Source organism: Haliotis rufescens, unplaced genomic scaffold, assembly GCF_023055435.1.
Source record: "Haliotis rufescens isolate VD_foot unplaced genomic scaffold, xgHalRufe1.0.p SCAF_61, whole genome shotgun sequence".
In the NCBI taxonomy this organism is placed as follows: Eukaryota; Metazoa; Mollusca; class Gastropoda; order Lepetellida; family Haliotidae; genus Haliotis; species Haliotis rufescens.
Genome location: NW_025964346.1, coordinates 307,041 through 435,509, shown reverse-complemented (window position 1 = coordinate 435,509; position 128,469 = coordinate 307,041). Strand labels below are relative to the sequence as shown.

The 128,469-nt window shown below is 40.9% G+C and overlaps 3 protein-coding genes and 1 long non-coding RNA gene across 15 annotated transcripts; 2 read left to right on the top strand and 2 right to left on the bottom strand.

Annotated features, from left to right (window-relative positions):
- Positions 1 to 11,355: 11,355 nt before the first annotated feature.
- LOC125375896 lies at positions 11,356 to 15,119 on the bottom strand. Its single transcript, XR_007218840.1, has 3 exons — positions 15,091 to 15,119; positions 13,162 to 13,506; positions 11,356 to 11,556 (listed from the first exon to the last, which is right to left on the bottom strand). It is a non-coding gene; the product is annotated as an uncharacterized LOC125375896 (long non-coding RNA).
- A 4,031-nt stretch (positions 15,120 to 19,150) lies between these two features.
- LOC124119959 (protein draper-like) lies at positions 19,151 to 27,673 on the bottom strand. Of its 3 annotated transcripts, none has more exons than XM_048386879.1 (5): positions 27,531 to 27,673; positions 23,383 to 23,441; positions 21,619 to 22,614; positions 21,122 to 21,245; positions 19,151 to 20,622 (listed from the first exon to the last, which is right to left on the bottom strand). In XM_048386879.1, exons 2-5 carry the CDS (start codon positions 23,432 to 23,434, stop codon positions 19,686 to 19,688), a joined length of 2,109 nt encoding a protein of 702 aa, XP_048242836.1. In that variant the 5' UTR covers positions 23,435 to 23,441; positions 27,531 to 27,673; the 3' UTR covers positions 19,151 to 19,685. The 3 variants fall into 3 exon arrangements, with proteins under 3 accessions (XP_048242836.1, XP_048242835.1, XP_048242837.1); XM_048386878.1 differs by having other exon boundaries at positions 27,559 to 27,673; XM_048386880.1 differs by having other exon boundaries at positions 27,619 to 27,673.
- Positions 27,674 to 29,851: 2,178 nt separating this feature from the next.
- On the top strand, positions 29,852 to 89,665 carry LOC124128310 (multiple epidermal growth factor-like domains protein 10). 10 transcript variants are annotated; one of them, XM_048386834.1, is made up of 12 exons: positions 29,852 to 29,948; positions 32,284 to 32,375; positions 42,804 to 42,853; positions 43,158 to 43,463; positions 44,013 to 44,297; positions 68,428 to 68,733; positions 70,235 to 70,513; positions 70,867 to 70,948; positions 71,311 to 71,361; positions 71,935 to 71,948; positions 88,444 to 88,494; positions 88,948 to 89,665. In XM_048386834.1, exons 3-12 carry the CDS (start codon positions 42,826 to 42,828, stop codon positions 89,532 to 89,534), a joined length of 1,989 nt encoding a protein of 662 aa, XP_048242791.1. In that variant the 5' UTR covers positions 29,852 to 29,948; positions 32,284 to 32,375; positions 42,804 to 42,825; the 3' UTR covers positions 89,535 to 89,665. The 10 variants fall into 10 exon arrangements, with proteins under 10 accessions (XP_048242791.1, XP_048242795.1, XP_048242793.1 ...); XM_048386838.1 differs by lacking the exon at positions 43,158 to 43,463 and having other exon boundaries at positions 29,853 to 29,948; XM_048386833.1 differs by lacking the exons at positions 29,852 to 29,948; positions 32,284 to 32,375 and adding an exon at positions 32,466 to 32,909.
- An 18,520-nt stretch (positions 89,666 to 108,185) lies between these two features.
- LOC124128309 (ankyrin repeat domain-containing protein 2-like) lies at positions 108,186 to 124,917 on the top strand. The gene is made up of 3 exons (XM_048386856.1): positions 108,186 to 108,464; positions 123,716 to 123,772; positions 124,368 to 124,917. The coding sequence occupies exons 1-3, from the start codon at positions 108,203 to 108,205 to the stop codon at positions 124,676 to 124,678; spliced, it is 630 nt and encodes a 209-aa protein (XP_048242813.1). The 5' UTR covers positions 108,186 to 108,202; the 3' UTR covers positions 124,679 to 124,917.
- Positions 124,918 to 128,469: the final 3,552 nt, after the last annotated feature.

The window sequence follows — 128,469 nt, the reverse complement described above, 5'->3', positions numbered from 1 at the left end:
AAATCTGACATTTAGGCAAAAAGTGCAACCCCATGGGCAGCCACTGTGCTCCCCTTCTTGTTGGTCTGTTTCTTCACGTGAGAGTGGTGGATGCTACCCCATGGCAGCCACTGTGCTCCCCTTCTTGTTGGTCTGTTTCTTCACGTGAGAGTGGTGGGTGCTACCCCATGGCAGCCACTGTGCCCCCCTTCTTGTTGGTCTGTTTCTTCACGTGAGAGTGGCGGGTGCTACCCCATGGCAGCCACTGTGCTCCCCTTCTTGTTGGTCTGTTTCTTCACGTGAGCGTGGTGGGTGTTACACCATGGCAGCCACTGTGCTCCCCTTCTTGTTGGTCTGTTTCTTCACGTGAGCGTGGTGGGTGTTACACCATGGCAGCCACTGTGCTCCCCTTCTTGTTGGTCTGTTTCTTCACGTGAGCGGGGTGTTGTTACACCATGGCAGCCACTGTGCTCCCCTTCTTGTTGGTCTGTTTCTTCACGTGAGCGGGGTGTTGTTACACCATGGCAGCCACTGTGCTCCCCTTCTTGTTGGTCTGTTTCTTCACGTGAGCGTGGTGGGTGTTACACCATGGCAGCCACTGTGCTCCCCTTCTTGTTGGTCTGTTTCTTCACGTGAGCGTGGTGGGTGTTACACCATGGCAGCCACTGTGCTCCCCTTCTTGTTGGTCTGTTTCTTCACGTGAGAGTGGCGGGTGCTCCCCTTCTTGTTGGTCTGTTTCTTCACGTGAGAGTGGCGGGTGCTCCCCTTCTTGTTGGTCTGTTTCTTCACGTGAGAGTGGTGGGTGCTACCCCATGGCAGCCACTGTGCTCCCCTTCTTGTTGATCTGTTTCTTCGTGCAACACGTGAGAGTGGCGGGTGCTACCCCATGGCAGCCACTGTGCTCCCCTTCTTGTTGGTCTGTTTCTTCACGTGAGAGTGGCGGGTGCTACCAGAAGTACTCAACACGGTTAGCCTTGTCACGAACACCTGGGGCCATCACTTATTGTTTGTGATCCAGTCATACAATCGTCACAGCTACTTATTTCTTCGGCCCAATGGAACCTGTTTCGACAGGCGTTCGAGACTGATTGGTTAATCATTATGCATAGGATTCAGAATTCCTGCTCGGTTTGGCAAAGTCAAAACAAGGTATTTGGGCCAAGCAGATTAACTTTAGTTTCTCGTGTATCGATGGTCTGATTTTGTTGAATCACGTTACAAAAGCCAATTCCCGTCAACTGATTTACCCACGTGAACTGGCAATAAAGGAGGCCAGTGAGATCGCCTCATAGTTTTCATATTTAGATCTATTCGTGAAGATTCAGAGTGACTAAACACGCTCCACGAGACAAGAGGGGTGGATGACTTCAACTTTCCAACAGTCAACTTTCCCTTTATGTCGAGCAATACTCCAGCAGGGCCAGCCTTTGGTGTCTATATGTCGAGGTACAATCGAGCTTGCTCTTTCTATCATCATTTCAAACAGCGTCATGTAACGCTAGCTCAAACGTTGTTTAAGCAAGGCTACATTCAGGGCCTCGGTAAAGGTTTCAAACGGTTTAGTTAGACATGTGGAGGACATTTCCAAATTTGACGCATCAATGACAAAAATGATGACGGAAGCAATTTCTTATTTCGACTTTCTATTTTGGTAATAATTGGTTTGTAACTTCAAAGCCTCCTGTTCAATTTCCAGCTCTAATTTTTGTTATTTCAAGATTTGACTTTGTTTCAGAGCGGCTGATCGTACAATCAATTCTGCAATGGAGATCGGGGTAGATTTGGTCTTCAGCAACCCATTTGTGCCCTAAATGCTCATGATGTCAATCACTGGATAGTCTGGTCCAGACTCGATTATTTACAGACCGCCTTCATATAGCAGGGTTTATTGCTGAGTGCAACGTTAAACAACAAACAAACAAACAAACTAGCAAACTTGCTGCATGTGACACGAGGCTGACTGAGAATGCCTGTCTGCGTACTGAGACGATGTACGATATATGTCATTTGTTAAAAGTCTATGCATAACTCTAAATCCAGTGCACTATGTTTTGTTGAAAGGATTATGGTCTTAATAAAATGATATCTATATATAACCTTCCAATAAGTGAGGGGCGAAGCCCCGAGTGGTTTTTTTTCCCTGTAGTGCTTTATTGTCCGATAACCAACGATCCCGAGTCGTTTATTGTGTATACTAAATATCAACATTATCTACAACCCCTTTGAAGATGTTAAAAATATGTACAAGCTTAAAAAGTCAATGAAAACAACTGTTACATGCATTGAGGTTGGTCATGATAAATGGGGAGGGGGCAAAAAGACACTTTCCCGCCCACATGTGTTTCCAATGTCAGTGATCGCCTTTAGCAGCAATCGATCGGTGCGCCGGCCAGAGTAAATAGCCTTTTATCGCGTTTGTTCAGAGTTTGCCTCAACGTGCTATCAGATGTCCATCATAGCGACAAAATGAAAAAGCCACATGCTCATGATATAGTCGGAATCAAACAATCGACGCGCATTTAGCTGACATTTCTTATGAATATTGAAAGGAGTGAGTGAGTATGATTTTATGCCGCTTTTAGCAATATTCAAGCAACACCGGAAAATGGGCTTCACACATTGTACCCATGTGGGGAATCGAACCCGGGGCTTGACGAGCTGAGGCTTTAACCACCAACCTGACCCCCAACCCCGAATATGTGAAGGGTTTTGTTCCTTTTATTTGATGCTTACATTGGATGCGTCTGAATGTCGAAGTGGAATAATACTACAACTTAAAGTAAAATATGTGGTGGGTGGGTGGGTGGGTGAGTGGGTGAGTGAGTGAGTGAGTGAGTGACATGTAACATGTTCCAGAAGGCAGATTTGTAAAGTCAACGACACATAGGGCAATGCGTAGAAATCAACATGAACATGTGGCATTATCCGTATGTTCAGACAGTTAAATAATAGAAAGATTGAGAAACATTCGAAACTAAGCGAAATGAGGACAAAGACTTGCGTAGCACACTTACCTTGAAGCACAGCAAGCCCAATACAAACCAAAGTACAAAGCCTACATATATAAATACACAAAGTCCTTATCTCTATTGCTTTTGCCACTTTCCGATTTGCACGGATGCAAATATAATATAAAACACAGACGTCAGAAAATACAATACAGGCAGAACAAAATGAATCCGGCCCAAGATAGATATGATCCACTATCTCTGGAAGTATGATACAGTGACAAGCTCCCAGTTAGACTGCTATTGCGTTCGCTCATTATTGTCGATGCATCCACTGATCGGCGATACGTGGACTATTGTATTCACTAATGGACGCTGAGTGGACTCTTTTTTAGAGAGATTCATAAACATACGCTCTTGATACAATCGTACTCACATAGCGCATTCTACTTTTAAGAGAGATTTCCCGTGATTACAGGTGGCGTTGTTCTCTCACCCTTTTTAAATTAGGATTTTCTAAATAAAAACAGGGAGCCTATTTTTTCCTGTAACAAGTGAGCAATGGATTTTATCACTAGTTTACTCATGGAATTAGACTGTATCTCCGCTTTGCCTAGAGCTAGCTTTGCCGGTGTCTGCCTTCTCATTTCCTTGAAGATCTATGTGGGACGGGATCCAACATAGCTCCACCTGTTTCACCTGGTCCGATAGTATTGCATTTATTCGTATAGAATATTATTGTTGTAGAGGTCTAACTGAGAGTGCCTCGAGGTTCCCCATGATGTGCCTGAAAGTGTCCGCAATACTTTCAGGTCTTTATGACATCTGTTTTCCACATATTCTATAATTTTGCTCCATTTCTCATTTGAACCATACTTATATTTCATTCATTACTAATCGATTGGTCAGTATGGCCTGCTCAAAGTTTATATTCTCTAAACCAGGAACTATTTATTTCCTGTGTTCCCTATTTAAATTCACATCCAACTTCCTCAATTAAGTATTTCAAATTGCTACAAAACATCCTGAATTGTCACATTACCCTAAAATGTTACACCCGCTATTGAAGAATAAAAAACCCAGTTGATCCAATTTTCTAACACATCACTTCAATAAAGTGATAGTTCTGTCTCATCTAGTGAGTGAGTGAGTTAATATTTAACATCACATCGGCATTATTGCAGCCATATTGTGACAAAACCAATTTATATTTCGAGAGGTATGCCAGTTAGAGATTATAAATACCTGTCGACAATGGACAGTGAAACAACTAGAGTATCACAGATTTGTATTTAAAATTAGCATATATCCTTGAAATATGACTATTCATAAACATGAGCTCCAGATCACCAGCAACCAAAGATAGGCCACCATACTAGGGACCATGGGGACTTATAATCAAAATGTATCAATCAATGCAAAATCTTTTTTAAAAAAACAAGAATACAGTGATGATTAATATTTAAGAAATAGTGATCCCATATGATGGAAAAATCAATGCAGCCAAGGATATGCTTCACCGTGATTCTCTCATCACATGGGACACAGAATGGAGAATCTTCACCTTTCAATAGATATTCAAGGGTATATCTGCTGTGGCCAATACGACATCGTCCCACACTGACCTCTTCAAACCTGGACTGACAACCCGAATAGGTGTAACCGATTGTTGGTTTTATGACATGTGGTTTAGTTATACCTGCTTGAGTGTCCCACTTCTTTTGCATCAGACCACGGATGTAATCAGCGTATGGGATGAGAAGTGTTGTCACAGATTTGTTGATTGCTGAACCATCAGCCATTGTGTTACCAATACAGTAAACTACGGTTATAACGAACTCAAAGGGACCACTTATTTTCGTTCGTTATAACCAAAGTTCGTTATAAGCATATATACAGCATATATACAACAAATGACAGGGACTAAAAAATAAGTTCGTTACATCAGTCAGTTCGTTATAAGCGTGATCGTTATAACCGTAGTTTACTGTAATTCCGACATGGCAGGGTAACCAACAAAAAACGATGTCCTATTGGCCAGAAGCAAGTTCATAATATATATAAATAATTTCGATTAAATGTGGATGCTAACATGATATATTTTTGATAGCCTGAAGACACAAGAGAGAGTATGAAAATAATATTAATTGCTTATGCTCAGGTTGTTTAAAATATAGAGCTGTTAACTTGGCATGGGATTCGGCTGTAAAAGTGAAAGAGTTATCTGATAGTCGTGATGATATAGTCTTGGATCCAGCTGCAAGGTCCCCGTTATCCCGTGTCAGCTCGACACAGTTCGTCGTCGTCTAAGAGGGGCGGGAATCAGATGTCCTTACGTCGGGCCCATACTGTCTCATCGTGCTGCATTTGGCCCAACAGTACCAGCGTTAGCGACGTCAACAGTGGCAACAAGTTGTCTTCCCAGGCGAATCAAGGTTCAACCTTTCCCACGCCGATGGCCGCATCAGAGCATGGTGACACCTTACGGAGCGTTACGCCAACTGCTGATTCTTACAGGCCGAACATTAGAGGAGGAAGCATTATGGTGTGGGGACGCATCAGTCATCATCACAGTACCCTTCTACACGTGTTCCGTCAGTTGTCGTGACTGCTGTCGTGAACAGGAATGATGTGTTTTGTAATCACGTCTGATCTCTCTTCCCGGGTCAACCTCAACTTTCATTGTTATACGTCACTAAACTGCTTTCCGATCAGTCAAACCCAGCATACAACCTGTTTCTAAATTCGCCAAACCTGGTTCCACGACTTTGAATAAGAATTCAACCAGACATCACTGCAGCTAAAATAGATCTTAATATTATACCACCTTACCGTCTTCTGTCTTATCCTCCCTGGCAGATGGTGAAGCCAGAGGTATTCGTCACTCTAACCCAACTAAAAAAGTCTGAAACAAATGCTTTGGTTTCTCCACAAGCATATAACCAATTCTTTCTCCTCAAGAATCGCAGATAATAGTTCATTTTTTAATGCTGAGGCCAAAGTTATCCTGACAGCTTTGACCTATATTAAGCAACAAAATCAATCATCTTTTATGATTCATTGTCGTGCCTGGACATTTTAGAACTCTATAATGATACTTCTTCTGACCAATGTAACATCGTCTTTTGCTGGTAGGCATAACAGAAAACCCAAGAGCCGACACTGCAGGTAAAACAGCACTTGACAAACCGTTATCTCCACTCCTTATCCCGTACAGTGATTTCAAACCAACTAGTAAAAGTTATACTCGGGATCTAATGCAAAAAAGGTGGGACATCCAGGAAGGAATAAAAAAACTTCACGAATTGAAACCAACAATCGGTCATACCAAATTGAGTTGTCATTCAAGACATGATGAGATCGTTTTACGACGATGTTGAATTGGCCACAGTCGGTTTACCAACGACTATCTGCTTAAAACAGAACAGGACGAACCTCCTAGGTGTATCCCTTGTGATGAAAGATTCGCCGTCAAGCATTTATTGCTTGAATGTGTGGACTTTGCAATTGCAGGGGATTCACATTATCAGAGCGTAAATCTGAATCATAGTGATAACCCTAAATGTAAAAAAATAAATATTATCAATCACTTCAACCGTTAAATTAAAAAAATACATTAAGAGTAATTTTTACATTAAGGGTTGTAACAAAGCGTATTTCTGAAAGATCTCTTTTCCCGTGTAAGCGGGCATCTCATTCTCAGCTACTTAACAGAAATTGGTCTAGATTCTTAGTTGCACATGCTCGCTGATATATGCTATTCGGGTCCACTCGGATAATTCCGCTATGTGCTTTATATCACGGCAGCAATAGAAATCCTATAATAATGTCCTGTTATGTTCGTAAGACCCGTGACGATCCGGGGTAGAATGGTCTTCGGCAACCCATGCTTGCCGTAAAAGGTGACTAAGCTTGTCGTATGGGGTCGCTAAATGGATCGGGTGGTCAGGCTCACTGACTTGGTTGATGCATGTCATTGTATACCAGTTGCATAGATCGATTCTCATGACGTTAATCACTTGATTGTCTGGTTCAAACTCGATTATTTACAGACCGTCATCATATAGCTGGAATATTTCTGAGTGCGGTGTTAATTAACACGCAAACAAATCGTGATATAAACTAGGAAGTCATGCTAGTCCAATTGTTTGGATCGATGCTAATGATGTCATTTGTTTGTCTGATCCAGACCGCTTTGATATTGTCGCCTACAGCGTTAAACAACAAACAATCGTAATATTTTCAAAAGCAAACTATATGAAAAGAATTTACTATACTGCAAATACGTCCTTTATCTGTCTCTTTCTTCTCGGGTATTACGTTTTCTTTCAAGATTTATTCTATGAAAAACTTTCAAAAAGTTCACATCAGCATTTACTCATCATATAAAACCACCCGTTTGTGACACTCTCTGCCCGTATATCACACTGCCCACCCGTTTGTGACACTGTCTGCCCGTATATCACTCTGTCCACCCGTTTGTGACACTCTCTGCACGTATATCACACTGCCCACCCGTTTGTGACACTGTCTGCCCGTATATCACTCTGTCCACCCGTTTGTGACACTGTATGCCCGTATATGACACTGCCCATCCGTTTGTGACACTCCCTGCCCGTATATGACACTGTCCACCCGTTTGTGACACTGTCTGCCCATATATCACACTGTCCACCCGTTTGTGACACTGTCTGCCCGTATATCACACTGCCCACCCGTTTGTGACACTGTCTGCCCGTATATCACACTGCCCACCCGTTTGTGACACTGTCTGCCCGTATATCACACTGCCCACCCGTTTGTGACACTGTCTGCCCGTATATCACTCTGTCCACCCGTTTGTGACACTGTCTGCCCGTATATGGCACTGCCCATCCGTTTGTGACACTCTCTGCCCGTATATGACACTGCCCACCCGTTTGTGATACTGTCTGCCCATATATCACACTGCCCACCCGTTTGTGACACTGTCTGCCCATATTTCACACTGTCCACCCGTTTGTGACACTGTCTGCCCGTATATCACACTGTCCACCCGTTTGTGACACTGTCTGCCCGTATATCACACTGCCCACCCGTTTGTGACACTGTCTGCCCGTATATCACACTGCCCACCCGTTTGTGACACTGCCTGCCCATATTTCACACTGTCCACCCGTTTGTGACACTGTCTGCCCGTATATCACACTGCCCACCCTTTTGTGACACTGTCTCCCGTATATCACACTGCCCACCCGTTTGTGACGCTGTCTGCCCGTATATCACACTGCCCACCCGTTGGTGACACTGTCTGCCCGGATATCACACTGCCCACCCGTTTGTGACACTGTCTGCCCGTATATCACACTGCCCACCCGTTTGTGACACTGTCTGCCCGTATATCACACTGCCCACCAGTTTGTGACACTGTCTGCCCGTACATCACACTGCCCACCCGTTTGTGACACTGTATGCCCGTATATGACACTGTCCACCCGTTTGTGACACTGTCTGCCCGTATATCACACTGCCCACCCGTTTGTGACACTGTCTGCCCGTATATCACACTGCCCACCCGTTTGTGACACTGTATGCCCGTATATCACACTGCCCACTCATTTGTGACACTGTCTGCCCGTATATCCTATTGTCCACCCGTTTGTGACACTGCCTGCCCGTATATGTCAGCAAGATTTTTACAACATGTCTAAATTAGCACCACGTGAGGTGAAATGGGGTTTTGGGGGTATTATTGCACTTATTTAGCGACGTGTGTGTGTCTGTGTGTGTGTCTACATGTGTCTGCGTAGTAGTAGTAGTAGTGGTAGTAGTATCAGTAGAGTTGTAGTAGTAGTAGTGGTAGTAGTAGCAGTAGAAGTTGTAGTAGTAGTGAGTGAGTGAGTGAGTGAGTTTGCTTTTACGCCGCTTTTAGCAATATTCCAGCAATATCACGGCGGGGGACACCAGAAATGGGCTTCACACATTGTGCCCATGTCGGGAATCGAACCCGGGTCTTCAGCGTGACGAGCGAACGCTTTAACCACCAGGCTACCTGACCGCCCTGTAGTAGTAGTAGCGGTAGTAGTAGTAGAAGTAGTAGTAGTTGTTGTAGTAGCAGCAGCAGCAACAGCAGCAGTAGTAGCAGCAGTAGTAGTAGTGGTGTATACAACTTCACTTACAACCAAGCGAAAATGATTTCCAGTCAATAAAAGACAAACGAAGAGTAAAGATGAGCGGCTTACCTATACTCGTATTAATGGCACAGTTCAGGCAGATCTGCCCTTCAACAAATCCACGTCAAATAGTTATCCTTAAAGTAGTAAAAAAGGAAAAGGTATTATCAAATTCCATGTGCCATGTCTAAACATTAACATGGGCTGGACGTATCGGACGGAAAGGTGAAACTGTTTGGGGACTACGGTAATGAATCACGGCGGCTATGTAGCTATTGAATACGCGCAGTTCCTGAATATATACGGAGCTAGACGATAACAGCTAATGTAGTGCACACGGTAATTGTCTTCTCAAACGGTGCGCATTTGAATGTAAATTGTAATGATCAATAGAGGATGACTATAACTGTATTTAAATGACTACGGGGATGAAATTGGCGTATAGGCTGTGTTGTACCCTATACAACTGTATGAGGGACGGGGATATTTACAATATATTCAAATACTTACTTCATGATGATAAAACCTAAACAATAGGAATGCGTTATTATAGCCTATTCTGTAAGCACGCACGGAAGGTAAAGCTGCTCGTATAACTTTTGAACGGTGGACTGTCGGAAAAATATGGAATAAGCGACCTACCTATAAAATAAATCTTGCTTCAAACAGTTGTGTTAACTCTACGAACAGTTTGTGACTAAGCTCATGTACGCTACGCTACTGCACGGAAGTATAGACTGTATATACATCTGGCATGTTGAACAGATGATGTTAGACATAGAAGGGGAATATAATCATGGATGTCGAAACATAGGAGAGAACTATTGGTTTTGACGCATTATTCTTAAAACATCACTTGACAGTGCCTGAATATTAAACGGTAAATAATATAAAATGAGCAGTCATTTAGAACTTGTACACAGTAGATCGAGCGTTACAATATGGCAGTACTGATTCAACTTAACTCTAACATTTTCTAGATAATGATAACAATGACATAAGAAGTTTTGTCATAAAAAAGGAATATTTAAATGTTTCTTACCTTGAAACAAGAGAGGAGAGAGCTGTGAGGTCCTTAGGGTTTATTCAAGCAAATGTGCCGAGGACCAACACCCAAGGAGTTATATACCCCCACAGCTCTACTGGTATCACATTAACAATTACTTTAATGTTGTAATCTCCGTCCGGTGGTAATAAAACAGTATCAGTATTGCGTAACAAATGTTGATTTTAATTACAGTTTTTAGACAATGGTCAAAACCTGCGCCGGCTGGTAACAAAACATTAATCAAGAGAACAAGGGCCAGGGCGGACGTCCGCGCTGATTGTATCTGTGATCACGTCATTTACTGTTCGCGTGAATGAGCTCGCCAAGGGGGAGCCGTCATGGCTGGTTGGTTGGTTGGTTTGTTATTTTACGCCCCACTCAGCAATATTCCAGCTATGTGACGGCGATCTGTAAATAATCGAGTCTGGACCAGACAATCCAGTGAGCTTCGTTCCACGAAATTGGGATTGATGGCATGCATCAACCGAATCAGCGAGCCTGACCACCCGATCCCGTTAGTCGCCTAATACGACAAGCATAGTCGCCTTTAACGGCAAGCATTTCTGTTATGTTAGTAAATGATTAATGGCAATACAATATATCCATGATTTGGTCGCTATCCTTTTCGTTTGTAAAAATTTGTTTTTGGAGGGAATAGTGTTCAGGTTACTATAAGGACGAACGGACGCCCTTACATTACCACAAACAACGTAGGACCCAAATGTCTAGCAAACAAACAGTAACCCGTGACAAGGATATGCAACATTTTACGGTTATACATACAGAAATATGTGATGCAGATTGTTCTTGTTTTGTTTGTTGTTAAACGCCGCACTCAGCAATATTACAATTATATGACGGTGGCCTTTAAATAATCGAGTGTGGACCAGATAATCCCGTAAATGCCGTCATGAGCAGTGATCTACGCAACTGGGCTACGATGACATGCATCAACCGAATCAGCGAGCCTGACCACCCGATCCCGTTAGTCGCCTATTACGACAAGCATAGTCGACTTTTACGGCAAGCATTTCTACCCCGGATCTTCACGGGTCGCCGTCATGGCAGACCAATGGCGATAAAAACGAGAAATACTGGTCTAGCGACTTTCGAATTTTAGAATTTAGGTGAAGTTTAACTTCTGAAAATTTGTGAAAAATATAAAAAAGTATAATGAAATAGATGCACTGTAATACAAGTATAAACAAGCAGGAGAAACGTTGCAAGCTTTTTCTTTATTTCATGAATTTTACATGATTTATTGCATATTAAATCTGAAAGAACACTTATTTCAAGGTAACTAGATTCGAAATGTAAACTTATAGGCAACAATATCGATATATCAAGGGTGGTAGTACAGAATATTTTGCATATTTAAACCAGTCACTGAATCAAGCCAGGATCTCTCCTTTACCGGGTGTTGCCCAACCTGAAAAATAAAACATGTAATTCCTACAGATGCTCTTTATTAGACAGAAGACTTATGACATACTCCCTCAGTATAAAATCTATACCACTCTCCGCTCATATAATCGCCTTTTATCTCGCACCTGCGACACTCTCCACTCATTTACATACCCCTTATCTCAAACCTGGACCACGCTCCACTCATTAATAAACCCCTTATTTCGCGCTTGCACCACTCTCCACTCATATAATCGCCTTTAATCTCGCACCCGCAGCACTATCCACTCATTTATACACCCCTTATCTCAAACCTGGACCACGCTCCACTCATTTATACACCCCTTAGCTCGCATCTGGACCACTCTCCACTCATTTATACACCCCTTAACTCGCATCTGGACCACTCTCCACTCATTTATACACCCCTTAACTCGCATCTGGACCACTCTCCACTCATTTATACACCCCTTATCTCGCACCTGCACCACTCTCCACTCATTTATACATCCCTTATCTCGCACCTGCACCACTCTCCACTCATTTATACATCCCTTATCTCGCACCCGCAGCACTATCCATTCATTTATACATCCCTTATCTCGCACCTGCACCACTCTCCACTCATTTATACACCCCTTATCTCGCACCTGCACCACTCTCCACTCATTTATACACCCCTTATCTCGCACCTGCACCACTCTCCACTCATTTATACACCCCTTATCTTGCACCTGCACCACTCTCCACTCATTTATACATCCCTTATCTCGCACCTGCACCACTCTCCACTCATTTATACATCCCTTATCTCGCACCCGCAGCACTATCCACTCATTTATACTTCCCTTATCTCGCACCTGCACCACTCTCCACTCATTTATACACCCCTTATCTCGCACCTGCACCACTCTCCACTCATTTACACACCCCTTATCTCAAACCTGGACCACGCTCCACTCATTTATACACCCCTTATCTCGCACCTGCACCACTCTCCACTCATATAATCGCCTTTAATCTCGCACCCGCAGCACTATCCACTCATTTATACATCCCTTATCTCGCACCTGCACCATTCTCCACTCATTTATACACCCCTTATCTCGCACCTGCACCACTCTCCACTCATTAATACATCCCTTATCTCGCACCCGCAGCACTATCCACACATTTATACATCCCTTATCTCGCACCCGCACCACTCTCCACTCATTTATACACCCCTTATCTCGCACCTGCACCACTCTCCACTCATTTATACATCCCTTATCTCGCACCTGCACCACTCTCCGCTCATTTATACATCCCTTATCTCGCACCCGCAGCACTATCCACTCATTTATACACCCCTTATCTCGCACCCGCAGCACTATCCACTCATTTATACACCCCTTATCTCGCACCCGCAGCACTATCCACTCATTTATACACCCCTTATCTCGCACCCGGACCACTCTCCACTCATTTATACATCCCTTATCTCGCACCTGGACCACTCTCAACTCATGTAATCGCCTTTAATCTCGCACCTGCACCGCTCGCCGTTCCTTCAAACACCTTTACCTCTTACCTTCTTTTTTTAAAGTGCATGGCTTCATTTCAAACAAATAAATCGTACACAGTTTACCTGGAGGAGATCTGAACGAGGGCACCGCTCACTTCTTGTAATAGTGCAGCCACCCTTTCTCCGCCTTGCCCCCGGAACCCTTGGCAGCCTGGAGTTGGCAGAGAGATGTTTCCTTGTGGTGGAAGAAAGCCTTACACTTGGGGTTCCCCAGACAGTGAAAGCTGCAAGCCCCCAGGTCCAGCTTAGTCTGTGGCATGACGACGTAGGACGTCACTATCTTGCCGTCCATGGCGGGGAGTCTGTCAAACAAGCTCTGCTCCATCTGGGCGGCGACGCAGGGCGGGAACACAAGGAGGGTGGCCAGGAATACCAACATAATGTGTTCTCTCCCTCGTTCACAAATGTCTGGAACAATGTTATACATGAAGCTACAATATTGATGACAAAAAGCAACACAGGTGTACATTTTCCAGGTAACGCTTGACGGGACGTTACGTGTTTGGCCTGGCGACAACGTTACACCAGGCACATAATGGACAGGGCGTCACGGCAAGGCGTACAACGTTATATCATGTGCCCTGATAGGGATAGGGCGTAACGGCAAGGCGTACAACGTTATATCATGTAGCCTGATAGGGACAGGGCAACACGGCAAGGCGTACAACGTTATATCATGTAGCCTGATAGGAACAGGGCGACACGGCAAGGCGTACAACGTTATATCATGTAGCCTGATAGGGACAGGGCAACACGGCAAGGAGTACAACGTTATATCAGGTAGCCTGATAGGGACAGGGCAACATGGCAAGGCGTACAACGTTATATCATGTAGCCTGATAGGGACAGGGCGACACGGCAAGGCGTACAACGTTATATCATGTAGCCTGATAGGGACAGGGCAACACGGCAAGGCGTACAACGTTATATCATTTAGCCTGATAGGGACAGGGCAACACGGCAAGGCGTACAACGTTATATCATGTAGCCTGATAGGGACAGGGCAACACGGCAAGGAGTACAACGTTATATCATGTAGCCTTATAGGGACAGGGCTACACGGCAAGGAGTACAACGTTATATCATGTAGCCTTATAGGGACAGGGCTACACGGCAAGGAGTACAACGTTATATCATGTAGCCTGATAGGGACAGGGCTACACGGCAAGGCGTACAACGTTATATCATGTAGCCTGATAGGGACAGGGCTACACGGCAAGGCGTACAACGTTATATCATGTAGCCTGATAGGGACAGGGCAACACGGCAAGGCGTACAACGTTATATCATGTAGCCTGATAGGGACAGGGCAACACGGCAAGGCGTACAACGTTATATCATATAGCCTGATAGGGACAGGGCTACACGGCAAGGCGTACAACGTTATATCATGTAGCCTGATAGGGACAGGGCAACACGGCAAGGCGTACAACGTTATATCATGTAGCCTGATAGGGACAGGGCAACACGGCAAGGCGTACAACGTTATATCATGTAGCCTGATAGGAACAGGGCGACACGGCAAGGAGTACAACGTTATATTATGTAGCCTGATAGGAACAGGGCGACACGGCAAGGAGTACAACGTTATATCATATAGCCTGATAGGGACAGGGCGACACGGCAAGGCGTACAACGTTATATCAGGTAGCCTGATAGGAACAGGGCGACACGGCAAGGAGTACAACGTTATATCACATGCCCTGATAAGTCCTTTGCGACACGGCAAGGCGTACAACGTTATATCGTTTGCCCTGATAGGAGCAAGGCGACACGGCAAGATATGCAACGCCGTCAGAATTTACACACATTTCCATAAACGAAAACCTGGACCACCCCCCTCTAAACCCTTTTCCTTGATCTGCAACTGCAGTTGGTCTCGAGTCCACAACTAAGGCAATATTACATTTGGTACAGCAATGAAACACATGTTATTAAACTAAAACAATTTTCATAATTGGCTTAATAATTTTAACTGCAACTACACGCTACCCAAGTGCGTCAGTCCTCCTCTGGTGTCTGTGCCTATATGTTCCTCTGAGATACAAGTTGCCTTGGCTGTGTATCAGTATTGGCATGGGAACGTCTCTCAACAGATACAAATAGGCAGAGAGATATGTTAGTAAATGATTAATGGCAATACAATATATCCATGATTTGGTCGCTATCCTTTTCGTTTGTAAACATTTGGTTTAGGAGGGGATAGTGTTCAGGTTGCTAAAGCGACGAACGGACGCCCTTACATTACCACCAACAACGTAGGACCCAAATCTCTAAGCAAACACAGTGTAACCCATGACAAATTATCAAGGATATGCAGCATTTTATGGTCATACATGCAGAAATATGTGATGCAGATTGTTCTTGTTTTGTTTATTGGTAAACGCCGCACACAGCAATATTACAATTATATGACGGTGGCCTTTAAATAATCGAGTCTGGACCAGATCATCCCGTGATTGCCGTGATGAGCAGTGATCTACGCAACTGGGCTACGATGATATGCAACAACCTAGTCAGCGAGCCTGACCACCCGATCCGTTTTGTCGCCTCTTATGACAAGCATTGTTACCTTTTACGGCCAGCATGAGTTGCTGAAGACCTATTCTAACCGGATCCTGAGAAGCAAGCCACTTCTTGATGTAATGTAAACTGATATCAAATTTTGCCTCTCTCTTGACATATGATATAGCTTATTTGGTCCAGAAAGGACTGCTGGGTGTTTAGGGTTATGGTAGATATTAGAGAGGTATGTTTCCCAACCGTGTGCTGGCATGGTAACGCTTGAACTGAACCCAGTGCTTACTTACCTACTTAAATTAGGAATTTAACTTCAGCTTTCCGACATATGCGTATTTCGCGAACTGGCCCGCCAGGCCATTTAGTGTTTGGTAGAAAAGGGTATGTCAGAAAAGGTGAGGCAACCTAGGTGGGGCTTTCTAGTGTTGATTACTAAATTTTGAGAACAAATTTGGAATTTTGAAATATGCCATTCAAAAGGTGGAGAGGGTTGGAGGTAATCTTTTTCGGTCGTTTCCTGTGACGTTATCGTGCATCACCGGTGAGGTGATGTGGTTCTGTCCTGCGCGTGAAGTATTCACTGCAACATTCAGTGCGTGACGTATTCACTGCAACATTCAGTGCGTGACGTATTCACTGCAACATTCAGTGCGTGACGTATTCACTGCAACATTCAGTGCGTGACGTATTCACTGCAACATTCAGTGCGTGAAGAATTCTTTGCAACATTCAGTGCGTGACGTTTTCACTGCAACATTCAGTGCGTGACGTATCCACTGCAACATTCAGTGCGTGAAGTATTCACTGCAACATTCAGTGCGTGACGTATCCACTGCAACATTCAGTGCGTGAAGTATTCACTGCAACATTCAGTGCGTGAAGTATTCACTGCAACATTCAGTGCGTGACGTATCCACTGCAACATTCAGTGCGTGAAGTATTCACTGCAACATTCAGTGCGTGAAGTATTCACTGCAACATTCAGTGCGTGACGTATCCACTGCAACATTCAGTGCGTGAAGTATTCACTGCAACATTCAGTGCGTGAAGTATTCACTGCAACATTCAGTGCGTGAAGTATTCACTGCAACATTCAGAGCGTGAAGTAGTCACTGCAACATTCAGTGCGTGACGTAGTCACTGCAACATTCAGTGCGTGAGGTTAGAAGGGAATGACAAGGAAATACATGTAAATAGTGAAACTCGTCCCTGATTAATTGGGAGTCACACAATGTACATATCCTTTGTTCTCGTGGTATAGTTTCCCATCGGCTTGTTTCTAGTTGAGGCTTTTTGTGCATATATACATTAATAACCAGTTGGCATTCAACATCCATTACATTTTATGTGTGCACAGCCTGGCCTTAACTCTACAATAAAAGCGTCAATTTTTTTTAAGTTGACATCCTTTTGAAAGGGTAGTTCTTTCTGAAGCCAGGTTAGACTTGTACTGAATATTGTTACTTGTAACACCACCGACGCCTGTTTTTTTGTAGATGTCATGGCAATTGGACATATAATATTTTACCCTGTGTAACAACCACTGACGAGTGTAAGTTATTTTAATATGTCTCTTCTATCACTATGACTTAGCGCATTAGGTTTTATAGAGTTTCAATAACCTTACTCCATTACTGATCGTGATTTATCAAATCATAAACGCACACGTACACTTCTGAAATGATCTACTCGGACAAGCTGTGCAGGGCGATTACAAATAAGTCAAACATTCAATGTTCTTCCGGTTGTTTGTGACAAATAGCCAGTTGACATTCCGAGTGCATCTGATTTCAGAGTTTGTACTTTCTCCTTCCCTGACATTGTATTGACTGCTTTGTCAACAACCCTTCTCTCTCCCCACTACCGACACGTGTGCCCCCCCCCCCCCCTGTCGTACAACACCCCCTGCCCTGACCCCATCTGACCCCCCCCCCCCCCCCCTCACACACACACACACACACAAACACTCACACTACCCACACATGTGCCCCCGTCGTACAACCTCGTGTGGCGAACTTGCTGTCAACAGTCAACTGTCCACATTAGGTCATGCAATCTTTAATGATCATATTTTATTTATTGTCAGCAGCCTATATTGAGACATCTTATCTGTAATGAGCACATGCTATATTATTGTCAACTGCCTATATTGAGACATCTTATCTGTAATGAGCACATGCTATATTATTGTCAACTGCCTATATTGAGACATCTTATCTGTAATGAGCACATGCTATATTATTGTCAACTGCCTATATTGAGACATCTTATCTGTAATGAGCACATGCTATATTATTGTCAACTGCCTATATTGAGACATCTCATCTGTAATGAGCACATGCTATATTATTGTCAACTGCCTATATTGAGACATCTTATCTGTAAAGAGCACATGCTATATTATTGTCAACTGCCTATATTGAGACATCTCATCTGTAATGAGCACATGCTATATTATTGTCAACTGTCTACATTAAGACGTGCGATCTATAATGACCCTATGTTCTATTAATGTCAACTGTCTACCGATTTCAACATTTAATTTTAACACAAAGGTGGCAAAGATTTAGCACACCTTGGCGTCCATTTGGTTCGATATCTGGTTAGTTTGTTCTAACATGATATATGACAGTGAAACAGACCATATCCCTTGCTACAGGACGCTGGAGGTTTTTAATCCATTCTTGTTCCCAAACTTCTTCTACTCCAATACTACTCTACTGGCAATACTCCAGCTCTATGACGGCGGTCTGTAAATAATCGATTCTGGACCAGACAATCCAGTGAATATATGAACAGTATGTACATGCTCACTCTGTTATTACCAACATAATTCACAGAATACAATATGTTTCTATATAAATTGTCACTGCAAAAGAATAACCAGTCTTCATTATTCACGGAAACACTCTTACTGGCGTAAAGGGCATCAATCAGTGATGACACCATGTGTTCACGACAACACTAAGCACGTGCTGCCCTACCGGTATCACTCACCAACATTATTTGCATAAATGCCTGACACCGCACATCAGTACTCCTGGCATGTGATGGCAGCATGTAAACAAACCAGACAATCAAGTGATCGATGAACAAGAAAATCCAGTGACAGGATAGTGCATTTACTGTTTTTGTTGAAACTGATAAAAACGATACGTTAATTTTGAATTACTTCGGGGCCCTTTACATGTACAGACGTATCAGGTAAAGAAAGAAAGCAACGGTTTCTGCTACAAAATGCCATTCTGACTTTGATAGAGAGGGGCCATAGCCATCGTCACGCCCTCACATGACTCAACACATGAACTTGTGTCAACATGACGCTGTGTCCTCCTCATGTGACACAGGGAGACACACACACGATGTCCAGCTAAATAATGTCTGTCTTAGATTTCAATACGGAGGAAACAATAATAGTGTTTTTATAATGATAATTATCCATGCATGTTATCAAGAATTTAGAGGGCCTTCCTGCGGACACCATATGTTCTTTCCTTCAAACACAATGTACAAGTAAACAACAGAAAACATATACATGGATACATTTATTCTGTATGTATGATTCCATTGCAAGATTGTAAGAGTAAAAATAAATTAAAGTATATGTAAGCTTGTAACTATGTAACTTGTTTGTACTGTACATAGGATCAAGATTCTCCATACCCGTGCCATCAAACTATGACTGCATTGGTCTCCTGACACGTTAGACCACACCCTGATGACTGTCAACTACTGTGCCGTACACATTGAGGACATAGTTTCAATCAGGTAAAATCTGGCGTTTATCGAGGTCCATATCAGCACAACGTTTCCTCGACATCCACAGAGATTCGGATCATTGCCACAAGCCGAAGGAAAATGGAAGTCCATCTGCATGTAGGGTATGTTTTACAAGATCGACACCGATACAACGAACCGTTTCTCAATAGTTGTTTGAAGTAGCGCAAACTATGTGAGATAATAGTCATGACTCTGAGAAAGACAGGTATTTGCTAAAACGGAAAGAGGTACGCTCGTACATGTTGATAAGTCTGTTGACTTTGAGTAGAACACTTTAGAATGAAAAGTTATTGTGAGTCCTCCCTTGGTGACAGATATGTCACAACTGTTGTCGGGTCATCAACAAACACATCCCGTATTGGTCGAATGTATGATGAGTGGTCTTCAGCAGAAGCCCCGGATGTAGCATCCTTTTCATCTTTGACATCACTTGAAACAGGGAAGTACTCACCAAGAGTGGGTGTGGCTAGTTCGCTCTCCTCTCTTTCCCCTACATCACTGGACACTGGGATGTACTCAACAAGAGCAGGTGTGACTGGTTCGCTCTCCTCTCCGTCCCCTAAATCACTGGACACTGGGGAGTACTCAACAAGAGTGGGTGTGGCTAGTTCACTCTCCTCTCCGTCCCCTAAATCACTGGACACTGGGAAGTACTCAACAAGAGCAGGTGTGGCTACTTCGCTCTCCTCTCCGTCCCCTAAATCACTGGACACTGGGGAGTACTCAACAAGAGTGGGTGTGGCTAGTTCACTCTCCTCTCCGTCCCCTAAATCACTGGACACTGGGAAGTACTCAACAAGAGCAGGTGTGGCTAGTTCGCTCTCCTCTCCGTCCCCTACATCACTGGACACTGGGGAGTACTCAACAAGAGTGGGTGTGGCCAGTTCGCTCTCCTCCTCCGCCCCCTCCTTCTTCTCTTTCTTTTCCCTCTTCTCCTTCTCCTCCTCCACCATGTTGTTTGGGGTGTTTGTGTTTCTCCCGGGGAGCTCTGGGTCCACATCATCATCATGTATTTCATAGTACCTGTGTATCACCTGGTAGTCATGAGTAGGCACCTGTGAAGTCTCTGTGACCATCCCAGTTTCCAGTTGGTTTCTCCCGGGAAACTCCGGGTCCATGTCTTCCTCGTGTAGTTCATAGTATCTGTGTAGACCCTGGTACTCCAGTGTAGGCAGTGACACCTGTCCAGTAGCATTGACCATCACAGCTTCCAGTGGACGACGCCTGTATAAACAGTATTATTGTAAATACAAACAAGGCTTTGGGCGATATCAAACATGTATACACTATAGATAGTACCTTTTTGTATTATGTGACACGCCACATGGCAGCGTGCATTCTCGTTTGTGTTTTCTGCTGTATTACGAGAAGAAGATTTGTGCATTTACAAAGTTGGATAACCAGTGCCTTGAGTGTAAATGGTACAGCTAACCAGCTTCAGAGGCAGAGAGTGTAATGATGTCATTTGAGCATTGTGATGCAATTTCATTGTAGATAAGATATCACTTGATCCTACCAAGCGATATCTCCAGTGGAAGCCAGTTTCAGTTTATCTCATTTGCGTTGGTACGATCGCGTTGTTGTTAAGCTTCTGGTATAATTTGCTGTTCAGTGAACGTTCAATGGTTATTGTTGGACGCTATACCCTCAATGTTGAATTGTACCAACTGTTCATCCCGTAGCTATCACCTTTTAGTACATATTGAAGAATACAAATACTGACCTTTGTGCAGCAATGCGTTTGCGGTAACGCACACACTGTCTCAGCGCTATACAAAACACAGTTGCTGCAAGGATTCCAATAATGATACCAAGGATTCTGATAATGATACCATTTGTCTTCAGAGCTTTGGAAAGCATAAAATGAAAGGATAAATGTAATAAATATGTGTAAATGGACATCAGTAATATCATATACATATCTTAAATGCATGATTATCAAATTCAGTATCAATACACAGTAACAAGATGTCTGTATGTGTATAAAAGTATTTTTGTCTGGCCACATGCATTCGGAGGGGGCAACATGAAACAGGTCAAAACAGAAACAACATGCTGGTTACATATCAAATCATACATAATGCATACATAAACACAACAAAACAAAGGATCCTCAGCATGGCACCATAACATCAATTAATAAATGCCACCTGCTTTCATTTCATATGGACAGTGGATGTCATACAAGTCATCATGTTGGATACATGGCAATTAGCGTACCTGTTTTACAAGGAGCAGCTTGACGGCATTCCTCTATGGAGCAGTTGCCTGTACAAGAGGGATCACACCCGCTGATAGTGCACCCCGTGATGCATGTTCCAGTCTTCTGATGACACACCCCGTCACGACACACTGCACACGTCTGGTCACACACTTCCCCATACCAGCCCTGGCTGCATCCATGTGTACAGGATCCGGTGTTTGAGTGACAGGTGTGATTGAGGCACGTCTCAGAACACGGTGTACAGTTTTTCCCGAAATATCCAATCTTACATCCTTCAACACAAGCACCTGTCAGGTCGCACATGTGGTTCAAACAGTTAGCGTCACATCGAGATGCACACGTCGGTCCGTACCATCCATCTTCACAACCACGTGTACACTCGCCACTCTGGTTGTGAGAAGTCGGTGTACAAAAGTTGACTGTATCCTTATCACTGCAATTCAGTGGACATGTGTCAATAATTGACATACAATTATCACTGCACGGCTCAATGCAAAACATTTCGTAAAATATTGATGAACACTCCTTCAAGCATTCACTCTCACAACTTCCTGAACAGTGTGCGCAGGGATGTTCACAGTCCTGACCAGCGTATGGAGGGTGACACTCCTCACATGTTCCTGTGATCCTGTTGCAGGATTTACATCTGCTGGAGCAAGGTCGACAGCCAGAACCGTAGTAGGAGTCAACACATCCAGACACACAGGTGGAGTTCAGCTTGCAGTATTCCTCCTCACACCCACCAGGACATTCTGTACAATTATCAACGGGAGGATCACATGGTATGATGCAGTTTGTGCCTTGGAAACCAGTAACACAGCCTTCAGAACATCGCTCAATCCCCCCATCTGTGATTTCACACGTGTTATGTCGACAACCGTCGCTGCACTTGATACTGCACCGTTTGTCCCAATAGCCAGGGTAACACTTGAGACATTGCCCAGTCTTCTCGTCACACTCTGCACAGTGCTGAATATCAGTGCAGTTGGCAGCTGGAAGAAAATAACTTCTCCTTTATAGTGTATTCCAGAGCACACAATGGTGTTCAAATACATCTAAACTACAGGTTCATGTGAATGATGAACCCCAAGTCTGGCTGCCCTATATGATACCTGTGTAGATATTCCCACTGACAATACATCTCACAGCATATTCCTGCTCTGCGTGTATCACTATATTAATTGTTTGATCCAAGACCTTGTACAAGTGACATATCACATAATGCCACATACAAGGACATTATCTTAATTGAGGAAGAAATCTGCCAAGACAAGGCATCAGTACTATTAACTATTGGCTTGACGCTAACACCTGAAAACATATCCATTCCGCTTTTGTAGTGGATTCCGAAGCTCCAGCAACATCCACATGTACATTGTATATATATATATGGATCCAGCAAATGTACCAGCAAATCCCTGGCTCACAGATTAACCGTATGCCTTCATACAATCAAGGATGGACTTTGCCTTGTACTACATATGTACTATATCTGTTTTTCAGGTGAACATTTGACTTGTCTTTGCCTGTGTTTGTGACGAGTCACACCGGAGGGCCAGGATACGCTCATGTGCAAGAAAACATCCGGTTTCATCAAAGCATTATGGTGATTTCTTATTATTATGAAACTGGTTTCTTCGTTTATTTTATGTTTATAATCCGGGTTGAACCCTCTCGACCAGGACAGTGAAGGTAAAACCAATACATAGGCTGTAGAAATATCCACGTATACACCTTATAGCAACGTAATTCTGATTTACCTTGTGTTCCCATAACCATACAAGCACAGGCTAGGTACAGGAAGGGAACCATTTGGTGTCTGAAACATAAAGAAGTATATACATACACAAAATCAACATCATACTGGCGATACGGGATCGTTTGTTGGTCGTGTGTACACATGTTCTTTAACTAAATGAATCCCTTACAATCAATCAACCATCGCTCTGTCACTTCATTGGAATCTTGGTGGCATACATGTACCTTTACACATGACATATGCATGACATACCTTTACCCATGACATATGCATGACATACCTTTACCCATGACATATATGCATGACATAACTTTACACATGACATATGCATGATATACCTTTACCCATTATATATGCATGATATACCTTTACCCATGACATATACATGATATACCTTTACACATGACATATGCATGACATACCTTTACCCATGACATATGCATGACATACCTTTACCCATGACATATGCATGACATACCTTTACCCATGACATATATGCATGACATAACTTTACACGTGACATATGCATGATATACCTTTACCCATTATATATGCATGATATACCTTTACCCATGACATATATGCATGACATAACTTTACCCATGACATATATGCATGACATAACTTTACACGTGACATATTCATGACATACCTTTACACATGACATATGCATGACATACCTTTACCCATGACATATGCATGATATACCTTTACACATGACATATGCATGGCATACCTTTACACATGACAGATGCATGATATACCTTTACACATGACATATGCATGATATACGGGATCGTTTGTTGGTCGCGTGTACACATGTTCTATAACTAAATGAATCCCTTACAATCAATCAACCATCGCTCTGTCACTTCATTGGAATCTTGATGGCATACATGTACCTTTACACATGACATATTCATGACATACCTTTACACACGACATATGCATGACATACCTTTACCCATGAACTATGCATGATATACCTTTACCCATTATATATGCATGATATACCTTTGAACATGACATATGCATGATATACCTTTACACATGACAAATGCATGATATACCTTTACACATGACATATGCATGACAAACCTTTACACACGACATATGCATGATATACCTTTACACATGACATATGCATGACATACCTTGACATATGGCATATGCATGATAAACCTTGACACATGACATTTGCATGATATACCTTTACCCATGACATATGCATGACATACCTTTACACATGACATATGCATGATATACCTTTACACGTGACATATGCATGATATACGGGATCGTTTGTTGGTCGTGTGTACACATGTTCTATAACTAAATCAATCCCTTACAATCAATCAACCATCGCTCTGTCACTTCATTGGAATCTTCATGGCATACACGTACCTTTACACATTGACATATGCATGATATACCTTTACACACGACATATGCATGATATACCTTTACCCATTATGTATGCATGATATACCTTTAAACATGACATATGCATGATATACCTTTGCACATGACATATGGATGACATACCTTTACACATTGACAAATGCATGATATACCTTTACACATGACATATGCATGATATACCTTTGCACATGACATATGCATGATATACCTATACACATGACATATGCATGACATACCTTTACATATGACATAGGCATGATATACCTTGCCACATGACATATGCATGATATACCTTGACACATGACATATGCATGATATACCTTTACACATGGCATATGCATGAACTACATTACCAATAACATATATGCATGACATAGCCTTACACATGACATATGCAAGATATACCTTGACAGATGACATATGCATGATATACCCTGACACATGACATATGCATGATATACATTTACTCATGACATATGCATGATATACCTTTACACATGACATATGCATGATATACCTTTACACATGACATATGCATGATATACCTTTACACATGACATATGCATGACATACCTTGACATATGACATATGCATGATAAACCTTGACACATGACATTTGCATAATATACCTTTACCCATGACATATGCATGATATATGCATCACATACCTTTACACATGACATTTGCATAATATACCTTTACCCATGACATATGCATGATATACCTTTACACATGACACATGCATGATATACCTTTACACATGACATATGCATGAACTACATTACCAATAACATATATGTATGACATAGCCTTACACATGACATATGCAAGATATACCTTGACAGATGACATATGCATGATATACCTTGACACATGACATATGCATGATATACATTTACTCATGACATATGCATGATAAACCTTTACACATGACATATGCATGACATATATTTACACATGACATATGCATGACATACCTTTACATATGACATGTGCATGATATACCTTTACACATGACATATGCATGATATACCTTTACACATGACATATGCATGAACTACATTACCAATAACATATATGCATGACATAGCCTTACACATGACATATGCAAGATATACCTTGACAGATGACATATGCATGATATACCTTGACACATGACATATGCATGATATACATTTACTCATGACATATGCATGATATACCTTTACACATGACATATGCATGATATACCTTTACACATGACATATGCATGATAAAACTTAACAAATGACATATGCATGATATACCTTTACCATGACATATGTATTATATAGCTTTACACATGACATATGCATGACATACCTTTACATATGACATATGCATGATATACCTTGACACATGACATATGTATGATATACCTTGACACATGACATATGCATGATGTACCTTTACCATTACATATACATGACATACCTTTACACATGACATATGTATTATATAGCTTTACACATGACATATGCATGATATACCTTTACGCATGACATATGCATGATATACCTTTACACATGACACATGCATGATATACCTTTACACATGACATATGCATGAAATACATTACCAATAACATATATGCATGACATAGCCTTACACATGACATATGCAAGATATACCTTGACAGATGACATATGCATGATATACCTTGACACATGGCATATGCATGATATACATTTACACATGACATATGCATGATATACCTTTACACATGACATATGCATGACATATCTTTACACATGACAACATCATTACATACCTTCACACATGACACACGCATGACAGATCGTCACACATGAGATACACATGACAGACCGTCACACATGACACAGACATGACAGTCCTTCACACATGACACAGACATGAAATAACTTTGCACATGACACACATATGACATACCTTTTTACAAGACACACACATGACAGACCTTTACAGCACACATATGACAGACCTTTACACATGATACACGCATGACTTACCCTTACACATGACACACACATGACAGATCTTTAAACATGACACAAGCATGACAAACCTTTACACACGACAGGGACCTTTGCACATGACGCATGTATGACAGACATTTACACATAACACACACATAACATACCTTTACAAATGACATACATTTCAAAACGTGACATACACATTACATACCTTTACACATGACGTACGTATGACATATTTTTACAACGACATACCTTTACAGATGATACACACATAACAGACCTTAACGAATGACATACCTTTTAATATGTGACATACACACGACACAGACGTGATAGACCTTTACACATGACACACACATATCTTTACACATGACACAAACATACCTTTACACATGAGATACATATGACAGACCTTTACACATGATACACGTATGACAAACCTTCACACATGACACACACATGACATACCTCTACACATGACACACGCATGACATACCTCTACACATGATACATGTATGACATACCTCTACAAATGACACATACATGACATAGCTTCACACATGACACACGCATGACATACCTTTACATATGATACACATATGACATACCTTCACACGTGACACAGACATGACAGACCTTCACGCATGACACGCACATGACATACCTTTACATATGATACACATATGACATAGCTTCACACGTGACACAGACATGACAGACCTTTACACATGACACACGCATGACTTACCCTTACACATGACACACACATGACGTACCTTGGCACTAGTATCAGGGGCGAGAGCTAGCTACAATGAGAGGTACGTGATAAAAACTACCTTCTGACTGAGTTCAGAATCCCGTTAACTGTGTTTCACGTGGACCTCCAGTGTCATCGTATGAGCCATTGTTATTATATGATAGATGCAGTTCCTGCTCAGTGTGAGTCATAGGTTTCGCTCGCGACTGCCACCTTTCGGTTTCCTGGCTGCACCACAGCAGTAAAAATAAAACATGTAATGCGCGAATAGTGAGGAAGCTGGAAGCTTTCAGAGAAATTATGCTGTCCTTGTTACTTCTACTCTGGTTATTTGGAATTTGATATATTCAAATCAACGTCAACTCATAACTCATAAGCAAATAGTGTTGTGTGGTGGTTGGTGTCGGTTGGTGTTTCCCACTGAGTGACAGTTTATTCAGTTTAACTTCAGGATTGCATGTTATTGTTTTTCTTTAGTTTCGATTACTAAGAGGATAGAAATTAAAGATAGTTAAATAAATAAAGCGACAAAACTCTTCCCATTGCCAATAGAAATCTCTGCATAAACCGAATCGATTGTACGATTCCGAGCATACCATGAGCATGTGTTAATGAATCATGAGATGTACCATATGTTTCCTTGTTTGATCAGGTGAATACTTGACTTGCCTTTGCCTGTGTTTGTGATATGAACCGCCGGTAAGGCAGGATACCATCGCCTTTTCGCGAACACCAGGTCACACATAACTATTTAAAAGTGAGTCATTGACGTGATTATGAAGTAGTCGGAATCGCACAATGGATTCTGCTTTTAGCGAAGATTTCGTATGATTATGGAAAGGGTTTTGTCACCTCTGTTTATATGACTAATGTCTGTTTGCACTCTTTCTCTGATAATATATTATTCTTTCGTTTTGCCTTTTATGCTTTTGGGAATCTGTTTCGGAGGATAATCCGGAGTGGTAAATTATCTTACGATGATTTTAAATATTTCTTTCTATAAGTCAGTCGAAGGGAATTGCTTTAGTGACTATTATTGGACGATATCAGATCATCGATATACCGGAGGCTTAAGTTGAACTTCTTGGCCAAATCCCCTCGTTTTTCTTCGTTTGCACACAGAAATTGATCCGCGAATAATGTAGCACATTTATGCCCATGAAAAAACTTTGGCACATTTATGCCCATGAAAAAACTTTGAAACTCTGTTGTCACCACTTTTAGTAACAAATGCCCGTTGATCGAAGAATTCCGGATCATCCTCACGTTTCACAGGTTGTACAAATGCAAGCTAAACCTTTGTGCTTTTGAGATTCCACATGGGGTTAGTTCCACTTGTCTCAAATAGTTTCTGTTAAAATATAAAACAAATCCTTTTTTGTTGGAAATATGATTAAGATGAACCTTTGAGACAGGGATTTCGTGATATTTTTGCTGGACGCAGCAATATATCTCTTTGTGGGGATTCTTTTGGAGCTTTGGAACCGAGCACCGAGGAGTAATGGACAAGTCTTCAGATTTTAGAGTCAAGCGAAAAGTTACTAATACAGATGTGTGGTGTTGGCACATTTCTTCCTCCACATTCTGGTCTTAAAACTGTGTCACTATTTCATATATTACCTATACCAAGTTCTTTCATAACACAATTACAATATGTGGACGTCTGTGGTAGACAATAGTTTCTGTGTATATTGATAATGCTTGATTAATTACCTGCTTTACTTCATAATAATGTTCTTTAGGGCATTTTAGGTAAGTAAGCAAACATCGATTGAACTTATTTCAGATTTATAAAGCGGTTATTTTCATTGATTTATATACAATTGGATTTGTCATTTCGGGCTGTGTTAGGTACTTACGACGTAAGTTGTTTTTAGCTGGGCGTCATCAGTAAATCCCTTGTCTTTTGTTCACCTCACGGGGTCTGTCAACTGGAACGTTGGGTAGACAGGTATATCTTTGTTGATCAATGAAATTTGTAGCTTAGGTATTTGCCTGATTGGTTAGGTTGAAAATGTTTGTGTCCTCCTTATATGTCTTTGTTTTCACCATTTCACTCTCGCTTCATTCTGCACGGGAAAGGATACACTACCAGCAATTAAAAGGTTAGTATTCAAAGTTATTATATACCTGCTAGTATGATATATAAACCATTGAAAATAAATAAATACATTTATGATATACCTATCAATGATATGAGGCATTTTACATGTGAGATAGAGCCAACATGGAGACGGTCATATCACAGGGGGTGTATTAACCAGACCTGTATTACACCCCCTGCCGGGTGCATTTTGAATGGACGAGCGATATCAGCCTGGGTGGTAAAATAATTCGGGATACGTCCCTTCGTGTGTCGCCTGCACTTCTGCGCAGCAAGCTTTCCCTTGACGATGACTTCCAAACAAGGTGAACATGTTTTGCATTCATTTGCAGATAGATAGAAACATTTGACAATTTGATGTGGTATATGATAAAGAGGTTATTATATGTCTGTTGTCATATCATACCCCCTATCAACCCTCGACCCCCATATCAGCAAACCCTCGCGTTCATATGGGGTTGGTATGGGGTATGATATCAAGACTGCCTATACTAACCACCAAATATCCCATGAATAGTATTTTGACATGTTATATGAGCAAGTGTTTGTTGTGTGGAAAGTATGGGTGCCTATCGCATATTGGGTCAGAGACCAGGATATGGGTGGCTATTACAGATTTGGTGTCAAGACCAGGATAATGGGTGCCTATTACATATTTGGTGTCAAGACCAGGATATGGGTGCCTATTACATATTTGGTGTCAAGACCAGGATAATGGGTGCCTATTACATATTTGGTGTCAAGACCAGGATATGGGTGCCTATTACATATTTGGTGTCAAGACCAGGATATGGGTGCCTGTTACAGATTTGGTGTCATGTTTTGCATTCATTTGCAGATAGATAGAAACATTTGACAATTTGATGTGGTATATGATAAAGAGGTTATTATATGTCTGTTGTCATATCATACCCCATATCAACCCTCGACCCCCATATCAGCAAACCCTCGCGTTCATATGGGGTTGGTATGGGGTATGATATCAAGACTGCCTATACTAACCACCAAATATCCCATGAATAGTATTTTGACATGTTATATGAGCAAGTGTTTGTTGTGTGGAAAGTATGGGTGCCTATCGCATATTGGGTCAGAGACCAGGATATGGGTGGCTATTACAGATTTGGTGCAGACCAGGATATGGGTGCCTTTTACAGATTTGGTGTCAAGACCAGGGTATGGACGCCTATTACAGATTTGCTGTCAAGACCAGGATATGGGTGCCTATTACATATTTGCTGTCAAGACCAGGATATGGGTGCCTATTACATATTTGGTGACAAGACCAGGATATGGGTGCCTATTACAGATTTTGTGTCAAGACCAGGGTATGGACGCCTATTACATATTTGGTGTCAAGACCAGGATATGGACGCCTATTACAGATTTGCTGTCAAGACCAGGATATGGGTGCCTATTACATATTTGCTGTCAAGACCAGGATATGGACGCCTATTACATATTTGGTGACAAGACCAGGATATGGGTGCCTATTACAGATTTTGTGTCAAGACCAGGGTATGGACGCCTATTACATATTTGGTGTCAAGACCAGGATATGGACGCCTATTACAGATTTGGTGTCAAGACCAGGATATGGGTGCCTATTACATATTTGGTGTCAAGACCAGGATATGGGTGCCTGTTACAGATTTGGTGTGAAGACCAGGATATGGGTGTCTATTACAGATTTGGTGTCAAGACCATGATAATGGGTGCCTATTACATATTTGGTGTCAAGACCAGGATGTGGGTGCCTGTTACAGATTTGGTGTCAAGACCAGGATATGGGTGCCTATCACAGATTTGGTGTCAAGACCAGGATATGGATGTCTATTACAGATTTAGTGTCAAGACCAGGATATGGGTGCCTGTTACGGTTTTGGTGATAAGAGCAGGAAATGGGTGCCTATTACAGATTTGGTGTCAAGACCAGGATATGGGTGCCTGTTACGGTTTTGGTGTCGTGACCAGCTTTTGGTGAAGTGGGTAGGGTAGTGCATTTCTGATTTGATTGACTAGAAATATAATGTGTTCTGAATATATTTATAGGTATAGATGAACTCGCAGTATATATATGTTGTTATAGCCTGTCTGTACAGTAATGGCACGTAGATGTGAATGTATATCGGTATGTTGATTGATGTATCTGGGTAAGTGCTGGTGTATGAGCGTTGTGTGTTTGATATGAGTGGCTAATGTATCTTATAGTTTTATATATTGTTTTGCCATATCATATCACTTGTATACATACAGTTTTCTGCATATTCATTTATTCCTAATCCTTCACTGGCCAAGCTTGCCATGTGTATGTGCCGTAGTACAACGGTGTTAGCAGTACGGGTTTAACCGTTTTGTATGTTATATCATGTCAGATTCTTTATAGGCATTCTGTATTCCATGTAATTGTAATAATTCCTACAGTTGCATACAGCACGTTCCTTATAACTATAACATTTTATTAATTGGCTTGTATCATGATCTATTGTCCAGAGATGTAGAACAAGATGGATGTAATATAAGTGTTATTTGTTCATGAAAGTGATACGTATATTTACATGCATAGAGTAACTGTCAGAGATTGTACATGTTTTTTTTAGATTCTATTTTATATTTCCTGATTTTGTTTCATTGTTTCAGGCTGACGTTTCAGTATCACACCCCACAGCTGTTGGTGGTCATTTGAAACGCTACCTACATCGGCTAAAACCTATGGCTGTTACATAGTTTGGGTGAGCGAGTGAATATAGTTTTAGTGACAGTGAATATAGTTTGGGTGAGTGCGTAGCATGTTTTGAGTGAGTGAATAAGTTTGGGTGAGTGAATAAGTTTGGGTGAGTGACTGAATTTATTTTGAGTGACCGGGTTGCGGTGATTGAGGAAGTGCGTAAGTGTTTCAGCTCAGAATTTCAGTACAGTTTTGCAGAAAAGTATTTCGGGTATATCACAGCAAAGCGGCTTGAATGGTGAAGAATCCACTGGTTGCTGTAAAAGGACATTCGGTGCACAGCACATGAGACAAGTAGGTCATACACCATGAGTCGGTTTCCCCTCAACTAGCTGGAGCACTTGTCAGGCTGTGTGTATAGGTAGGGGGACTGTTATGAGTTCACAGTGCTTGGTTACCCAATGTTTACGTCAGTGTTATCTACTGGGTCGAGATGTGCCTTGCTACAGTGTATTGCGCAGAACGTTGGAGGGGTGGAAAAACTACACTGGCGGTGCTCTTGATCCTGACATATTGATGAAGTAAAAGAATTTAACAAGTAAGTGTATTTCCGGCTAAGAACTGTGTTCCTTTCATTGGTGATGCAAAAGGAAAACACATCGTCTTTGTGATTGTATCTAACACAGAAGTCACGTACGTTCATTAAGAAAAAAAACGACGAGTGGGTGTTGTTTATCGTACAATAACACACTGCAGGGAATGTAAACAATGAGGTTCGCAGCCCCGAGTGGTTTATTCTTCCTGCAATGTTTTTCTGTACGATAGACAGCGACCACTAGTCGTTTATTTCTGATTTGAGATATCAACATTAAGTAGAGCGTCTTTGAGGATGTTGATAAAATGTGCAAATGTCCGGCAATGTCGGAAAAGTCCATCTGATGAACTGGTGGTTAAGTTTGGTATTTCTCTCATGTTCCCACAATCCTAATGTCGATTATCTGTACCTGTTTTCCTAACACCGATTGTCATATCTCTCTCACTTTTGGATGCGGTGGTTGATCATTGCGTTTATCATCGTTGACCAGCGACATCTCAGGCGAACAACTCACGAGAGACTTCCCTCTCCAAAATAACCTCGTCCAATATACGACCTCATTACGTTGCGAGCGCATGTTCAAGTATCCAGAAATGACGTCATGATGGAACAATGTTTTATCGTGAAATATACCACGTTTTCTTCTGCGTTCTTTGCGGTTTATCGCACAGCTACCATATATATAGCAGTACAAACCTAGAGTCGCCTGTCTGTATAAAAGTATACTTAATGTGATTTAATAATCCCATGATGTCGTCATCCCGTGATTTTTATAGCTGCTGTGATCTGCTTTATTCAACATGCGTTGAACTATATATAAAAAAGCACCACACAACGATAACCTTCAGCCCGAATCAAAACTTGTGTCGCTATGTCAGGGCCATATGTGCGATCAATAGATCAGGTTTTAACCTAAACAGAGACCCGGGAAGATCCGGGGTAGAATTGGTCTTCACCAACCCACGCTTGCCGTAAGAGGCGACTAAGGGGGTCGGGTGGTCAGGCTCACTGATTTGGATGATGTATGTCATCGTATCCTAATTGCGTGGATCGATGCTCATGATGTCAATCGCTGGATTGTCTGGTCCGGGCTCGATTATTTACAGACCGCCGTCATGAAGCTGGAATATTGCTGAGTTCAGCGTTAAACAACAAACAAAGACTAGCTGACACAGACCATACCACCCGTGACATGACTGTCACTAAGGTCATGTTGACCCAATGACTTATCAGTTGTTACAAGTGCACTTCACATAACATTGTTTGATCAGGGTAGGACGGATATGGTTATTTCCGATTTAAGAGTGTCAATAAAGGAAGTCAGGCAGTATGTATCGAAAAAGAGTGGCATTTTAGTAACTTGCACTTTCCGGTGATAGTCATTGCTGCCTTCTAGTTTTTACCCGCGTCTGCTATGAACGTTTTCCAAAATCCCTGACTAGTTGAGTGACAATGGCGTCATGTGACACGTGGTCGACCTCTAACTGTGCAGTTAAACAGGTTTATGAAATATAACGTGTAGTGTATGTGGTGCAAAATGGAATGCAAACTTCATTAAAATTATTGTTTGGTTATACATTGTAACAACAAAAACTTTAAGAATCGACATAACGTTTTGGTTATAAACAAAAAAGAAAGAGTGAAATAAGTTCTTATTTAATTAGAACATTTTAACCATATTCAAGGTTTGCGTGAAGCTGAAGAAACGTGTCCGAAAAACAGACAGTTTTACTTTCTGTTCCAGTCACTTAGAAAGATGTATATACACTACGTACTTACACCATGTTAAACCACGTACTTACACCGACAACTTACACAATACTTACACCATGTACATACACCACATACTTGCACTATATACGTAAACCATGTACTTACACTGTACCTACACCATGCACTTACACCACAAACGTACACCACGTACATACATTATATACTTACACTGTGTACCTACACTATGTACTTACACATTGTGATTTTTCCATCACAAGGGATAAATATTTCAAAGTGCCATCTATAAAGGATCGTTTTAATCAAATACATGCTCATTTAATCATCGTTTCTTTTAAGGGAAATATAATTGATTAATAAATGTTGATGTAGGAAGTTATATATTTTATAAATTGGTAGTATATGATTATTAACTGAGATTGATAGTGGCTATATCCTCGAAGGGGCTTGAAGTAGCGTAAAATTATTGTCCCCCAGAGAGGCTATGCGAGCCCACATAAATCATAGAATATTTATGACTACCAGTGTTGTAATCGTAGAATATTTTGTTTGTTTTAAATCCCTGGCTAAACCCTGTTAATTGTCACCAGTGACTAAAGGGATGGTGTAAATCCTGCTGGGGTCCATGAAGGTAGCAAAGGTACTGTAAGTCCCCATGGTCCTCAGTGTGGTGACCTCACTTTAGCTGCTGGTGATATATAGCCCAATTCTATCTATTGTAATGTTATGAATAGTTTTACACATATATTTGTGATAATCTAGTTGTTTTACTGTCCTTCACCGACATGGTTTTATACAGTTTACATGTATATAATTAAAGTCAAATTTTATCTCGTCACGATATGGCTGAAATATTGCTGATGCGACATTAAATATTAACTCACTAACTCACTCACTTACACATTGTACTTGCACTATGCACTTAAAATGTACCATGTATTCACACAATATGATCACACCGTTTACTTACAACATGTACTTAAAACTGTGTACTTACAATGTGCACTGACACTGTGTACTTACATTTACTTACACTGTGTACATACACCATGTATTGACAACGTGTACTTACACTGTGTACTTACACTGTGTACTTACACTGTGTACTTACACTGTGTACTTACACTGTGTACTTACGTTTATTTACACTGTGTACTTATGTTTACTTACATTGTGTACTTACACTGTGTACTTACGTTTACTTACATTGTTTACTTACGTTTACTTACACTGTTGAGTACGTTGACTTACACTGTGTACTTACGCTTATTTACGCTGTGTACTTACACTGTGTACTTACACTGTGTACTTACACTGTGTACTTACACTGTGTACTTACACTGTGTACTTACGTTTACTTACACTGTGTACTTACGTTTACTTATACTGTGTATCTACACCATGTACTTACACCATGTACATACACCACGTACTTGCACTATGTACTTACACCATGTACTTACAACATCTACTAACACCATGTACTTACAATATGTACTTACACTGTGTACCTAAACTATGTTCTTACACTATGTACTTACACACTGTATTTACACCATGTATTTACACCATGTATTTACAATATGTACTTACACCGTGTACCTAATCTATGTACTTACACCATGTACTTACAGCAAGAACTTACACTGTGTACTTACACCATGTACTTACACCATGTACCTACACCAGGTACTTGCACTATGTACTGACACCATACTTAAACTATTTACTTACACAATGTACTTACAACGTTTACTTATACTGTGTACTTCCACCATGTACTTACAACGTTTACTTACACTGTGTACTTCCACCATGTACTTACAACGTTTACTTATACTGTGTACTTCCACCATGTACTTACAACGTTTACTTATACTGTGTACTTCCACCATGTACTTACAACGTTTACTTATACTGTGTACTTCCACCATGTACTTACAACGTTTACTTATACTGTGTACTTCCACCATGTACTTACAACGTTTACTTACACTGTGTACTTCCACCATGTACTTACAACGTTTACTTATACTGTGTACTTCCACCATGTACATACAACGTTTACTTATACTGTGTACTTCCACCATGTACTTACAACGTTTACTTATACTGTGTACTTCCACCATGTACTTACAACGTTTACTTATACTGTGTACTTCCACCATGTACTTACAACGTTTACTTACACTGTGTACTTCCACCATGTACATACAACGTTTACTTATACTGTGTACTTCCACCATGTACTTACAACGTTTACTTATACTGTGTACTTCCACCATGTACTTACAACGTTTACTTACACTGTGTACTTCCACCATGTACATACAACGTTTACTTATACTGTGTACTTCCACCATGTACTTACAACGTTTACTTACACTGTGTACTTCCACCATGTACTTACAACGTTTACTTACACTGTGTACTTCCACCATGTACACACAACGTTTACTTACACTGTGTACTTCCACCATGTACTTACAACGTTTACTTACACTGTGTACTTCCACCATGTACTTACAACGTTTACTTATACTGTGTACTTCCACAATGTACTTACAACGTTTACTTATACTGTGTACTTCCACAATGTACACACAACGTTTACTTATACTGTGTACTTCCACCATGTACATACAACGTTTACTTACACTGTGTACTTCCACCATGTACATACAACGTTTACTTATACTGTGTACTTCCACCATGTACATACAACGTTTACTTACACTGTGTACTTCCACCATGTACTTACAACGTTTACTTATACTGTGTACTTCCACAATGTACACACAACGTTTACTTATACTGTGTACTTCCACCATGTACATACAACGTTTACTTACACTGTGTACTTCCACCATGTACATACAACGTTTACTTATACTGTGTACTTCCACCATGTACATACAACGTTTACTCACACTGTGTACTTCCACCATGTACTTACAACGTTTACTTACACTGTGTACTTCCACCATGTACTTACAACGTTTACTTACACTGTGTACTTCCACCATGTACACACAACGTTTACTTACACTGTGTACTTCCACCATGTACTTACAACGTTTACTTATACTGTGTACTTCCACCATGTACACACAACGTTTACTTATACTGTGTACTTCCACCATGTACATACAACGTTTACTTACACTGTGTACTTCCACCATGTACTTACAACGTTTACTTACACTGTGTACTTCCACCATGTACATACAACGTTTACTCACACTGTGTACTTCCACCATGTACATACAACGTTTACTTATACTGTGTACTTCCACCATGTACTTACAACGTTTACTCACACTGTGTACTTCCACCATGTACTTACAACGTTTACTTATACTGTGTACTTCCACCATGTACTTACAACGTTTACTCACACTGTGTACTTCCACCATGTACTTACAACGTTTACTCACACTGTGTACTTCCACCATGTACTTACAACGTTTACTCACACTGTGTACTTCCACCATGTACTTACAACGTTTACTTACACTGTGTACTTCCACCATGTACATACAACGTTTACTTATACTGTGTACTTCCACCATGTACTTACAACGTTTACTTATACTGTGTACTTCCACCATGTACATACAACGTTTACTTACACTGTGTACTTCCACAATGTACCTACAACGTTTACTTATACTGTGTACTTCCACCATGTACTTACAACGTTTACTTACACTGTGTACTTCCACCATGTACACACAACGTTTACTTACACTGTGTACTTCCACCATGTACATACAACGTTTACTTATACTGTGTACTTCCACCATGTACTTACAACGTTTACTTACACTGTGTACTTCCACCATGTACACACAACGTTTACTTACACTGTGTACTTCCACCATGTACATACAACGTTTACTTATACTGTGTACTTCCACCATGTACTTACAACGTTTACTTATACTGTGTACTTCCACAATGTACTTACAACGTTTACTCACACTGTGTACTTCCACCATGTACTTACAACGTTTACTTACACTGTGTACTTCCACCATGTACTTACAACGTTTACTTACACTGTGTACTTCCACCATGTACTTACAACGTTTACTTACACTGTGTACTTCCACCATGTACTTACAACGTTTACTTATACTGTGTACTTACACCATGTACTTACAACGTTTACTTACACTGTGTACTTCCACCATGTACTTACAACGTTTACTTATACTGTGTACTTCCACCATGTACTTACAACGTTTACTTACACTGTGTACTTACACCATGTACCTACAACGTTTACTTACACTGTGTACTTCCACCATGTACTTACAACGTTTACTTATACTGTGTACTTCCACCATGTACTTACAACGTTTACTTACACTGTGTACTTCCACCATGTACATACAACGTTTACTTACACTGTGTACTTCCACCATGTACTTACAACGTTTACTTATACTGTGTACTTCCACCATGTACTTACAACGTTTACTTATACTGTGTACTTCCACCATGTACATACAACGTTTACTTACACTGTGTACTTCCACCATGTACTTACAACGTTTACTTATACTGTGTACTTCCACCATGTACCTACAACGTTTACTTATACTGTGTACTTCCACAATGTACCTACAACGTTTACTTACACTGTGTACTTCCACCATGTACATACAACGTTTACTTACACTGTGTACTTCCACCATGTACTTACAACGTTTACTTACACTGTGTACTTCCACCATGTACACACAACGTTTACTTACACTGTGTACTTCCACCATGTACTTACAACGTTTACTTACACTGTGTACTTCCACCATGTACTTACAACGTTTACTTATACTGTGTACTTCCACCATGTACATACAACGTTTACTCACACTGTGTACTTCCACAATGTACTTACAACGTTTACTTACACTGTGTACTTCCACCATGTACTTACAACGTTTACTTATACTGTGTACTTCCACCATGTACTTACAACGTTTACTTATACTGTGTACTTCCACCATGTACTTACAACGTTTACTTATACTGTGTACTTCCACCATGTACTTACAACGTTTACTCACACTGTGTACTTACAACATGTACTTACAACGTTTACTTACACTGTGTACTTCCACCATGTACTTACAACGTTTACTCACACTGTGTACTTCCACCATGTACTTACAACGTTTACTTACACTGTGTACTTCCACCATGTACTTACAACGTTTACTTACACTGTGTACTTCCACCATGTACATACAACGTTTACTTATACTGTGTACTTCCACCATGTACATACAACGTTTACTTATACTGTGTACTTCCACCATGTACTTACAACGTTTACTTACACTGTGTACTTCCACCATGTACATACAACGTTTACTTATACTGTGTACTTCCACCATGTACTTACAACGTTTACTTACACTGTGTACTTCCACCATGTACATACAACGTTTACTTACACTGTGTACTTCCACCATGTACTTACAACGTTTACTTACACTGTGTACTTCCACCATGTACTTACAACGTTTACTCACACTGTGTACTTCCACCATGTACTTACAACGTTTACTTACACTGTGTACTTCCACCATGTACTTACAACGTTTACTTATACTGTGTACTTCCACCATGTACTTACAACGTTTACTTATACTGTGTACTTCCACCATGTACTTACAACGTTTACTTACACTGTGTACTTCCACCATGTACATACAACGTTTACTTATACTGTGTTTATGAACAACATACTTACACCATGTACTTAAACTATAAACTCAAACTATGTACTTACAATTTGTACGTAGACATTATACTTACACTGTGTACTCACACTATTGACTTACAACATCTACTTACTGTATGTACTTACCCAATCTACATACACTGCGTGCTAACACTATCTACTTACGCGACATAATTACACTATAGCAATGTACGACCCGTGAAGATCTGGGGTAGAATAGGTCATAAGCAACCTATGCTTGCCGTAAAAGGCGACTATGCCTGTCGTAGGAGGCGACTAACGGGATCGGATGGTCAGGCTCGCCGACATGGTTGATGCATGTCATCGATCCCAATTGCGTGGATCGATGCTCATGATCACTAGATTGTCTGGTCAAGGCTCGATTATTTACAGACCGCCGCCATATAGCTGGAATATTGCTGAGTGTGGCGTTCAACAGCAAACCAACGATCTAACAAACACAATGTACATACACCACGAACATACATCACGTACTTACGCCACGTACTCATACTACATACTTACACCACGTTCTTACAAAATGTATTCACACCACGAACTCACACCACTTACATACACCACGTACTCACACCACTTACATACACCACGTACTTACACCACGTACTTACACCACGTACTTACACCACGTTCTTACACCACGCACTTACACCACGTACTAACACATCGATCTTACACCACGCACTTACACCACTTACATACACCACGTACTCACACCACTTACATACACCACGTACTTATACCACGTACTTACACCACGTACTTACACCACGTTCTTACACCACGCACTTACACCACGTACTAACACATCTTTCTTACACCACGCACTTACACCACTTACATACACCATGTACTCACACCACTTACATACACCACGTACTTATACCACGTACTTATACCACGTACTTACACCACGTACTTACACCACGTTCTTACACCACGCACTTTCACCACGTACTAAAACATCGATCTTACACCACGCACTTACACCACATACTTACACATCGATCTTACACCACATACTCATACCATGTACTTACACCATGTACTCACACCACCTAATCACACCACGTACTCACACAACCTACTCACACCACCTACTCACACCACGTACATACACCACTTACATACACCACGTACATACACCACTTACACTTTTACCGCGTACTCACACCACATACTTACACCACGTGCACACACCACGTTCTTACACTACGAACTTAAACAATGTTCTTACACAACGTACTTACACCACCTTACTTACCCCAGGTACTTACACCCCATATTTACACCACGTACATACACCACGTACTTACAGCAGGTACCTACAACACATTCTTACACTACGTACTTACACCACGTACTTACACTACATACTTACACCAAGTTCTTACACCACGTACTTACACCATGTACTCACACCACGTACATACAACACGTGCATACACCATGTACTCACACAACGTACATACACCACGTACTCACACCACGTACTTTCACCACTTGCACACACCACATACTTACACTACGTACTTACACCATGTTCTTACACCACGTACTTACACCACCTTACTTACCCCACGTACTTACACCATATACTTACACCGCGTACATACACCACGTTCTTACACCACGTACTCACACCACGTACTCACACCACGTACTCACACCACGTACTCACACCATGTACTTACACTTCTTGCTTACACTCTGTTTACACCACGTACTTACACCATGTACTGACATTTACTTTCACTATTTAGTTACACTATGTAAGTACTCCATCAACGAACACTATTTACTTACACCATATATTTACACGATGTACTGGCAGTATGTGATTACACCACGAACTTGTTCTTACACCATGTACTTACACATACTTTTACTATTTACTTACACTACGTACGTAAACGGTGTACTGACATTATGTTATTGCACCATGAACCTAATCCATGCACTTACACCAAGTACTGATCCCACATTCTTATCCTACATACTTACACCATGTACTTTCACCACGTACTTACACTGTGTTCTTAGATATTGTACTTAAACCATGCACTTGCACTGTGTACTTACATAATGTACTATGTACTTACACTGTGTACTCACGCCAAAATGTTTACAGCATATACTTACTCAATGTACTAACACTATCTACGTACACACTGTACTTACATAATGTACTTACACACTATACTTACATAATGTACTTACACAGTGTACTTACACACTGTACTTACACCATGTATTTACAGACTATCTAGAGCCTCTGGAGAAATCATGGGAATGTGTTGATATACAACTTCTCTGTAAGTTTGCATATTGACCTATAGTTGTTTCAGCTTCACAGCACACTAGTGTGACGTTTAATGTTGTTTGTGTTACAGAGTGGATTGCCTACACGCTGTGATGTTTGTATCGTTGCTGATCATTGTATGTAAGTGCACTTTTTCACAAGTGTGTAAAACAATATGTATATATATTGGCTATTCCTCTATTAATAATCTAGAAATTCCAACACTACATGACAGGCTCCAACGTGAGTTTGTATTTGGACCTTTGTTATCTACGATCTATTTCCCGGTGACCTTGGCTTAACACGACTGTTTAATGTGGAACGGAATTCCGATGTGAAGCTGTTCTTCAGCGTTTACTACTGAGGTGAAATCAACGAGCAGGATATGGTGCTGACAAAACCGGCAATCAGGTAGACATGTATCTAATTCAACTTCCGTTTTCAGTTTCTGCAGCACAGGGTGTCCCGGTGTGCGAGTGGGGCAAGTATGGACACAACTGTGACCGACTATGTTCAGATCACTGTAGACTTCATCCTGTCAGAAACCTTCGACACTGTCAGAAATATACTGGGAAGTGTTCAGAAGGGTGTGTTCGTGGTCGGCTTGGTGACCTCTGTGATCAACTTTGTAGCCCGAACTGCATCAAGACCACGTGCAATCAACCCAACGGGGGATGTACCATCGGGTGTATGGAAGGATACATTGGATATTTCTGTAACATAACAACAGGTTCACAGACACAAATAACAGGTGCACAGATACAGTTCTATAAATAGATTCTGACAGGTTATGTCCAAGAGTTGAGTCAGAACATAAGTAATTATTATAGATGTTGAGAAAATGGCATACAGCAGATTGACAGCCCTAGATTTTTACGACTATTTGGATATGATATGTAAATGTACATCACGTTTTGACAATCAAACATTATTTTTGGTTGGTTTTGAAACAATAGATAATTAGTGATTACGTGATGTCACACGTACCACGTGATAAAACATTACAATACAGCCTCCAACGTGAGTTTGTATTGTAACCTTTGTTATGTTTTAGTAGACATGTCTTAGATCTACTTCCCGAACGGTGGAATTCGGTGTACAACCGTAAATGGCCATATGATCTAGAATGTGAGAGCCCTTGGCTTAACACTGTTTTGACCGACTGTTTAATGTGGAACGAGATTCTGACGTCAAGCAGGTCTTTGGTGTTTACTCCTGAGGTGAAACTCACGAGCAGGATATGGTGCTGACAAAACCGGCAATCAGGTAGACATGTATCTCATTTAACTTCTGTTTTCAGTTTCTGCAGTACAGGGTGTCCCGGTGTGCGAGTGGGGCAAGTATGGACACAACTGTGACCGACTATGTTCAGATCACTGTAGACTTCATCCTGTCAGAAACCTTCGACACTGTCAGAAATATACTGGGAAGTGTTCAGAAGGGTGTGTTCGTGGTCGGCATGGTGACCTCTGTGATCAACTTTGTAGCCCGAACTGCAACAAGACCACGTGCAATCAACCAAACGGGGGATGTACCATCGGGTGTATGGAAGGATACAGTGGATATTTCTGTAACATAACAACAGGTACACAGACACAAACAACAGGTACGCAGATACAGTTCTATAAACATATTCTGATAGGTAACTTGTAAGGGTTGAGTCAGAACATAGGTACTTCGTATAGATGTTGAGAAGATGGCATACAGCCGATTGACAGCTCCTAGTTTCGTACGACTATTTGGATATGATATGTAAATGTACATCACGTTTTGACAATCAAACATTATTTTTGGTTGGTTTTAAAACAATAGATGATAAGTGATTACATGATGTCACATGTGAACTGCTCACTAAAATGCGCTTCATCTTCGTAAAATATTCTGTCAAATTTTCAGGTTTACCACGTTTCCCATTTGCTGCATGCATGGCGTGTTGAAGCTTGTATGTTATAACATGATCAGCTGTGTATAATTCCGCAAACTGTATTAGTTTTATTTTCTGTAACAGCTTATATCATGACCTGTGACGTCAGCAACAAGGGTTTTATTATCATCAGATCCTTGACTTTTATTTAATTTTCACAAAATTATCTTTTGTCATCTGAAAGCTAGATTTCAATCAGACAGAAAAGGGCATGATTCTGTCTGTGTTCAATCAGTACCATGACTATTTGAAAATCGTTTCTTGAATAAAGTGGAAGATTGGACTTGACGTGACCAAAATTATGTCCGACGCAATTTCAGATTGTATTTTATGTTCCTGTGAACAATTTACTTGCCTGTGCATGTGTTTGTGACAGGTGCCACCAATGCGCTAATTAAGCTCACCTTTTCGCGATTATCTAGTGCCATCAATATCTGATTGTGATTGATGAACACATGCTCATGATATAGTCAGAGTCATACAATGGACTCTGCTTGTCTTATCATTATGGAAATGTTTTTGTCTACAGAAATGCTTGGCTCACGGCAGTACAATCACACTGATCACGGCCTCCCCCTTGACTTGTCTATACGGACGTTTTGTCTTATGGTGTCTTGTTAGCTGTGTCTGTGTTGCAGTGTCCGGCAGGATGTGTGCAGGGACATCTACTTACATGTGGACACAGACGTTTTGTCTGATAGTGTTCTCACTAGCTGTGTCTGTGTTGCAGTGACCACTACCTACAGACCATGTGACTGAGGCAGGGTGTCTGCAGGGATATGTACTTACATGTATATACAGACGTTTTGTCTGATAGTGTTCTCACAAGCCGTGCCTGTGTTGCAGTGAGGATGGTGTCTTGTTAGCTGTGACTGTATTGCAGTGACCGTTACCTACAGACCATGTGACTGGGGCAGGATGTGTGCAGGGACATCTACTTACATGTGGACACAGACGTTTTGTCTGATAGTGTTCTCACTAGCTGTGTCTGTGTTGCAGTGACCACTACCTACAGACCATGTGACTGGGGCAGGGTGTGTGCAGGGATATGTACTTACATGTATATACAGACGTTTTGTCTGATAGTGTTCTCACTAGCTGTGTCTGTGTTGTAGTGTCCACTACCTACAGACCATGTGACTGGGGCAGATTTGGGGAAAACATGCGATCAAGCCTGTCCTCCAGGTTGTGCCCTGGGTTCCGACAGAAACACCAACTACTGTCAGACTGACACTGGAACGTGCACTCGGGGATGTCGGCGTGGTTGGCATGGCGACCGATGTGAGAAGCTGTGTGTCCGGAACTGCATTGCGGATACCTGTCATCAAGGAAGTGGACATTGTACCCATGGCTGCAGAGGGAGATATACGGGAGAGTTTTGTGAAGCAGAAACAGGTAAATAGGTGGAACCCAATCACGGCACCATCCTGCTGAGTCACCGCAGCTTGAGAAGCGTCAAGTAGTGTTAGGCTCTCGAGGCCAGATAATGAATAAAATAATACTTGTTCAATTGGACAAAAGAAGATTAAAATTTCAACATAGTAAAAAACAGCTTCAAATACATAATCTATTTATTCTACCTAATCCCATATTGTTTGTCTGTTACAGGTGAGGGGCACAACAGACAGACTAATTAGTCATATTGCGGTTGTGTGTTACAGGTGAGGCGCACAGTACACAGAGTATACAGTGGATGTGGATGTGGATGTTACCTGTTGCGGTCTTTATCTGTTTGACAATTTGTTGCTGGAAGAGGTGAGTTTACTTTGTGTGGGTCGAGCCTAACCTGACACTGCTTCACCATCTAGATTATGATCAACTCATTTTGTTCAGCATAACTTTGACATATTTTACATGGGTAAAATGATGTACTAGAATCTGCAAATTTTCAGTTGTACGAACAGACGAATGTTACTCTATATTTTCCATGATGACATCCTTATCAGTAATGACAATTGTATACGGTCGTTCACTGATGACAACTTTAATTCAGCACAAGACATGCTTTTATGGAAAATGTGAATATGTATTTGTGTGAGGTAGCCAAAAATGTTTGGTGTTTAAGAGGAAATGTCAAGCAGATGCCCTGTCTTTTATCAAGCAAATCTCTTTGCAGTCCACGATGTAGAAGAACGTTTGACAAAGGGTTTACGCGGCTGATAAGAAGGTAATTCTCATGAAGACCTGCTCTTTAAAGCATGTGGTAGTATCTTCTCTAAATGAATGTTGGTAGTGTTACTGAAGAGGTGGGTGAGTAAGTTTGGTTTATAGTAGTTCAGTTATATCACGGCGTGTCAGCTTGCTGTGGGAGTAAAGCCGGAAGTGCAGGTCATAGACGTTTACTACTCTTTGACACCCACGGACATGGTTATGGTGCTGACAAACCTAGACACCTAATCTGGGTGATCTTGGATTCATACGATCCTAGGTTGTAACCAATGCCCGAATGACACCACTCAATTCAGCCGAACAAATTGTAGCATCAACGACGATCGCGACTGACCTAACCGTGTCCCCTTGTTACTGATAAACACTCCATTACTTTATTTAAATATTGCAGTGTTATTTACCCCCTTTTGTACTCTTTTTCAGGAATCCCAGTGCTTGTAAGTGCCATTTTATTTTTTCAAATTTTACTTGAAGCATAATTTGACAATATACAAGTATGCATCTAGACATCTTCTCATGGAAGCAACCATCAGGTGAACTGTTTGATTTGGGAATGTGGACATTCTCGTTTAACAATTTACGACTGCCTCTGCACTATTGCCAGAACCAGCATGTGGCCGCAAGGTCAGGTTCCCTGTCTGTGAATTTTGCAAAGGGAATTCATTATGTCTCAGATTATCCAATTCACACTGCAATTCTGACTGCTACGTAATCCACCATTCACTCAAGCCATCCTCTAGGACAGTCAGGTATATTCAACACAACAAAACAACACATGGATGAAAGTATGTCAAATTACGAGACTACAAGACGCTGTTTCATCCTTCAGATAGGAATATGTTCAAAAGAACAATATACTATTTCAAGAAACCCTCATATTCCGTCACTAATTCGTTGTCAGCAACTAATCATCAATGGAAACTTATTATCGATAACCCTGTATCATAATCTTTGATGTCATACAGAAAGCAAAATATCTTCGACATTAGACTTGTTGCTTTGAATTAAACTATATGACGTAGGTGCTGCCTCACAGCCTTCATATCCCACACTGCAGACAAGGACATTTAAAAGCGTCATATGATTATGGTGTGAACATTCATATCTCAAAAAAGTGTCAACGTATTTCATCGAAGATAACAGACACAACTTGTATAAAATAGATAATACAATGTGAAATATACTTTAATTGTGGGAGCATTCGTTCTCAATGAAAATAGAAACATTTAAAAACGGTTGAACTAATGTGTAACTCACGTTCATTATAGCTGTGCTAACTGAAGGCACAAAAAAACTTTACCACTTTAAAAATGAAATTGCAAAAAATTGAAAACACAAGTTCAAAGTAATCGATGCAAAACACATCGTCCTAACACAACATAGCTCTGTGTTGAAAGTTATACACGTCTTATTTATTAAGTGCGAAAAAGTGAAAAAAAACCGTGCCGTTTGGGCAGCCGAAACAACACGTGCAGTAAGAGTTTTAACGATACGGATGGAATGTTTGACACAAGTAAAAGGCAACAACACAGAAATGCCCCACCCGACACCTGAACAACGGGTGCCAAGAACAGGTAGACCCAGGGTAATCACGCCCAATGGAGACCGGGACTTGCATACTTTACATCTCCCGAATCGCCTCCTGACAGTGACGTCATCAGCGACGAATGCCTTAGGGCATATGGTTAGTTGACACACACTGGCCAGGCGACTCAGGGCTGAATTAATTAGGGCCTCACAGAGTACAGTTATTGACAGCGCGACATTTCTGTTCAGAGCTAATGGAACACAGCGTGTTTACCGCCTGAGCGGGACACGAACTGCGTCATAATACGTTCAAGATGTCGTGCCGTATGGTGGAAGGGGGGTTATGGTGTGGTGAGGAAATTTTGGGCATAGGAGAAAACAATTGATTGAAAAAACAGGATTGAACAGAACTCCCTACAGTCAACACGCTTCCCAGACATGTCCCCCATAGAACACCTCTGGGATGTCATGGATTGTTGTGATCGACGGCAGCCACTTCCCATGACAGGCATCCCTAAGTGTCTACTGTAGCCAAAAACCGACTAGAACTGATCCAGGGCCTCAAGAGGAATGGCGACGTATCTCACATCATGTCATGAGCCACGCTATTAGTGTGATGTGTCATTGAACCTGAGCGAGTTAAGATGTGTGTGCCCTTTTTCCATTAAACTGAAAGCTTGTTGTTGCTACCACGCCTCAATTCGGGCATCTGTCATGCCAATATCGGATGCTATATGACTGTCATTTTAAATGATTATTTCATTGCGACTTTGATCTTTCCAATCCATTTTACTTCATGCAACTATCTTTTGTGGTTTTGAAACTTGAGTGATTGCAACCATGGTAAATTTTCCTTTGGCCGTCGGTTTAGATGATTCATACATTCAACACATGATTGTGAGGATGTCGGGCAGTTGTACGCTCTTTCCAACTAGTGTCTGGTTACACACAAAAATATTGTAACACGACAGACAACACCCATGACAGACTCTACATATCACTAACTTATCCTAGCTACACACGCAACAGTATCCATACCCACGAAAAGCACCCCTAGGTGTCTACTGTAGCAGCACACACAACAGTCTTTACACCCAGGACAGGCACCCCTAGGTGTCTACTGTAGCTACACACGTAGCGGTATCCATCCCCACGAAAAGCACCCCTAGGTGTCTACTGTAGCCACGCACACAACAGTCTTTACACCCAGGACAGGCACCCCTAGGTGTCTACTGTAGCCACACACACAACAGTCTTTACACCCAGGACAGGCACCCCTAGGTTTCTACTGTAGCCACACACACAACAGTCTTTACACCCATGACAGGAACCCCTAGGTGTCTACTGAAGCCAACACACACACAACAGTCTTTACACCCAGGACAGGCACCCCTAGGTGTCTACTGTAGCCACACACACAACAGTCTTTACACTCAGGACAGGCACCCCTAGGTGTCTACTGTAGCCACACACACAACAGTCTCTACCCCCACGAAAAGCACCCCTAGGTGTCTACTGTAGTCACACACACAACAGTCTTTACACCCAGGGCAGGCACCCCTTGGTGTCTACTGTAGCCACACACACAACAGTCTCTACCTCCACGACAGGCACCCCTTGGTGTCTACTGTAGCCACACACACAACAGTCTTTACACCCATGACAGGCACCCCTAGGTGTCTACTGTAGCCACACAAAACAGTCTCCACCTCCACGTCATCCACCCGTATGTCTCCACTGCAGTAACACAGACAACAAACTGTAACATCAATACATGCACTCATATGTCTCCACTGCAGTAACACAGACAACAGACTATAACACCAAGAGAGGAACCCCTATGTCTCCACTGCAGTAACACAGACAGCTGACTATAACATCAAGACATGCACCCCTATGTCTCCACTGCAGTAACACAGACAACAGACTACAATACCGAGACATGCACCCCTATGACTCCACTGCAGTAACACAGACAACAGACTATAACATCAAGACATGCACCCCTATGTCTCCACTGCGGTAACACAGACAACATACTACAATACCGACACATGCACCCCTATGTCTCCACTGCAGTAACACAATGAACAGACGTTAACACCAAGACATGCACCCCTATGTCTCCACTGCAGTAACACAGGCAACAGGTTTTAACACCAAGACATGCACCCCTTTGTCTCCACTGCAGTAACACAGACAACAGATCCAAAAAGTGAACAGCAAGTGCAGCAACCTTGAAAGTAAGTTCTCAAAGCCTCAAACTATTGTGAGTGACATTAAAGTTAATCAAGATGTAATTGTCTCTGATATCGACGCTACAAATGAGAAACTTGAGCAAATCGAAAATAAAGTCACTTCTATGGATAACGAAATTGATAAGCTCGAGCCCTTCAGTAGATGAGACAATGTGATTATCTATGGGATTTCTGAGGGAGACGAGAATACCGTACAGTGTAAAAAAAGGGTGGTGGATATTTTCAACCAGTGTGTCACCGATAAAACTTGGTCACCCAAGGACCTGATCAGAGCCCATCGACTCGGCAAGACGCCCCAAGCCGCTGATAAACCGCGTCCAATGATCGCGAAAGTACGCGAGAGTGACGATAAAATCCTGATCTTGAGTGCGAGACCCAAACTGAGAGATGCTGGTTATGGCGTTGCAAATGATTTGACTAACCGGCAGCGACAGCAAATCAAGGACTTAAAGGGCACCGGTATGCGAGGCTACTTTAAAAATGGGCGGCTTGTAACCGAGCCCATACCGGATCGAGTGACTCTGTCCGACACGGCGACTCGACGTCGTAATACCAGGTCAAATGCTCGGAATCAGACTGCCTGAGATGTTGGCCGGGCCCCGGACACTTTCTCAGAGGATACAGATTCACTGTACACCGATGTCAATAGCCAAAATGAAATTGACAATCGTTTTTCTCGTTTTTTTATGCTGGAATGTTCATGGGTTGTTTAGTAAGCTGTCAAATGACAAGTTTAATTCGTATTTGGAAACATTTGACATTATTTGTTTATTTGAAACGTTTCTTGACTCAGTCGACTTCGATTGGTTACCTGGTTTTAAAGTCTTCTACTCCCCGGCGGTAAAGCTGTCCGGTCGTGGGAGAAAATGTGGTGGTGTTTGTTTTGCCATTAGAAATGAGTTTGCTCAGTTTTGTAATGTATTTAATAGTAATTCGGGTATTGATAATTTCTAGTCAATTATATTGAAGAAAAACCTCTTTGGAACGCCAAAAGATGTATTGTTTTGCCCCTTGTACATACCACCAGAAAATTCTACATACTATGACAAACATCAAAATATTAACATATATGATAAACTCGATGAATTCTTTCTTGATAGAGCAGACTGTCTCTCTGATTACACTGTGCTTCTTTGCGGAGATTTTAACTCTAGAACAGGTTGTGAAAATAATTTAGTTGATCAAGAATCGACCACAAATGATCCGGATATTTTCCCTGAAGTTGACATTGTAGATGCATGTATATCACGACGGTCTTCGCTTGACAATGTTATTAATAATTTTGGACGATTTCTAATTAATTTCTGTTATGTTTTCAACTTGTTCATACTAAATGGCAGAGTTAATGGCGACATGAATGGTGAATATACATTCATTAGTGGTAATGGTAGTTGTACTATTGATTATTGTATTGCCTCATCTGATTTCTACGAGTTTGTTTATAATCTTACAGTTGGCGAGAGTCTTGACTCGGACCACTGCCCTCTTGAACTGAGTTGTTCATTTCCACGAGAAAACACAAATAGATTTGCACAATGCAATAGCACTAATTCGGCAGATAGATTTGTATGGAATGAATTGCATAAAGATGAATTTGTACACTGTCTTAGTGATCGTTTTGCTGAAACTTCACAGACTCTTCTGACTACGCTAAACACTAACATAAACGATGCAGTTGATCTTTTTGTAAATCTACTACTTGAGTCAGGGCAGTGTATGAAAAAAACAGTTCTTGGAAATAAACCACGTAAATATATTTTCAATTCAAACAGCGAGTGTAGAGAACATAGGAGATCAGCAAGACGAGCGCTAAGAAAGTTCCGTAAAAATAGATCTGAATCTAATAGGAAAACTTATTGTCAGTTACGCAACAAATATAAAACAAAATGTAAAAGCTATTTAAAATCCCTTAAACTTACCAAATTAAATCGTCTAAATGCCTCATTATCAAACCCAAAACGGTTCTGGAGAGAAATTAATTCTCTACGCAGTCCATCATCTGTTCAGAATAATATCACAGGCACTGTATTTTTACACTTTATACTATTGTACAAAAATATCTTGGATGCCGGAAACGAAAACTGTATGTTGCATTTGTGGACTTCAAAAAAGCTTTTGATAGCGTTAATCGTTGTAAACTTTGGGATTGTTTGAGAAAAACGGGCGTTGGGGGTAAAATGTATAAAATGTTAAAATCTATATATGCAAATGTCAAATCATGTGTTCGTCACAAAATGGTGTCACTGATTACTTTGATTGCCCTATCGGTGTGAAACAAGGCTGCATTTTAAGCCCTCTCCTTTTCTCTTTCTTTATCAACGAATTGTCCCTTGAAATCCAACAAAACGGAAAACACGGTGTCCAACTTCATCCAGATATGTATGAATTGCTCATATTACTTTTCGCAGACGATGTTATACTTATTTCTGATACTGTTAATGGGTTTCAAACACAAATAGACATATTGTTTCAGTATACCATCTCCTGGAAACTGACTGTTAATACAGATAAAACGAAAATTGTTGTTTTTAGAAAGGGAGGTCCTCTTGCATCCAGGGAAAAATGGTATATCAATGGGCAACAAATTAATGTTGAAAAAACTTATAAATACCTTGGTGTCATTTTTCCTTTTAATCTGAAACTAAATCACCTCGTCAACGATCTTGCGCTACGAGCTAAGAGAGCCCTCATTACCTTATTTGTTGTTCTTGATAAACTCGGTGTCTTCCCCGTCTGTTTTCTTCAAACTTTTTGATTCTCAAGTTAAACCAATTCTGTTATATGGTTCAGAGATTTGGGGTCTCGAAAAATATCACATCTTGGAAAAAATTCACTTAACTGCTTGTAAACGATTCTTAAATGTTGGCAAATCTACCCCAAATTGTATGGTGTATGGTGAATGTGGAAGGTATCCCTTATATATCTGTTCTTATGTACGCGGTCTAAAATATTGGTTAAAGATTATAAAAATGTCACCTGATCGTATTCCACGTAAATGTTATGAAATGCTGAAATACCGCGACAATGTTGGTTATATAACATGGGTCACTAAAATCAGACAACTTTTATTTCTTCATGGATTTAGATATGTTTGGATTTACCAAGGTGTTGGAGATAAGACAGCATTTCTTAGTGTATTTAAACAAGTTGCATCTGATATGTTTATCCAAGAATGGAGAGCTACATTGGAAAATAGTCCAAGATACGACCTTTATAAAACATTTAAATCCTGCTTATCTCCAGAACAGTACTTAACAGAAATAACAGACAGAAAACTTAGAGTGTGTTTTACACGTTTTAGATTAGGTTTGAACAATTTAGTATGTAATACGGGTCGTTTTTCCTCAGTTTCAATAAATATGCGTTTTTGTCCTTTTTGCCCCACATTTATTGAAAACGAATACCATTTTATGCTTATCTGTCCATGTTATGAATCGCTCAGAATAAAATATTTCCAAGGTTTACCCCAAAACATCAATACACTAATTAAGCTCCTCCATTTTGATGAAATATCTAACGAGCAACAAAAGAATACTATCCTATACATTAATTATGGTTTACGACTTCGCAACCGTCTTTGTATAAATGATGTTTAATTATTCTTTAGGTTATTTGCCTTCATTAATCAAATGCTTTTATCTCTTCTTGTTGTGTTGTGTTGCGACTTATTTTTCACAAAATTGTACACGTGCACATCTCTGTGCATATAAGTCTGCATGTTTATACTTCTACATGTACAAAATTGTATATATATAATGTTACTGTATGTATATGGACCTATGGCCAGAATACAATAAATGATGATGATAATGACTATAACACCAAGACAGTTACCCCTATGTCTCCACTGCAGTAATACAGACAACAGACTATAACACCAGAAGAGGCACCCCTATGTCTCCACTGCAGTAACACAGACAACAGACTAAAACATCAAGACACGCACCCCTATGTCTCCACTGCAGTAATACAGACAACAGACGTTAACACCAAGACATGCACCCCTATGTCTCCACTGCAGTAACACAGACAGCAGTCTTTAACACCAAGACATGCACCCCTATGTCTCCACTGCAGTAACACAGACAACAGGCTTTAACACCAAGACAGGCACCTCTATATCTACACTGCAGTAACACAGACAACATACTATAACACCAATACAGGCATCACAATGTCGCCACTGCAGTAAAAAAACACAGACAACAGGCTTTGACGCCAAGCCAGGCACCCTATGTCTCCACTGCATTAACATAGACAACAGACTTTAACACTAAGACAGGCACCTCTATATCTCCACTGCAGTAACACAGACAACAGACTTTAACACCATGACAGGCACCACTATATCTCCACTGCAGTAACACAGACAACAGGCTATAACACCAAGACAGGCACACCTATGTCGCAACTGCAGTAACACAGACAACAAACTATAACACCAAGACAGGCACACCTATGTCGCATCTGCAGTAACACAGACAACAAACTATAACACCAAGACAGGCACACCTATGTCGCCACTGCAGTAACACAGACAACAGGCTTTAACACCAAGACAGACTCCCCAATGTCCCCATTGCAGTAACACAGACAACAGGCTTAAACACCAAGACAGGTACCCCTATGTCGCCGCTGCAGTAACACAGACAACAAACTTTAACATCAAGACAGGCACCCCAATGTCGCCACTGCAGTAACACAGACAACAGACTTTAACACCAAGACAGACTCCCCAATGTCGCCACTGCAGTAAAACAGACAACAGACATTAACACCAAGACAGGCACCCCAATGTCGCCACTGCAGTAACATAGACAACAGACTTAAACGCTAAGACAGGTACCCCTATGTCGCCGCTGCAGTAACACAGACAACAGACTTTAACATCAAGACAGGCACCCCTATGTCGCCACTGCAGTAACGCAGACAACAGACTTTAACATCAAGACAGGCACCCCAATGTCGCCACTGCAGTAACACAGACAACAGACATTAACACCAGGACAGGCACCCCAATGTCGCCACTGCAGTAACATAGACAACAGACTTAAACGCTAAGACAGGCACCCATATGTCTCCACTGCAGTAACACAGACAACAGACTTTAACACCAAGACAGGCACCTCTATATCTACACTGCAGTAACACAGACAACAGACTTTAACACCAAGACAGGCACCCCAATGTCGCCACTGCAGTAACACAGACAACAGGCTTAAACGCCAAGACATGCACCACTATATCTCCACTGCAGTAACACAGACAACAGGCTATAACACCAAGACAGGCACACCTATGTCGCAACTGCAGTAACACAGACAACAGGCTTTAACGCCAAGTTGTGCATCCCTATATATCCACTTCATTAACACAGACAACAAACTATAACACCAAGACAGGCACCCCCATGTCTGGCTGACGATCCAAAGGTCGGGAGCTCGCGTCTGACGGATTCTCACAAAAACTGGTTGCTTGTCTTTGAGACAGCTAACCGACTGAGCTACGTCCAAACTGCACATGTGAAACTAAATGCAAATTTATCTCGTCATGCCTACGCTTAAAATACAGTAAAATAGGGTTGCTATAATAACAGGCACAAAAAACTTTGTCATTTCGGTAAATACCAAGTGTAACAGAAGGGTTATTGGTGGAAACAAAGATATGAATTTAGAAAAGGTAACTTTTAAAAGTTATCATTCGGTGATTACGGTACGAATTAGATTTAGGAATGAATTGATATATTCTGTGTGTATATCCTACAGCATCAAAAACACGGTGACATAATCTGACATTGTAAATACGCAACGTCTAAGTTTTTTTTCAATATTTGGTCTGTGTCGCCGTTAAATATGCCGACATGTATGGATCCTACATGGGGCATTATCGCATTGTTTCACTTGCAGAAACAGACATTTCACTCTTTGTCGGGGAGGGGTGACCAGTGTGTTCCATGTAGGTTTGTTTATTTGCTATATATTCTTTTATGCAGACATTATGCTTTAACTTGGGGCCATGTTCCTCGCGTCTATCCTTGATGTTTTAGTATTTATGTATTCCCTCAAAATCAGCGAATTGTGCTAGTCATTATGATACCTTAACTAGTGGGCAGTTGGACAAGGACTACAAGACTAGTGCCGATTTCTAACGCTGAATAAAGAAACCATGTAGACAGTTGTCAATTTGTGTACAATGTCCTTTGACTTGTGATTAGGCCTAATTCAGATGATGAATGAACAGAAAAAGTGTTTAACACTGGTACAACACTGGTACAACACTGGTACTACACTGGTACTACACTGGTAGGGCCTGCCACACTGGAGGGTGTCATGTCCTTCTGGTAATAGAAAATAACAGTGTGCATTGATTCTCACAGAGAACGAATACATGATTAGATCTATTATCTAAATACACGGACGCGGCAATGAAAATAACAAACAAATATATAGCAATTCACCTGTATTTATGAAGGTTTACTTTTCATATATTACTCATATGCAGACATTATGTGATTTTGCTTTCAGTGTAGTAAAAATGATGTCCATGTATGTCCTGTGTTTAGGTTTCAAAACAAGAAATATCTATTTACTGTAATCAAAGAGAGGCATCGTATCTCAGCAAGTTGGCATAAAGGCAGTGTACAGCAAAACACTTAGATTCCAACATAAGAAATAGGATTCAAGAATTGTTTCATGTTCTCATGTATAAAGATACATTGGGTAGATGAGCAACTATCTAGGTGTGTGTTGATGTATAAAGACACATGGGGTAGATGAGCAACAATCTAGGTGTGTGTTGATGTATAAAGACACATGGGGTAGATGAGCAACTATCTTGGTGTGTGTTGATGTATAAAGACACGGGGTAGATGGGCAACTATCTAGGTGTGTGTTGATGTATAAAGACACACGGGATAGATGAGCAACAATCTGTGTGTGTGTTGATGTTGTACACACGGGGTAGATGAGCAACTATCTAGGTGTGTGTTGATGTATAAAGACACATGGGGCAGATGAGCAACTATCTAGGTGTGTGTTGTACGGGGGATTTTTCCAGGATTGTAAACTAAGACTGATTTGAGAACAAATCGTTTTTTGGTTAAAAATCGGGATATTTTTAACTTCTTAGTTTCTTCCAGCGTTTTGTAACGTTGTATTAAGATTGTAGAATCAGTGTAATAATATAAAACTAAGCATTAAAACTCTTCCTACTTATTGATCCAGTTATCAGTGAAATACAGGATGCTCCTACAAAGCCATACAATTTGTTAGATTAACATGAGTTGGGAAAGTTTTTATTCCGATTTGGGAATGTTTACTGACATTTGCTGCCGAATATCGGCTTCGGAGCAGATCCATACTTATAAATCTCTGTGTTACTGTGTATTATGTCATTTATAGGGATTTACCAATCACTGAGCTACCTGATATGTATGCCTCTTCTACAAACGTGTTTAAAGCGTATTCATGAGTGAACATTGTAATAGGCAAAATATTTGTTTAATGACAATAAGTTGTCTGAGGCCAGTTTTTACAATGTTTATCATATGCTATACGTAGTTTTCTGACCACCATATTCTGTTTCAGCCTCAAGTGACCCGAGTCAGGATCTGAGCCGGGGCGAGAGAGTGCCACTTGTCCCATTGACGACACAAGATTCTGATCACCACGGTAGGTGGGAGAACCTAGTATGTGGTAGACAGTGTCATTGTCCAACTTTGTAGGATATTTGGTCAGATCATCATATCAGCTAGAAAGCTTAGATTCTACTCCGCAAATGTCCTATAAACAGTCTCTGCAATTTGATACATGTTTTATCCTATTAATTTATCAACAAATCAACAATTGCACTAATTGTGTCTTCATTTTGTTCATAAAGGTCAATTCAACAAGCAGGCGTATTGACACGCCGGAGAGATGAACAACAATCTATACTTGTGTTGTATTTTTATGAGAGTCATTTAATCTATTTGACAATCACCAAACTCTATATTTACACTTATTCTAGTTCTGTAGTAAACGTTTCAAAAGGCTTCAAACTGGTGGAATGGCAATAACTGATCTGTGGCCAATATTTATAATGTTTATGTGCTATATCTAGTTTTCTAAACAACATATTCTGTGTTTCAGCCTCGAGTTACCCGAGCCGGCGCAGGAGGGATTCATGGCTCTCCACTGCTTCACACGGTAGGTGGGAGAACCCAGCAGGCAGAAAGCTCACTCCTAACCCTTCATACATACAGTGTATTCAATGAACAAGCTGATGTAAAGCAATGTAAAACTAAATATCGTATTATCTTAATAATTTGAGACAGCAATTGTACTGACAGTGTCTGACTAATATCGTATAAAGCAAACAAACGTTAACACTCCACAGCCATACACAGACTATTGTTACAACTACTGGATGTAGAAGAAAGCACTTGAACAGATGTCACGTGAATAGATTATTCTTAGTTCAATACATAAACCATTCCCCTCATTGTTATAGTGTTGTCATCCATACAGGAAGTGGTTCATCGTGTATCGATGTTCCTGTCACGTGTCAACACTTCGAGGTGTGAACACAGTAGATGTATGACAAAGATGTCTGGATGTGTACAGAGTGTTACTTTGTGTTACAGCGACTCCATCACAAGCAGACCGCGACCTCTTCTACGCCAGCAGGGACGGGGACCTGGAGGAGGTGAAGTGGCTCCTGTCTACACCGGGAGTCGACATCAACAGTAGAGGAGAGGGGAGCATGACACCGGTGATGGAGGCAGCATACAGGGGACACAGAGAGGTGGTGGAGCTCCTGGTGAGTAAAGAAGCTGATTTGTCACTGGTGGACGAGGACGGTAACAACATCCTTCACTTCGCCTGTCTGGGAGGAGATGTGGAGACGGTGAATTTTGTGCTGTCTGTGAACGTGGATGACATCGACAGCAGAGGAGTGACGAGCAGGACACCAGTGATGATGGCAGCACGGCGGGGACACAGAGACGTGGTGGAGCTCCTGGTGAGTAAAGGGGCTGATGTGTCACTGGTGGACGAGGACGGTGACAACACCCTTCACCTCGCCTGTATGATAGGAGATGTGGAGAAGGTGAAGTCTGTGCTGTCTCTGAACGTGGTGGACAATGATGCCAGGAACAACTTGGGGCAGACAGCGGCGGACGTGGCGAGACACTGGAGACGTCAGCCAGTGGTGAAACTGCTCGTGTCCCGCGGCGCTCAGTGACGTCAGTGTCGTGTTTGTGTGGACGGTGGAGGGGAACATGTTGTTACGGACAGTGACGTGGTGTGCCATGCACGTCGTCGTGTTATATATTCCCGGATTTGGTGAAAATGTTTCTTGTGTTTGAGGAGCAATAAAACTTGATAAAAATATTTTTAGATATTTTGTCATCTGTTGTGTTTGGAACTTCGCATTATAAGGTAGGTGAATTGTTAACTCAGTGTAAATATTGATGATGTGTGATTATTATGTACACACTGAATCTCGTACTATAATTAGTCTGTGTAAATTGTGTTTCATGAGTTTATAATTGATCATGGAACACAAAACAAACTGTTTGTTTACGTCTCGCTGCACTCTGACTGAGCCGAGCCAAATGTACAATGACAGTGACGTCACACTGTCCATGACGTCACAGCATTGCGGTCAAGGCCTTGTACCAAAGTGACCGGCGTTTGTCTCTGCTAAAACAGGGCGGCACACACGACATAACCATACAACACATGCACTGTGTGGTAGATATAGTTTAACAAAGGCAGACATATGCGGTACATCTTTTATCTTAGGAAGTTCTTTTAATATGTACAAGTTGAATTAAAAAATTAAAAGCAGAGTCGATTGTACGAATCCGACCATAGCATGAGCATTTGTTTATGGGGCGTCATGGTGCCTGGCCGTCAGTCGCGGTTTCAAAAACGTAACATTGTATAAAAAGTGTTACAACGTTCTTATTTCCTCGCACAGTGTAACCAAATTGCAACTAGCGTTGAATGTCTTCACCACAGTATCTAAATGCAGTAAATCCAAAAGGTATATGCACTACCTAGCCATCGATGAAAGGTGCTACTTTTGTTACATGAACTGTAATACGAAGCACCCGAATGTGGCAGGTAAATTCTAGCAAGCGACATTGTTTGAAATCTGGACCTGCAATACTTCATATCATTGTAAAGTAAATAACCTAACGATGATAGACATATGACATTTGAGAATTGTCCATGAGTTAATTTACCGATATTACATCTCGTTGAAATTGACTGCTTATTTACATTTCGGGTGTTATTATGCATTGTTAACGGTTAAACCTAATTTACAGGGATTTTAATACTTGAATTTAAAGAAGTGTGGAGTAGGCTATATTAAATACAAGGAAACGATCGCATATGAAAGAAGGAAATATTGTATTTACAGTACAATTATAAGTAATATCTAGATTCAGTGAAAAATAAAAAAATAAAATTACGAAAATATGAATTACCTGGATTAACTAAATACATTTCCTTTCATAACATTTTTCTATAATTGCGACTTTAGAACTGTATCTACACCTTAATATATACATGCACATTAAAGTAAAGTTTGAAATAGATAATGATCATAGATCAATTAAACTGATGGAATTATGTGTGATAAGAGGGAAAGCAGAATAGGAAACTGAATGACGAAAGAAAAACTAGCAGTCGTTTATATAAATGGTTTTCAGCAATTATACTGATGGAAATGGAGAAGGGAACACTTTGTTTCAGACACAGCAACGTGATATGCTATCATGGGTTTCCTAGCCTTGTCTACGTGTTGGAAACAATGTAGTGCATGTCAACGTTTGATCCAGACGTGTTGAATTTGTATGCGCGCTATTCCCAATGTACCGACAGCAAAGCTTATTTCCCCTTGTTTGTCATTGTTCATTGTTCCCTTATTCGGTTCCATCAAAATATAGTTTTCCCGTTTTCTTTTGGAGGGATCGTATATGGTTTAAACTTGTGAAGAATAAAATACAATCTAAATAAACACAATAATGAATTTCACTTTCTCCAGATAAGGTTTCTTTTTACAAAGACATTTACAGTAGAACACGGATATAACGAACTACTAGGGACCAGAGAAATCAGTTCGTTATATCCGTTGTTCGTTATACACGTTTTCGCTCTGAAAGGTCCGCCATCTTGGATAAGACAAAACACAATACACACGTAACTGCAGCATTGAATTGTATTAGCAGTGATCATTCAATTGTTATCAATTTACGACGATGTCGGTGTATTTTATTAAGGATGCAAAATAAAAAAGAAAACAGCGTTGTAAATATCCCCCTCCATGGGGCACAGTATTATGTTTGTACGTACAGTAATGACCTATAAGGAAGCTACGAAAATAAAACAGCCCTATAATGCCTGAAGCAGAGAGAGGCACTAGGATCGCTTTATGTCATCAGACAAAAATGATTAAATGTGAAATTCATACACATAAAAGGCCCCTCCTCTAGGAAAAATAATTAAATAATTTTCGAACTCTGCCTTCACAAGACTTAATTTCTCTTAGATAGACATACTTTCATTTATGTAACTTCAGTAGTTTCTCAGAAAAAAGTGTCCCTATTTCACGCAGTATGCACACTGTATGCAGAATGTTGTAAAGCACAGGCTTTAAGTCTGTAAAAAAATACTTGTGTACACCAATTTTCGAACTCTTTTGAGATCATGACCAGTAACATCAGTGTGAAAAGTTTCATTTCTCTGGGCGGACGGACGAAAGAACGAACACCGTTCCTATATCATCGGCCACACTCGGTTGTTCGTTTGTTGTTTAAGACCGCCGTCATATAGCTGGAAAACATATATTGCTGAGTGCGGCGCTAAACAGCAAACAAACAAACATAGTATAATAGTACTGACCCGTAACTGACCGTATATATCTTCCTGCTAAAGTTTGCCTTACAAGCCCCTATGTCACGACACGTACTGGGTCTACTAGCGACACTTAACTTGCGCAGGGATGGAGGTTATTAAATTACCTGACTGTGTAAATTTAAGTCTAATACTGCCTAAAATGTGAACGACATAGATATATATCAAATAGATTGGTTTGTTTATTGAGCCAATGTATGCAACAAATAGACGAATGGATCTCTCAAATTATGAGCAATTGCAACAGTGTAAAATCTTAAGTTTTCTTTGTTTACATTTCAAACCAGTGCAGTTTTCCGAGCGCAGCCTTCGTGTCACACCAAATGTATTTCAGCTAGACACTTTGTATTGGTGACAAAGACCATTTGTCATTTCATTCTAAAATGTATGAGGAAATCAGGGATGCATGTATCGTAGCTGAGTTTAACATATACGCGATGTAAGGGTTATCTTATGACGGGCACACTATCCAATATGGCGGAATGTTCACATAATATTGGCGGCCGTGTTTGCGTAATTTCTCAAACATACTGAACGATTCAAAGGTTATAGGCATCGTTTCAGAATGATATTTGGAGGTTTGATGAAATCCCGATACCCGTGACCCCTCATATGCTATTTTTGAAGTTCATTTCTCCGAGTAAATACATCCGATATCCGATATTTAGGCTTAAAAACATACATTAAATAAACACGCCTTTATTTATCACCAAAATGGAGAGATTTACGATGTACCTAATTTTCAGGGGTCATTTTCAGCAATCTTGCTTTGCCTAAAATGACAGTGGATGATATCGCAGAACAGGGGGTTTCCCACACATTCAAAACCTTAAAGTTTATTTGTCTGCGCTGGTTGGTTGATTGATTTGTTGTTTAACGCTGCACTCAGCAATATTGTAGTAGATATAGTTCAGATAAGTGAGTGAATATAGTTTAGATAAATGAGTAAATGTAGTTTTGATGAGTAAGTGAATATAGTTTAGATGAGTGAGTGAATATAGTTTTGATGAGTGAGTAAATGTAGTTGTGATGAGTGAGTGAATATAGTTTAGATGGGTGAGTGAATATAGTCTAGATGAGTGAGCAAATGTAGTTTTGATGAGAGAGTGAATATAGTTTTGATGAGTGAGTGAATATAGTTTAAATAAATGAGTAGTGAGTGAGTGAGTATGGTTTTACGCCGCTTTTAGCAATATTCCAGCAATATCACGGCGGGGGACACCAGAAATGGGCTTCACACATTGTACCCATTTCGGAAATCGAACCCGGGTCTTCGGCGTGACGAGCGAACGCTTTAACCACTAGGCTAACCGACCACCCCAGATAAATGAGGAAATGTAGTTTTGATGAGTAAGTGAATATAGTTTAGATGAGTGAGTGAATATAGTTTAGATGAGTGAGTGAATATAGTTTAGATGAGTGAGTAAATGTAGTTGTGATGAGTAAGTGAATATAGTTTAGATGAGTGAGTGAATATAGTTTAGATGAGTGAGCAAATGTAGTTTTGATGAGTGAGTGAATATAGTTTAGATAAATGAGTAAATGTAGTGTTGATGAGTTAGTGAATATAGTTTAGATGAGTGAGTGAATATAGTTCAGATGAATGAGTTAATATAGTTTAGATGAGTGAGTGAATATAGTTTAGATGCGTGAGTGAATATAGTTTGATGAGTGAGTGAATATAGTTTAGATGAGTGAGTAAATGTAATTCAGATGAGTGAGTAAATGTAGTTTTGATGAATGAGTGAACATAGTTTAGATGAGTGAGTGAATATAGTTTAGATGAGTGAGTGAAAATAGTTCAGATGAGTGAATGGATATAGTTTAGATGAGTAAGTGAATATAGTTTAGATGAGTGAGTGAATATAGTTTAGATGAGTAAGTGAATATAGTTTAGATGAGTAAGTGAATATAGTTTAGATGAGTGAGTGAATATAGTTTAGATGAGTGAGTGAATATAGTTTAGATGAGTAAGTGAATATAGATTAGATGAGTGAGTGAATGTAGTTTAGATGAGTAAGTGAATATAGTTTAGATGAGTGAGTGAATATAGTTCAGATGATTGACTGAATAAAGTTTAGATGAGTAAGTGAATATAGTTTAGATGAGTGAGTGAATATAGTTTAGATGAGTGAGTGAATCTAGTTCAGATGAGTGACTGAATATAGTTTAGATGCGTAAGTGAATATAGTTCAGATGAGTGACTGAATATAGTTTAGATGAGTAAGTGAATATACTTTAGATGAGTAAGTGAATATAGATTAGATGAGTGAGTGAATATAGTTTGAATGAGTGAGTGAATATAGTTTTTAGTGACTGAGCGATTATAGATCAGGTGAGTGAAAGAATTTTTTGAGTAAGCTTTTGGTGTGAGAGTGAATATTGTTTGAGTGATTGGGTTTGGGTGAGTGAGTGAGTGAGTCAGCACATACTTACACTACAGTATTTCAGTTATACCACTGGGGTAAATCAACTGGTTGCTGTAAAGGGGCGCACCTGTGCATAGCGTATAAGCGTGCATTTAACAAGTAGTCTTTAAATCATCCGGCGTTTTTTCCCTCTTCTAGCTGGATCACATGTCAGGCTGTGTGTATGGGTCGGGGACTTCGATCTGTTCAGATTGCTTGGTTACCTAATGTTTACGTCAGCGTTATCTACTGGGTCGAGATGTGCCTTGCTACAGTGTAGTGCTCAGAACGTAGGAGGGGTGGACATATTGGTGAAGTGAAGGGAGTCAAAACGTAAGTGTATTTTCAGGTAAGAACTATATTGCTTTCATTGGGGATGCAAAAGACGAACACCCGTACGTTCAATAGCAATACAATACTAGAATCGCGTGACAGTACAACAGCATCTAACACAGCAAAGTCACATACGTTCAGTAGCAATACAATACCAGAGTCGCCTGTCAGTATAACAGGATCTAACACAGACGTCGCATACGTTCATTAAGATATAAACGACGAGTGGGTGTTGTTTATTGTACAATAACAAACTGCAGGGAAAATAAACAATGAGGGTCGCAGCCCCTAGTAGTTTATTCTCCCTGCAGTGTCTTGTTTGTAAGATAAAAATATTTCTTATATTAACATTACGTAGAGCCTCATTGAGGATGTTGATCAAGTGTGTTTAAAAATAGTTCCCTTAATTTTAATAATGATGACTCCCTGAATAGTATTCGACAAGTCCGTTTAATGAACAGGTGGGTTAATTTTGGTATTCCCGCATATTCTCAAAATCCTCACGTCGATTATATGTACTTTTTTCCGAATGCCGATTGTCTTACATCTCCCACTTTTGGATGCGATTGTTCGACCAGTGCGTTTGTCTACGTTGTCCAGCTACATCTCCGGCTAACAACTCACGTCGACACTTCAGTCTAGAACAATGGCACAAAGAACAATGTTTTATCGTGGAATAACTCACGCTTCGTTCTTACTTTCGCTTTGTGATTTATCCCGTAGCTATCTTCTATATAGCAATCCAATACTAGAGTAGCCTGTCAGTATTAAAGTATATTTAATGTGATTTTATAATCACATTGATGTTGGACTCATTTGGTTCAACAATAAGTACGACATGCACGAACTTCTTACTCGCGTGTTTTATAGCAGCTGTGATCTACTTTATTCAACATGCGTTGGAATATACACAAAAAGAACCACATAGCGATAACCTTCTGCGCCGCTATGACAGGGCCATACGTGTGATCTGTAGGTTTCAACTTAAATAAACATAACCACCCGTGATATGAATGTCACTGAGGTCATGTTGACCCGATGTCTTATCAGCTGTTACAAGTGCACTCCACAGAGTAGGTAGACAATGGGTATATATGATTTGAGAGCGTCCATAAATGAAGTCAGGAAGCATGTACCGTGAAGGCAGTAGTTTGTGCAGTTTTGTTGAACACGGGGATCAAAGGGGCGTACTTATTTTAGTAATTTGCACTTTCCGGTGATAGGTATTGCAGCCTTCTAGTTTTACCAACTTCTACTGTGAAAGTTTTCAAAGTTCTGAATACTTCTGAGACAATAGTGACATGTGGCATGTGGTCTAACTATGCACTTAAACAGGTTTATGAAATAGTAAATGTCATATATATGGTGCAAAATGGATTGTAAAATTAATTTAATTATTTTTTTTGCTGCATAGATACAAAAACCTAAGTAGTCGAAATAGCGTTGATAGAATATCAACATATAGAATATAAACAAATAGAATATAAACATAAATGAAAACGGAAATTAATTAACAAGAAAATTCGTCTTCAAACGTCTTCTCTATGCATGGATCTATAATGAGGCGGCTTCACTGGTCTCCTTTATTTCAATCAGTGGAATGAAACTGGCTGTAACGATGCCCTGAGTGAGAACAAATGAACTCAGACAATCATATAACCAACACGATCTGAGGCGTGTTAAAATGTTTATTAAGTGCACTTTGTCAAATAATCTTAATATGTGTTTAAAAATATACGAAACACAAACCACTTGGATGTGTGACAATGTAGAAACTGGGTGAGTGGAGAGGGTAGGCCCCACTATCTGATCAACAACCGGGGAATAGGTACTACTCAATGGGTTGTCGGAGTATAATGTATATTGTAAACAGTGTCCAAGCACCCAACCTTACACTTTTTACTTACACATTGTTTCCTTGTATGACAAAAAAGAGACCTACAGACAAAGGTGCATATATAACCAAGCTATACACAAGGCAGGTCGATTGACGCAATGGCAATAGGAATCTCTTACTGCTGTCTACCCTATATGAACTTATGTCTGTCCCACACATATCTAGAGCCTCGATTACGTAATGGAGAAATCATGGAAATATGTTGAATCTGGAATCAACAGATTCGAGTGGTTTCTCTTATTGAAATCATGACATGGTTGATTTACAATCTCTTAATAAGTTTTCACAATGACCTATAGTTCCTTCAGCCTCACTTGTACAACATACTGTTCAGAATGGCCAGTGAATTCCTGGCTCAAAATCAACCACAACAATAATTATGTGACGTCGTCATAATTGTTTAATATTATTTATTTTACAGAAGGGATTTGCTATATGCTGTGATGTTTGGATCGTTGCTGGTCATAGTATGTAAGTGACTTTTGTATATCGACATGGTACAGATACAAAAATGTCTACCCGTGCAGCTCACTAAATATAGATTATATAAAAAGTGATTCCTCTTGACGAGGTCAATATGCAGAAACATGGACCTCGGGCCCGACCCCTTCCGTGGTTTGACCGAATCTCGGCCTGTCCAAGGTCCTTGTTTTTGTGTATTGACCTGGTCAAGCGTAATCACTTGTATAATATATACAGTGGCAGTTAGAAGTAACAAGGAAAACAGAATTTACATGGATTTCAGCTTCATTTTGCTTTCAATGCAACGCCTCGATACAGGTATCTTGATCAAGCAAGTGAACAACAGCTGGGTAGAACAAGATCATATAGCTGATACATGCATATTTACAAGTGAACCAATTGCAGGCTCAACTGTGACCACTGTTATGTTTAACTAGACTGAAGTCGACCTGTCTTAGATCTATGTTCCGACAGTGGAATTTGGTAACCATCAGTAACCAAGGTTCATACTCATAGTCATATTATCTTAAATGTGAGTGACTTTTGTTTAGCACCGCTTTGAACGACGTGTCAGCTGAATGTGGGAGGAAAGTTCTACGTGAAGCTGGTCTTTGACGTTTGCTACTTCGGTGAAAGCCACGAGCAGGATATGGTGCTGACAAACCTGGACACATCATCAGTGCGAATCTGGGGTACCCATGTTACTTGTGTTTAGTCCTTAGATGACTTGGGCCGCCATGACCACGATCTATGATCACTAGCCTTGTCATGCAAGCTTCAAGCACGTCGGAAATCAGGTAGACATGTATCTCATTTCACTTCTGTTTTCAGTTTCTGCAGTACAGGGTGTCCCGGTGTGCGAGTGGGGCAAGTATGGACACAACTGTGACCGACTATGTTCAGATCACTGTGGACTTTACCTTGGCAGAAACCTTCGACCCTGTGACAAAGCTACTGGAAAGTGTTTGCAAGGGTGTGTTCGTGGTCAGCATGGTGACCACTGTGATCAACTTTGTTGTCAGAACTGCATCAGCACCACGTGCAACCAAGGCAACGGGGGATGTACCCTCGGATGTATAGATGGATACATTGGATATTTCTGTAACACAACAACAGGTGCACAGATACAGACAACAGGTACACAGATACATTTATTAATCATATGATGGGCAGGTTTGTCGGCAGGATAAAGCCAAAGCAATTCCATTGGGGTCATATGTGGATAGATATGCAAATATCAAAGGTCAAATGGGGACTACTTTCAGTGTTTACAAACAAACATGGCCTCGCCCTTGTAACTCGAGTTAGAATTAACCATCGGGAATCTGGAGAAACTACAGGGATAATTGCTATCATCATCAAAATAATATATTACATGTAGTCTAATATACTGAAAATCATTGTCTAACTGTGACGTAGTTAAGGCATTTCACATGTTGTGTCAACTTTGTCGATATAAATTGTAAAACTATTTTGCAAGGTCACCAGCCAAGCGGGATGAGTTTCCTCTGCGGCTTGGAACTTTTTCGTCAAATTACAACAGTTAGATTTAGCCGCAATATGTTCTCCACTGCATCAGAACGAGGTTTCAGTGGGAACTGTGTTGGCTACTGTCACTGTCGGACTGACACATCACTTACCCTCTGACGTTGTATATATTATTGCGCACATTCCGGGAAAACTTGCAATGTTTAGGTAATGTTTGTGAGAGATGGAAAGAGATTTTCGAGTGCAGAACTGTAGTATGACATTATATGATAAAATGGTTATCACGCTTGTGTGTTTGGGGTTGGTAAATATCCTGTATTAGGAATAGACATTATGTAAATCTTGAAATTAACGCAAGCGTGAATTAAATGCATGAAATGCGAGAGATCTTTGTTCGCATTAATAAAACTTCGCATTGATGTCTCCAAAATGACCATAAGCAGTAAGACGGCCTCATTGCACACTTTGAATAGCGGAAATACCAACCTGAATATATACACAAACACGGTTTATTGAGCAGCAGTTGTAGCAAGTACATAAGAATGCCATTTAAAGAATACAGTTACACAATGCCCATCCGGTGAGGTATCACTGCTAGGGTCAAGAGTTCTACCCACTTGTGTCAAACTAGGCATCCTTGACCAGTCCAATCAGTGAACTGTTGTTGATTCAATTATTTTATTGCCTTTGACTTTCCTTAAGGCAAGCCAACAGAATAAACATATGAACTGTGTGTTTTATTTTAGGAAAACACTGTTTATAGTTAATACGGAAGTTCTTTATTCACTGCTAATAAGTGATGATATTTGCTGTCTGATTGAGGATTGCATTAAATGAGATGTGTGCAAGGATATGTAATGACATGTATATACAGACGTTTTGTCTGAGAGTGTTCTGACAAGCTGTGTCTGTGTTGCAGTGACCACTACCTACAGACAATGTGACTGGGGCAGGTTGTGAGCAGGGACATGTAATGACATGTATATACGGACGTTTTGTCTTATGGTGTCTTGTTAGGTGTGTCTGTGTTGCAGTGACCACTACCTACAGACCATGTGACTGGGGCAGGATGTGTGCAGGGATATGTAATGACATGTATATACAGACGTTTTGTCTGATAGTGTTCTGACAAGCTCTGTCTGTGTTGCAGTGACCACTACCTACAGACCATGTGACTGGGGCAGATTTGGGGAAACATGCGATCAAGCCTGTCCTCGAGGCTGTGCCCTGGGTTCCGACAGAAACACCAACTACTGTCAGACTGACACTGGAACGTGCACTCGGGGATGTCGGCGTGGTTGGCATGGCGAGCGATGTGAGAAGCTTTGTGGCCGGAACTGCATTGCGGATACCTGTCATCAAGGAAGTGGACATTGTACCCATGGCTGTAGAGGGAGATATACAGGAGAGTTCTGTGAAGCAGAAACAGGTAAATAGGTGGAACCCAATCACGGAACCATCCTGCTGAGTCACTGCAGCTTGAGCAGCGTCAAGTAATGTTAGGCTCTCGAGGCCAGAAAATGAATAAAATAATACTTGTTCAATTGGACAAAAGAAGATTAAAATGTCAATATAGTAAAAACCGTATGTTTCAAAAACATAATCTGTTGAATGTTAGCCGTTGAAAGTTAACGTTAGATACCTAATATTTATTCTACTTATAGTGTTTGTCTGTTACAGGTGAGGGACACAACAGACAGACTTATTAGTCATATTGTGGTTGTGTGTTGTAGGTGAGTGGCTCATTAGACACACTAATTACTCATATCGTGTTTGTTACAGGTGAGGGTCACATTGCACAGAGTATGCAGTTGATGTTATCTGTTGCGGTCTCTATCTTTTTGACAATGTGTTGCTGGAAGAGGTGAGTTTACTTTGTGTAGGTCGGGTTCTAACCTCACACTACTTCAGCATCTAGATTATGATCAACTCATTTTGTTCAGCATAACTTTAACATATTTTACATGAGTAAAATGTTGTACTAGAATCTACAAGGTTTCAGTTGTACGAACACACTAATGTTACTCTATGTTTTGCCATGATGCCATCCTTATCAGTTATAGCAATTGTATCCAGTCGTTCGCTGATGACAACTTTAATTCAGCACAAGACATGGTTTTATGAAAAATGTGAATATGTATTTGTGTGTGGTATCCAAAATTGGTTAGAGTTTAAGAGAAATGTCAAGCAGGTGCCCTGTGTTTTATGAAGCACATCTCTTTGCAGTCCACGATGTAGAAGAACGTTTGACAAAGGGTTCACGTGGCTGATAAGAAGGTAAATCTCAAGAAGACCTGTTCTTTAAAGCTCACGGTAGTATCTTCTCTATATGATTGTTGGTAGTGTTACTGAAGAGGTGGTGAGTAAGTTTATAGTAGTTCAGTCACATCACGGCGTGTCGGCTTGATGTGGGTGTAAAGCCGGAAGTGATGCAGGTCACAGACGTTTACTACTTTGTGACACCCACGGTCAGGTGCTGACAAAGCTAGACACATCATCAGAGCGATCTGGGATTATACGATCCTAGGTTTTCGCCATGCCTGAGGGACACTACTTTAGTGACACCCACGGACATGGTTATGCTGCTGACAAACCTAGACACATAATCAGGGCGATATGTTATTATACGATCCTAGGTTTTCGCCATGCCTGAGGGACACTACTTTATCGACACCCACGGACTTGGTTATGGTGCTGACAAACCTAGTCACATAATCAGGGCGATATGGGATTATACGATCATAGGTTTTCGCCATGCCTGAGTCACACTACGACGACTGACCTAACCGTGTCGCTTGTTAATGATAAACATATCACTGTTTACTTACCTCCTCTTTTATTCTTTTTCAGGAATCCAAGGTCGTGTAAGTGATGTATTACTTTTTTAATATTTTACTTGAAGCATACTTCTACACATACAAAATACAATATGTATCTAAACATGTTATAGTGCAACCATCTGGTGAACTGGTTGACTTGAGGATGTGGACGTTCTTGTTTCACTTTTTACGACTGCCCAGAATATTAAAGTTGATATTTTAGGTGCAACCTCACAGCCTTCACGCCATAAGACATTGTTATATACTATTAAAAAAGTAGGGGATTATCATTTTGCGATCATACTTGTAACAAATGCAAATGAATACGAGACAATTAATATAGATCCTTACAGAGGAAACATTTCCAGTGAAATTCGGCGCCAAACACAACAATGGCAACCCAAGGATCTGCACGTGATGCTAGTGATGATCATTGGGGTTGAACACCAGATTTGCACGACTTTGAATTTTAAGGTTATACCCACTGTGGAAGGAGATTTGATAGTGGAAACATCAGTTTAATTGTTTTGGAGCTCAGTTACCAAACGGGTGACATGCGCCGAAAGATTACGTGCCCTTGGCATGCTACAGGTTGGCACAACACAGACCGTTGTGGCACAGTCGATGAACGTTTCACAGTCTGTCATGAGCAGATTATGGTCCGGATGTGGTGCTACACATTCTGTTAACGATAGACAACGCTCGGGTCGACCAAGGGCGACAACTCATGCACAGGATCGATTTATCCGTACTTTAGCCTTGAGAAATCGTGTCATAACGGCTAATCAGATAAGAACTAGACTACAAGCAGACACTGGTGTGAGAAGTGAGTGTCCAGACGATCAGATATCGACTGCACAGAGGTCATTTACACGCCCTACGTCCTCGCGTCATTCCATGTTTGAGAGATCATCACATTAGGGCAAGACACCGTTAGTGTCGGGATCGTCAACACTGGGATAATCGACGTTGGAACAATGTAATGTTTTCAGAGGAGTCGATGTTCACTGTTGACTTCCTGGACAGGCGTAGGAGGGTGTGTCGTCGACGAAACGAACGTTTCCATGATGTTAACGTCATTAGACATGATCAATTTGAGGGTGGATCTGTAACGGTGTGGGGAGGCATCACTGCTGCTTGAAGAACGGACTTACATGTTGTTGCCGGACGTGTCACAGGCCAGTACTACCGGGACAACATCTTGGCAACCCATGTTGTGCCGTTTGCACGTTGTCATGGCCGCCAAGGACATTTAGAACACATCATATGAATATGGCGGGAACATGCATATCTGAACAATAATGTCTAAGTATTTTATTAAAGATAACACAGAAAAATTGTACAAAATACATAATACAATGTAAAAAATATTGAAATTTAAGGGAGTATGCATTCTCAATAAAAAGATCAAAATCCTGTTTGCATCTCCCTTGCATAATTCAAGTAAAATATACTATTTCAAGTAATATTTAACCCATAGATGGCACACTTAAATATGTACATTACAGCTATACTAAACTGACGACCAAAAGAAACTTTACCACTTTAAAAATTAAATTGTAAAAAATTGAAAACACAAGTGTAAACTAAATCAATGCAAAACACACCGCCAACACGTAAATGCAGAAAGTGATATTCGTCTATGACACCTTATTTTTAGGAAATGAGAATAAGTGAAAAAAAGGACAGGCCGCTTGGAGGGCCGAAACTACAAGTGTAAGAAGGTCTTTTTTAAGGATACAGACGGAATGTGAGACACTCACACTGAGAGACCACAAAAATGCTACGACTGACACCCTAAAAACGCGATCGGGGCCTGGGTATGATACAGAAGCTAGCCATCCATATTGCTAGAAGTTTTGATTGGTCAAATGTTGCTGTAGCAAACCTGATGCAAAGTTACAGACAGACCAGGGCGACATTAGACAGGCGAAGGACAGGCAGACCCAGGGTAAGTACTCCCAAAGGAGACCGGTACTGGATACTATCTTGACGTCCCCGGAATCGCTTCCTGACATTGACGTCATCAGCGACGAAGGCCTACGGGCCTATGATTAGTCAACAGACAGTGGCCAGGCGACTCAGGGCTGAAGGAATTAGGGCTCGCAGACATTACAGAAGGCAGTTATTGAATGTGTAACATCATCGTCAGATACTCAGATGGACCCATGAAAGGCAGCGTGTTTACCGCCTAAAGGGAGAACCAACGGCGACATGTTGCATGGTGGAGGTGTGTGTTATGGCGGGGGGAGGTATTAGGGGGCAGGAGAGAAAAACATTGCTCATCGTTAACGGAAATATGACATCTCAGCGTCCGATTGTCCTGCCATTTCTACAACACTTGCCACGTAGCGTCCTTCATCAGCATGACAACGCCAGACCCATACAGCCCGACTTGTACAGAACTTCCTTGCAGCCAAAAACTTCAACGTGCTTACATTTTACTTAATGCATCTTTTAGGGTTTTTAAACTTCAGTGATTTAAAACTATGGTGAAGTTTATTTCTGTCGTCCGTTTAGATGTTTCATATATTTACACATGCCACATGAATGTGGTGATGTCGGACCGAATTCTTACAGTTGTACGCTAGTTGCAATTACTGTCTGGTTACACAAAACACATTACTCTCATGTACCCACATACACACCAGACAGTATGACAAAGAGAGGAACCCCGAGCTCCCTATTGCAGCCACACTTTCATCAGACACTATGACCAGGACAGGCACCCCGAGCTCCCTATTGTAGCCACACTTTCATCAGACACTATCACCAGGACAGGAACCCCGAGCTCCCTATTGCAGCCACACTTTCATCAGACACTATGACCAGGACAGGCACCCCGAGCTCCCTATTGTAGCCACACTTTCATCAGACACTATGACCAGGACAGGCACCCCGAGCTCCCTATTGTAGCCACACTTTCATCAGACACTATGACCAGGACAGGCACCCCGAGCTCCCTATTGCAGCCACACTTTCATCAGACACTATGACCAGGACAGGCACCCCGAGCTCCCTATTGCAGCCACACTTTCATCAGACACTATGACCAGGACAGGCACCCCGAGCTCCCTATTGCAGCCACACTTTCATCAGACACTATGACCAGGACAGGCACCCCGAGGTCCCTATTGCAGCCACACTTTTATCAGACACTATGACCAGGAGAGGCACCCCGAGCTCCCTATTGTAGCCACACTTTCATCAGACACTATGACCAGGACAGGCACCCCGAGCTCCCTATTGCAGCCACACTTTCATCAGACACTATGACCAGGACAGGCACCCCGAGCTCCCTATTGTAGCCACACTTTCATCAGACACTATCACCAGGACAGGCACCCCGAGCTCCCTATTGCAGCCACACTTTCATCAGACACTATGACCAGGACAGGCACCCCGAGCTCCCTATTGTAGCCACACTTTCATCAGACACTATGACCAGGACAGGCACCCCGAGCTCCCTATTGCAGCCACACTTTCATCAGACACTATGACCACGACAGGCACCCCGAGCTCCCTATTGCAGCCACACTTTCATCAGACACTATGACCAGGACAGGCACCCCGAGCTCCTTATTGCAGCCATACCTTCATCAGACACTATGACCAGGACAGGCACCCCGAGCTCCTTATTGTAGCCACACTTTCATCAGACACCATGACCAGAACAGGCACCCCGAGCTCCTTATTGCAGCCACACTTACATCAGACACCATGACCACGACAGGCACCCTGGGCTCCCTATTGCAGCCACACTTTCATCACATATTATAACCAGGACAGGCAGCACGAGCTCCCTATTGCAGTCACACTTACATCAGACACCATGACCAGAACAGGCACCCCGAGCTCCTTATTGCAGCCACACTTACATCAGACACTATGACCACGACAGGCACCCCGAGCTCCTTATTGCAGCCACACTTACATCAGACACTATGACCAGGACAGGCACCCCGAGCTCCTTATTGCAGCCACACTTACATCAGACACTATGACCACGACAGGCACCCCGAGCTCCTTATTGCAGCCACACTTACATCAGACACTATGACCACGACAGGCACCCCGAGCTCCTTATTGCAGCCACACTTACATCAGACACTATGACCACGACAGGCACCCCGAGCTCCCTATTGCAGCCACACTTACATCATATATTATGACCAGGACAGGTACCCGGAGCTCCCTATTGCAGCCACACTTTCATCAGACACTATGACCAGGACAGGCACCCCGAGCTCCCTATTGCAGCCACACTTACATCAGATATTATGACAAGGACAGGCACCCCGAGCTCCCTATTGCAGCCACACTTTCATCAGACACTATGACCAGAACAGGCACCCCGAGCTCCTTATTGCAGCCACACTTACATCAGACACTATGACCAGGACAGGCACCCCGAGCTCCCTATTGCAGTCACACTTTCATCAGACACTATGACCTGGACAGGCACCCCGAGCTCCCTATTGCAGTCACACTTTCATCAGACACTATGACCAGGACAGGCACCCCGAGCTCCCTATTACAGTCACACAAACATCAGATATTATGACCAGGACAGGCACCCGGAGCTCCCTATTGCAGTCACACATACATCAGACAATATAACCAGGAGAGGCACCCCGAGCTCCCTATTGCAGTCACACTTACATCACATATTATGACAAGGACAGGCACCCGGAGCTCCCTATTGCAGTCACACATACATCAGACAATATAACCAGGACAGGCACCCCGAGCTCCTTATTGCAGTGACACTTACATCAGATATTATGACCAGGACAGGCACCCGGAGCTCCTATTGCAGTCACACATACATCAGACAATATAACCAGGACAGGCACCCCGAGCTCCCTATTGCAGTCACACTTACATCAGACACTTTGACCAGAACAGGCACCCCGAGCTCCCTATTGCAGCCACACTTACATCAGATATTATGACCAGGACAGGCACCCGGAGCTCCCTATTGCAGTCACACTTACATCAGACAATATAACCAGGACAGGCACCCCGAGCTCCCTATTGCAGCCACACTTACATCATATATTATGACCAGGACAGGCACCCCGAGCTCCCTATTGCAGCCACACTTTCATCAGACACTTTGACCAGGACAGGCACCCGGAGCTCCCTATTGCAGCCACACTTACATCAGACACTATGACCAGGACAGGCACCCCGAGCTCCCTATTGCAGCCACACTTTCATCAGACACTTTGACCAGAACAGGCACCCCGAGCTCCCTATTGCAGCCACACTTACATCAGACACTATGACCAGGACAGGCACCCCAAACTCCCTATTGCAGCCACACTTACATCAGATATTATCACAAGGACAGGCACCCCGCGCTCCCTATTGCAGCCACACTTACATCAGATATTATGACCAGGACAGGCACCCCGAGCTCCCTATTGCAGCCACACTTACATCAGATATTGTGACCAGGACAGGCACCCCGAGCTCCCTATTGCAGCCACAATTTCATCAGACACTTTGACCAGGACAGGCACCCCGAGCTCCCTATTGCAGCCACACTTACATCAGACACTATGACCAGGACATGCACCCCGAGCTCCCTATTGCAGCCACACTTACATCAGATATTATGACCAGGACAGGCACCCCGAGCTCCCTATTGCAGCCACACTTACATCAGATATTATGACAAGGACAGGCACCCCGAGCTCCCTATTGCAGCCACACTTACATCAGATATTATGACCAGGACAGGCACCCCGAGCTCCCTATTGCAGCCACACTTACATCAGATATTATGACCAGGACAGGCACCCGGAGCTCCCTATTGCAGCCACACTTTCATCAGACACTTTGACCGGAACAGGCATCCCGAGCTCCCTATTGCAGCCACACTTACATCAGACACTATGACCAGGACAGGCACCCCAAACTCCCTATTGCAGCCACACTTACATCAGACACTATGACCAGGACAGGCACCCCAAATTCCCTATTGCAGCCACACTTACATCAGATATTATGACGAGGACAGGCACCCCGCGCTCCCTATTGCAGCCACACTTACATCAGATATTATGACCAGGACAGGCACCCCGAGCTCCCTATTGCAGCCACACTTACATCAGATATTATGACAAGGACAGGCACCCCGAGCTCCCTATTGCAGCCACACTTACATCAGATATTATGACCAGGACAGGCACCCCGAGCTCCCTATTGCAGTCACACTTTCATCAGACACTATGACCAGGAGAGGCACCCCGAGCTCCCTATTGCAGTCACACTTACATCACATATTATGACCAGGACAGGCACCCCGAGCTCCCTATTGCAGTCATACTTACATCAGACAATATAACCAGGACAGGCACCCCGAGCTCCCTATTGCAGCCACACTTTCATCAGATATTATGACCAGGACAGGCACCCCGAGCTCCCTATTGCAGCCATACTTTCATCAGACACTATGACCAGGACAGGCACCCCGAGCTCCCTATTGCAGCCACACTTACATTAGATATTATGACCAGGACAGGCACCCCGAGCTCCCTATTGCAGCCACACTTTCATCAGACACTTTGACCAGGACAGGCACCCGGAGCTCCCTATTGCAGCCACACTTACATCAGACACTATGACCAGGACAGGCACCCCGAGCTCCCTATTGCAGCCACACTTTCATCAGACACTTTGACCGGAACAGGCATCCCGAGCTCCCTATTGCAGCCACACTTACATCAGACACTATGACCAGGACAGGCACCCCAAACTCCCTATTGCAGCTACACTTACATCAGATATTATGACGAGGACAGGCACCCCGAGCTCCCTATTGCAGCCACACTTACATCAGATATTATGACCAGGACAGGCACCCCGAGCTCCCTATTGCAGCCACACTTACATCAGATACTATGACCAGGACAGGCACCCCGAGCTCCCTATTGCAGCCACACTTTCATCAGACACTTTGACCAGGACAGGCACCCTGAGCTCCCTATTGCAGTCACACTTACATCAGACACTATGACCAGGAGAGGCACCCCGAGCTTTCTATTGCAGTCACACTTACATCAGATATTATGACCAGGACAGGCACCCCGAGCTCCCTATTGCAGCCACACTTACATCAGATATTATGACCAGGACAGGCACCCCGAGCTCCCTATTGCAGCCAAACTTTCATCAGACACTATGACCAGGACAGGCACCCCGAGCTCCCTATTGCAGCCACACTTTCATCAGACACTTTGACCGGAACAGGCATCCCGAGCTCCCTATTGCAGCCACACTTACATCAGATACTATGACCAGGACAGGCACCCCAAACTCCCTATTGCAGCCACACTTACATCAGATATTATGACGAGGACAGGCACCCCGAGCTCCCTATTGCAGCCACACTTACATCAGATATTATGACCAGGACAGGCACCCCGAGCTCCCTATTGCAGCCACACTTTCATCAGACACTTTGACCAGGACAGGCACCCCGAGCTCCCTATTGCAGCCACACTTACATCAGACACTATGACCAGGACAGGCACCCCGAGCTCCCTATTGCAGCCACACTTACATAAGATATTATGACCAGGACAGGCACCCCGAGCTCCCTATTGCAGCCACACTTACATCAGATATTATGACAAGGACAGGCACCCCGAGCTCCCTATTGCAGCCACACTTACATCAGATATTATGACCAGGACAGGCACCCCGAGCTCCCTATTGCAGTCACACTTACATCAGATATTATGACCAGGACAGGCACCCGGAGCTCCCTATTGCAGTCACACTTTCATCAGACACTATGACCAGGAGAGGCACCCCGAGCTCCCTATTGCAGTCACACTTACATCAGATATTATGACCAGGACAGGCACCCCGAGCTCCCTATTGCAGCCACACTTACATCAGATATTATGACCAGGACAGGCACCCCGAGCTCCCTATTGCAGCCACACTTACATCATATATTATGACCAGGACAGGCACCCCGAGCTCCCTATTGCAGCCATACTTTCATCAGACACTATGACCAGGACAGGCACCCCGAGCTCCCTATTGCAGCCACACTTACATTAGATATTATGACCAGGACAGGCACCCCGAGCTCCCTATTGCAGTCACACTTACATCAGACACTATAACCAGGACAGGCACCCCGAGCTCCCTATTGCAGTCACACTTACATCAGATATTATGACCAGGACAGGCACCCGGAGCTCCCTATTGCAGTCACACATACATCAGACAATATAACCAGGACAGGCACCCCGAGCTCCCTATTGCAGTCACACTTACATCAGATATTATGACCAGGACAGGCACCCCGAGCTCCCTATTGCAGTCACACATACATCAGATGTTATGACAAGGACAGGCACCCCAAGGTACCTATTACAGTCACACATACATCCGATATTATGACCAGGACAGGCACCCCAAGGTACCAATTTCGGTCACACATACATCAGATATTATGACCAGGACAGGCACTCCAAGGTACCTATTTCGGTCACACATACATCCGACATTATGACCAGGACAGGCACCCCAAGGTACCTATTACAGTCACACATACATCCGACATTATGACCAGGATAGGCACCCAAAGGTTCCTTTTTCAGTCACACATACATCAGACATTATGACCAGGACAGGCACCCCAATGTACTTATTTCGGTCACACATACATCAGACATTATGAGTGAGTGAGTGAGTGAGTTAAGTTTTAAGTCGGCAATATTTCAGCTATGTTGTGACTATCAAGATTTAAGATTATAAATACTTTGAAATGTATAAAAACCTGCCAACGACGGGCAGTAAATAACTAGACATATCACAGAGAAATATTTAAAACTAGTATTGAATCATAAAATGGACACTACGATACATAACAATACATTATAAAATCAGGCTATTGATCTCCAACAACTGAAGGTAGATCACCATACTAGGGTCCATGGGGACTTTTGCTACCTGCATGGACCCCAACCGGATTTACATCAGCCCTTCAGCTGTTGGCGATTATTGGGAAATTTATCCAAATTAAAAGAACACATATGCTACGATTAAAACTATAGTAGGAATAACATACTTTGAATATTTTGGACTTACGATACCCTCTCAGGGGGACAATAATGTTATACTACGTTGACCCCCTTCGAGGATACAGCCACTAACATTCACAGATATCAATTTATTCTACTAATGTTATAATATCATTTATTTTTATACAAAACAAATTAACAAAATTTACTAAACAACTCTATTTCCTTTAAAAAGCCAATAATTAAATGACAACTAATAGTATTAAAAAGATCCTTCATAGATGTAACCTTGAAATAGCTATCCCTTGTGATGGAAAAATCAACACAGTCAAGCAGGACATGATTGACCGTGATTCTTTCATCACAAGGGATGCAGAACGGAGGATCCTCACCTTTCAACAGATATTCATTTGTGTAACGACAATGGCCAATACGACATCGTCTTAATACGACCTCTTCAATTCTGGACTGACAACCCAAGTAGGTGTAGCCGATATTTGGCTTAATGTCATGTAATTTATTTATACCTACCTGGGTGTCCCACTTCTTTTGCATCAAATCTTGGAAGTAACATCTAATTACAGATTTGATATCGCTATAAGAGACAAGAAGTGGTGTCACAGATTTGTTGAGTGCTGCCTTCGCAGCAGCATCGGCCATTGTGTTCCCAGTGATTCCGACATGGCTGGGCAACCAACAGAAAACGATGTCGTATTGGTCAGTAGTAAGATGATTAAACAATTCAATAATTTCTATTAAAATTGGATGCGTGGAAGACATGTTTTAATAGCCTGAAGGCAAGAAAGTGAGTCTGAAAAAAAATGATGAATTATTTATGTTTAGTTTGATTGTTGATATAATTTAGTGCTGTTAGAATAGCATTTGCTTCTGCTGTGAAAAAAGAACAGTTATCTGGTAACCAGGATGTGATAGTCCTGGATCCAATGACGGTGGCGCTGGCAACAGCATCACCATCCTTGGATCCATCTGTAAATATAAATTTGTAAGTATCATATGTGCTTCGTAATTCATTATATTGCTGTTGATAAAGAAGTTGATTTGTGTCGGATTTCCTGAGTTGAGATAATGTTAAGTCCACCTCTGGCTTCACTAACTGCCATGGTGGAGAAGAGAAAAGCTGAGTCGGGGCAATGTTTCCCAGACTGATTTGCGCAGCAGAAATATCAGATTGTATTCTTATTTCAAGTGGTGGAATAAGAGACGATTTTTTATCATAGAGATTTTCGTAAAGTGGACTAAACACACAGTCATACGCTGGATTAGATTTAGTAGAACGTAATTTAGAGATATACTGTAAAGATAATTTAATGCGTCGGTGTTTAAGGGATGGCTCATCAGCCTCCACATACAAACTGTGAATAGGTGAAGTTCGGAAGGCTCCAAGACAAAGCCTCAGGCCTGGTGATGAATGGTGTCTGATAATTCTAAATTGCTCTTACAAGCTCCATCATAGATGATGGAGCCGTAATCAAGTTTAGAGCGTATAAGATCTCTGTATAGTAGGAGGAGGGTTTTCTGATCCCCTCCCCACTTGGAATTAGAGACAACTTTTAACAAGTCTAGGGCTTTCAGACATTTAGTCTTTAAGTATTTTACATGTGGTAAAAAGGTTACATGATGATCGAAAATTATACCCAAAAATTTCGCTTCTTTTACAACATTAATGGGGGAGTTATGTAATATTAGTTCTGGGTCTTTGTGAGGTTTATATTTTCTGCAAAAATGAATACAGTTAGTTTTAGATTTGGGAAATTTAAAGCCATTTTCTAAACACCATTTTTGGATTTTATTTAAACACAATTGCATTTGCCTCTCAATTGTATGCATATTCCTACCACGGCAAGAAACATTAAAGTCATCCACAAACAACGATCCATCAATTAAATCGTTTAAAACCTTTGCTAAGCTGTTGATTTTGATACCTTTTATTTTCTTAATCATGTTCCAAACCTTCGATATCGGCGTACGTGAATTTATCTTGGAGACATAATTTTGCCAAGACTGACGCTTGTTTTGTTTCAATGTACGCCGTGCTTTAGCATTTAATATTTTAAATTTATTTAAATTGTGGACCACAGGGTGGCGACGGAAATATTGTTCAGCTTTTTTCCTTGCCTTCCTAGCTAGTTTGCAATCATTGCTGAACCATGGTTTACGTATGTACATCAGCTATTTTATTTAGTTTATCAGAAAAAAGTTTTATAGGGTCGGAAACATCAAGAAAACCATCAGGTTTTACATTATCAGTGCAAAGGACTTCATACAACGGCCAGTTTGCCTTAGTAAAACTCCATCGTGATGACAGAGAAACATCAGATGGTGTCACAGCTTGTAAAATAGCAGGAAAATGGTCACTTCCACAGAGGTCATCGTGGACTGACCATTCAAATTCATTAAGTAAATTAGAATCTACAACTGACAGGTCTAAACAAGAGTAAGTGCCAGTTGCAGGATGTAGATATGTGTGAGTACCATCATTAAAAATGCACAAATCATTATTTAAGAGAAAATCCTCAAGTACCTCTCCTCTATTATTAGTGTCACTGCTACCCCAAAATGGGTTATGGCCATTCAAATCTCCCATGATAACACAAGGCGTAGGGAGTTGGTCATATAGTGCCTGAAGATCAGACTGTCGGAGAGAGTACGATGGTGGTATATACAAAGAACACAAAGTAAAAACAATATTCAATGTCACACGTACTGCAACAGCCTGAAGTGGGGTATTAAGAGGAACAGGACTGTGAATGACGCCCTGCCTCACCATAACAGAGGACCCTCCAGTTGCTTTATTCTCTGGAGCGGAAAAGCAATGGCAAGAATCGTACTGTCGTAAATCAAAATTATCTGTTGGTTTAAGGAAAGTTTCTTGTAAGCAAAATGCAGATGGTTTGAAATCCTGTATTAATAGCTGAAGATCATTGAAATTGATCCGAAGTCCTCTACAATTCCATTGGATAAAATTAGGAGAGCTACTCATGTTGGCTCAACTGGAGATCGTGAGCGGGGGGGAGGTCCATCCCCATGAACTGGGAGTGAAGGACTGACCTCCATCTCCAAAGGTTCAGACTGATTGTGAACCTTTATAGATGTGGAAGGCACCTACAAATGCTGGAGGGCCCTGGCCTTTTTTTCAATTGCTTTTTTTTCTTTAAAGACAAGTGGGCTTCGCCCTGTACTATTGCAGGGACAATTTCATGTTCAGATGAAGAATCTGCTGAAGGTGTTACAATGTCTGTCTGTGAGGCTGATGTGGAAACATTTGACAGAGAATGAAGAGACTCGGAATGGTCATTGAGAATGATTTGTTCATCAACCCAAGACAACGTTGTTTGAGACGATGTTGTTCTCATGGTAGGTCTGGCAACAGGAGCAGGAGAGGAAACTGCAGCTGAATAGGTTAAGGTTGATTTGGTGGGACGAGGCACCAACGTTTTAGCTTCAAAGTATGAAATATTGCTAGAGTGTTTGATTTTTTGATTTTTGCTTCACGATCATATAAGGGACAGGATTTGGATGAGGCCAAGTGTTCTCCGTTGCAGTTAACACACTTGAAGCAGTTGGAGTACTCAGGGCCCTCATGAGCTCCACCACAACGGGAACATACCGAGCTGTTCCGGCAAAACTTGGCCCCATGACCAAACTTTTGACATTTGAAGGATCGGATTGGATCTGGTACATATACCTCCACTCCGATGTTGAAGTATCCAGCTTTTAAATTCTTTGGAATTGATGAAAGTGAAAATGTAAACAGATAAGTGTTTAGTTTGGTAATTGTGCCATCATCTTTCTTTTTCGTAAATCCCTTTACAGCAATTACTCATTGATTTTTCAGCTCAGCTGCAATTTCCTCCTCACTCATGTCAGAAAGACAACGAGCCCTGTCTCTGACTATGCCTCTGCAGGAGTTCAGTGTCTGGTGCACTGAGACAACAACTGGAATATTCACAAACTGTTTTAATATCAAGAGATTGTCAGATTGTTGTCTCCGTGCATATTCCACTAACAGTGAACCACTTCGGAGTCGTGTTACGTTCTTCACTTCTCCACAGACGCCTTTAATGCCCAAGGAGATGGCAAATGGGTTCAGTTTTAAAGGTGTTTCATCACAATAAACCTGGGCCAAGAGTCAACAATTTCAGACGAGTCTTCATCAGACGATAAAGACTCAACATGTCTCCGTTTATTCTTTGATGAACCAGATGGAATGGGAAGAGCCATGGTGTAAGTAAATGTTTCGACATCTCTGCTCCCCACCCGCCATGGAGTGTCAACAAGGACGATGGTACAGTGGAAGCCCGCCTGCACCACCAGGGCTACAGAGATGTTATACTCCAGCAAATAGAAACGTGAATAGCTATGGAATCTGACAGAAGAAATGCCAGGCTGGTTCGCCCATGACACTTTTCTGGAGAAACACAGAATTCAGAGGTTTATAATGCCAGATTAGCCCATGAGCCACCGCCTTCTGGCATAGGATTCTAGGCAAAATTGAAATTAACAGGATCAAGTTTATGATATATCCTGATCAATATTTGGTTGATATATATCGAAATTATTCCATTTAAGTATTCCATGCACAGGGCATGGCGTGACCTGCCGATTGATAGAATCGGGGCCATCTAGGTGAAGTAAGGGTCGAAGTGGTGTGTTGGGCAAAGGAACACTGTTCCTGGCTCCAGTGCCCTCAACCACCAGAATCCCGTCCTCCACCGACACAGGGGCGCAACCAACGGCAAACAGGTTGCCCATTTCGGTCGCCTTTTACGACCAGCAGTGGGGTGCTGTGGAAACATTCTACCCCGGTTCCACACGGGGGAAGAGCTATTAGCGTTACCCAGCACTCACCACGGGGAGGTTGTTCTTCACGAGTGCCTCAGACATTATGACCAGGACAGGCACCCTAAGGTACCAATTTCGGTCACACATACATAAGATATTATGACCAGGACAGGCACCCCAAGGTACCTATTTCGGTCACACACACATCAGATATTATGACCAAGACAGGAACCCCAAGGTACCGATTTCGGTCACACATACATCAGAGATTATGACCAGGACAGACACCCCAAGGTCCCTATTTCGGTCACACATACATCAGACATGACCAGGACAGGCACCCCAAGGTACCAATTTCGATCACACGTACATCCGATATTATTACCAAGACGACACCCCAAATTACCTTTTTCGGTCACACATACATCAGATATTATGACCAGGACAGACAACCCAAGGTCCCTATTTCGGTCAAACATACATCAGACATTATGACCAGGACAGGCACCCCAAGGTGCCTATTTCAGTCACACATACATCAGATATTCTGACCAGGACAGGCACTTCAAGGTACTTATTTTGGTCACAAATACATCAGACATAATCACCAAGACCGACACCAAAATGTACTTATTTCGACCACACATACAACAGACTTCACCACCAAAACAGGCATCCCAAGGTTTATACTGCGGCGACACAGACAACAGTCTTTACCATAAAGACACGAATCATGCCTCTACACTCACGTCAGCCACACAGCAAACATACTTTATGTTACTTAAGGTGTCCACAGGCCTTTGTCTCACTCTAGTTATACAAACATAGTTTACAACAAGTTCGATACCTCCTTACTATAACCAAAAGACACACATCTAAGGTCTCTACTGCAGCCACGCGGACAACATAGTTTAACATCGAGGAAGGCACACATCAGGCCTTCACTGCAGCCACACATACAGCGGAATCACCAAGGCAACAGGCCTCTATCCTCCCTGCAGCCACACAGAGAACATACTTTGCCTTCACAACAGACAGTCCACGGGCCTCTAACCCACTGTACCTACACAGACATCAGAGTTTACAGGTACTCTACAGGTCTCACCTGCAGCTGCACAGACAACAGGCTTTAACACCAAGACAGGCACCATTATGCCTCCACTGCAGTAACACAGACAACAGGCTTAAACACCCCACGAGTTTCTACCCCCACTGAAGTCACAAACCAAGACAGGCGATCCTCATTTGAGAACAACTATAGTTTGAGCAAAGGAAAATGTGAAGGTCATGAGCCAAACGTTTCCAACCGTGTGTCAGTTAAAAAATAAAATAAATCCGGAATTAAAAATGAATGTGTTGAAAAACGAATGTGTGAATGGCACATGTTCCTGGTAGAGCAGTACATGTTTACCCTTGTCGCAAACAACTGGTATCATCACTGATTTATCAGTAGTCCATTGATATTTTCAGAGCTATTCTGCCTATATCTGCAGCAGATCATAAATACTGGTTATTCTCAATTTACATTATCTTAAACATTAAATGTTGGCATGCTAGACCGTGTTTTCATAATTTCATACAATATCAGGCATGCTCGAAGTCTTTTACAGTATTTTCACAAGGAAATCTCTGTCACATGTGTTTGCTCTGACTTGCCCCGGACTGTCAAAATTAATTTAAACCTACAAATACATCACATATACAAATACATCACATATACATATACATCACATATACATATACATCACATATACATATACATCACATATACATATACATCACATATACATATACATCACATATACATATACATCACATATACAAATACATCACATATACATATACATCACATATACATATACATCACATATACATATACATCACATATACATATACATATACATCACATATACAAATACATCACATATACATATACATCACATATACATATACATCACATATACATATACATCACATATACATATACATCACATATACAAATACATCACATATACATATACATCACATATACATATACATCACATATACATATACATATACATCACATATACAAATACATCACATATACATATACATCACATATACATATACATCACATATACATATACATCACATATACAAATACATCACATATACATATACATCACATATACATATACATATACATCACATATACATATACATCACATATACAAATACATCACATATACATATACATCACATATACATATACATCACATATACATATACATCACATATACATATACATATACATCACATATACAAATACATCACATATACATATACATCACATATACATATACATCACATATACATATACATCACATATACAAATACATCACATATACATATACATCACATATACATATACATCACCAATTGTGTTTACATCTATAGACAAGTATTTCAGCGCACCCAGACAAAGGGTTACTTACCTTTGACCATGAAAATTATCACTATTTCACCTTCTTACACCAGCATTTCGTAGACTGTGTCATTGTCCAACTTTGTTTGATATTTGGCCTGATCACCATGTATTCATATCAGCCAGGAAGCCTAGATTCAACTCCGCAACTTTCCTTTAACAGTCAATGAATTTATTTGACAATCACTAAACTACTATATATTTAGAGTTTCTGTTTCAGCCTGGAGTTACCTGAGTGAGAGGATTCGACTGCTCTCCACTGCTTCACACGGTAGGTGGCAGACGCCAACAGACAGAAAGCTCAAACCTAACCTTTCATTGAAACAGTGTAATGAATTAACAAGCTGATATAAAGCAATAGATATCATATTATCTTAATTTCAAACAGCAAGTGTACTGATAGTGTCAGTAACACACACCCACCCCCCCCCCCAACCCCCCCCCCCCCCCACCCCCCCCCCACCCCATCACACACACACACACACACACACACACACACACACACACACACACACACACACACACACCTAGCCATACACAGAATACAGCTACAGTTACTGGATGTAGAAGAAAGCATTTAAAAAATGTCACATACATCGATTATTCTTAGTTAAGTACTTAAACCTTGTCCTTAGTTTGTTGTTGTCATCCATATAGGAAGTAGTTTATGATGTATCGTTGTTCATGTCACGTATCAACACATTGAGTTTACTTTGTGGTACAGCGACTCCATCACAAGCAGACCTCGACCTCTACTACGCCAGCACAGACGGGGACCTGGAGGGAGTGAGGCGGCTCCTGTCTGCGGGTGATGTCAACATCAACTGTAGAGTGTGGGGCATGACACCGGTGATGGAGGCAGCACGTTGGGGGCACATACAGGTTGTGAAGCTCCTGGAGTGTAAAGGCGCTGATGTGTTACTGGTGGACGATGGCGGTAACAACACCCTTCACTGGGCCTGTGTGAGTGGAAACTTGGTGACGGTGAAGTTTGTCCTGTCTCTAAACGTGTTGGACATCAACAGTAGAGGAGTGGGGAGCAGGACACCGGTGATATGGGCAGCAGTGATGGGACACAGTGAAGTGGTGAAGCTCCTTATGAATGAAGGAGCTGATGTGTCACTGGTGGACGATGTCGGTGAAAGCATCCTTCACTGGGCCTGTGTGAGAAGAGACGTGAGGATTGTTCAGTCTCTGAACGTGAAGGACATCGATGTCAAGAATAACAACGGGCGGACAGCGGTTGACATGGTGATATCCATGGGACATCAGAGACTGGTGGATATCCTGGTATCCCTCGGCGCTCAGTGACGTCAGTGTCGTGTCTGTGTAGACGTTGGAGGGGGACATGTGGTGTGCCGTTCATGTCGTCGTGTTATATATTTCCGGTTTAGGTGAGAATGTTTATTGTGTTTTGGGAGAAATAAAACTTGTTAAAAATCTCTCTATATATTTTGTCGCATGATCAGGTAAGAAAATTAACTATGTGTAGATATAGATGATGTGTGATTATTGTGTAAACACCTTATCTCGTAATATTATTAGTCAGTGTCAATTGTGTGTCATGAGTGTACAATTAATCGTGAAACAGACAAAAACTGTTTGTTTATATCTCGCTGCACTCGGTGACCTCAGATAGAGCCTAAGTTGTGGATGTGGCGGCAAAGGTATAATGACGATGACGTCACACTGTTCATGACGTCACTGCATTGCGGCCAAGGCCTTGCACCAAAGTAACCGGCCGTTTTCTCTGCGAACACAGGGCGGCACAATAGAAAAGGCTTCATGCCATTTGCATACAACACATGGACTATGTGGTAGATATTATTAAACAAAGGCTGATATATACACTCTTCAAAAAAAGAAACTCACAGGTAGATTTTTAGTAAAATTATTGTACCTAATAAAGTCAATGGATTTCATTTCATATACAAATATGAAATATTGGAGCTCGATAGTCATATGTTGACGTTGTACAAAGGCCGAGGTACGAATTCTGTCCTGCGGATTTCTGCACCATTCTGCTTGTAACGCGTTGGCCAGTTGTGGGAGTGTCTGTGACGTTGACTTACACATCGATCGAGTTTATTCCAGAGGTGTTCGATTGGTTTGAGATCTGGCCAGTGCAAGACGTTGATGTTGGCATTATGAAGGTAGTCTACCGTGACGCAACCTGTGTGCGATAGAGCGTTGTCTCGGTGAAACAGCTCCCTCTAACGATCAATGCGATTTGCTCTCAAAGTTCTCTGACCCACAAACAAGTCAGATCTCGTGGTGTATGATATGTCCCCCAAACACCCTAACACTAGCCACCGAAATTGTCAAATTCACCAACACAATGTGGGGCAAAACGCTCATTTCGACGACGATAAACACGTTGTCTTCCATCTCTCCAGTGAAGAAGAAAATCGTGATTTATCGCTAAACCACACTCATCTCCAAATTCAAAGCTGTAAGGTATGGCACCAACGCAAGCGTTGCTGTCGATGGATTCGATGGATCTGTTGCAAAATAGGATGATAACTGGTCTTCTGGGTCGGATTATCGCCTCGCGAAGATGGTTTCTGACAGTCTGGTCCAATATCCTCCTCGAACCAAGGAAGCGTCATGCAGTGTCTTTAGTTGTGGCATTGCGATGACGTAGGTGGAACAGTCGAATTTAGCGATCCTGTGCAAGGGTGGTAACTCTTGGTCGGCCAGTTCTCGGACGGTCTGCAATGGAATTGAACTGTGTGTATCGGCCACAACGGTGGCAAATGTTGCTGTGGTGGACGTTGATGAGGCGTGAAACAGAACAATGCGATTCCCCACTTTGGATACGTCCTATGGAGTTGTTCCAATCGGCAGCGCTGAGTCTCGGTATTTTCGAACTTGAAAAATGTTGACAATTGAATGACAAATTATTGGCTTATACTTGCTTTTTTATAGCCACTCCCAAGAGCTACGAATGCCATAACTTGCACGTGCATTTTGCTTTACTGTTTACTCCATGATATTTCTTAACAGGTGTGAAAACAATGCCGTTTAGGACGTTGCAAATCGACAATGCCTGCCTTTTGAAGCATCGTTTGTCGAATATCAGGCCACAAACATTTTCCAATAACATATATCCAATTAATATACCAAACTTTTTGCGAAGTCAGGTTTAATGAACTACATACTACCTGTGCGTTTCTTGTTTTGAAGAGTGTACATCCTTTTAAATAAAGGCGGCGAAACCCTTTTTCCATATTGATAAGAAATATCTGCCCTAAACAGAGTCGATTGTACGAGTCTGACTATATCATGTGCATGTGTTTATCCCTCATGGTGCCTGACCGTCAGTCGCGGTTTCAAAAACGTATACATTGTATCAAAAGTGTAACAACGTTCTTATTTTTTCACACAGTGTAACCACACTGGATAACTTGCAACTAGAGTCTAGAGCTGATTGTCTTTACTACAGTATTTAAATTCAGAAAATCTCAACGGTATATATACTGCCTGGCCATCATTGAAAGTGACGGTATTCTAAGTTTGCTAATTTTGTTACATTTACTGTAATATTGAAGCACCCGAATGTGGCAAGTCAAGTCCAGTGAGCGCCCTTGTTTGAAATCTAGATCACCCCTCAATCATACCATTGTAAAGTACATCCTAACGATGATAGACATATGACATTTATGCCAGGAGAAAACATTCACTGAGAATTGTCTGTGAGTTTAAATTTACGGATAAAAAATCCCGTTGAAATTGTCAGTGTTTCTTTTTGTCAAAACAAAATTTATAAAAGTGGTCATGATTAGTTCATGCACAGATTGTTTCAAAGATTTTGTTACAATACAAACGACAGCATCTTGATGGAAATCCGGTTATTTCAGTGTCCTTGCTTTTTCATTATTGATAAAAAAACATCATCGTGGAACATTTAGTTTCAGACACAGTAAAATGATACGCTATAATGGGTTGCCAGCCAAATACGAGTTGGAAACAATGCACACAAATACATCCCAACATTTGATTTTGAATGTGTTGAATTTGAAAACGCGCTATTGCAAACATACTCACAGTGAAGCTAAATTCTCGATATTTTTGCTTGTTCCCTTCTTCGTTTCCATCAGTATATAATCTTTCCCTTTTCATCTTTTGGCCTAGATACAGCATGGAGGGAACATATATGACTTGAACTGAACAACAGTCTAAATAAACACAATGATGCATTCATCTTTCTCCTTGACGAGATATTATATACACAAAAACCAAAGTGTGTACTCATAGCTGACACAACATAACAAATCTAAGTTAAGGATTGGGATAGAATATTATCATCTAGACTTCACTGAACATCAAAAATTTGTAAATCTAAAACTAGTAAGATCTAAGAATGTAGGAAATACGAACCCTACTGTGTTATGATAAGTTATTCGATTTTCAGATGCGATTTATAATATATATGTGATACACACACAGATAAAATATATAGGAAAAATACAGCAGTCTTTTATCAAAACGGGCGAGCATGTAGGACAACTTGTTGACAAGAAATCGCGACACAACACTGATGCGAACGTGACCCGACGATCATTTCAGTTTTGGCCAGTCAATGGTTACGTGTTGATCATGAGCTTCCTGCCTAAAAATATTCATTATACCACGTTATTTTTAATGATCACAGTTATGTTTTGAATATTTTCGGTCAATCAGCATCATAAACAGAAAGACACTCTGCACCGTCGTTTTGTCTCTAGCGTGTAATTATGGAGTTCTAAAGGATGAAATGTTGAGAGACAGATTCGTGTGTGGAATAACATCAGATCATTTGAGAGAGTTGTTATTGTAAGAGACAGACCTGATGTCAACTAAAGCTGTGACCTTGTGTAAATTCAATGAACTATCAGAAAAAAAGATAACAAGAAATCACACAGACATTATCAATGGAATTCGACTTTGTGAGTCAAAAGAAACCAAGTTATTGATCACATCCTGTTGAAGGAAATATGAGAGACTGCAGATGCTGTGGGTGGAAACACAAACAAGGCCGGTGAAAATGAAAAAAACTTCAACCACTTCCAATTAGTTTGTCAGTTCAGTCCATCTGGCCGTTAGACATACCGTCACAGTGCCAGTGGACATTTGATAGTCCAAGAGGCAGGTGTAGATTTCATAAAGAGCCAAAAGTATACCAAAGTATCAAGGATCACAAACTATTCATGATCTACAGCCATATAGCCATTGTGAAACTCAAGACGACTGGTATGAACAAGATAAAAATGAGTGCTTGTTTATTGACACTATTGAGATAAATGGTATAGACAACATTCGATCAGAAGCACAAACAACAATCACAATAAATGACAAACCAGCAAGCTTCAATGTTGATGTGATGTCTCTCTTTTTGTTCAAACAAGTGAGACACAAAGAACTCATTTCCACAGCTGGAGCAGTCAAACTAGCAGTGACAGTGGTGACACCATGATGACATGCATCTCAAACGTGCATTGAAAAGACATTATCCAATGAAAATGATTAAAGAAATAATGTCCAGAATGCCATCTGCAAAGCTATTGACCAAAAGGATACTTCAAAAGGGTTCTGGCAGATACCTTTGACACATGAGACGTCACTGCTTAGCACCTTTGACACGTAATTCGACAGATATCGTCACTTGCACATACCGTTTGGTATCACCTCAGCACGCACCTGTTAGGCATAACTCATCCTAAGTCTGAAGGGGCTTTAGAGAAGTTTGATCAGGATCTTAAGAATATGACAAGGACTTACTGTTTTGAAACTTAGAAGGATTGGGATGAGACTAAGAAGGATGCAGGTGTGTGTTGTTTGCTGCGATGGAGTTAGTTCAGGAGTCCCTCAGTTTTCATCCTTTTGGCCTTGTCTTTGGCCATTCTGCTCGTGGACATATAAAGCACTTACATTAGGATTGGATTAGTGGTAGGTTTGAAATGAGTTTGTTGGAGTATGTCTCATCAGTTCGGGCTAGGATTTCAAAGCTTGTGAAGTTGCTGTGGATAACTTGAAGGAATCCCAGGACAAACTTACATAATGAAATGTGAGTCCTTGCGATAAACTCTTTGTGTGTTTGTCTATCCCTGGTCCGCCATTTCGTGCTAGGTACCACGGTCCTTATGTGAGATACTGACTATGTTGTACAAACACCAGACCATCATAAAAAGACACAGCTTTGTCATGTCAATATGATCAGAAAGTATCATGAAAGAAATGTCACTGTACCTTACCAAATGTGTTGCCACTTTTTCTCTTGTGGATAAATTATCAATTTGCAATACTGATGAGAATTGTGATTTTGTCAAGTTTGATGGCATTGCTGACTATGCTAGCCCTAAGCTAAACAATTCTGAAGTTTTAGCTAATAGTCAGTTGGCCACCTGAGAAAAAGAGGCTCAGTTAAGATTTTCGTTCCCACTTTTTCCCCGTATACCTAAAACTTTTTATATTGTATGAAGGACGTCTCTGAACACGATTTCCTATTGGTAGAAAGGTTGTAAGTGCGTGCGTGTATATTCATTGCAAAAATGAAGGAAAAATGCATAATTTGACAACATTTTTATTAAATCATTAAACTATCCAAATTATGTCTTTGATTACAGGTAATATGTTATCTGAATTTGGCAAACATATTGTTTCACGTAACTGTTATTCTAATTGTCAGTGAAAACATTGATAAACCTTGTTTTTTTTACTTTATTTTCAAATCTTGTGAGTAGGTAAAACAATAATTCCATTAAATTGAGACAACTAAACCGTTAAAATCTGCTTGCACCATTGTGCTATCCTATACAGACAACAAAATAAAAATACATCACACAAGAGCTGAGATACTGTATTGTATACAATGTTAGCCCACCCCCCAAAAAACTAATTTTGAGGAAAACTGCTTCTTGAGATATGGTGGTAGATCATGTTTATGTAGTGGATGAGTGGGATAATTGCGACAATGCTAAAAAACACCAACATGGCAAAATCATGAAGAAAAATAATGTTTCAAGTTTTCCCCTGAGTGAGTGGGTTTTCAAAATCAAGATCTTATATAGTTCTTCAACATGGTCATGTAATGTATGTCTCATGTGGTAATTGTATCCCTAACAAGGAAAAAATAATAGACTGAAAGCCATTTTACCCCAAAGTCAGGTTTTAATTAAGATAAACATAGTTCACACAAAATTAAAGATGTACTGCACTTTTGTCCGTCAATTTCACTAGTTTATCAATTGAGTGAAAAAGCCATGTGAATACTTGTGGTATTTTCATTGAGAAGCATTTAGAAGTTGGTGTACTAAGTGAGGATAAGATATATGGATGCACAACTTCTTTATTACAATAGGAGTGACGTTTCGGTGTAGGTTGTAACACCGTTATCAAGCAAGTGATGTAAGACTATGTTTGACAGGTGTTTGTACAGTTGAGTAGGTTTGAGATGCAGTTAGACTGGTCTGGTCGGAGATTCTGCGTAGTCTGGGCATTTGGGATGCGGTTGAGGTGGCTGTGGTCGTTCTTCCACGTAGATGGTGCAGTCGGATGTAGCGATCTAGGGCAGGGTTACTCGTGGTCGTCCCGACCTTGGCCGATCACGTGTTGACCCTTGCTGTTGAAACTGATCCCATAGCCTTGTGATGGTGATGGGCGCTACATTGAAAACCCTGGCTACAGCTGGTCGGGATTCCCCTGCCTGCAAGTGGCCTATGACGTTGTTGCACTTCTGTTAATCTTGGCATGTCGATGAACTGTCACTGTTCAATTGAGGCAGATTCCAGGCGATCAAAAACCCATCATTTACTACGTGCAATGTGTGCAGCTCCATGGCCCTATTGTTAATGCACTGGTTTGCATGTCGCATGCTTCGACAACGGGTCCACATCAAAAATGTCAAAAAGCAATATAAAGACGTCAAATCGTAAATAAATGCGATAAAGAAATAAATAGATTCAACAAACTTATTTCTACAAATGGTCGAACTTACATCTAAGTGCAAGTACAAGTGGCAAGTAAAAAAGGGCGTGTGTTTGGTATGAGTGGCTGTTGTATGTTATAGTTTTATACATTGTTTTACCGTTTCATACCACTTGTGTATTTTAAGCATATATAGAGGATATTTCATGTGTCAAGTAAAATACCATGTTTTTTCTCATACGGCAACTGTGAAAATATCTGATATTTCACTAGACAAATGAAATATCCTATTAGTTATACAATTTTTGTGTAGTTGTCTACAGGACATTTTATTATTTCATCACAGATTTAAAACCTTGAAACATAAATTATTCCAACCTAACACACAGGGACCGTTCACCACCCCCCATGTTTGTGGCTAAATAGTGGTTTCATGTTTTAAAATCTTAAAAAAATATAATCAAAAGTAACACAAATAATTAGGGGTACGAACATTTCTGTATCATACATATATATATAAGATTATATACAAAATCAACTTTTACAGAAAATATTCTTGAAAACTACCAAACCGCTGTCTAAGCGAAAGAATACACGCTGGTCAAGTGACAAAAAAGGCGCTGTGCGAAGCGAAAAGTCTCAATTGACGAGTTAAGTGAGAAATTTCCAGCATATAACAAACTTCAAACAGCCTGAAGCGATATTAACTCCACACATGACCATCTGTCATTATATTGCTTGTCACTGTGGAACTAACCTAAAAGGGAAGACGGCAGTTTGAAAAAGGGCTTGACACTTATGATAAAGGGAGACAATTTGAAGGGAGGTCATGACGGTCTTGTATAAGATCAGGTGTTGTGTTCACTGCAATGAAAATATCCCTTTTCTCAACTTCGGAAAAAAAACTCATGAATATAGATTTGGTGAGTGAGTAACATGTTTTGGTGAGTGAATGAATTTTGGTTATTTAGTACGTTTTGGGTGTAAGAGTGAATATAGTTTGAGTGAGTTAGTGAGTGAATATATTTCGACTGAGTGGGTTTTGGGTCATTGAGTGAGTGAGTCAGTCAGTCAGTGTTTTGGCACATACTTTCACTACAGTTTTTCAGTTATACCACAACAAAGCAACTTGATCGGGGTAAATCGACTGGTTTCTGTAAAGGGATGCACCTGTGCATAGCGTATCAGTGTGCATTGGACAAGTAGTTTGTTAATCATGCGGTGGTTTGCCCTCTCCTAGCTGGATCACATGTCAGGCTGTGTGTATAGGGAACTTTGGTCAGTTCAGATTGCTTGTTACCTAATGTATACGTCAGTGTTATCTACTGGGTCGAGGTATGCCTTGCTACAGAGCAGTGTGCAGGACGTGGGAGGGGTGGACATATTGGTGAAGAGAAGGTAGCCAGAACGTAAGTGTATTTTCAGGTAAGAACTGTTTTGCTTTCATTGGAGAACGGAGAACATATGTACTTTTCATAGCAATACAATACCAGATTCGCCTTCAGTAAACAAACATCTAACACAGCAAAGCCACATACGTTCAACAGCAATACAATACCAGAGTCGCCTGTCAGTGCAACAACATCTAACACAGCAAAGTCACATACATTCAACGGGGCGGTCGGGTAACCTAGTGGTTAAAGCGTTCGCTCGTCACGCCGAAGACCCGGGTTCGATTCCCGACATGAGTACAATGTGTGAAGCCCATTTCTGGTGTCCCCCGCCGTGATATTGCTGGAATATTGCTAAAAGCGGCGTAAAACCATACTCACTCACTCACATACATTCAACAGCAATACAATACTAGAGTCGCCTGTCAGTGCAACACCATCTAACACAGCAAAGTCACATACGTTCAACAGCAATACAAAACTAGAGTCGCCTGTCAGTACAACAGCATCTAACACAGACGTCACATACGTTCATTAAGAAATAAACGACGAGTGGGTGTTGTTTATTGTACAATAACACCCTGCAGGGAGAATGAACAATGAGAGTCGCAGCCCCGAGTAGTTTATTCTCCCTGCAGTGTTTTGTCTGCAAGATAGAGAACGACCACTGGTCGTTTTTTTCTTATATTAACATTACGTAGAGCCTATTTGAGGATGTTGATCAAGTGTGTCTAAAAAATGTTCCCTTAATTTCAATAACGATGACTCTCTGAATAGCACTCGACAAGTCCATTTACTACAGGTGGGTTAAGTTTGGTATTTCCCGTTTATTCTCAAAATCCTCACGTCCTAATACCGATTTTCATATATCTCCAACTTTTGGATGCGATTGTTCGACCATTGCGTTTGTCTACGTTTCCCAGCTACATCTTTGGCGAACAACTCACTCGACACTTCAATCTAAAAAATAACCTCGTCCAAAATACGACGTCATCAATTTGCGAGTGCAAATCCGAATCTCCGGGAATGACGTGGTGATAGAACTGTACTAAAGTATTTTTAATGTGATGTGGGACGCATTTGGTGTAGCAATAAGTACGGGATGCATGAGCGCCTCTTCGTGTGTTTTATAGCAGCTGTGATCTACTTTATTCACAGTGTTTTGAAACATATACAAAAAGAACCACACAAGGATAACTCTCAGTCTGAATGAAATCTTGTGTCGCTATGACAGGGCCATATGTGTAATCTATAGATCAGGTTTCAACCTAAAGAGATAATACGTGACACGACTGTCACTACGGTCATGATGACCCGATGTCTTATTAGTTGTTACAAGTGCACTTCAAATGCCTAGGTGGTGCAAAATGGATTCCAAAGTTCATTTAATTATTTTATGCTTTATAGGTTGTTAACAAAAACCTTAATAGTCGAAATAGCGTTTGCAAATAGAATATAAACATAAGTGAAAAACTGAATTTAATAAACTAGAAAATATAACGTGTATTCGAGATTTGCCCAATTTGAGGTACATGAATACAAAAACCAAGTAGTTCACATTCGAAAAACAGACACTTCTACTTTCTGCCCAAGGTTTTATATTGTATTTCGTCTTCAAATTGCCGCCGAAATAACACTAATGCAGTTGAACATGAATACCCCCACGCAGTCTACTGAGTCCGAGCCGACCAGTCCTTGCTTTAATCTCTTAATGCCGAGCACCTGACAGGGCAACAACAAGCACCATCTTTTTACGTCTATTGGTATGACACGGCCTGGGATCGAACCGGGGACCGCTCTCCTGGTGGATGGATGCTCTGCAACTGTTGATTACGGAGGCGGTTGTATACCTTTAGGAACTTCGTCATATTATAGTTTTATTAATGCTCACACAAGTTTGGACAAAATTATTTGTTTTATATTTGTATTTTTTCGTTTGATTGGTGAAACATTTGACGTCTTAAGATTGCATCATGTGCGCGTTTATGGGGGCCGACCCTATTCATAAAACCTAACATTCTATTCTTTTGAAATTTTCCATACTATGAACAAATATTAGTGCTAATATATACTGTCAGTTTTTGGTAGAACGTTACTTTTAAATTGAGATTAAACCGAAAAGAATCTGGCTTCAACTGGCCCTAGGGCACTTTCATGACTTTTATAGGACATTGTTCTATATTATTGGCAAATTTGAAATATGTCATCAGGACATGTTGGATGATAATCATTCAATATCCGAGAAAAGGACCGATGTGGTTATCAATATCGATAGCTGTATGGGAACATTTTTGGTACACATGGACACAAATATACAAGAATCTATTGTCCTGAGCCATAGCAGAGCCTCGCCACGGACGTTGCCGATACGGAGTTGCAATGGCTTACAGTTTAGCTTTGCGTAGTTATGCCCCCTTTTCATAGTACATTTGACTTGTTCGGATATAAGACTATATATATTATGATTGCTCACAGTTTACATAAAGCTGTCAAATATAACATTTTGTCGCACTGTACTTTATTGTACGATAAACTGTGGCTACAAATTTTAGAGTGTTTTTCTTTAGCAATTTGGACAACATTTAGTTCTTTTTGCATTAGTTTTCTACGTCATTCCTTTTCCACTATGGATTTGAATTACAATGTCAGAGGTTAAGACGATACCGCCCGACCGCAATTCTCGCTCAGCATTTAATTTTCAAAGCTGTGGGTCTGAAAATTATTTCGGCAACCAGGATTACAGCGGTAATGTAGTGAATCACAAACTTTTGGACAGAACTCGCGATATCCGAGCTGGATGCAACTCGCCGTCGTGTGAATGCCGAGTTGTATTCAACTTCAGCTCTTACAACTACTTGCATACAACAAGCTGCATGAATGCCGAGTTGTATACAACTTCAGCTCGTACGACTACTTGCATACAACAAGCTGCATGAATGCCGAGTTGTATACAACTTCAGCTCGTACAACTAATTGCATACAACAAGCCGTGTGAATGCCGAGTTGTATTCAACTTCAGCTTGTACAACTACTTGCATACAACAAGCCCCGTGAATGCCGAGTTGTATACAACTTCAGCTCGTACGACTACTTGCATACAACAAGCCGCGTGAATGCCGAGTTGTATACAACTTCAGCTCGTACAACTACTTGCATACAACAAGCCGCGTGAATGCCGAGTTGTATTCAACTTCAGCTCGTACAACTACTTGCATACAACGAGTCGCGTGAATGCCGAGTTGTATACAACTTCAGCTCGTACAACTACTTGCATACAACAAGCCGTGTGAATGCCGAGTTGTATACAACTTCAGCTCGTTCAACTACTTGCATACAACAAGCCGCGTGAATGCCGAGTTGTATACAACTTCAGCTCGTACAACTACTTGCATACAACGAGCCGTGTGAATGTTGTGTTGTATACAACCTCAGTTCTTTAGCCAAACAAGCATCAATTTGCCTGACAGTGTAACTGTCACTGTGTTGCACAAGCGCCGGGTCAAGTAGACCAGTTGCTCTTTACATTGCATCATCTTTGGATTGTCATCAATCACATATTTAACTATTTCATGTCGCACGTCAGTTTAAATTTGGGAATTACCGAAAATACTGTAAACATTGGAACCCACACCCCAACCAATGTAAAATTCTGCCTGAATAAACACCCAAATAATTATTGTTATTACGTTACGCTCCCTTGTCAATATATTTCTATTTTATAAGGGATTACTGAACGTTGAAGGTATGACAATGTTTTCATAGAATTATCGTAACATGGCAGAGGTAGGCTAGATATGTTTTCAAGAAGAGAATAGTTTTAAGAGTTTTAAAAGTAAATAGTTTCGGTTTGTGTGAGCATGTTTGGGTGGGTGAGGTTTGGATGAGCAGTGTGTATTATGTAGGTTTGTTTTAACCCCCTGGATGCCAGAGGGACATGTATGTCCCTCCTCTTCAACCCTCACTTTGAAGTCGAATACAATTCAACATACTACATGCACACAAATACACTTCACAGTTGTGGTTCTGCGATATCATCCACTTGCATTTTAGACCAAATAAAAGTACTGAAAATGGCCTCTGAAAGTTAGGTACATCGTAATTGTCGCATACTAGTGATGTGTTGTTTTTTTTATTATATCACCAGTGATCACGAAAAACGTTGCCTATAATCCTAGAATAGTTTAGAATGTTTTGGAAAATACGCAACAACGAACGCCGAAGTGAACTTCCCGCCACATTGGATAGTGTTTACAAAATCACGTTTCCGCTCACAGGTTATGAGACGCCTGTAACATCACGTATATGTCAAACTCTGCGATACATACATCCGTGTATTCCTCATACATATTCCTTGTTGTATTTGTCAGTATCTTTGTATCACTGCACGTGGTAAATGATACATCTTTAAGTGTATGACAAAGTAGACACAATTTATGGATAACAACTTGTTTATCTACTGGAGAGGCGACATTTCGGTATAGATCCTTACACCGTTGTCAAGCTCGGATTAACATGAGTAGGTAGAGTAATTACAACAGAAGAATAAAACTGTAACAACATGATGGACAGAGAACACAGGAGTAGGTAAAGTAATTACAACAGAAGAATAAAACTGTAACAACAGGATGGACAGAGAACACAGGAGTAGGTAAAGTAATTACAACAGAAGAATAAAACTGTAACAACATGATGGACAGAGAACACAGGAGTAGGTAAAGTAATTACAACAGAAGAATAAAACTGTAACAACAGGATGGACAGAGAACACAGGAGTAGGTAAAGTAATTACAACAGAAGAATAAAACTGTAACAACAGGATGGACAGAGAACACAGGAGTAGGTTAAGTTATTACAAAAGAAGAGTAAAACTGTAACAACATGATGGACAGAGAACACAGGAGTAGGTTAAGTAATTACAACAGAAGAATAAAACTGTAACAACATGATGGACAGAGAACACAGGAGTAGGTAACGTAATTACAACAGAAGAATAAAACTGTAACAACAGGATGGACAGAGAACACAGGAGTAGGTAAAGTAATTACAACAGAAGAATAAAACTGTAACAACAGGATGGACAGAGAACACAGGAGTAGGTAAAGTAATTACAACAGAAGAATAAAACTGTAACAACAGGATGGACAGAGAACACAGGAGTAGGTTAAGTAATTACAACAGAAGAATAAAACTGTAACAACATGATGGACAGAGAACACTGGAGGTGGAAGCCAATGAGACTGGAAGCCAATTAAACAAGATAAGATTAAAAGGTATGGTGGTTATTGCTTGATGAGTTCATAGTAGGCGGATGGGATGAAATAGCCTTGATCTCAGTTGATTAACCGTTTCTGGCCGCGAATGTGGACTGCTTCTGTTAGTTTTCTTTTAGTTAAGTCATGGAGGTTGTTGGAGAGGATTTAGGCGTTTTCCCAGTTGATGTGTCTGGGGCAGATGCTGATATTGTTCGAGATGACTGATTTACTGCCTGATTTGATGGTTGAGGTTTTGTGCTCTTTGATTCTGGTGTTGATGGGGCGGGATGTTTCACCTGTATAGGATTGTCCACAGTCGCAGTCAATTGTATTAAGGATAACTTTGGGTTTGGTTGTTTCTGCCGGTGCTCTCTGTAGGGTCTTGAGGGAGGTGGAATTAACAAAGTAGGTGTCAATATGAGCTTGCTGTTTGAAGAGGCGGCTGCTGATGTGGGGGGCTTTCTATGAATGTGAGTGCTGCCAATGTTAAACCCACTATGCAATTGATGTTACTGTTGATCCCATAGTGTTAATCCTCCACCTACTATATATATTCTGTACCATGTTCAACATTCACTCGTGGGGGAATGGGTCCCCCAGTCGTCTTAGGCGCCGTGATTCGCTTTGCAGAGTTGCGTCCCTTGGACACGCCAGAAATCTATGATTGTGGGTTCGAGTCCCGTTTTGCCCCGATTATGTTTTAAGGGTTTGTCAGCACCATACCCATGCTCGTGGGCCGCACCAAAGTTGTAAACGTATGAGACCGGCATCACCTCGGGTTTTCCTCCCACATAAATCTGACACGCTGTGATATAACTGGAATACTGTTGAAAGCGGCGTTAAACCCAACTCGCTCAGGCATTCACTCGTGCTTGACAACGGTATAGGGATCTATACCGAAACTTCATCTTTACAGTTATTAAGAAGTTGTTATCCAGAAATTGTGTCTACTTTGTCATATTTCAACTTCTAAGTAATGCCTATCAAACAATTAAAGTGTACTGCATGTGATTGATGACAAATCTTAAAGTATATGGTTTCAACACGATTGTATCACTGCATGTGATTAATACAAAGTCTTACACGTGACAATCTGTGTTAGAAAAGGTCTTCAGTAAACCATGTTTCTCGTAAGCGGCGACGATTCTTGTCGTAAGAGACAATTAATGGGATAGGGTGGTCAAGTCCGCTTACTTGGTTGATGCATGTCATCGTATCCCAACTGCGTCGATCGATGCTCATGATGTCAATCACTGGTTTGTCACACGACACACTGATGTTAATTAACAAACAAACAATAATGATTAACCTTAAACAATATGGTTTCAACACGATTGCATCACTGCATGTGATGAATAATAAATCTCAAAGCACATGGTTTCAGGATGGATATTTGTGTAGGAATATTTGGTGAAGAGTCTAAGTGAACAAGTAGAAAAGACCCAACAGTGTACAGTTGAAGAAGAGTGTAAGTGAACAAGTAGAAAAGACCCAACAGTGTATAGTTGAAGAAGGGTGTAAGTGAACAAGTAGAAAAGACCCAACAGTGTACAGTTAAAGAAGAGTGTAAATGAACAAGTAGAAAAGACCCAACAGTGTACAGTTCAACTGCACATGACAGCCCAGTGACAACGGCATGTAGGGCATTGTGGAGTTGTGCCGATTTGATGCACGGTGATAGCATTAGTGAGATCCGAATATCAAATGTTGTTTTTGGTCATAAAAGGTCAAATGAATTAGCCAAAGTTGTCCAACTTATAACGACCTATCCATAAACATGTATATACAGACAGCTGACAATGGTGAGGGAGTGAGTTGGGTTGAACGCCCCTTTTGACAAATTCCAGTTACATCACGGCGTGTCAGCTTAACGTGGGAGGAAAGAAAAGGTGATGCAGGTCTCATACGTCTACCACTTCGGTGAAAGGTAGATTTTTCGGGAAATATATTGTACCTAATAAAGTCGATATATTTAATTTAATATCATAGATACAAATATGAAAATTTAGAGTGCGATAGTCACATTTTGTCGTTGTACAAAGGCATTGAAATCTTTTCATTGTCATGTCACATAAGGCCACAAGGTTGCTCTGAACTCAGTTTCCCGTGTGATCTCCCCGGGCAGGAATCATAGCTCTTCATCTCCTCGGCACTGACTGGATAAGTGCATGTAACACGCTCATCCCAGAGGTGTTCGATTTGGTTGAGATTTGGAGATCTCGACGACCAGGGCATGACGTTGATGTTGGCATTATGAATGTAGTCTACCGTGACACGAGCTGGGTGCGTTGGAGCATTGTCCTGTTGAAACAGCTCCCCCTATTGGTCAATGAACGGAAGAAGGTGAGGTTGAAGACGTTGCTTCATGTAGCGATTTGCTGTCAAATTTCCCTGAACCACAACGTGGGCCCGTACCTATCATAGTTTATCATAAACCCAAGACTTGCAATGAGTTTTGTTAGGCACAGTGCAGCTATTTTGCACTCAGATTTAGTTGCAGCTATGATCAGAGCCAAGCCCCCTACGATTCACCAAACGGGTAATACTAGAGGTAAGTCTTTGAAATATTTCTGGGCTTTTAGCTGCTCCGAAAGGTAGCCTAGGATCTACCATATACGTTATGCGCCTCGAACTTGAACATTAAGCCGTGAGCATCATAACGGTCTGGATGGAGGGGGACACTGCGGTAAGCATTTTTAAGGTCAATCTTTGCCATATATCCGTTTCTAGGGAGCAGTTCTACAGCTTTGTCTATACTATCATAAGTCACATGATAGGTACTCACTTAGGCATTGACACTTTCTCCAGCAGGTCTGCTGCAGTCGTGGATCAAATGTATGTCGTTAGAGCCAGACTTAGACTTGGGCACAGCTCTCAGGCCGAATTTCGCTGACGAATCTTTTGTGCTACCTCAGAAGCATTGTCAACACATACCGCCGATTTGGAATTTTGGCAATCACAGTATTTGTACATATGGACATACAATTCAGAGCTCCAGATAAGCTGCGTATCTGCGTAATATACGCATCAGAAATGCAGAAATACGCAGTAAAATAAAATCCAAGTGTATCAAATGCGCAACGAACATTACAGATACGCTACAAAAATAAATCTTGTGCGTATCATCACAATATTGTGAAGTAACCCTGTGTATTTTGAAATTATAAAGGGTCATTCCATCAACCTTGCTAAACTCCACGATGACAGTAACCTCATGATCATTTGCCATCACACTTTCTTGTGGAAGTATCGTGGTATTTTTGAGTCCTATAAAGCGCTCGAACCCACGCGGCACCAGTTTACAGGGACTAGATGAATAGTGTTTTTAAATATTTAACTTAAAAACCTACATGTGTAAAAACTAGTGGTTAACAGAAATTTGAATACCCAGATAGAATTACTGATGCCCAATGATTTTAAAATGCAGTGAGCCAGCAGCATGTCCTCAATACCACCTCTCATCACACATAACAGTCTGTATAGTTTGTAAATAATGTGATATAAAGTAAACGTAATCAAAGTCGTGCTACTTTGGCGTGTTTCCATATTTTTGGGTCATAGTACAGCTATCCATATTTAGTTGAAAAGTAACAATATCTTTTTGCATTTTAATTGAAATTTTGTTGTGAATGATGCAGCTGATGTTATCTAGTCCTGCTATTGTCTTTTTGGTTTTGAGCGTTGTCTGTAATTCATGTATATTTATTGTTTTATTGATTGTAAGGTGTGTGTGGTCTGGTCTTTTGAAGTATTTGGGGTAATTATTTATATGGTTTTTTTTAATTTGTGGGGTGTAGGTGGTACCTTTTATGGCTTTATGTTTGTTCCCAAGTGTTCTAGTATTTTGTTTGCCATTCTTTAGGTATTACTGAAAGTTTGCCAGTGACATGTCTTTGGTGCGAAAATAATTTGTTTAGTGTTGTTCCTGTCAAAAAGTAAATTATAAGGTTCTCTCTTTGATTGATTGAGAGCCTGTTTTCTTTTGTTTTCCAGAATATATTATTTCATTGCTCCACCATAAGACTGGGTGGTGTGTGTGTGGTTAATTGTAGAAGTAGGGATACATTTAGTAGCAAGTTCATGTGTTGTATTGGTGATTTGGTAGGTTTTGGGTACTTGTTTAGGTTTGGGGTTTTGTCTTTGACGTTTTGTGGAAAGGGGTTTGGAAGAAGCTGACTTTGGATTCTTAGGATTGGTCTGATAATGGTTGAAATTCTTCGTCAGATAGAATAGTACTGTTAGAATAGAACAAGATTTGTAGTTCTGTCGTATGGTTTTGGTAGGTGTGAGTGTTTGATATGTTTATTAAGTTTAAAGGATGTGCTGTTGTTTAATGGGGCAGGAGTTGTGGATAGCTGTGTGGAAGGGGGCCCACGTGAGGTGATTTTCAAAGCAACATTTGGGACACAGTGGGTAATGTTTGCAAGCTGTACAGTTATGATCAAAAGGTTGCAGTGGAGGCATTTGATTCTCTTTTTCTGAGGGGGTGGACTTTATAATTTAGAGCGCCGAAGGTTATGTTGGTGGGTAGTGAGGTGGATTTAAATGTTTTGTGGTTTGTTGTATGTCTGTTGTTGATGTATATGATCTTTAGTTATTTCTGTTGGTTTTAGATTGTGTGTTTTTGGCGTTTCTAGGTGATTGTGCTTTGTGAGAGTTAATGAGTTGGGACGGTGTTGTAATGAAGAAGGAGGACCTTGTTTGGGGTAGAACATAATGATGTGCATAGGAGGAGGAAGGACATAATTACCAATGGTAAAGAAGTTGAACCAATACAAATACAGAAAACAAATAGGCTTGATGTAGAAAAGGCCGAGATGACTGGGTGCGTGCAGGAGAACGTCTGTAATAGCGGCGGTATTGGTGAGGAGAGAGGTTATGGTTTATTTTATAGTTGAGTTTGTAGATGATGATGACGTTCACAGGAGAGGAGGCGAAATGCGTTCGAGGATCATGGATATCGAATGATGAAATGACCTATAAAATGAATGAATAAATGAACCGAATGAACGAAAGAAATGGAAAGGTTTTTATTCCTAGCGTGTAGCCACGTTTCAGTAACATATACAACATAATCTGTTCCTTACATCTCGTATGTCTTCAAGACTGCGAACAGTTTGACGCATTATCTTTATATCAAGATATTCTGGTCTGGGGATAGGATGACCCGCATGACATAAGCAGTGATGCACACTGATATGTTTATAGTTTTATAGGCCGAGGTTGGAGGTTCATACTGTGTTTAGGTTGAAAGCAAATTGGCTGTATTGTTAGCTTCTTCGTTTCCAGATATTCCAATGTGGGCTGAGACCCTGGTGGAATTCCATATCCTGTGTTTTTATTGTGTTGTCACTGACATGTGGTACAGCTCTCATCTTCATCATTTGTTTTCTCTTGTCATCATTTGTTCACAGAAACACGGCCTAGAGGGATGGCGGATCCTGAACATAAGGATGAGGAGGGCGCACCTCGCTCACATCCCCAACAGAAGGACGATGACGAAACATACAACCCACATATCCAGGAAAAGGGCGACAATAGCTCTCTTCTCTCCCAATCCCCACAGAAGAAAGTTGAGGATACCTGTCTCCCACATCCCCAGAAGACAGAAGAAGATAAGACGTCTCACCCACGTCCCCAGCAAACGTACGTCAAGGGCACGGTCAAATATCAACCCATCGGGATAAAGAAAGGTAATATTCATTATGGCAAGGTAAATTACTCATCGTTTGCCTTTTGAAGCATGGAAACTAAATGTGCATCACTTGTGAAATAATGTCTCATTACGTGACGATCACAATTAGTATTAAGGATCCATATGGGAGATTCTTGGGATTTTATGACCTCTTCAGCCGTAGGCTATGTCGCAGTCCGGGCCAGACGGGTTTAGATAAATAATAATAACTTGGAATAAATTGATAAACGTCAGGCCCTAAAAACTGTAAATGAGGGTGAGTAAAGTTAGAAAGGAAAATAGTAAACGGGGTTGAGTGGGATGAGGGGGCTTAGAGGCAGTTGAGAGCTATAGAGAGGCCTATTCTGTAACATAAGAATATATAGTTAATAAATATATAGTACTACAATTTAATAATTTAATATTAGTTATGCTGATCTACTTATCTAATAAATATAAGGTTTATCTATGAATAGGAAAGTGTATAAACTAGGCAACCTAGTCTTAAAAACCTTGGGCCTATACATGGGGGGGGGGGGGGGGGGGGGGCGTGGTGTCGGTGACTGGGAGCTGGCGGCTGAGGCCTTGAACTTGGAGGAGAGGCTGGATTAAGGAGTCCGTGTGTTTAGTAGTCTGGATATGAAAGTATTTTGCGTGCGGACGTCGTAGTAGACAGTCAGCGCTTAGTTTGTCGATCCCGATCTGAATCTAGATAGTGTAGGTTTATAGTTATTTTGATATATGCTCATTTTATAAATACGAGTCGTAGGACTATAAAAAAAGCATATATCAAAATAACGCGAATTGACCTAATCTAGCCTGTCCTCACTGACATTGTGATTACTCTTGAAATGTAATTTTACAGGTAAAATGATGATAAACTTTGTGTGTTGTCATGCATGTATGAAATGGCCTATAACCTGAGGTAATTACCTAACACCTGTCCCGAGGTGATGACCTCACACCGGCCCGTGCATTCTCCCAGGTACAAATGTCATCGAGTTGGGGGTGTTTTCAAAATATTACTGTTATTGTACTTAATTGACATGCGTTGATTGGGTAGCAATTTAGGATATGTACTGCATTATATTTGCTTTGAAACATGACGGACTAGTTAAAAGCTATGAAACGGGATGAGTATTGGAAGATTGCAGATTTGAAATCCAGAAGTAATTGTTGTTCTACAGATGGTTTCTTGAGGTAGCATTTATCTCCGCTGCCCCCCAGCACATATGTCTTGTACTTTACTGGTTTCTTATTCAGCCGAATTTTCTCCATGAGTTGAACTTTCGTTTCATATGGTCTGAAGTCGACAATGTCATACATTCCTGTATGGTCGCCTTCAGACTACTCATGGTTTGGGCGACAGTATCTGATTCCCGAACGTTATATTTACTGGCGTTATCTATGACAATGACACTGGCGTTGTTTAAAATGAAAATAGCTGAAGTTCCAACCAGTCTATGAACACATCATCTCCTATAATTTCCTTATGAAAATCGCCAGTTTTCTTTTTCGCCTTGAAAACTGGCACACATCTATCAATAAGCCCCAAATCATGGGTTGCAACGTGCGAAACAATGACACGATTACCTTTACCTGATGGTACCATGGGTGCTTTTTGTCCATCTGCCTATAACCACATGTACTTATTTGAATGATTCATCAAGGTAAAGTATCTGGACGCCCTGACTGTGATAGTTATGAATGGTTGGGAGATGATGGTCATCGCCACACGCAGTGTATCGAAATCCCATCTCTGGAGAGCAATAGTAAGTGCAGTCCGGGAAACATTAATTGTATCTTTAATACCTCCCAAATTCTACTACAAGTCAGGGTTTCCTTAGGCTCATAACGCTAGTACACTATACGCCTAATAACCCTGTATCAAATCTGTCTAATATCCTTTTACGGCCCAGTTTTGTTTTTGAGACCACCCCTATACCTGTTTTGTTTTCTTATCATACGTAGACTTGATGGTATGTATTGAAAACACCATAGCTTTGGAAGTTCGGCAATTCACCCTATCTAAATTATTAAATGGTTTCCCGCTATCTCTCTAAAGTGTAAAGAACTTGTATGCATTTCCCAGTACAGACTTCATGTCGTGTGTCATTATAGTGTAATGTATAATGCAGCATGGGAGCTGTGTTGACAAAACAAACTCAGCGTCATTTTGTCATTTTAGAAGATGCACATCTAGAATTTTCTCAAAATGATTTGTGTGTGTGTGTTGTAGCCCTTATATGTGCATATGTGTCCCAGATAACATAATGACACAGGCTAGGGTGTGAGGTCTGATTATTTATTTTCTGTCGTTATAAAACGACACCCTGGAACAATGAATACAATAATAAACATACAATTATATCTAGTACATCAAAACTGAAGCAGATTAATTAATAATCTACTACTATTATAAGCTATACATGATAAATCATTTATAACATTTCACAATTATAAGCTTAGATATGTCAGTTTAATGGATTTACACATTTTATATAAATATGGTACAATAAATATGATATTATGTTACAATACAAGCAATATATAAGTATACATATATATATACCCGGTGAATCCCACTGGGGTGTATTTGGGTGGTCACAATCCCTTGTAAATAGATTAAATCCCTCGTGAAAACCTGTTCATGATATAAAATACATCATGAAGGTATGTTTATCTACACACATGAACATAACATGTAAACTATTATCAACTTATTAATACACAATACAAGTTACAGAATACACAAATGTCCTAGATTAACACAGACACACATATAGTGAAATGAAATATATCTAGTATACATACACTCACCATGCACACACTAATACTAGTAAATGTGACATGTTTAAATATAATTAAGGATCTATATAGACATTTATTAAACTTAAGTGATTTGCATAATTATACTGGCATAAAATACAATTATAACTTTTAACTACTCACCTTTATATAAGTATATCCTTTCTTCCAGTCCAGTGCACAGTGAAGTAGTAATGCCAAGTGCAGGGTGAAAACAAAGGGTTTTGAAAGTGGGACAGAGAGATTTAAAACTAGCCAATCCAGAGGACGCCTGGTCTTACACTCTGATTGACCACCAAGCAGTTGACTGACCCACTAAGTAAAACATGACATTAGAATAGGGCTTTAATGATAATACTTGACTAACCACTACTTAAGTATGCAGCCTGAAATGAGAAATACAATCAATAATTCTTGATTACTGCAATATCTGAAATATACAAAATACCATTATTGACAACATACATAGTAAATTAAAAGCTAATTAATAAAACATGATTAATATATACAGAACTACTATCTACCACACACTTCCCCCCCTGGGACTAAATGATGTCCTCATCATTTGCCTGAGATAAGGTGAAGTAGAGTGTCTTGAACTTGTCCAGGATCACTCGTCAGAATACCTTTGAGCATCAATGAAGTGAGGTACTCTGCTCTGGACTTCCAATCAGGTTTTGGTACAGCTGCTGACATCACATATTCACCACTGGTCATCCACTGTGGTTTAGTCCTGGAACGACTGGATGTCCTGGGACATGGTACTGGTGGTGTGACCAATCTCTCTTGAGGTACGCTAACATCTTGTGCTATCCCTGGTTCTGAAGGTAAATTCAGAACTTCAGATGTTTCGTCCTCCTGTGATGTCTTTGCTGTGTCAGATGTATCATTGTTGGAACTATCCACCGCTGAAGATGCACCCACATCCTGCTCCAAATCTAGAGCAACTTCCTGTGACTGGTCCTCTGCATCTTCATCATCAGCAGTACTATCTATATCTGCCTCTACCTCAGCTGGCCTATCAACTACATCTGCAGCTGAAACTGACGGTTCTGATGAAGAGATGGGGACAAGTACAAAGTCATCATCTTCACTCTCTGCGGTGGTGTTTTGATCATTATCGGTTGATGTTGTCTCTCTCATAGTAGGTTGCAGACGTGGGCTAGACCTCCTTTTCCGTGGTTTGGGTACAGGAATAGATGTTTCTGGTCTAGGAAGAGAACCAATGGGCAGTAACAGATTCCTATGAAGAGTCTTCTTCCTGCCCCCTCCGTTTTCCTTTTCAACAACATACACTGGTATAGAAGGGTTTGGTTGGCTTGTGACAATGTAAATGTCATCTTCCCACTTGTCAGCTAGTTTGTGACGACCGTCAAAAGCTACTACTTTAACAAGGACACGGTCACCCACATCTAATACAGCTGCTCTTGCACTCTGATCGTAGTAGGACTTCTGCTGGGATTGAGACTGTTTGGCTTGTCTAGTAGCTATCTCATAGGCATTACGCCGCTTTTCCTGAAAGGTCTTGGTGTACTTGAGAATTGATCTCGTGGTGACAGGTTCTATGTCTAGTCCAAAGGCCAGATCTATAGGAAGTCTGGGATGACGACTGAACATAAGATAGAAAGGAGAGTGTCCAGTTGATTCATGTCGTGTGCAGTTGTACGCATGCACTAGTGGTGCAACATGGGTCTTCCAATCCTTCTTGGCTTCAGGTTCAAGTGTTCCAAGCATATTTCACAATGTCCTATTAAACCTCTCGCACATTCCATTACCCATGGGATGATAAGGTGTTGTGGAGGACTTGTCGATCTTTAGAATCTGACAGAGCTCAGTCATCACCTTGCCCACAAAGTTAGCTCCCTTGTCTGAATGAATCCTTTTGGGCAAACCATAATGGACTACAAAGTTGTTGAAGAACAGCTCTGCTGTGGTTCTTGCTGAAGTGTTCTTTGATGGATATGCCTGTGCATAACGAGTACAATGATCTGTTATCACAAGAACATATTGCTGACCACCTGTAGAGGGTTCCAATGTCAAAAAATCCATGCACACTAGTTCAAGTGGCTGAGATGTTGCGATACTAACCAGAGGTGCACAAATTGAGGTGGAGGACTTGCGCTTCATGCATCTGCCACAAGATTGTATGTGAATCTCAACATCCTTGGTCATACCAGGCCAGTAGAACCTTTCCTTGAGGAGAGAAATTGTCCTGTCTCTGCCTGGGTGTCCTATATTTTCGTGAAGACTTCGTAAAGCTGCTGCTCGACACCGTGAAGGGAGAACAAGTCGCTTCTGTTCAGTTCCATGCTGTTGAACAACACGGTAGAGAACATCCTTCTGGATTCTGAAGTGGTCGTAGTTCTTCAACAATATTGTCATCTCTGAGTTCCCTATATATGACCTTCTGTCAGGCTTGATCCTGTTCTCCAGTCCCTCAATGATGGTTGCAAGACGAGGGTCTCTAGCTTGCGCACGTCTCCAATCACTGGCATTCATGTTACACTGATCTTCGTCAACATTGATTTCCTTCTCTCCTGTTACATCTGTGGACATACAGAGACTTTCTACCAAGCTGTTTACATTGATCATTCCACAGATAGCACGAACTGAATCTGCTGTGATTTGATCAACCTCGGTATTGTCTTCTTTAGTGGGCAGCCGGGACAGAGTGTCTGCATCCACGTTCTCTTTTCCTGGTCTATATCTGATGCTAAAGTTGTAGCTTGCCAAGGCTGCCAACCACCGATGACCCGTAGCATCAAGTCGAGCTGTAGTTAGTACGTATGTGAGCGGATTATTATCTGTCACTACAGTAAAGTCATTACCATACAGGTAGTCGTGGAACTTATCAGAGATAGCCCACTTCAGACACAAGAACTCTAATTTATGTGCTGAGTAGTTTCTCTCTGAACGGTTCAAACTCCTACTGGCGTAAGCAATGACCTTGAAGTGACCTACCTGTTCCTGGTACAGTACTGCACCGAGACCTTGGGTACTTGCATCAGTATGAAGTTCAAAAGGCTTCGAGAAATCAACGTAACCAAGCACTGGCGGTGTTGATAACCTTATCCTCAACTCATTGAAAGCTCGATCCTGCAAAACACCCCATGTCCATTCATGTTTGGTCAGTTTCTGGGCTCTTGATTTCTTGGAAGCAGTCTTTGGCAGTAGTTCAGATAAAGGCTTTGAAATCTTTGAAAAGTCCTTGACAAATTTTCGATAATAGCCTGCAAACCCCAGGAATGGCCGAACTAGTTCTGGTGTAGTTGGCGTAGGCCATTGACGAATCTTGTCAATCTTCTCAGGATCTGCTTCAATGCCATCAGCTGAAACAATGTACCCGACGTATTTGACCTTTCTCTTGAAAAACTTGCATTTCTTGGGAGCTAGCTTAAGTCCACATTCCTGCAGCCGCTGGAACACAAGCTTAAGCCTCTCGACATGCTCCTCATATGTCCTGGAGAAAATGATCAAGTCATCAATATAGATCAGACATATATTCAAGTGAAGGCCTTCTAATCACTTCTCCATCAGTCGTTGATAAGTAGCTGGAGCATTGGATAAGCCAAAGGGCATCCGGATATACTCGAAAAACCCTAAAGGACCTACTGTAAATGCGGTTCTTTGCTTATGATCTTCCTCCACCTCTACCTGATGGTAGCCGCTCTTCATGTCAAGGACAGAAAAGTAGGTCATACCACCTAAACAGTCAAGCATTTCTTCGATTTTGGGGAGCGTGTAGGAATCCTTGATGGTTTGGGGGTTCAGTTGCCTGAAGTCTATACACATCCTGAGTTTTCCATTTTTCTTCTTAGCAAGGACTACATTGGATGCCCATGGGCTGTGTGAGTGTCTTATTACACCCTCAGATAGCAACTCCTGTAAATGAATTCTAACTTCATCAAACATAGCTGGTGGAATACGACGATGTCTCTGCTTAAAGGGCGTGTGGTCATAGAGCTCAATCCGATGCCGAACTTGTGTTGAGTGACCCAAGTCATCATCTGCCTTGGAAAAGATGTCCTTGAATTTGAGTATGGTGTCTAATCCTTCCTCAATCTGATCACGTGTTAGGCCCTCCTTATCCATCTCTATCTGATCAATCAATGTGTCAGAGTCTACGGGGCGACCAGGTGGTAGATCTTGAATTGTAACCGGTTGCAGCTCACATAAAATAGCCCGAGTCGGAATGACGACAGCCTTGGTAGTGACACTTGAGATGTGCACTTCAATGGTATCTTGTCTTTGAGGGTTGTATTGGATGATAGTTTGGTCAATGTCAAGATCATGTGGTACTGCAGAACTGATGGTTGGTTGTAGCAATGCACAAACCTGAGGATATGCTAACCCTCTGCTCAGTTGGCCCTTGATGACTGTGGTGCTATTACTAGGGATTACAACACTTTTATGTTCTGCATTCCTAACCAAAGCAAGTTTCCCATTGTTTCTCACCAATTCCTTTTCATGTAATACAATACTTCTGAATGCTAAGTACCAGGGGGTATGCAAACTGGCCTTCTGTAAAAACCTATCTCCATTTTGGTTTTTGCATGTTTCAAGAAAATGTGATAACTCATTTGTGCCTAGTAAAGCTGGCACCTTTGCATTGTATCTGGTGTCAGATACCACAAGGAACAGACAAGATACAGAGTCCTCATTAACACCACCTCCAGGAGTCCTAACAGAAACCTCGATAATTCCCTGATATTGGAGTTGCTCACCACCAGCACATTCAATGTCTAGCAACTTATCCAAAGACACTAATGGGATATGAAAAAGATGATTCTCATAAAAAGATTGAGAAAGTATTGATACAGTGGCTCCAGTATCAAGAAGGGCGCACACTGGGATGTCCTCAATGTAAACTTCAACTTCATTAGAAGTTCCTACTAATCCTTGAGGCAGTTGCCTGTGTGTGGGGCGTTGAGAATTGCCTAATGGTAGCCCCTCCCCATAGGCCCGGGCAAGTTTAAAGGGCGCCTCTGATGATCCAATAAGACACGACAACCATAGGCTAAATGGCCTGGATATCCACATCTGTAGCAAATAGGTGTGTTTCCTTGAGGTTGTGTGTTATTCCACTGTGACGTGATATGTCCATCTGTCGGTTGAGACTGCTGTAGGCTGGGGGGCTGATACTGTGGCGCAGCTGCACCCTGTTGGGCATCCCCTGACTGTGCACCCCTCCATGTAACCTTTTGTCCACACTCTCTACCCTGTCGACGTCTGGGATCTCTGCCTCTTCCTCTCCATGAACCACTCTGGTGTTGTCTGTCCTCATAGCTTGGTGGATTGGGATGTATAAATGACTGACACTGATATACCTGAGCAGACATCTGTGTCTGTTGTTCTTTCATCTCTGAAATTTCTGCTTTCAATTCTTTCATCATGTCCTTTAGTTCCGAAAGGTCTCTTTCTTTGACAGTCTCAGTTGTCGAGGCCATCTTCACAGTTGCAGTCTTGGGCCTGATCTTGGGTGTGTCTCGTTTCCCATGGTTCAGATCAAACTCAAGTTCACGGAGGCATAGTCTTAATTCATCAAAATTGGATATAGCATCGTATTTGTATCCAGCTAGACTCTTAAGCGATGAGTGTAGACCATCCCAAAGTCTTGACCTTAGCATATCATCCTGTTCTTCTTGTGAGATGTGCTTCAGTTCAGTAAGCTGGAACAATAACCTCTCCAACCTACAACTCCAGGTTGCCACGTCCTCGTCATCATGCTGACTGGTACTGTAGAACTCTGATAACAAGGAGGAACAACTACGTAATGTTCCAAAAGCGCTCTTGAATTTGGACAACAACTCTGCAATAGATGCCTTATGACCTAATTTCATGGAAACCAAAGCTGCTTCTCCTTTAAGTGATTTGCGAAGGGCTTGCAATATTACCTCGGGGCTGTATGTCTTACTCTCCATGAGGCAATGCACCTCATATCTCCAAAGATCATACTCTGTATCTTTCCCATGTTCTCCACTGAAAAATGGTAATCTGGGGAAATGCTGGTAAGACACTGATGTCGGATGGCTTTGACTTGTTTGCGGCTGTGAGGTATCAGACGAGTCTTCCATCTTTATAGCAATACCTTCCTCCTGAGACATTCCATGTATCCAATCCTTTAAATCCTCTGGAGTATCATCTTTAGGTGTCATCCCCATCTTTCTAAACAGTTTCACCATGTTACCCAACTCCTCCTTACTGAGTTCCATATTGGACAGAGTGGATTTGATCGCGGACAAATGTTCAAGAAGAGTTTATATTAACAAGTGTCACTAAGACGAAAAAGCTAAAGTGCAAAATGGCGCCAGCACTGTTGTCACCTTTGTGACTAAGAATGTATGTGAAGATGAAAGAAGCAAATTAACAAGAATATGATTATAGCTAAAAAGAAGGCATTATGAGCTGAAAACGAAATGAAGGGCAGTAAAGCAGACTTGATATAGCCAAGTGAAGCAGCAAAGTCATCTGAGTTGATCACCTGGAAAAGAATATGAACATGTCTAACTACCAATTAATACTAAAGTATGGGATAGGTGGGTTCAATCACATAAAATGAGTGAGTGAGATCAAAGCAAACTAACCTGGCTTGACGACACTAATGACAATATAAGTGGGACACGACCAGAACTTCCTGTTATACCATCTTGGTGCATAGATGTGTGCAAGGTGCTGAGAGTGCAGGGTGTTGATAAATATATGTAGTGAGTCAGTCACAGAGTCATTCTGGGTTTATGGATAACCTGTTTTGGTTTGGTTAATGCATAATGCCTAAGATGAATGCCTACACACTTTATTAATTAAGCAAGTATTTAAATCTTATCTAAGCATTATGTAAACACAAAGCACACCACTCATACACATCACAATGAAATACCATGCAGCGCTAATGCATGTGTATCCGGGTACATGTAGTCAACACTAATAAATAAAGAAATACAGTTTACAGTGACCTTCAGGGTAAGACTCAACAAACTGACACACCTAACTGAGTCAGTAATGGCACCATGGTTGAATATACAAAAGAAAAAAAATGTGTTGCAACACAGGAATAACACTGCAGTGTACAGTCAGTAACAAAGTATGACAGGGAACACCATTTGAATTTTCAAAGAAATATAAGATGCATCTTCTGTAGAGCATAACACAATTATGACTGTTTGCTGACAATAGAACAAATGCGCATTTGATGAGACAGAGCTAAAGTAATTGCTTCATAGCTAGCTTTGGAAACGAGTCCATGATTGCGTGAATCTTGGTACAAGTTGATAACATTCTGCACCCAAATAGTTCATAATTACCACGTATTCACATGGGTATGCAGTCCATTACTGGATCACTGGGATGGCCATGGATCACAGGGTTTTGAAAGTGGGACACAGAGATTTAAAACTAGCCAATCCAGAGGACGCCTGGGCTTACACTCTGATTGACCACCAAGCAGTTGACTGACCCACTAAGTAAAACATGACATTAGAATAGGGCTTTAATGATAATACTTGACTAACAACTACTTAAGTATGCAGCCTGAAATGAGAAATACAATCAATAATTCTTGATTACTGCAATATCTGAAATATACAAAATACCATTATTGACAACATACATAGTAAATTAAAAGCTAATTAATAAAACATGATTAATATATACAGAACTACTATCTACCACATGTGGATTAGATGTTTTATGAAGGCTACATTATTATCACGGAGCCACGTGCGCATATTTCTATAGTCCGTTTCAGACTGCCATCATTTGACTTAGAATGAATGTGAACTTCCTGTTTTCGTTCGAATTTGTCTCCCCTCAATCTTGTCGATAGGACTCCTTGTGACTGAAATACTTCAAAACCACAGGTAGGGCCATCGGAAGTTACTCGATATTTCAATAACAACAGTCTGTGAAAATATATATCCTTTTTTAACAGGCAAAAAGCAGTTTTCTAGCATTTCCGACAGTACTTTAGCGCTTGTAGCTGGCAATTTGTTGGGACTGGTCTAAAGTCTGTTTTAAAGGTTTGTATAGTTATATTAGTTGTTGTTTGTAGTGGGAGCAGAGGTTGAATATATGGTTTAGGTTTTCTGGTTTATAGCAATGTGTGCAGTTTGGATGTGGGTGTCTGTTTTGATTATGTAGTTTTTCATTTTGGTTGAATAGGCCGCTATGTATTCTGTTTATTATTTTATCTGAAAGTATAGACTTTGTAAAGCTGCGGCATTTTACGACTGTTTTATTGAAGAGGGACTTTATCCATGTTAATTTACAGTTTTAAATATTAATTTGGAAATTTTGACTTTTTTATGTTTTTTCTAATGAATGATTTATCCTAGGCTCTACTGGTACTAAAGTTAATTGTGGGTGAGGGGTGTGTGGTTGCTACTGTTGCTGCTATGTCTGCTCGTTCATTTCCCTGTATGCCGGTGTGGGCAAATACCCATTGTATTGTTACTGCTTTGTTGTTTGATGTAAGATTGGAATTTATATCTATGATGTTACTAATAATGTCTAGACGAGATTTTAAGTGTTTTGAATTCGTGTTATCCAGCCTAATGAGTCCGAATTAAATATATTTTTTTCTATTTTTAGATAGTTTGATTTGATTATAGGCGCATTGTATGGCAAGAAATTCAGCTGTGGTTTGTGGTGATTGGTTCTGGTTGAGTTACCTGGATGCCTAGCCCTGTTATGTTGTTGTTTGTTTGTAAAGCATTTGTGTAGATATGGGTGTGTTGTTGCCAGTTTTGTTGACATTGTTGAGTTTTCTGTGTCGGCGAGCTCGAGACGGTTTAGGAATGTTGTGTGTAGTGTGGTGGTTGTGTCTGGTGGGGGTTTGTCATTTATGTATGTGTTAGTCAGTGGGGTATGTTTGATGTTTTCTAGTTTGTAGATCACAAATACTGTATTAAAGCAAGAGTGGAGAGTTTATGTGTTACATTGGACAATGCAAAACAAGAATTGTAATGGCCCAGGGCGGTTTGACGACCTTTCACTAAAGTGTCAAAATCAAGAACCCACGTTCATGAAGGAATTGCATGGCCCAGGTGTAGTGTTTACGCTGTGTCGGGGCGTTAGGTAATGGAACCATTCTTTCTCTGACAGTCATATTACAAAGCTGATCTTATTTCTGAGGACCGATTATAACATTTATATTTCATGTGTGATCCCCTCCTTTGTTTTGAGGGTATACAATTAGGGGCAAATGGTCACGCTAATTTGAATATCCCGCCAATATTCATTAAAACCTAGAGAGGTGCACGTGGTATATATAATAGCTGACAAAATGTCTCTCTTGAGTATGTATTTAGTTACACATTTTTCTTACGAAGTGGAAATAAATCGGCGCCTCTTACTCTTTCTTCATTTTAATGCATTTTTCACTTAATAAACATTTTTTTTAACTTTATTTGTTTGTTTGTTGTTTAAAGCCGCACTCAGCTATCTGAAGGCGGTCTGAAAATATTCCCGTCTGGACCAGACAATCCAGTAATTGACATCATGAGCATTGTTCTACGCAATAGTGAGTCGATGATTTGCATCAACCAAGTCAGCGGGCCGGACCACCCGATGCCGTTTGTCGCCTCTTACGGCTTGCATTGGTTCCTGAGGACAATTCTAGACCGGATCTTGACGGGTTACTTAATTAATACTTGTTATAGGTGAAGCCATGTAGGTTGATAAACCACACATACGGTATCAACTGACAACTGTACTACCATGCAGTCTCTTGTACCACCCCCAGGCGGTTTTTCATTCAAAAAGTGTGCAAATATATCTGTATAGCAGCACATTTGTGAAACTCCGCCTCGTTACCTGGAAGGTGATTTGTGATTTGCCAGTACTGACTACGTCTCTCCCGCCATGTACACAACAAACAATGTAACACAATAAAAGAACATTGTTTCGGGTCAACATATCAGACTATATCAAAACATAACCACCACAATGAAGTACAGCGTTGATGTAACACTTCGCCTCTATAACAAATCGTCATAACCATTTATTTGTATCCTCAGATTGAATTTTCTAACCCACTCACTCACCATAACGTTAATGTATACTTAGTCCTCGTTGTTATGTGGCTTATATATTATTGATTGGGCCTCAGATTGAACTTTCTCACTCACTCACTCACTCACTCACTCACCATAACGTCAATGTATACTTAGTCCTCTTCTTTTGTGGCTTATATATCACTGATACGGTCTCAGATTGAACTCTATCACTCACTCACTCACCATAACGTCAATGTATACTTAGTCCCCGTCTTTTGTGGCTTATATATAACTGATACGGCCTCAGATTGAACTCTCTCACTCACTCACTCACTCACTCACCATAACGTCAATATATACTTTGTCCCCGTCTTTTGTGGCTTATATATAACTGATACGGCCTCAGATTGAACTCTCTCACTCACTCACTCACCATAACGTCAATATATACTTTGTCCTCGTCGTTATGTGGCTTACATATTAGTGATACGGCCTCAGATTGCACTCACTCACTCACTCACTCACTCACTCACTCACTCACTCACTCACTCACTCACTCACTCACTCACACACTCACTCACCAAACGATGTAAACTTATACCCTGAGTAAATGCCGCTTCAAACGTAAAATAATTATTTTTATTACATAGGCCTAATGCTCACTTGTCAACAGGACGACTATCTTTTTAGTTAGAAAATAGAAACCTCTCGATTGAAATTATGGCAGTGTTTTCATAGACATGCCAGAGGTGTCGCCTTAAGACGAGAATAGATCTAATTGGAACAATTTCAGTATAAATAATGCAGTATTAAGTTAGAGTCTCTGAATGAACAATATCTTCTGATTAAGACAGACGTTGAAATGCACGACAAATTTACTACTATACTATTACTATATCAAAATCTATAACGGTGTGCACTGATTCCCACAGACAACAAACAACTATACATCTGATAAATGATTTTATCATATGCTTGATTTTTCAACAGAATTTATCTCAAGTTAGCGATATTGTACTAACGCTTTAATAGTCAGCAATTAAAGAATACTTCTACATATATAGATCTATAATATTTTTTTAAACATTCCAAATCAGATTGCTCGGACTGCTGATGTGAGGCTTAGACATCTTATCTTCAAACATGGTAGGAGTCTGTCATGTCGTTCCAAATTCATTCCTTACCCCTGTTGTCATTGAACCAATTCATTTTTACACAAAATAACCCAAACAGATTATGTTCGACAAACTGTTGCAGGAAAAGTTTCTTGTGTCAAGAATAAGTTTTTTTAATTTTGAATCAGACCTCATAATACAAACTCCGTATATTTTTACTTTCAGTTTGTTTCTGTTGTATGTTTATGTTCTGTAAGAAAATAACAATATTTTCAGTTACTCAAACATTTTAACACAGAGAGACAATAGATCTATATCTCAGTGAGTAAGAACAAAGGCAGTGTATATTCAAACATAAGAAACAGGATTCATGATGTATAAAGACACACAGGGTAGATAAGCAACAATATCGGTGTGTGTTGTACGAGGGATTTATCCAGGATTCTAAACTGAGACAAATTGGGAGCAAAGCGGGTTTTTTTCAAATGTGGGATTATTAAGTTCTTAGTTCTTAAATTCATTGTTTTTTTGTAACGTTGTGTTTAACAATTATAGATTCAGTGTAATAATATAGAACAAAACATTAAAACTCTTCCTGTGTGTTGTCCTGGTATCAGTGAAATACAGCTTACCCCCCACAAAGCCATACTGTTAGACGAATTAGTGATAGATATATTAATATGGATTGGGACTGTTTTTATTCCGATTTGTGAATGTTTACTGACATTTGCTGCCGAATATCGGCTTCTGAGCAGGTCCATATTTGTTAATCCGTGTGTTACTGTATATTATGTCATTTATGTTATGTCATTTATAGCCCCGGTGTAAAATAGGCATTCGGCAACCCATGCTTGCCGTAAAAGGCGACTATGCTTGTGAGAGGCGACTAACGGGATCGGGTGATCAGGCTCGCTGACTTGGTTGATGTCATCGTATCCCGATTGCATGGAACGATCCGCATGATGTCAATCACTGGATTGTCTGGTACAGCCTCGTTTATTTACTGACCTGTAACACACCTGAAATATTGCTGAGTGTGGCGTTAAACAATAAACAAACAAATCATTTGTCGCCATTTACCAATCACTGAACTAGGCCTACCTGATATGTATACGTTTAATACAAACATGTTCATGAGTGAACATTTTTAGGGGCAAAATATTTGTGGAATGGCAATAAGTTATCTGAGGCCAGTATTTATAATGCTTTTCCTATGCTGTATATAGTTTTCTGACCACCATATTCTGTTTCAAAAGGCTTCAAACTTGTGGAATGGCAATAACTTGTCTGTGGCCAATATTTATAATGCTTATGTGCTATATATAGTTTTTTAAACAGCATATTCTCTGTTTCAGCCTCGAGTGACCCGAACCGGCGCAGGTGGAATATATGGCTCTCCACTGCTTCACACGGTAGGTGGGAGAACCCAGCAGGCAGAAAGCTCACTCCTAACCTTCATACATACAGTGTATTCAATGAACAAGCTTATGTAAAGCAATGTAAAGATAAATTTCATATTATCTTAATAATTTCAAACAGCAATTGTACTAACAGTGTCTATCTATTATCTTGTTAAGCAAACAAACGTTAACACTCCCCAGCCGTACACAGAGTATTGTTACAACTACTGGATGTAGAAGAAAGCACAAATGTCACTGGAATAGATTATTCTTAGTTCTTTATATAAACCACTCCCCTCTAGTTATATTGTTGTCATTCATACAGGAAGTGAGTCACGTATCAGTGATTGAGTGAGTATGGTTTTACGCCGCTTTTAGCAATATTCCAGCAATATTCCAGCAATATCACGGCGGGGGACACCAGAAATGGGCTTCACACATTGTACCCATGTCAAGAATCGAACCTGGATCTTCGGCGTGACGAGCGAACGCTTTAACCACTAGGCTACCCGACTCCCCCTGTCACGTATCAACACTTCGAGGTGTGAACACAGTAGATGTATGACAAAGATGTCTTGATGAGTACAGAGTTTACTTTGTGTTACAGCGACTCCATCACGAGCAGACATAGACCTCTTCTACGCCAGCTGGGTCGGGGACCTGATGAAGGTGAAGCGGCTCCTGACTACACCGGGAGTCGTCATCAACTGTAGAGTGGGATGGGGGAGCAGGACACCGGTGATGTGGGCAGCACGGGGGGGACACACAGAGGTGGTGGAGCTCCTGGTGAAGGAAGGAGCTAATGTGTCACTGGTGGACAAGTACGGAAACATCATCCTTCACCTCGCCTTTCGGGGAGGAAACATGGAGACGGTGGAGTTTGTGCTGTCACTGAACGTGGTGGACATCGACGCCTGAAACAAGCTGGAGGAGACAGCGGCTGACCTGGCGAGACTCGGGGGACGTCAACGACTGGCGGATCTCCTGGTGCCCCGTGGCGCTCAGTGACGTCAGTGTTGTGTTTGTGTAGACGGTGGAGGGGGACATGTTGTTACAGACAGTGACGTGGTGTGCCGTGCACGTCGTCGTGTTATATATTCCCGGATTAGGTGAGAATGTGTGTTGTGTTTGACGAGAAATAAAACTTGTTGAAAATATTTCGAGACATTTTGTCATTTGTTGTGTTTGGAACTTTGCATGATCAGGTAAGAAAATTGTTAACTAAGTGTATATATGGTAAATAAAGATGATGTGTGATTATGATGTACACACTGCATCTCGTAATCTAATTAATCTGTGTTACTTGTGTGTCAGGAGTTCATAATTAATCGTGAAACAGACAACAAACTGTTTGTTTACATCTCGCTGCACTCTGTGACCTCAGACTGAGCCAAGGTTCGCCAAGCTGACGTGGCGCCAAATGTACAATGACAGTGACATCACACTGTCCATGACGTCACAGCATTGCGGTCAAGGTCGTGCACCAAAGTGACCGGCTGTTTTCTCTGCCAAAACAGGGCGGCACAATGCAGGCTTCATGGCATATGCATACATTTACACATGGACGTTGTGGTAGATATAGTTTAACAAAGGCAGATATATACATCTATTTCTATGGAGTTACTTTTAACGTGTGCAAATTATTACTGCTTGAATTTGAAAAATAAAAGCAGCAAAACCTTTTTCATATTCATAAGAAATCGCAGCCAAAAACAGTTGATTTTACAATTCCGACTTGATCTATATGGTGCACTATGTGGTAGATATAGTTTAACAAAGGCAGACATATACGGTACATCTTTTTTCTCAAGAAGTTCTTTTAATACGTACAAGTTGAATTAAAAACTTAAAAGCAGAGTCGATTGTACGAATCCGACCATAGCATGAGCATGTGTTTATCCCTCACCGTGCCTTGCCGTCAGTCGCGGTTTCAAAAACGTAACAGTGTATAAAAAGTGTTACATCGTTCTTATTTATTTCTCCATACAGTGTAACCAAATTATATAACATTCAACTAACGTTGTCTGTCTTCACCGAACAGTTATTTTTTCCATGGTATCTCTGAATTATTCCTAGTACAAATTTTACTGTACTAATAAAAAATTTTTTTGTGAAACTATGAGCATATGCGCTTATTTCTGTCATTGGAATAAGATTCACTTGATTTCTGTTCTAACGCTACGATAGGGAACCAATACACTGGCAACAGCACTTTCCCGTCGATTAATTGCAACAGTTATCGTGATCGTCTTAACAGCACGCGCACCGCTTCAGTTATACAAATTACATTTTTTAGTATCTCGGGCATTGAACTCAATTTTTTTATTCATCAAAATGAATACGAAATGCTAATATTAATTTGCCGTCTGCAAACTGACAAAACACGACATTCCCCAAATTCGATCTAGATAGGCGATATTGTCTTGGTTATGCAGTTTTGAAAATAAAGCTCAAATAGGTTTGAGAATTGTATTTGGGGGAAGAAATGACAGCCAGTAAACTATAAGCGCACTGAATGTGCATCATCGTGTTGTTTGATTTATATTTTCGTGTGAATAAGTCACGTGACACCACCCGCCACTTTTTTCTAAAGTTGTCTTTGAGCATGGTGTTTATGGTGGGGTTTTAGGAATATTTTCTTACAAGACTCCATTTTGTTCATCATTTACGGATAAATATTTCTCTCTAATTATGAAAACGAGCACAAGTAAAATGAAATGCGATAACCTGCACGGTATAACGGGGTGTTTGCTTTCATTGGTCCTCTGCGATAACTAGTCGATAGCCAGTATCTATATTCAGCAAATCCCAAAGGTCTATGCACTGCCTAGCCATCGATGGAAGTGGCGGTATTCTAAGTTTGCTGCATTTGTTACATTTACTGTAATATTGAAGCACTCGTATGTGGGAAGTAACTTCAAGAAAGTGCCTTTGTTTGAAATCTAGATCTCACCTAATTCACATCATTGTAAAGAACGTATCCTAACGGTGATAGACATATGACATTCATGTCAAAGTATGCATTCATTGACGATTGACCATGAGTTTAATTTAGGGATAAAAAAATCCGGCTGAAATTGTCAGTGTTTTTTTTACGTCAAAACAAAATTGATTAAAGTGGTCGTCATTAGTTCATGCACAGACTGTTTTAGAGATCATGTTACAAAAGATGAAAGATGGTTGCGTCCATGTAGATGTCAGTGTCGTGCTGTTTCATGATAAACACGACTTCGGGGTGATTGACATCGGACATTCTATGAAAGATGGTAAAATAGCCCAAACAATCCTAAAATTGACATCGCTCAATGTCGGACATCATTAACATTTCTTGATAACTAACACTTATACTAACGTACGTACTATCACCCAAGAGTAAGTTTACGTAGATTTAATCAAAATCGCTGAAACGTTTTCATTGGCAGCAAATATATTCAACAAACCTATTTTCGATTCGTTGTGGAATCACACAGACCGCGTATTTATATTTCGGGTGTTATTATACGTTGTTAATGGTTTAAACCTAATTTAATAGAGTAAGCTATATTTCATACAAGGAAACTATCACATTCGCAGGTGAAAGAAGAAAATATCAGTACAGTTATATGTAACATCTAGATTAGGTGAAAGTGAAAATTGCAAAAAACATGAAGTCCCTGGATTAACTTGTTGTTAATAAAAACATTTCCTTTCATATAATTTTTTTTATAAATACGACTTTAGAACTGTATTTACACATTTATATATAAATGTACATTTAAAGATACACGTATATATCAAGTAACGTTTGAAATAGATAATGATCGTAGATCTATAAAACTGATGGAATTATTGGTTATTAAAGGGAAAGCAGAATATGAAACTGAATAACGAAAACAAAACAAGCAAAGTCGTTTATATACATGGTTTTCAGCAATTATACTGATGAACATGGAGAAGGGAACACTTTGTTTTAGACAGCAAAAAGACCTGCTATCATGGGTTTCCTAGCCTTGTCTAAGTGTTGGAAACAATGCATTAAAATACATGTCAACGTTTCATTCTGACGTGTTGAATTTGTATGCGCGCTATTCCCAATGTACCAACAGCAAAGCAAATGTCCCTACATTTTTCATTGTTCCCTTATTCGCTTCGATCAATATATAATTTTTCCCGTTTTCTTTTACAGGGAACTTATATGGTTTAAACTTGTGAAGAATAAAGCCCAAATGTGTCTAAATAAAGGTAATAAGGCATTCATCTTTCACCCAGGGAAGATTTCTTTTCACAAATACTATTTTCTATTTTGGATACAAATATATAAGAAAACAGCGTTATCAATAGCCCCCACCATGGGCACATAAGATATTTGTTTCTTCGTACAGTAGTGACCTATAAGGAAGTTAATATTAGCTATGAAAATATAACAGTCCTATAAATCCTGAAGAAGAGGGGGCGGTTGGGTAGCCAAGAGGTAAAAGTGTTCGCTCGTCAGGACGAAGACCGGGTTGATTCCTGACATGGGTACAATGTGTGAAGCCCATTTCTGGTGTCCCCGCCGTGATATTGCTGGAATATGCTAAAAGCAGCGTAAACCCATACTCACTCACTCACTCACTGAAGACGAGATAGGCACTAGGGTCGCTTTATGTCATCAGAAACAATAATTAAATGTGAAATTGATGCCCACAAAAGGCCCCTCCTCTGGGAAAAATCATCAGTTGCACCAATTT

Coding starts and splice junctions, on each gene's coding strand:
- LOC124128310 (XM_048386834.1), top strand. CDS start 42,826: ATGTTTGTATCGTTGCTGATCATTGTAT. Junction 42,854..43,157: donor ATCGTTGCTGATCATTGTAT/GTAAGTGCACTT, acceptor TTCCGTTTTCAG/TTTCTGCAGCACAGGGTGTC. Junction 70,949..71,310: donor ACAATGTGTTGCTGGAAGAG/GTGAGTTTACTT, acceptor ATCTCTTTGCAG/TCCACGATGTAGAAGAACGT.
- LOC124128309 (XM_048386856.1), top strand. CDS start 108,203: ATGGCGGATCCTGAACATAAGGATGAGGAGGGCGCACCTCGCTCACAT. Junction 108,465..123,715: donor ACCCATCGGGATAAAGAAAG/GTAATATTCATT, acceptor TCTCTGTTTCAG/CCTCGAGTGACCCGAACCGG. Junction 123,773..124,367: donor GCTCTCCACTGCTTCACACG/GTAGGTGGGAGA, acceptor TTTGTGTTACAG/CGACTCCATCACGAGCAGAC.
- LOC124119959 (XM_048386879.1), bottom strand. CDS start 23,434: ATGGTTCCCTTCCTGTACCTAGCCTGTGCTTGTATGGTTATGGGAACA. Junction 22,615..23,382: donor TATGGTTATGGGAACACAAG/GTAAATCAGAAT, acceptor ATTTTCTTCCAG/CTGCCAACTGCACTGATATT. Junction 21,246..21,618: donor AGCTGCTCCTTGTAAAACAG/GTACGCTAATTG, acceptor TGCTTTCCAAAG/CTCTGAAGACAAATGGTATC.